Genomic DNA, 144,179 nt, shown 5'->3' on the forward strand with positions numbered 1-144,179 from the left:
TTATTAAATCTTGCACACAAGTAATACACAACAATTTATAAAAACGAAAACTCATACTAAAACTACTAGTACTTTTTACTAAACTAAATCTAATGAAGACTAACAGAGCCGCCCTGAAAACTAACTACATTGAAAAAGAAAAGAAAAAAACTCAAAATGAAATAAAAACTAACTATAATGAAATTTCCCAAACTATAATAACTGCTATGGGGAATTCAGCGTAAGCCCTGTCGGGTGCCTTGCAGGTGTCAAACACCATCTGCAGTCGGTAGGAGATGAGAATAAGAGATCGATATATTCATTGCCAATAAAGTTGTCACAACGTTAATATTCTCACATTAGCAACTTGACAAGTAGCTGTCATCTTCTTCTTCTTTTCTTTTTTTTTTAATTAACAAAACAAAACATTAAATGAGCACTTCAAACACCTCTAAAATCTACGGCCTGAAATTTTGTCACAAAAAATTGAATTTTAATCATTTATTTTGGGAATAGAACCGCTAAACGTGAATAATTGCGTTGAAAAACGGACTTTGAATTACATACGTTGAATTTGTATTGTTTAATTTGAATCAATGCATTGAAAAACGGAGTCTGAATTGTACAATTTGAATTAATTAACTAGGCTGCTGTATTGATCAAATGTATTTTGCCACATGAAGGAAAACAAAAGTTTACTACAAGATTTAAAAACAGGTGATTGGTTAGGTTAGGCAATTCAAATGATCAACTCATCAGCAAGCTCAGGAGACGCGAATGCAAATGCATGTTCATCACGTTTGTACATGAACACCAAAGAAATAATAAGTCATAAGTGCAAAAGAGCTCGCACCTAAAAATGATACAAAATGATATTTCCCTGACTCTTAACAATGACCAGTAGGTGGCGGTATAAACCTACGATTTGCTGTTGTTGCGCCATATGCTGCCTGCCTTGTCGACACTCGATTGTCATTTAGAGCAGCAATACACTCATCAATCCATCAGTTCATATCGCCTAATGTTTTTTTTTTGTTTTTTTTAAAATAATGTCAGCACTAAAGGATAACCATAAAGCAGAAAACTGCAAACTGATGTACGGTACAATAAGATCAATGCAATTACGGAATAAACGTCACAATGCATTAATTATTCCAGCCAAGCCCGTAAATGTCACATTTTGTCTGTCCTCTTGCTTGACTACTGGGCCTACTTTTTCATCATCTAATAAAGTTTTATGATGGTGACAGATTATTTTCAATTACTTTTTGTGGGATTCTCTTTTTTTTATTTTTATTAGAACAACCAATATTGTTTTGAACATACAATATCCTTTGAGCGGGGTATAAATAAAATATATTATCAAAGGATATTAAATATCAGCCACAGTGATATTTATGTCGAACATACAGGGAGATGAAACTGCAAAGCCGGTTTTTTTCCCCACCCCTCATCCGATAAAAATATTCTATCTCTCCCAGGATACCTCAGTTGCGTTTACAGTGGCGAGGTTGCACTGAATCAGAACGGCACTGGCTCAGTTAGCGGAAATCACGTGACCAAACTCGCAAAACAGGTAAGCTATAATTGGTCGTTCAGCAACAGTGATGTCATTTTTTAGGCGACAGCAAGTGGCAAAATGGCTGCCATGCCATTACATACCATGCTAATATTGGCATCAATAGATAAAGAAATATATATATATATATATATATATATATATATATATATATATATATATATATATATAAACACAAATTAAGTGGAATTTAATAATTTCCTGTAGCACCCCTCTTATGTTATGAGGCTTATGATTAAGTTATGATGACTGGGGGGGGGGGGGGGGGGGCATCAAATGTCTAAATATGCTGTTTATCGAAACGATTTGCATCCCAAAATAGCAACGTGAGGTCAAACCGAAGCGCGAGAGCTGTGAATTTGCAGGCACTGCAGGCGTGGTGCGATTAGCACTGTGTTAAAAATAGATTTGTTCAAGGAAAAAAAAAACTTAAAAGATTTGATGACTTACCATCCTTTTAAGCATGGCTGCTTTTCACACACTCATCACTGCCTTTTTGCTCTAATTGGACGCATTTGGCGATGGCAGCGATGCACGAGACACACCTGTAGAGGCTTGTGCGTAAGTAACCATGGCAACTGCATAACTAACAACGTCACTATGAAAGGTCTTTTTTAAGTCCCTTGAACTCGCTCTGGCTTAACTAGAGTAGATAACTGCTCTCTCTCTCTCTCTCTCTATATATATATATATATATATTTGTTATTATTATTATTATTTTTTTAACTCTTCATTGCCATTGACGGCTAAAGACGTCAAAAAATCGCCTAAACAATTTATATTAGTTGATTTTTGTTTAAACTTTTGTTAACAAGAGTATGAAAACCTAGAAAAATAAATATTGTACATTTAGAACAGATATAAAATTTGTGATTAAACGTGAGTTAACTAATGAAGTCATGCGATTAATTACGATTACTAACATTAATTGCCTGACGCCCCTAAATTTTTATTTTTTCTTTAAAAAAAATAAATAAATTTAAGAATAAAAGATTATTACAAATTAGCGGCGTCAGGTCTTTACAATTTTTTATTGTAATCGACTTCACTAGTTAACTCACGTTTAATTAAAAATTGTATATCTGTTCTAAATGTACAATAAAAAAACAACTAGTTCTCTTACTCTTGTTAACAAAAGTAGAAAAAAACGTTAATCTAATAGAAATTGTTCAAATGAATTTATGGCAGTGAATGAGTTAAATATACTTGAAGGTCTAATAATCACTAATTATATTACATAGGTGGCGTCAGGCCTTACGGGAGGCCACCATCTTTCTCCTACGGATACCAGAAGGAGACAAACTTGGCTAACGTAGTTAGCCTCCGGTGCTACTTGCCGCTAGTGTTGGACCTTGTGGACCTTGTGGGTCAACCGCAGCTCACCTGCTGGTGGTCCTGTGATTTGGGCCCTTAGCTCTTGCTAGCTTTTGCTAGCTTCTCCTGCTAGCCGCTCGAGCCAATCCTTGCTCAGGCTTGACTCCTGTCAATGAATGGGTACTCGAGGCAGACATTTTATTTCCTTAACGTACTGAGTGTAAGATAGCAACTCATGTTGACGGACATCCCTCCAAAGATACCAAGAGAAGTCGAGCTGAGCAGCACACCTGACATTTATTTACCTTTTTTCACAGAAGCCAATCTAATACTCTCGGCCACCCGTCTTTGCAGGCAGGCCGACAAGGCAGCTCGTTCCCTGACGAGCGCTGAACATGACAAGCGCTGACTGTAATGTGAGCGGCGGGCCAAAGACCAAAAGTGACTTTGAGGCCTCGTCATGCCCTCGTGCCAGCGCACAGTGTGTGTCACTCAAGTCGGCCATTTTCCCAAAGGTCTTTTAGGCATGTATATGTTACGTACTACATCTCATCACAACCACTCTCTTTTTATGGTGTACGGTAGAGACCTGATATTTGTCATGAAAAGTAATCTTAGCATAGTTCGTCCCTCAAACATAACGGTAAAATCAATTGTTTCGATAATGAATCCCCATAATTGCATTTTCATTAAATACGATCACTATGTGGATGCTATCTGCTTCGAAGTCAGCAACCTCCAAAATGAGAGGCTTCTTTGGCTCATTTGCTCGTCTTGTCTGGGAGCCAACGCGATGATTCACGTGGTAGAAATCAGACAATTGCTAGCGTTTAAGGCCACACTTAAGCCCAGGAATTGACTTATGACGCACGCATCAACGGCATCTATCTATTTGGTCAAATTAGTGAGGATGATAAATAAACACAGGGCTTTTATTATGCTAACTATTATTATTATTATTAAGAAATCGATCATCGCTCGAAGCACATCAACAAACGACCGTGTGTATTGTTGATATTTTTATTTAATGCCAGTAGTTATTTTATTTTCAGACCACATCCCGCATAAAAAAGAAAATGTATTTCTCTGCAGTTGGACAGAATATGTCACATTAAAAGAGGGAAATTCTTGGTCTCATTTGACAAAAACGAGGCATTTGCACATGGGTGTGCAGACTTTTTATACCCACTTTAGCTCCCATTGCACAGTGCAGGTGTACCTAATGTTATGGTCTGCCGTTGGCAGCGTACACAGAATGCAAGGCTGCTCCCTCTTTAGGGAAAGTAAAGCAATGCTGACCACTGCTGGTCATACAGCCGCATTGTGGACATACGGCGCCCATGAACGCACCATAATAAGACATACTGTAGCCGTGCATGGAAGAAAACGCGGTCCACATCATCGTGTTGCAGACTAAGTTGACATGCTGGATGGGGGGGGGGGGGGGGGGGCTCTGTAATGTACACATGCATATGTCACTGCCATTGAACTATTTGTGTCTGTTGGAGTATTTATTGTCTTTATAGGCTTGCATTGATCTTCAGTTCCTATGAAATGAGACAAACCGCCATGCAAGTGAATACAAAAAGTCAACCTTTGTTAGTATGAAGCAGTAAAAATAAATAGCATAATATTCTAGATCAGGGGGGCCAGCAATCTTTGCAGTTAAAAGAGCCATTCTAGGCCAAAAAACAAAACACAAACAGTAGTGTTTAGTATAATATAAAGCTAACATAACAGAAAAAATATGCAGCAACCAATACTTTGAGATTCATTTTCTTTTACCTTTCATCTTCCTATTTCTACCTTTCTGTCAAATTTCTGATATTTTTGGTAATTTTATGTATTATAGTAATTTTCTGCTTCTCTTCTTCCCTTTTTTTTTTTTTTTACATTTTATGGCAGTTTTTTTTGTAACATTTTTTTCCTACATTTTTTGCTATTAATTTTCTGACATTTTGGGCAATTCGGTGGACATTTTATGGTAATTTTCAAGATTTCTTCTTTTGTTTTTGGACATGTTACATTTTGAAATTTTTCTTTTCTGACTTTTTATCCAATCCTCTGACATTTTTGGCAATTTCAGGGATATTTTGTGGTAATTTTCTGCTTTTCCTCTTATTTTTTGGGGCGTTTTTAGGTCATTTAAAAAAATCATCTACCTACCTCTTTTCTGACAACTTAACTTTGCCTTTGCTTGTGTAAAGCACATTGAGTTGAAATAAAGCTGCCTTGCCTTAAAAATGTGAACTCTGACAATTTTGGAATATTTCATTATTCATTTTTTACCTAAATAAATATCCATCCATCCATTTTCTTAACCGCTTATTCCTCACAAGGGTCGCCGGGGAGCTGGAGCCTATCCCAGCTTGTTGCCAGCCAATCCGGACCTAAATATATAATTAATTTAAATATTTTTTATTTATTTAATATTATCACAAAAAAATACAAATCTAACAAACATATTAATTTCTATTATTTAAAAAAAATTATAGATCCACAGGAGCGGGACTAAAGAGCCACATGTGGTTGCAGACCCCTGTTCGACATATTCATTTGTGGATAAAAAAGCATTCTGCCCAACTTCCTATAATTTTTATGATATGTTACATAACTCATAATCCCAAACTTATTTCTCGGGACTCCCTCGGTTGCCTTTCAAAAATCAGAAAGATTTCATGTTCTATTACGGTTTCATCCACAACCAATAGTTTGGTTGCATAAGAGATTATGTTATCTTTTCTCTGGGGCGGGGAAATCCAACTCGCATCATGGGAAATACAAATTGCCCCGTGAGGCAGATGCCTGTTACGTCACACGTGTTTCGCCATGGAAACGCATCTCGTATGCGGGCTACATGCATGTTGTCAAGAGTTGTGGTGTCAGCAATTTGGTAACTTGGGGTGCGAGGGGTGTAACGGGAAGTGTGTGTTGGTAATTCCAATGTGTCTTACTATGCAGAAGAGCACTCCACCTGTGAAGATGCCCACAATCGATTCCTGAAGCTTAAAACGTGGAGCAATATGACTGTCATACTTCAACTCTTGAATCGCCTAATTTTTTCTTTTCTTTTGAGTTGCGAGCGCTAAATGGTGGCAGAGAATTTCACAACAAGCAGCATATAGTGAATAATTCTACAACAACAACAAAAAAAGGCCATGTGCTTGTTTCAAGCTGTTTATTGCCATTCCCAGTTTAAGTTTAAATAGGAAATAAAGAGTATTGATTTGAGTATTTAACCATATAACTTTTGAAAGTCTGCTAGCTAAATGCTAAGCAAAACACAAAACACCATAGCTAAACCGTTTTTTTTTTTGTCAACAAGAAAAAAAACATTAAAGCTGTTGGCGAACTTGAACAAACCTTGCATACCAAGCATATATTCTATATCTTCTGCGAAGAACAACTATTACTGCAGCCTACTGAGTCACTTCGAAAGTCTTCTGTGTGTTGTATGTACGTCTGTATTATACTGCCCCCTGGTGGCTAAGGTCTGCACGACAGGAAAAAGCACAATGTAAATGTGCATTGAAGTGTGAAATCATGATTCACAAACTGTTTAATTCTTTACTTTGTATTAAATGATGTTATTACTCCCTAGGATTTTTTTTTTTGAAATGCAATAAGTTCATTTCACAATAAGCAGCAATTTGGCAAATAGTGATTATTTCATTTAAAAAAGGGGCATCAAGCTGTTTAATGGCGCTCCCACTTAAAGTTTACTGTCAAACTAAAGATAAAACAAAAAATAATGAGATGTTTATTTATTTTTATTAAACAACCCAACTATATTGCTCTAAAAATGGCTCCCGCTAGGGTAATGCTAGCTATAAGCTATACAATCACAAATGCCATTTACATGCTAACAAAAAGCATTGATAGTTTCATTTTTCCCCAACATTTGAACACTAATGGCTGAACAACTCACTGAGTAGTAGTCACGGACTTATATGGCGGCAGCCATCTTTTGTTGCCACAACTTCTATTATTTCTTGGCTGAAAACACTGTTACCTGTGCGTGTTTTACGCTAGGATAGTCATGAGAGCCACCCAAAGAGCAAACTTCACTGTTTGCATCAACCGTTCAGAGTATACTATCATGAATTTAAGTTTATATTTCGCAGCAATTTTGTTTTCTGATGGACTTGACTTCCACTTGATTGCTGATAGTTCTAACAACTGATGCAGGTGAATCTTTGAGTAGCACCTGGAGATGTACCTTTTTAACTCATTCACTGCCATTGACGCCCATAGACGTCAAAAATTCATTTGAACTATTTCTATTAGTTAAAAAAAAAAATTATCTTCACTTTTGTTAACAAGAGTATGAAAACCTAGAATTTTGTGTGTGTGTGTGTGTGGGGGGGGGGGGGGTATTTAGAACAGATATAAAATCGTGGGTTAACTAGTGAAGTCATGCGATTAATTACAATGACAAATTTTAATCGCCTGACACCCGTCATTTTTAATAATCTTTTTTTTAATCGTGAGTTAACTAGTAAAGTCATGCAAATAATTACACTAAAAAAATATAATCACTTGACGCCCCTCATTTTTAATAATCTTTTTTTAAATCGTGAGTTTACTAGTGAAGTCATGCGATTAATTACGTTGACGAATTTTAATCGCCTGACACCCCTGATTTTTAATAATCTTTTCTTTTTTAAATATTTTTTTAAGAAGAAAAGATAATTAAATATTAGGGGCGTTAGGTGATTAATTTTTTTTAATTGTAATTAATTGCATGACTTTACTAGTTAACTCACGATTATTAACACATTTGATATTTTATATGTTCTGAATGTGCAATAATTTTTTTCCTAGGTTTTCATACTTTAACCATTAACAAAAGTGGATTTTTTTTATTATTAATTAGTCCAAATGAATTTTTTTTACGTCTATAGGCGTCAATGGCAGTGAATGAGTTAAGACAAATTTAAGTTGTTTTTTTTCTTAACAATGAAATGCTTCTCCCAGACTTCTTCAACTAAATGGTACCATTTTTGCCATACAGGTCGAAACTAACGTGAAAACGCCATGGAGAAATCAGGTTCGGCGGCCTTGGTGAGTGGCAACATAAGATGGCGGCCGGTGGCGTCACCTCTCCCAACAGCATTTACTGTCCAGTCATATATAATGTTTGTGATGGTAGTAGAAGAATAAGTTTATTTGTTATATATTTTTCAAACGTCAAAGGAGAATGCACACAGAAGTGCTCACCACTAGTCATATCTAGTAATATGACATGTATGAAATATGCAGAATCCAGCCTTTGATGGTTTGGCTGGTGCAAAGCGGCGTATTGTGGAGGTGCAATAATCGCAGGCCTGTGTGTGCACATGCATGCAGAAACAGAGGCATCCATTGAAGGCGAGGCGAGGCGAGGGGAAGGGAGGGGTGAGGAGATGTGTGTAGCGTAGTAGTGGAGTGGCTGGCTTATCAGGGCTAACCATGTGTAGTGGATCGAGGGAAGGTGCTGCATCCTCACGCTTTATTTCTGTCGCCACACCCATGCGTCACACACACACACACACACACATACACACACACACGTCACACGATAAACACTGAAAGGCGTGGATGCTCCACATGGAGATGATTTATTTATTTTTATTATTTTTTTTTAGGTGCAAATATGTCCAAGACGTGTCTCTCTGTCAATGCGCATGATTCTGCGGCTCCCCTACAAGTCTACTACGGGCACGCTCCAACTCACCTTGAATGAGGCGCACGGCCGACCCGGCCAATCACAGGCGCGAGAGGCCCGACCGACAGCCAATTAGGCGAGAGGTAGGGGGCGGGATTTGCCAGGAGCGAACGAAGGGAGGGAGCGAGCGTGTGTGTGTGTGTGTGGGGGGGGGGGGGGGGGGGCGCTGGGCTTTGCGCTTCCTCCCACTCCTGGCTCAGGCGCTCGTAAACGGAGAGAGAGAGAGAGAGAGGAGGGGAGAGGAGGGGGGGGAAAAAAAAAGAAAAAAACGGCTCCGTGTGTGGCGAGACGAGCGCGGCGGCGGCGGCGGTGCAGGTGCTGTGTCTCATCGGGGATGCGGATGGAAGGACGGGGGAGGGAAGAAGGGACGAAGGGAGGCGAGCGCGCCGGGGAGACGACACCGGATGCGAGAAGTCGCTAAAAAAAAAAAGAAAAAAAAAAGGAGGAGAGCTACAAATAAGGAGGCGCAAGGTCGAATATGAGCCATCGTGGTCGAACGAACGGGGCACTTGGCGTGGCGATAGCTGGCTGGCAATAGTACTATGATTTGGTATGTGGCCACTCTGATAGCAAGTGTATTCAGCACCAGAGGAACGGCCGCTCAAGGTGAGTCGAAGTGCAATTTAATAGCCCCCGTTGCATTTTTGCACACCATCTGTGCGTGCGTGAGAGCGCGTGTGCTGCTGCGGCTCGAGACATGCGTGGCTTTTCTTTTCCCTTGCACGAGATTTTGCTCCTAAAAAGGCTGACACGCACACACTCACACACACACACACGCTCACACAATAGATGACTGTGAGCACGGTTGATCATGCTTCATTCAGCGTGTGGAAAGCGTGCATGTGATCATAGCACGGCAGGTCCCCATACTCCTGTGAGAGGGGTGTGACCGTCTGAGCCCCTCCAAGGATGGACCAAGTAGCTAAATAATGCATCACATGTCAGATGAATGCACTCTTAGCTTTGACAGGAGCCTGCAATGTGCACTATCGTGATGTCGCGATAGCGCGTCCAGCATCAATTTTTGCATCATCAAATGACCAAATCACCCTCGTTTTTTTTTGTTTTTTTTAATAGTCGTACTCCATGTGCATTGACAGATGCACTCACTTAACCTTGCTTTCCCATTCATGTCCAGACGAGGGAGACACGGGCCAAGCTGTTGCCTGGTAACTGATCCCAGTGACTCCCTCCCACCCGCACGTCCACGCATACACATCCCAGTCCAAAGTGCTCTGCTTGCACACGTCTGGCGTGAAGTCTGAGAGAGAGCGGAGTCTTAAAGCGTTGCCGTGTTGGCTTTGCTGCAGTGAAGGTGACAGACTGGCGGATTGCTGCAACCGCAGAGAGTAATCGGCGTTTGTTTGTTTGAGGGAGGTGTTCATTAGGGCCATGCTGGAACTTCAATCTTTTAACTTGTTCTTAAAAAGAGAAATTGTTATTATTATTATTTTATTTCAAAAGTACACTTTAATTTCTTGGGGAAAAATCATCAAAACAAATTTCACAAGGAAATACAAACTTTTTGTTGGAAAAAGAGGCCTTTTCTTGAAAAATTATAGCTTGCTCAAATAAATAAGGCATTTTTTGGTGAAAGCTAGAACATTTTTTATTGGATTTTTTTTCTTGAATTTTTTTTAAAATAAATTCCTAAGATGAATTAAAACAAAGTAATAAATACAGTTTTATGTTTAAATAATATATATTTTTTAAAAATCGTTCTTTTCTTGAAAAAGATACCTTTAAAAAAGTTGATTATTGAAAGAAGCAAAAAAAATAATTCTCTGGAGAAATATTTTTTCCTTGAAAAAAAAGTTATTCTGAAAAAAAAAAGACTGCGAAAAATATTAATATTCTTGAGAAATTACAGCTTTTTCGGAAAGTTTTGTTTGGGACAAAAATATGACTTTAAAATGATTTTTTTGCTTTTACTTTGAAAAAAATACAGCTTTGTTTTTTAAACAGATGACAACTTTTATTTCTAGGTCAACATTGTTTTTACAGTGGAACTTAAAACATAGAACATGATCTAAATTATTTTTTCAAAAGGAAATAATAATGATAATAATGATAATAATCATATTATTGAAGTGCTATTTAAATAGTCACCATCTTAGAATGTTTAGCATGTTTTGCATAATAAAACTAAAAAATCGTAAAATGACTTTAACTTTGGTAATTTGTGACGCTATTTATACATATGCTGTTTATGTTTGTATCTAAGTGCGTGTAGTTGTTCTATGAAACCTTTTGATGCTCTCCTTTGTGAGGCGATAACTTTTCCCTCTTGAAATGTGATCTTCTTGACGTGAACGTTTAGGTCCAGAAAGTGGAGATTATGTGACAAGTCGAGTCGTAGTTTCATGTTATCTGTAAATCAAAGCTGCCAAGTCGGTAAATGGGTCAAGTTTAGATGGGATTATTATTTTTCTGTTACACGGCCGACTGATGAGATGGTGCCGAAATGTGGACGGTGAAGTCGCTTATGATGTGAATGGGAAAAGGCAAAATCAGGCCAGTGACTATTTGGGCAGTGTATCAAACAGTCCATATTTAGTGTGAAGCAGGAGAGTCCTACCAACTGTGTTGCATGTTCACATGAACGTCCTGACATGGTGTGTTGTGCAAACTGGCAAACGATACCCGGGTTTAAGCCCCAGGACAAGTCGACTGCTGAGCATCTGCGCCCCTTTTTTTTCTTCTCACCGCCTCCCTCTGTTTCGCACGCTTCTGTGCATTCATTCACTTGAGTATGCAACACATGCAGATCTCGATTTATCGGAGAAGAACTGTCTGGCAATGCAGTTGATTCTTATGGTAGAGTTACAGCAAATATTCAGACTTTTCAAGGATTAGAACTAGGGCCCGACCAATCACGTTTTTTTTTATTTTTTAGGCTGATGCTAATTTCAGTATTTGATTGTAGTTGGCAGTGGTGGAGAACTGTGCCAATGCTAGAGCTGATTCGAATCGTTTGGATGGTGACCCATGTGCGTATATTAAAGTTAATTTGTGCCTTGAGATAAGAATGTCCCAACTTATGAGTTTTTCAAGATACGAGCCTCCTTTTGACCCATGTGCGTATATAAAAGTTAATTTGTGCCTTGAGATAAGAGTGCCCCAACTTATGGGTTTTTCAAGATACGAGCTGCCCTTTGACCCATGTGCGTATATAAAAGTTCATTTGTGCCTTGCAATAAGAGTGCCCCAACTTATGAGTTTTTCAAGATACGAGCCACCCTTAGCCGATTGTTTTGCTTTTGACTTGCGAGCAAAAATGTGCGATATGAGGGCTTCGTGATGGCAGTGAGTGAACTCAACTCACTTCACAAAAAGCAGCAGTTTGGCAAATAGTGAGCAGTTGTTAAAAAAAAGAGGCTTCAAGCTGTTTAATACCACTCCCAGTTGTAGTTTACTCTCAAACTAACCATAAAACAAAGAGAATTACACGTTGTGTATTTAAAACAACCACAAAGCTTTGCCTGAGGAAAGTCAGTTTAGCTAATGCTAATAAACAATGCAAAACCCCACAAAAGGGCAAATGAATAGCATTGGTGTTGCGGTTAGGGCTGGTGAAAAATAAAGTCGATTTAATTATGTATGTGTGAACTAAATGGTAGTAGCTGTCTGTTTACTGTAAATGGTAATCGCTAGCATGCTAATGCTCATCGTGATTGCTAATGGTTTAGCATAGGGCAGTTTTGCTTGTGTTTAATAATGCTCATGCACAGAAGAAAAATAATTAATAAAAACAATATAAAATTTTGTGACGGGGGGGGATTATCCAGCGGGAAAATCGATAAGATAATCGATTTGTATCTAGTGAAGAATGATCCAATATTACTGCGACTTAGTGACACCAGAAGCAGGACGATGCCCATAGCAACATACGGTACCCTCACAAGTTGAGCCGTACCATATCGAATTGAATCGTAATCTCACTGAATCAAATCGTTCCACTTTCAAAATGAGCCGACGAGATACATATCAAATTGTCTTTTATTAGAGAGATGCACACCCCGAGTAAATGCGTTTGTATCTCATCTAAATGTTAAATCAACTGACTCGTTTTCTACTGCAAAGTCTGCTCCACAAAAATAGCTCGGGCTGAAAATATCAGCAGCGGTCACGGGAAGTTTCTTATGCAATTAATTTCTTATTATTATTTGCTGCCAGGTGGGGGGAGGGGGGGGGGGTTTATAGCATATGGTCCGGCCGACTGGAGGTCACTTCAACAAAGTCAACGCTGATTTGGCAACCAATCAAGGTGAAGCAGGAGCCACTCTGGTGGCACCATAAGCGGTAATTAAGTGACAGTGGCGGAGCGTTGCTGTTTGAAGGGGACTATTTTCAGCTTTGCGTTGCTGTTTGACAGCATGCGCAGATCCCATGTGAACAGCGACTTGGCAATTGGGATCTTAAAATAAATAAATAAAAATCCAGCGCTACTTATCAGTACATACTGAGTGCAGTTTACTGCAATAATACTTCTAATCTGTCTTCTAAATCCCTAATGATCCATTTCTTCAAGCAAGATATCACGGCTTACTGTATCGAACGATTCTTCGACATCAATAAATACCCTCACTGTAAACAATCGTTTTTCAATGTTAATCGTCATGCCGTCAAAACGGCTGTTGAAAATAAAAAATGAGTGTTTTGTTTGTTTGTGAAACCTATATTGATTGGTGCCTATAATATTGTATCTGGTCAGAAATTAATCTAAACTTGCTGCGAAAAGTTGGGGTAATAGTGAGATCCGGGTCATGGCACCAATTGAAAGGTTCCCGGACAATCTCCGCCGGACCTTGTATCTTTAATGGCAGCTATAGGCCTACTAATAGGAACTACCAGAAGATTGTAGATTTGCACTCATAAACTATTTCTTTACAGCCTATGTTTGACTCCACGGCCTTAACTGGTTTCAACTGTTAAGTGCACAAGGGTGCAGATAATAAATCAAATCAAATCTTAACTCATTCACCCCCAGCCATTTTCAGTGAAGCAATCCCCTTCGCTCCCGGCTGTTTTACTGGATTTTGATGATTTTGCACGGTTCACAGAATATTGTGTTCTATTGCTATACAAACATGGAACCTACCAAAAGAAAGATTAGAGTCTCTTCTTTCATCAGGAAGAAAAATGTTTTGTATTTGTTTCCGTTTCGCAGCAATTAGCATTAAGCTAAGTTAGCTAAGTTTCATCGATGTTCACAAATCACTTCAAACCCTGGGGAAAAAATATTTTTGCAACATGGCCCCGGCTGATCTCTTGTACTCTGCTGCCACCTGCTGGTTGATTTTTGTAATAACTAACATTGCTTTAAGTGACCTCTTCAGGTCAGGCCTTCTGTATGCTCTAGCATAAAAAAACAACGTATAAATATGTTTTTAGGAGTGACGGATAAAGTATTAAAAAACATATTTATACGTTTTTAGGGTTTGAATGAGATAAAGTCTAAAGTTCATAAGAAAACAGTCCGTGTCCAAATATATGGTGACCCAACGTTGTGGCTTGCAGCGGATGCAAGGTCACATCCATTAACTCCACTCCTAACATTACCTTCACTCTACAACGAGAAGCCTTGCTTTGGTGGTGTCACATTTCCTTTATCCGAGAGCAGGATGCCAATTTTCACTCACATTACTCAACTTTTGAAAGGCGAACGCGTTCACTGTACACACTACCGCTTGACTATACTCAAAAACTCAACACATTCAACAATCTGAAATCTCCTCCAAAAGTTTTAAAAACTGACTTTTACTCGGCAACCTGACATTTGGTAGTCATCTTTATCATGTCATATATGGCATATGACAAAATCTTATTTTAAAAGCTTCTTTCATGGCCGCCTTGTAATGTGCATTTCGGAGCCGCACTGTGTTGCTTCGCCCTTGGTCCCATCTTTCTCTCCTTCCTCGTTCTGCACGGGAGTTTTTTGCGCAGGTGTCAGCACATCCACGGCATCCCTGACTGAGCATGGCGCATCAGAGCGCGCGGCTCGGCAATTAAAAAAAAAGGCTTGAATTATGAAAAGAGCTATCTGGACTGGTCCCGACGTAGCAAGACTCAGATTAGACGATTTTTGGACAGCCGTGGCAATCCTTACAGCCACTTTTCTCTGCTCACCATGCATACCACCACCCACATTATCTCACGACTAATGACACATTTTATATCTGTTCCAAATGTACAATAATTTATTTCCTAGGTTTTCATACTCTTATTAACAAAAGTGGGAAAAAATATTAAACTAATAGAAATAGTTTTAAATGAATTTTTGACGTCTATAGCCGTCAATGGCAGTGAATGAGTTAATAACGATTATTTTGGTAATAATTGAAATCATGATTATTATTTTGGTACAAAACAAGAAAAAAATATTAAGGCAAAAACAATTTTTTGAAACACTAATCTGCAAGTTACTTTTGGGTGAAACCACATTTATTAAATTAGTTATTGAATTAATCATGACTTAACTATTGAAGTCATGCGATTAATTACAATAAAAAAAATTGTTATCACCTGATGCGATAAAAAGAAAAGATTATTAAAAATTAGGGACGTCAGGCGATTAAATCTTTTAATTGTAATTAATTGCATGACTTCAATAGTTAACTCACGATTAATCAAAAAATGTTATATCTGTTCTAAATGTCCAATAATTCATTCATTCATACTCTTATTAACAAAAGTGGGAAAAAATGTTAAACTAATAGAAATAGTTCAAATTAATTTTTCGACGTCTATAGCCGTCAATGGCAGTGAATGAGTTAATAATCTTTTTTTTCTTCTTTTTTTTTTACAATTATGCAGATTTTGTAATTGTGGAGTGTAATAATGGAAATTGTAATTGATCTTGGATTAATTGCACAGCCCTAACCCCATAATATGTATCGAAACGTCTTTTATTAGAACGAAGCAGGCTCCCAGCAAACATATAAAAACTTAAAAAACACTTCCTAATCAAAACAAACATGAAGAGGCACCGTTCTGGTTACATATTGTCAATATAATAATATTTGCGTTATTTTAAACACTGTTCAGTTGAATTGTACACAAACACGGGGCTTTTCGCCTTACGTGCATACATACTGTATCCAGACGCACACACCCACACACACACACACACACACGCACACACGCTCCCTGACGTGACCTTCCGCCATGCAGCCTGGCATTCAATTACCTCCCTGTCAGTGGCCCATCCAGCCCAGTGGCTGCACGCCCTTGAGAGGCTCTCTGCAGCCATTTCGTCCAGTGAGCCTACTCTGTGTGCCGCTTGTATACAAACATCCCTCTTTTTTTAAATTTATTATATATATATTTTTTTTACTTTTGCAATGCAGATGTTTGTTGGCGCTTAACTTACAGTATTGTAGCCCAGAATGTGCTTTTTTTGAGCGTATTTAGTGAAGTCGTGAGTGGGATGCTTTTTATGTTGTTTACATGCACTTGAAAACAAGTTGAAATCTGCAGCGGTTTTAGCCCCTGCCTCAATGATCGTGTGTTGCTACGGACAGCTGCCCGGTGATGGGCCCTGAACAGATGTTTTTCATTGGTTTATGGGGTTTATCATAACAACATGGAATAAAAGGTTTTTATTTTTCATGTCATTTTCGGTGTGCAGTACTGTTCGTGGTCAGCCTATTTGGCCATTTCCAAGCTAGTCATTAGCGATGATACTTTTAGCCATATGCTAATCGTGTTAGCATATGTAAAACAAACAAATTATATATATATGTATATATATGAGCTGTCAAACGATTACATTTTATGATCAGATTAATCACACTGTAGAATTTTGATTAATCACGATTAATGACATAATTAAAAATAATAAATTTTATTATTTTTTATTTTTTTACATTTAATGCTATAAGGACGTCTTCAACATTTTTTGACCCACTGCGCACTCTAATCAGTTAATTACTTGCAGAGAGAGAGAGAGAGGGGGTGGAGAGACAGAGAGAGGGAGAAAGAGAGGGAGAGAGGTGGAGGGAGGGAGGCTGAAAATGCGATTGGTATTTAATTCAGTCAAAGAGCTTGACTTTTTCTTATTTGGCAGAATGTTTCATTTCCTGATGTCGGGTTATTGTCACACTTTATGTCGGTGATCTTAATTCTATTTATATAACTCCTAGCCCAAAAAAGAAGAAATCTATTCTCAGCCGTTATGTTCTCAACAAATTAGAGTGATGTCACACGGCCAGTCAATGGTGCTGTTATGATAATTGACGTCTATTTTTGACAGTCACCGAAATGCCAGCCAATGGCGGTACAGTCAGAATATATGGGAAAGCCACAGACAAAGGAGTAAAACATGCAGACTGAATGAATGAATGAATGAATGAATGAATGAATGGGAGATAGCTTTAAGTTTACATTATGGGAAATGAATATGTTGTTGATAGCATGAATATTCCCCATCAATAAGTGCTCATAAACCCGTGCGGGCGTCATCGTGAATCTATAGGAAATGAAATTGCTAAATGCTATGATCAAGCCACAGCTGATTGCGCCCCCTTGAGGATCCTCTTAATGAAATTGGACAATTATTAGCCCTGTAACGAACAATCCAGCCAGGAAGCAGAACCCTCCTGAACGTCAGCACAGAATACAGAAAACAAACATGGATTGTTTTTCTTCCCCCTCGCTGGTGGGCTTGAGTTTGCGCTCGAGCTTGCGCTTGACGTCAAGTGACTCGACTTAGTCAAAGCAAACAATGTGGCCAGTGTGAAGTTACAGGGGAAATCTGAAGCAGTCGGGAGGGCCGTGAATTCAAAAGACCTTTGATATCTATCGGCCATTCAGTCACAACAATGGTAAAAAAAAAAGAAAGAAAAAAAAAAGAAAGAAAAAAAAAAGACCTTTTAATGTCAGTGCTTTGCATTTCAAAGCAACCAACCCCGGGCCAAATATGTCCTGCCTTCAAAAAAAAAGACCACCACTTTTTTGTGTTAGCCTTTTTGTTGTAATCTTCCATATATTTCAAAAGTGAATGCGTAAAATGTTTTACTTTTCATATTGTGGTAAACAGAGGGAACTGTGCTGTTGTTTGAATAATGGTACAATATATCGACCTTTAAGTCACTGGCATGTGGATTTGAAAGATTTTAGGCTAAATAATTTTATTGACAGATAATTACACTGATAGTTTTAGCTCATCTAAGTTTTGAAGAAACAAAAAAGGTTTTAGTGCAATTTTAAATGTCAAAATCCTATTCATTCTCTTCATCCTTCAAAACAGAGAGATTTAGAAGACAACTCGCTAGCTAGCGTACCATATTCTAACCAAAGATAACAATAAAACACAAAGCTAACGTAAAGCTAACTTGCTAGCTATCCTCATTCGAATCAGGGATGCCACAGTCCAACTCGGTGCCTCCAAACATATCTTTATTTATTTATTCTGTTCATTTTCCCTACATATGACAATTATTAAATCATGTATTGTGTAAATAATAATGTATAAAGGAATTACTGAGCACTTCAAGCTAACATTGTTGTTAGCTTGCTACCATTTAATTGTATTTGCATGTCAGTCAAGATTCCAGCCTGAGCCTCTAAAGCCATATTTAGTTTGGATTCAAATAGAAACATATAAACAAGAAGTCAACTTTTTAAATGGATTTTATGGATTAGGTCATCTTTCAAACTTTTAAAAATGCTAGGCTATCTGTCTCCTTTGGGCTAAGATAAGCGTCCATACAAAATAATTGTTTATTTGCAGATTTAACAATGAAATGAAGTATTGTTGACTCACGAGATGGATATTTGGACACGGAAATACAATGCAGCTTTACTTATTTCCCTCTTTTGGTCAAGAGGCACAATAGCAAAGCAGATTCCAGCAGATGAGTCTGGGAAAAAAATATATATAATTTGATTTAATCTGCTTCTGTTTCAGAGTAGAATCTGCGCTGGCTGAAACGAGCAAAGTGGATTAACTCTATGACAGGATAATACCGATTAAAATGATAAACACACTCACTAAGTGATCCATATGGCCGTTTCGAGATGGAGTCCAGGCTTTGGTTTGTCGACAGAAGCAGGTGGTGAAAATATCTCGGGTTCGATTCCAATTTGTCAAAAACAAGCTTACAGGTCATTGTAGTCTGATTTTATTCCCTCCTCGGGTATCAAGTAGGGTATGAAGCCAAGGTGGAATTTTGAATTTACACACTTAAGAAATGAGTTGTTTTCCTAAGCCACTCATTGGGTAGCGGTGGATTTTGAGTCGATTGAGTTACTCTTACCCAAGTTTTAAGGGGTTAATTATTTTTGACTCAGCAGATTGGGCTGAAGATCCGAAGATAGTCAAGAGTTTTAGACACAGTTGTGTACTGAAGTTGAAGTAGATTTATTGTAACATTCGAAGAAAATGTTGGTGGCGGCTGCATGTCTCAGTGGGTATAGGGGGTTCAAACCCGGGGCCAATATTGGCGATATTTTTAACCACAGCTATCCTGATAACCTAGTAACCCATTTCTTCTAACTCATCATTACAGGTTTTTTTTTTATTTTTATCTCATCAGATTAAAATTTAGACCCAACGTGCTGGGCCCTCAACACAACGCGCTTCGTATAAACAACCCACCGTCGTCTCCATACTTTCGTCCACTTAAACCTTTGCGTCGCAATTGAATAGATTGATGGACTGGATGGATCCCAATGATTATCTCATTAAGCATTATCCCGCTAATGAACGCTTCCGCTTCCATTTTCTCTTGGTCTGGAGTTGAAATGTCAGCATGTCCCCTTGATGTCCCGCCTCAACGAAAAAAGCTCGGTCTGGGGGAAGTGCAAAGTGGAGAAAATCCATTCCCAGAGTGAGCGTTCTGCTGAGGCAGGTGGGCCAGGCGAAGATCAATGGAAGCTTTTGGCAGCTTCCGTTCCCGTACAGTACGGCGGCGTCCACTAAACGCTGCGCCGCTTTATTGTCCGTGCGCAATAAAGAGAACGCGGTTTTAATGCCTTGCGGTTCGATTTGTTGATCCGAGCGCCTAATTACGTCCTCAGGTGCCCACGGAGTGAGAGAGGAGCCTCGGTTTGTGACGACGCGCGCCGGAGAGAGCGTGATCCTGGGGTGCGACGTGTCCCCTCCCCTGGATGGCCAGCAGCCCCCCTACGTGGTGGAGTGGTTCAAGTTCGGAGTGCCTATTCCCTTCTTCATCAACTTCCGATTCTACCCTCCCCATGTGGACCCAGAGTACACTGGTGAGTACCGATGCGACGAGCAGTCGTTCATTGTCACCAAATGGCGGGTTTCATATGCGAGGCAATCAACGGTGCTTCACACAACTGAAAGCGCAACATCAAAAAAACCTCACCATGTTTGCTTTGAAACCTGGGATCCAGTGCAGATGAACTCATTCACTGCCATTGGCGGCTATAGACGTCAAAAAATTCAACTTTTTTTTCTCTCCACTTTTGTTAACAAGAATATGAAAACCTAGAAAAAAAATGTATCGCACCTTTAGAGCAGATATAAAATGTGTGATTAATCAAGAGTTAACTATTGAAGTCATGCTTAAAGATTATGAAAAAATTCGGGGCGTCAGGCGATTAAATGTTTTAATCGTAATTAATTGCATGACTTCACTAGTTAACTTACAATTAATCACAAATTTTATACCTGTTCTAAATGTGCAATCCATTTTTTTTTTAGGTTTTCATACTCTTGTTAACAAAAGTAAAACATTTTTTTAAACTAATAGAAATAGTTCAAATGAATTTTAGCCGTCAATGGCAGTGAATGAGTTAAAAGGCCAAGGTTAGGGTTTTAAATTAGGGTTGGAATCAGGGTAAGGTTTCAAATTATTTAGTTTGGAGGGTCCTTGTTTCAAACAGGCTTCTATAATTTGCATTTGAAGGCAAAGTTTTAAACTAGAATTTTGATACAGGATTCAAATGAGGGTTTCCAGCCTGCATTGGGGTTTCAAATAAAGGGTTTAAACTAGGGTTTTAAGTCTGGGTTAGGGTTTTGAGTTCAATTTTCAATCTAGGTTTGGGCATTCAAGTCAATGTTAGGGTTCCAAATTTTGGTTTCAGGCTTAGGATATCAAACAAGGGTTTGGATTCCCTAATAGACCTGAAGGTTTTAGAACTGGTTTACGGTTTGAAACAATGCTTTATAGACAAGTAAAGGGTTTTAGATCGGGGTTAAAGTTTCTGATTAAGGTTTGTGCTGCAGTTTAGGATTTATTTTTATTTTGCAAATAAAATAGCTTTAAATTAAGGTTTCAAGTCTGTATTATAGTTTCAAACAATGGTTGGACTTTCTTGAGATTTTCAAACCAGATTTTTATTGTTTTTGTTGTTTGCTTGTTTTTGTTTTTTCAAGGGCTGGATCAGGTTAAACTTGGGTTCAGGTTTCAAATTAAAGTTAAAAAGGTTCTAAGTAAGCCTGTTTTAAGGTCTGAAATGCGAGTTTGACGCCAAGTGGCGGGTTTCAAATAAGGGTTTTTATGACATGGTCCAGGTTTTAGAGAAGGGTTTCAGGTATGTGTAAAGGTTTCAGACAAAGGGTTAGGGTTTCAATTTGGGGTTTAAAAGCCGGTCTTATGCGCTAAAGAATGAATCAACCCTTGTTTGACTGTTTAATTATGAGGTGTGTCCATACAATTCTCATCGCATTCCAGAGCGCCCCCCCAACACACACACACACACATACCAGATTCCTCGTATCAGAAATAGCAGTGACGCAGATGAATGAGTGTTTTGCCATGTGATTGATCTGTGACTCACACGCTTGAGTGAAAGTGAAAGCCGCGCGCCTATTAGAGATGCATTACACGCCGCATGAATCGCATCATAACCTTAAAAAAATAAATCCTCCCGTGCTGATTTCGTCAATACGTCTGCGCGCTGCCTTCAACGCAGCAGGAAATTACTTCCTCTGATGTTGTGCATGTGCGTGCATGTGCGTGCGTGCGTGTGTTGTGTGTGTCTGAGACGAAGACGGCGAGCTGTCAGAATGGGGTCACATTTATCCCCCTCTTGTTGGTTCTTCTTTACCGCGTCGCAATCGGCACCCTCGGCTGTTCATATGCTGTCAAATGGAGGCAAGGCATGGCTGTATTTCAAACCTGGGATTTCAAAATGACAATTAAAAAAAAAAAAAACAATGAAGGGGATGCCAGTGTGTCATTGTTGACTTGAACCTGTTTGGCCAACAGCGGGTTTCCCCTTCAAAGCGCATCAGTGTCCACTAGGCCTCACCTGGGCTGTGGACACTACCGTCTCATTTATGAACATTTAGAGTTTCAAATGAGGGTTTCAAACAAAGATTTTGTTTCAAATTGGGGTTTGGAGCTATCGTTAGCATTTTAAACAAGAGTTTCAAGCCAGAATTGGGGTTTCAAACCATTTATACGGTTTCAAATGAAGATTTTGAACCAGGATTAGTGTTTGAAATAAGGATTAGGGTTTCAAACAAGGGTCATTCCAAAAGGGGGATTGAAGAGCAAGCCAGGTTTAGGGTTTTATGTTTGGTTCTCTAATTTGCGTTTTAAACTAAGTTTATGATTTTGAAAAAAAAATGCGACGTTTATTATAGAATTATCGTTCAAAATAAGTTTTGAAGCCAATATTTCTAATTTGGGTTTTAAACTAAGTTTATGATTTTTGAAAAAAAGTTTAATATAGGGTTATTGTTTCAAATGAAGCTTTAACGGCAGGATTATAAGGGTTAAGGTTTCAAATTAAACACATCCTACAAGAACAGAAGTAGTACGTTAAGTGTCGATATCGCCGTTCCTAGAACATTTGGACTCAATTGCTAACCAAAACAGCAGCACCTATTGGGGCACTTAAACATTCGCTTAAAATACAGTCCTACCACTCCACATCGTTGTGTGTTTATCAGCTGCGTAATTGCTTAACATCCGTGAATCTGCTGAACTTTGGATGCAAATCATCCCTAAAGAAAAGATATTTTCCCGCTAAACGATACACTTTGCGCCACCCCTCGCAGACTACATTATCTCCCCTTCATTACCGCGCGTGGTTCTCCCGCGGCTATATGGAAATTACCAGCATTTAAAAACATCTATTTTTGTGCCGACTCAAAGCAAAGACTCCATCAATAATTCAGCCGCGCAGCTTGTGAGATTTTTTAGCGTCTGATTCTCAGGCTCTGGGACAAGCTGCCGGCGTAAGAAGATCATATATCTTTCAACAACACCTCCTCGGCGTTCCGAGTGACGTGTGCGGGATAATCCACGGCCTGTGGATGTGAAATGATATTTGGAAGCAGGACCAAAGATTATTTGCGTAAATAAACATCGAAGTGGACGTGTTTGTTGACGGACCGCGAACAAAGTAGAGTAGCATTCTTACAATAAGGGGAATTTTTAAAAAAAAAATTTTTTTTTAATTAAATTTTTTTTTAAAAGAGCTCAGTATTGTTCATTCGGTAATGTCATCATCATTGCTCTTTTTTTTTTTTTTTTATGTGGGTGAGGATGTGTATGTGCGTGCGTGCGAGTGTGTGTGTATTCGTTAGTTCACCAAAAACCTATTTAAAAAATCCCATACCGTTCACCTAAACCGAACACCGCCGTCAGGAGACCCGAGGAAGGACCAAAGAAAACAAAGGATTAGTGAAATCCAGCACCGACCAGACACCACCCACCGGGCCACCAACCAGAGTTCTTCACCAACCCCAGAAACATCTAAATTCCAACAAATCAGGGCCCACTTTTTTAAGGGCTTGTCCCGTTTTTCCTCTGGCAATTGTCACACGGTGGCCCGCACGACAAGCAAGGGAACTACCATCATTCTAATGTGGCCTATAATGTTGGTCTCGGGGTATAATTCTCCCTAAGGGTGCGAGAGAACCTTGATGAGCCGTCTTTTAAAGTTTTTTTTTCTCTGGCAATTGTCACACGGTGGACATTAAAGGTCTGCGGGTGGCATGTTGGTCAAGGGCGGGGATGGCGAGATGCGGTCCGGTCCTCAAGGACCGCAGTCCTGCAGGTTTTGGATATTTCCCTTCTTTAACACAGCTGATTCATGATCAGCTCATCAGCAAGCTTTCCATAAACCTGATAACGATCCTGTTAATTGGAATTAGCTGCAGTTTGACATCCCTGGTCAAGGGCAGCGGTGTCAAAGTACGGTACTCGAGGGCCTGAATCCTGCATGTTTTAGAGGTTTTTCACGTTCAACACAGCTGATTTATATTTAAGATCATCAGCAAGCTCTGCAGGAGCTGATCGTTGAGTCAGGTGTGTTGGAGTAGAGAAACCTCGAAAACATGCAGGACTCTGGCCTTTGAGGACCGGACTCTTACACCTGTGGTCTAGGGTTATGATCCCTGCTTTGGGTGTGAGCAATCCTGGGTTCAAATCTCAGATGAGCCCTCTTTTAAAGGGTCTGTAGGTAAAAGGCGAGCTACTTCTTGGACAGATTGTTAGTCAGTTGCAGTCTGTCCGAGCCGACTGTGGGAGAAAGACAGATGACATTCTGAATTGGTTGCCAGTCAATTACAGGCCACAGGACAAGTTTGTCCCCGAGAGAACACCTTGAAAGGGACAAGTAGCCCTAAAGCAGGGGTAGGCAAGTTCGGTCCTAGAGAGTTTTTGATGTCGCCCTCCTCGAACACAGCTGACGTAATTATGAGCTGATGATTTGAAACACCTGGGTTGGAGGCAGGAGACACCGAAAACATGCAGGACTGCGGCTCTCGAGGACCAAACTTGTCCATTCCAAATCCAAATGTCAGACTTTTTTTTGCGGGTCTACTCATGATAGACCTGCCAACCAAATTTCAAGTTGATAAATGAAAATGGCTTTGTGGGCTGAATTTTGCAACAGTTGCCAAGTTAGTACCAAGCCAACATTCACTTTTTCTTATCAGCGTTTCCTTCGCAATTTAGCACCGCCCATCTGTGTGACACGTGGTTCAAAATGGCTAGTCATTAGACGAGCTCAGTTTGTCTCCAGAGATTGACAAAAATCTACTTGAAACCAAAGAGACCGTTGATCGTCAATCAACCGTAGGTCACAGGACAAATCTCTATCTCAAGAACACCTGGGCTAAAATGGCTGCTTCAAACCAAAATGTCAGACATTTTGTGCCTTTTCTGGCATGTGTTATTCAGACTTTTTTTCTGGGTCTGCTCACCTCAAGTTCCCCGTTCCTTAACGAAACTGACTTTTGAGGAATGAATTCTGGGAGACGTGCTACCAGGGGAATTTTTGGAGGTCCACTTTGTTGCACGTGAAAGCCCTCAAAATGATGATTTATTCGGCCTAAAATGGAGATTAGGATGCATTGCGGTTCACTTGAGCAGTCTGCGACTCCCTTGATCTCGAGAAGACACCGCCCGCCCCGACTCAGCACTTCAATGGCCGGCCCAAAAATAGCCCAGATTTTTTTTCAAGACAAACTGCATTTTTTTTCTTCTTCTTCTTCTTCTTTTCTCTGCAAGACTGCTGTCGCTGCGCTCCTTTCCTCCCCGTGACTCCAATCGATTTTCTGCTAACAAAAAAAAAAAGGTCCGTTTTCCATCCAAGCGACGGCGGCGGCGATCCCGCGGTCAACCCGTCACATGCACGCACAGTTCCGCAAAAGCGACTCCAAGGAACAGGAAGCGGGCCGTATATTGCGTTTACACATCAAAGTTTGCAAAGATGCTCTCTCTGAGAACACTTGTCAGGTCCAGGCAGAAGCGAACGTTTTCGTCTGTTGGGCTGTCAAAGGCGGCCGCGCGAAGCCCCGAAGCTGCGAGACAGACAGCCGAGAGGCGGCGGATTTCGGCAGACTCGCTTTCTTCAACTTCTCCCTTCCCTTGTGATTTGCTCCTGTTTGAATTCCAATTTATCCTCAACTGTGAAGACGGAGAAGGAAAAAAAAGTGTCAGGCTGGACAAGTTGCGTGTGAAACGTATGCCTTCTTTGAGATGGAAGGCTGTTTTTCCACCCGCACAGATATACTTTTGAATCCGCTTAAATTCTGGCCTCCAGGAATGACTGCTAAGCAGCTGCTCTGTTTTCAGGCTAGTTGGCCAATTTCACATATTCATTTGAGCTGGGAAATAAACATGTTTGCACTCTTCAGAGGGGTGTCACGAGCCTGCGTGGACTCTGCTGACTGTGCGCTAAAACCGGACTACACCTTGGATTGGTCGCTAGCTATTTGAAAACAGAGGTGGGAAAACCAGGTCAAGAAAGTAAAAACCCTGCCAGAGTTTGGATTTAGCGCACAGGTGCTACTCGTAATGACCTCGTTTACCTGCCGGTTGAGTACTAGCACCTGTAGCTAAAACCAAACCGTGCCACGGAGTTTTTACTTTCTGGACCTGGATTTCCCATCTTTGTTCGCCAATCAACCGCAGTCCCAAAGCAGGAATCGATCTCGTACTCAGAGGTGGCAAATCCAGGTCCAGAAAGTAAAAACCCTGCCACAGTTTGGCTTTAGCCCCTAGCTAGCTCCCTAGCAGGTAAACAAGCTAGCTAGCTAGCACCTGGGGCTAAAGCCAAACTGTGGCAGGGTTTTTACTTTCTGGACCTGGATTTACCACATCTGCCCGCACTGACCGCCCGAGAGTCATCCCTGTGAACCACGACATGACCAATGACCTGGCCCATGAACATGAAGGATTTTTTTGACAACTCTTCTTTTGCGTTTCCTGCGCGGCTGCAGGTCGCGCCTCTCTGCACGGGAAGGCCTCCCTGCAGATCGAGCCGGTTCGCTCGGAGGACCAGGGCTGGTACGAATGCCGGGTCCTGATGCTGGAGCAACAGTACGACACCTTCCACAACGGCAGCTGGGTGCACCTCACGGTCAACGGTGAGTCTTCCCACCTCGGTCGGCCATTTTGCGCCACTGGGCCACTAGTGTTAGCCGCTAATGTCTTCCCTTGCCATCCACATGACATATTGTGCTGCTTTTCACACTCAATGTTAAAAAAGTGAGGTCATCAGCAACTTTTATCACACTCTCCTCAGCCATCATTTAAATTAAGAGTGTATATTTAATTGTTTTTATGTATTAATATGTGTTTGATTTGTTTTCTGGACTTGAATGTGAACATATTGCTTAAAATATTGCTGTATTTCCCTGTTAGTATGATAAATACTACTACTATGACTACTATTGTAGCTACTTATATAATTAATATATACATATAATAATAATAGTAATAATAATTATTATAATAATCATAATTATTATTATATGTAATGACATTAATATATATTAGATAATATATAATAATAATATTATTATTATATGTAATAACATTAATATATATTATATAATATATAATAATAATATTATTATATGTAATAACATTAATATATATTATATAATATATAATAATAATAATATTACTATTATTATTATTATATGTAATAACATTAATATATATTCTATAATATATAATAATAATAATAATAATATTATTATTATTATTATTATTATTATACTACAACAACAACAACTACTACTAATACTACACATGGGGCAGGTCAAAAGCCATAATCCTCACTTATTAAAAGATGAACTGAACCCCAAATGAACCCCACTGGATAAACCTCGAGCAGACTCAAGACTCAATGGAGGACAGCTGTCTGCCTCGATCGGTTGGGTTCAAGAGTATAGGGGGGAAAAAATGACATTAACAATAATAATTCTATTGGAGAAAACATGAAGTAACAACCCGGCACTTTCTATTATAAATTGACCTAAAAACCTTCTTTAAAATTCTACTATGGTTTTGTTTTGCACGTTTGATTGCCTTTTGCAGTCTTTAAAAAATGCGGTAAAGGTTCCAGCGATGTGTGTTTTCATGAGGCCAGTTAGAGCGAGCCTCCGCTATTGATTGTGGTTTGTTTTAGGCGGTTGTGAGACGTCGTCTGCGAGCTATCAAAGTGATGACTGGGTGGGAAAATAACATATCTGCACCTTTGCATTTCCCCGCCAAGCCCCCAAGTGCATTAGTAAATCCTATGCAGTGTTTTGCGTTTTATGTGAGGAATGCATTTTAGCTAGCTTTTTTTTTTTTTTTTTGCAGATGTGTGCGATGCAACAAAAAAACGTCTTCGCCGCACTATGCAGCACTTTTACTCCCTTTATAAACGGAAAGTTGTTGATTTCTACCCAATCTTTCGCAGGTTTCTTAACCTCCTGTGTCATTCACACGTGTATTTCTGGTGTGTGAAATGTGATTATGCATATGTTTTACAGAGGCTCGCAGAGCCTCCCTATTTGAATAATGATGACAAGGTGCTTGCATGTGGAATAGTGCACTGTAGAGGACCATTTATAAAGCCCGCAAGCCCTGCATAATCACGCTGGAGTAAAACATGCTGATGTGTGTGAAGGCTGATTATGTTTTTTTTTTCTTTTTCTTTCTTTCTACGCCGTCGACATGAGAGCGTCCCCGTTTCTGTTGCCGCCACGTTAAGAGCCTCTTTCCCGCGTGGGGAGTGAATAGGTCAGACTGTTGCGCCCGGCGTCACCTGCGCGCTTTTATGAATGTCTTGTTGTTGTGTGGGCATACTGCACCTCTGTCGCTTTGCCTCATCAGTATTCATGCTCAACTTCCTGCTGCAGAGCTCTTCGAATCCTGTCAGGCCTTTCAACGGCAACTAATAATATCCCAAATAATCGTATCTACATTCGGACTTTTCGTTGTGCGGATGCTGAGAATCAAGCATTCACAAGACCTGGCTGTTTGTATGTGCCAAAATTGGCCATATTAAAGCATTATTCTCATATTCGTATACCATTTAACTCATTTGCTCCCAAAAACGTATTCAAACCTTCTATTTTAAATATTCCAATGGTCCCAAAAATGTATTCATACGTCTTTTTATGTTTTTTTTTTTTAATGCTAGAGCCCACTTAAGGATTTGATGTAGCCTCTGACCTGAAGAAAACGCTTAAAGCAATGGTAGTTATTAAAACGGCCAGCAGATGGCAGAAAAGTATCAGAGATCAACCAGGCCCATGTTGCAAAAAAGCTATTTTCCCCAATGTTTTAAACTGATTTGTGAATAATGATGAAACTCAGCTATATTCTAATGCTAATTGCTCCAAAACGGAAATAGATACAAATATACTTTTTTGTCCTGATGAAAAAAGAGACTCTAATCTTTCTTTTGGTAGGGTTCCATGTTTGTATAGCAATAGAACACAATATTCTGTGGGCCTTGCAAAATCTGTCAAAATCCAGTAAAACAGCCGGGAGCGAAGGGGGTTGCTTCAGTGAAAAGGGCTGGGAGTGAATGAGTTAATAACCGAATCCTGAATCAGTTATAATAGGTTACTAATTGTACTTTTGCCTAAAAACACATCAATCCCCCCCCACCCCCTCAAATTTTTTTTTTTTAAATATATTTGACCATAATTGTAAATGGAGTGCATTATATAGCCTCATATTTACTTTTTGAAACCATAACAGAAATTCAGAATATAACAAGACAGTATGCGGCCAATGCGCTAAAGTTTTTCTTTTTAGTTTAAAATAGCTTACTGTAACTTCCAGGGTCCCAAACCTTACAATGGCCAATGGTAGAACCTTGGGTGTCTTTTCACTCTTGGTAAAGTTTTAAATCTCTCCGTGCCATACATCCATGTCGTCGTGTGTTTCGTCTTAGCTAACTAGCGCTAAGCTAACTAGCGCTAAACTAACCTAGGATGTTTTGCCTCTCCGGTCCTGCTTCCATGTTTGCAAATGAAAATAAATTTCTAGTAAATGTAAAATGCCGAGTAAAATGAGATTTCAAAATCGTGAAAAATGAAGCCCTGACAGCTGAAACTGTCAATCAAATGCCACTTTGTCTAACATCTTTCTTATGCCAAAATATCCCCACATGTTGTGACTGTGAAATATATCACTTACAGCCTCTGATGGCTGGAATATATCCCGCCGAGTCGTTGCGGGGTTATCTACGCACCTACGCACCTACGACTTGAGGTGCTAACAATTAGCTCACTTGCGAGCTAACGGCTTTGGCAGGCTCCTCTGAGTAGATGCCGCCGTGGACGGGTTTTTGTAAATTGTGGCATCCAGGGAAGATGCATTTTCATGGTCTGGGCATAGCTAGCTAGCTAGCTAAATGCGCTGTAGTGGTAGAAATGGACCATGTTATTTGTAACTAAATAACTTGCATCAAATATCTTAAACAGCGCTATAAACAGTATTGTAAAGAATTTGACAATTGTGTGATTATTGTGTTGGTTTGCTAATACAAATAAAATTAAAAAAATTAACGTAAATACTGCAATGTGGTGTAATTTTCTTCCCTTATCATCTACTCATAGACACACACAAAAGATCAATCAAATGCACTTAATTCCATTTGAGTTACTAGTTTGAACTAAAAAAAAACCCAATATGTTTAATAACATACTGGACTTAATATTTTCTGCCATACACTGTAAATATAATATAACAAAATTATGAACTGATTTTTAATTTTCCCAGTCCAAACTCCTGGCCTGCCACTGCAATCTGAACGGAGATCAAAAAGGCAAAAGGGCAGCAGCGATGTCATGGCATAGCCTCAAAGTGCTACGAGTCCGCTTGGTTTGCTCTGAAGACGCCTTCAAGAAAATATTACAACGTTGGCGTTGGTTCAGAGTGCGCACATCAAACACGACAAGTGGCGAGTGCAAGTGTGAGGGAAGCAGGTGCCGTCCTCGTTCCGCATAGCCTTTTGCTTTTTCTATCTGTTTGCATATGCGTGCGCGCACACACACACACACATAGACACACTCCTCCTCTGGAGTTCCTGTTCGGTGGCCTTCGCTTCCTGCCAAGCGGACGGCGCATTAGTGCCCACTCAGTGGCAGGTGTCAGATGGCGAGGCCTTGTGCCCGAAAAAGGACAGTGAGGCCAGTCTCTCTCCGGTCTGCCTCCCTCCTCCTCTTCCTCGTCTTCTTCCTCCTGTCTCGTCTGACTGGTGCTTCCCTTCACTGTGCTTTTCACGCATCACTCACAGACATCAAGACAACGCTCAACGTAAGGAAAAAAAAAAAACTGACCTTGCGTCATGGGCATTGACTGTCCTTGTGACCCTAAAGGCAATATACAAGCTTATTAGCATATTCTTATTAAGTGTAGCCCTGGAATTAGTTTATTTTAGAGGCAGAGACAATATATTACTGGGTTATTTATACCCAGCGCATTGGGTTGAGGATTTGACCCAACCCATTGGGTCAAGATTTTGATCCAACAAGGGGTAAAAAAAAATACCCATACTGATGAGTGAAAGCTACCAAGAAAAAAAAAAGGGTTACCAGGTTCAGTGTCTAACTGGGGTTAAAAATGGATGTGTGTGTGTGTGTGTGTATATATATATATATATATATATATATATATATATATTTTTTTTTTTTTTTTTTTTTTACAAAAACGTAAGAAGTAGCTCTCCTCATCCACACTGACCAGGATTCGAACCCTGATCCATGTGTCCAAAGTCAGCACTGAGCCATTTCGGCCACCACCTACATTGCATTACACTTACTTCAACAAGTACAAAAATGGCGACCAGCCTCAGCTTTTTAGCTGTCAATGAATCCGTGGATGTCAGCAACATGAACCACAACATGAACCATTACACCACCCTCGGAAATGACATTCAGGACGTTCCCCGTGTTTCTCTGTGGTCCAATTCAACCTGAAATATTTGAGGTTCGTGAAGCGGGACGTCACCACTCGGGATGCGTTGCGGTTCACTTGAGCGGTCCTTCAAAGAACACATTGTGCGGGCAAGGACGCGTGCCCCCAAAAGAGCACAACAATGGGATGCGGACCTTTTTAATGTGTATAATTGATGCCGGGCGGTCTGCCGTTAAGTAGGACGGCGTCGTGACGCTCGGCTTACTTTTTTTTAGCGGAACAACTCCAGTGTTTCGCTGTACCTGGCAATGTAGTCCCAAGTTGAGCGATGTACCCGCTGTCGCCGCCACGCTGCGTGTGCAGCTTGTTTGCTGTCACAATATGTTCGTTCCCACAAGAGGCAACGAAATTGGGGCTAGAATTAAAAGCAGCGAGAGAACAACATTCGGCGCGGTTGCATAATAAATATGTTGGTCTATGTATTTCAGCTTCTGTGTCTGTGCATCCTTAAAAGCGTCGAGTCAAAAATAACCCAATTTTGGTTAAAAATTGTCAAAGTTAAAGCGTTAACTAATGAAGTAATCACAAAAAATAATGCATTAATCATGATCAGTCACTCTATTAATTTTGACTGCAGATGATCCTTAAGATTTAATAAATGTTTGCGTATGACATTCTGAACATTTGTTCATGTCAAAGTATTGGGGGAATTTTTTTTCCATTTTAAATTATGCAAGTAATGAACTGATTAGAAAAAGAGGAGTATGAGCATGTGCAGTGGATAACATTTTTTGAAGACGTCCTCATAACATTAAATGTTGAAAAAAATACAGGTGCGCTTTAAATTTGGCCGGCGAAAATTGTTGATAAAAAAGCCATTTTAATTAAGCAATTTATCGGGATTAGTCAAAATTCTAAAATGTGAATAATCTAATAAAAAAATGACAGCACTAGTTAAAAAAAAAAGACAAACCACCTAGTTGTGTAAATTGGCGGGGGGGGGGGGGGGGGGGGCAGTACAAAAATGTTTACGCAGAAAGTAGGGTCAGTCTAATTTTTGACCTTATTATTATTACATTATGATATTTTGACATGGGCTAACGGCTATTCAATCATATAGTCAGATCAGATCAGATCAACATAGCTCCGCCCCAGCACAGTCTTACAAAGTCGTCCTACCTAACTCTAACCCTTTCAACTGTTGGGTCAAAAAGAACCCAATCTTGGCCAAAAAATGGACCGGCTCGCTACTTGGGTCAATTTGACCCGAACTTTGGGTTGTTTTGTATCACACAAAAAGTCTATGAAACAACCCAGAAGGTTGGGTCAAATTGACCCAAGTAGTAGGTCAGTCCAATTGTTGACCAAAATTGGGTTCTTTTTGACTTGACAGCGTTGTAAGTGGACCGTCAGTTGGTGAGACGGCGCATCGCAACTTTGCCAGCAAGTGGCCCACTTGTCGTCTGTCTTTAAAATGAGCACACTGCCACTATTTATCACGCCTATACTGAAATACTCAAAGGGGAAGAAAAAAACCCAAGGAAGGTTGATTGGCCTCCGGGGTCACTGGTGACAAGCTTCTTCTTGGGGGCTGCCGGTGAAGCTTAGGAGCATCAGGAGGTAATACGAGGACATCGCCAAGAGGCTCCTTTTGGATTTTAAACAAGTGTGGTGTTTAAGAAATCCCGTTTTTTGTTCATCAGCCATCAAAGTGGTTGGAGCACTGCAAACGTTTAGCTTCGAGCGAGAAGCTACTTCCCTGTAGCCAGCACGATGGTTAGTCATTTCAATAAATAAACACCTCTTCCGTATAATGCATCCTTCGAGTACAATTCCAGTACTCTCTACAAATAACACCTCCTTCAAATAAATGTCGCTTTCTGCAGCTGATTAAATAAATGCCTCTCCCCTAATAACGTCTCCTTCAGCCAAACGCCTGGCATTCTCAGCAGTTGACTAATTAACAAAAAAATAAATAAATAAACGTGTGGATCACTCTTTAAACAAACGATTCTCCTCAAATTGATGCCTCTTTCAAATAAACGACTGTTACTACCAAGTGTTTACTAAATAAATACCTTACTGGCTTAAGTGGCCGCTATGTTGTCATTCGATTTTGAGTAACTTTTATTCCGCTTTTTATCTCCCAACAGCGCCGCCAACATTTACATCGACGCCGCCGCAGTATGTGGAGGCGAAGGAAGGGGGCAGCATCCTGCTCAGCTGCTCTGCCCAGGGAAACCCCAAACCCGTAATCAGCTGGCTGAGGGAGGGGGAGGAGCTTGCCACCAACGCTAAATATTCGGTGAGACAAAAAAATGGATGGCGTCTGCCATTTTTGAGGCCGCTCTACTACGGAAGCGTGCGTCCCTCCACAGATGGCGCCCATCTGTCCCTAAAGTATTATTTTATCACTCACTTTGGCTTATATCGGTTAATCGTGTTGTTTTGTCATCATTTGGAGGGACTCTCGGGAATGAGGGGCACTCAAGCAAAATCTTTCAAACATTCAGCACTGAGTCATGTTAAATTTATGAAGATGGTGATAATAAGCAGACTTTATTAGCGGCTTACAATATTGATTAGTAGGCTAGACCACGACTTGAACCAGCATGACTCATTCAAGTGCTGCTGACTTTCCTGTAAAGATGAAAATGCTTCTTGAGTCAATGCTTTTTATTTTATTGGGTTGTGTGAGTTTTATTTTTTATGAACAAACGCTCCAGTAGTGCAGTCCGCTGACACGAGGGTGCCATTTATCTGGCACAGCAAGCCTTGGGAACATTTTATATAAACAACGTTTGAGGCCTTGCTGTATTTTATTTTAAATTTGTGTGATTTCTGTGCACTCTATTATTTTATTTTCAGTATAAATAAACAGCAGTTGCGCAGTATTTTTGTTTTTTTATTGTGTTTTTTCCATGTAATTTTTTTTCCATTTATTTTGTTTTTCGTGTAATTGTTATCATTTTAATTTATATTATTCCTATTTAGTTCTTTTTTTTTATTGTTGGGGTTTACTATTTTTAATTTTCTAGTTTTGTACTTTTATTTTTATTGCATGCTCATGGATATATATATATATATATATATATATATATATATATATATATATATATATATATATTTTTTTTTTTTTAAATCTTAACATGCATTTTTTAAATTTATTTTTTAATTTACATAGCGCTTTTTACATTTTGGATTTTATTGTCCTTTTCTTTTCCATTTCTTGAGTTATTCAAAGAAGTCTAATCCAGATCGGAATCCATGTGAATGCCAATAGCCGCAAGCTGTCTCTCCACCAGTCGCATTCACTAAACACAGACCTTCACTAAATGATTGGACAACATTCTGATTCATTATTAATTGCAGACACCCATATTACATTAGTCCTCATTTGAATGCTTTGCTTAAAATCAAGCAAGAAAAAATCGGCTGTCCTCTGATATTTTTCTTCTTGGGAAACGCGTGCTAAGAAGCTTGTCCAAGTGTGTGTGTGTCTGTATTTGTGTGCGTGTATGTGCTGGCGTGTTTGCTCACCAGCATGCTCTCGCTTCCACAGAGACTCGCCAGAGAAACGCAGGAATGTGTCAGACAGGGGCTGGAGAGGACTGGCTGGGGGGAGGTGGCGTGGGGGCATCGTCATGGCGCTGGCTTTACTTCATTTGATTGCTTGATGTGCACAGGGAAAAGGTTACATACAATGAAGATGTTAAACAAAATGGCGTTCGTATGTAGGTGAGCTTGTAACGGTCTGTAAGTGATTTGTAGCTTGACGTGAGGACTGATGTGTTGCCTTCACAGGGACTCTGACAGCATTATGAGTCTTTCCAATTCAAAACCATTAGAAAGTGCCACTAGGCTTATGCAGGGGTGCACATAAGTGGCGCGCAGGTGCGCATGTGTACTGTATATAGTCATGTGCTCGCCAGATTTGATTGCCTCAGTTTGCATTTGCATTCGCAGCCATCGAAGTCGGTTATTGCAGCTCAGACTGCGAGCAGGGCACCTCGCAGTCAAGTTAATAGCCACGATTGCTTCCTCGGGTTCAATTCAGAATAAAAAAAACACTATACCATCAAAGTCTTATGTACAGTATTACTTGCGTTCATGTCCGTCTCGTTGTGCTGCACCTTCGACGGTCCGTCAAAATAAAAGTTATAGGGGGGGGGGGGGGCAATGAATTTTTTGTTGCCTTGTGGAAAAGCTCAATGATTGCCAAAGGCCACGTCAACATGCTAACTTAATTGTGGTAGATATGAATTAGTTCTTTTTTTTTTATAAAGCAGGAATTTGTATTGTTACTTGCATACATAGCTCTGGTATAGCATGTTATAAAAAACAAAAACGGATGGAAAAAAATTATCAGTTACATTAAAATGGCGTATGGTCTCCACATGTTAACATTAAATCATTATTGAATTAACATTCACACAAAAACATTTCTACACTGTCCATATTTTTTTTTTGCATATTTTACAAATTCCTCTCTTTTGTCGCTAACATAAATAAACATCCGTAGTTGCGAAAATCAATGCCTCCCCCCAAATAACGTTTCCTTCAAATGCAATCCTGGTACTCTCTGCAGCCGAGTAGACTCTGCGGCTACGTGAATAAACACATAAAAGAAGCACCCCATACTCTCTACAGCCGAGTAGATAAATGCCTTTCCCCCAAAAAGACACCTCCTTCAATAAATTCCTGCTAATCTCTGCAGTAGAGTAAAAAAAAACACCTCTCCCCAAATAAGGCCTCCTTCACATCAAGGTGTGGTAGTTTCTGCAGCTAAATAAATGCCTTGCCCCAAATAGTTGCCACCTTCAATAAATTCCTAGTATTCTGTGCGGCTACGTGAATAAACACCTCTCCCCATATAAAACCTCTACTGTACGTAAAATAAGCACCCCATACTCTCTGCAGCTGAGTAAATAAATACCTCTCCTCAAATAGCGCCGCCTTCACATATATGTAAATGCTTAATACACACTGCGGTTGAGTAAAATAAATGCCTTCGCCAAATAAAAATTCATTCAAACAAGTGCTGGTACTCTCTGCAGCTGAGTCTATAAATGCCATAAATGCCTTCCCCTAAATAAATGCCTCCTTCAATAAATGTCTGATCCCCTTATGAGGATGACAAATATAGAAAATAATTTGGAGAAAATACAGTTTATGGCTTTGACGTGAATGCAAAAACAAACTGTCAAGGTCTCCCAAGTTTGATCTCTTTTTGAAAGTCCTCATTAATTGTTTCCTCAGCCTCAAAATAGATCCATTTCACAGCTTTCCACTGTTTGCTTCACACTTTGACTCTCATCCTGTCGCGCGGCAAACGCAACGTGTTAGTTAATCTTGCGAGCGAGCAGTCGCTCACAGCACGCCTGACGGAGAATGCGCGCTGGCGTCTCTTGGCCAAGTTCTGCGAGCGTCGCTTTTTTCCTCCCTGGGCTGCTCCGACTGCAGCTGTGTGTGACTTGAATGGATGCCGCTTCACAACCTGTTGCATAATTTAGAGAGGAAGGTTGCGGGGGGTCTTACGTGTTTCTTTATTGGTTCTCTTTGAGCAAGCTCAGCAACAAGCAGTGTATGTTCATACCATTTTCAAAACGTAGTTTTTATTTTTAGGTGCACGACGGAAGCCTGACCATCCTCGGCATTACCCGCGACGACAGGGGGGCGTATACGTGCAGAGCCTACAGCGACCAGGGGGAGGTGCTGCACACCACCCGTCTGCTGGTGCAAGGTACGAGTCGGTTGAGACCTCCGACTAAACTCGAATCATAAGTCAACAATTGATGTTGACTTGAAATTCAAATACAACCTTGCATTGTGAGCCACATTCTGCTTCACCTCATCGAAAGAGCTCACTGTTAGACGTTTGTGCGCGATAGGCCGACACGTGTCTCCCGTGCTGCTCAGCTCCTTGGATGATTTTGAATGATGTCGAAAACAAAGGCTACTGGTCCAAGTGCGCTACTATGATTTGATTGTCTATATTCCAAAATTTGGACTGCCTATTTCATGTACATTTCAAGAGACACAAATATAATATTTTAAAAGATGTATATGAAAATGTAAATGCTATCAATTAAAATTTTGAAAATAGGCACACACAAAAATCAACCATTTTTGGTGTATTTTTCTATTTGTTGTGAAGTTAAACAAATACTAAATGACCAAGTATTTATTCTAAAACAGTCAAATGTTCTACCTGTAATTCTTATCTTTATTTTTTTCTGTACGCATTAAGGTCCCGATAATAAATGATTTTATTCATTATATATTTTTTCATTAATCAGCGGAATTTTAGTATATATATATATTGGCATATGGTTGATACAACAAATATGGCCCAAAAACACTTTAAAATATAATTTCAATTTACAGCATTACCCTAAAAATAAATGATTTGCACAGGCAAAAGCATACGTGCGGTGACGATTCCTCTCTTAGTCTCACATTTGAGATGTGTCACAGCAAAGCAACAACCTATTGATTCTGTGTGATATTCATCACAAAATGGCCTCGTTAGCAGAATCAATGCGTGTTCCTTTTCAGTGTTCTACCAGGGCCACATTTCAAACCGATCTGGGCCAACCTTTCAGCGATTACATCTATGGATTAGCGCTAGATACCATGTTGAAATATAATGCAAGCTAGTTGGGTTTAAAAAAATTTTTTTTTAAATAAAGCTTAGTCAGTTTCCCTTAAGTGCTCCACCAATCACCTATAAATCTTCAAAAATTGTGTGGGATACCTTTATCAGATTTCTATCAATGTTGAATGATATTCAAGATGTGGCTAATGTAGCTGAGGTCAAACATCACAGTGCTGCTCAATTTTCATTCGATTATGACTCGCTGTGCCTGTCAGTCGTTCACTTTTTTTGTGCAACGCTGGAAACGAGCAGCAGGCCTTTTGTATCTGGGCCCGCTCACGAAAAGACATTTTACCTTTCATGGCTCCTGCTTTTTTTCCCTCTTTTTTTTTATTTTTTTTTTATGGAGAGTTCCCGGGAGGATGAAAAGGTTACGATGTGAAGCACGCGTTAGCTCAACAGCCACAATCGTGCCTGCCGTACTGCGTTGTGTCATCGCTCTGGTGATTTGGAGTGGAAATGATGCATGTTCTCTCTGTAGAAGAAGAACAGGTGGAGCGTTCTTAACTGTCATACAAGTGTAAAGTAACTACTGTTAAATAGAAGCAAAAAAAAAAAAAAAAAAGCCAAAGAAAAGATTTTAAGGCCTGACTGATTGATCGGTCATATGTAGCAAGGCTGGATCAAATCTTCTGCCTGGCTGTAAAATCTTCCACGGACTGTAGGTTAGATGCTCATTAATTAAAGTCTCTTGAGATGTCTTCGACGAACAACACTTTTGTGTTTCAGGGCCTCCGTTCATCGTCTCCCCGCCAGAAAACGTCACCGTCAACATATCCCAGAATGCATTGTTCACCTGCCAAGCCGAAGCGTATCCTGGCAATCTGACCTACACCTGGTTCTGGGAGGATGTTAACGTCTACTTCAAAAAGTAAAGCTACAGCCCATAATATGACGTCATTTTCATCACTGTAAAGATCAGCCTTGCAGTGTAATTAGGATCAGAAGCTTTTTTTCTGTTGATTGGCTGCGAGAACTCAAATGTCTTATATCGAGGCATCCATTTTAATTTAAGTTACCGATATAGGTTCTTAGAAATTGCACCTAATTGTATGTATTTACTAATTTGTTAAAGAGGACAACTTTAATTGTTTTGTCTGAAAAATGAATCAATTGTTTTCATTTCAATTTTAGATTTGTACTTACTTTTGTGGGAAAACAACCAAAAATATTTGGAGGTGCAGGCTTTTCATTGGACAGGGAGGATTAAAAATTTTGGAATTTTCTAATTTTATTACATTTTGAATTCATAAAAAAATATTAAATAAGTTGCATTGCAAATATTTAAGGAAGTTAATTTAAATTAATTTTGAATATAATACTGTATATAAAAAAAATACTATTTTACTTTTTATATTTGAAATTATTCTATATACTGTATCTATACACTTTGAATAGCTTAATTTTTAAAAATCATTCATACAATAGAGACATAGGATATATGTTTATTACATTTTGTTTAATATTTCTTAATTTAAAATAAAACTAAACTTTTTACACAAAATTTTGAGTCATATTTTTTATTTAAATTAAGTTAAACAATATGTAATCCCTGATTGAAAAGAATTCCATTTAATTCTGAATTTATACAAATTATTTAAAATATACCAACTTTAAATATATTTTTTAATTTAGACAAAATTATTTAAAAAAAATTACAAACTCCTATGGGTTATTTTCTTACATTAAAAAAAGAAATAATATTACATTTAAAGTAATTAATAATCTTTATTGAGTGCAGTCATGTCAATTCCAAAGGTTGTCGTGTTCAACTGTTTGACTCTCTGCTGCTCTCTTATGGCCTCTTCATGTAACATAGGGCACTACGCACACACGTGTCTGTGTGTGCGGCAAAATAAAAGCATGCGTGTCCCCATGCAGTGACCTGAAGCTGCGAGTGCGCATCCTCATCGACGGCACCCTCATCATCTTCCGGGTCAAGCCCGAGGACGCGGGAAAATACACGTGCAGCCCGAGCAACAGCCTCGGCATCTCGCCCTCGGCGTCGGCCTTCCTGACCGTTCAGTGTGAGTGTTGCCGTGGCAACCGTCTGCGCTGGTTGGGGGAGGTGGGGGCTGGAGGAAACCGCATGGAGGCTCCTCTAATATTTCTCACAACGACACAGTCACCTTGCCCAATTGCAAGGTTATATGATGTGTTTTCATGATGTAGCCATCTTCATTTCATTAAGGTATAGTCTTTTTTTTTTCTTTCACATGATAGCCATTTTCATTTCACGAGGCAGCCGTTTTCATGTCATTATGTGGCCATCTTGATTTCATGTGGTGGCCATCCCCATTTCATAATAGCCATCTTCACTTTCATTATGTGGTCACCTTTTATTTTATTTATTGATGGCGGCATCTTTGTTTCATGAGGTAGCCATTTTATTTCGAGAGCTAGCCATCGTCATTTCATGAGGTAGCCATTTTTATTTTGAGAATTAGCTATTGTTGTTTCATGATGTAGCCCACCTTCATTTCATGGAGTAGCCATCTTCATTTCATGAGGTAGCCATTTTCACATGATGGCGGCATCTTTGTTTCATGAGGTAGCCATTTTATTTCGAGAGCTAGCCATTTTTATTTTGAGAGTTAGCTATTGGCGTTTCTTGATGTAGCCACCTTCATTTCATGAGATAGCCATTTCTATTTCATGACAAAGCCATTTCCTTTTCATGAAGTATCCATCTTCATTTCCTGATGTTTCCATCTTCATTTTATGAGATAGCCTTTGTAGTTTCACAATGTCGCCATCATCAAGTAATTATCTATCTTCAGTTCATGATGTATCTTAATTTAATCTGGTAGCCATTTTTATTTCACCAGGTAGCCATATTTATTTTACGATGTATCCATTTTCCTTTCAGGTCGCATCTTCATTTCTTGAGCTAGCCATTGTTTTCATCATGTAGCCATCTTTGTTTTTTGAGTCAGCCATAATCATTTCATAATATGCTATCTTTATTTTGAAGCGGTATCTGTCTTTATTTTGTGAGGTAATGTCTTTGTTTGTAGTGATCTTTATTTCATGACATAGTTACCTTCATTTCCTGAGGTAGCCATCTTTATTTCTCGAGGTAGCCATCTTCATGGTGTCGATCTGCATTCCCATGGCCAAATATAAGATTTATTCCCAGACAGATGAGAGAGAAAGCCACTCCCAGGCAGGCGGCGCATGCCGAGCTAATTTGCTCCCCGGTCGCCTCCCGGCAGTCATTGATTATCGTGCTAAGCTATGTGGGAACGAACGGCCGAGGGGGAATTGACGGCTCTGCAGTCACGGGCGCTCAAAATGCGGACGGCCACATGGGATGCTAACGACAGCCCTCTGTGACGCTGGTCCATCTACGATTTGCTCAAATTCCCCATTGAGAGCAATTATTTTTTAAATCATTTGTCGCAGACAATCTCTTTTAAGTGTGCAGCATATGTTTCAATGTGAAAATTTAACACATGAATTTCATGCAAATGTAAGTAGAAGTCATCCATCCATCTTTGTATAGCCCTTGTCCTAACTGGCAAAAATTAATTAGTTTGGTAAATTTGACGATTTGCTCCTTTAAAAAAAAAAATTACTTTCCTCTTTTATTATAATTTTTAAAGAAAGATTTTCATGTTGTTATAGTAAAATTAAAAGTTTTTCTTGTAAAATTCTAAAAGTCTATTTTTTTTCTTGAAAAATTGTGAATCTATTCAGTTAAAATTACATCCTTTCACCCCCTCCTAACACAGCAACATTTTTATTTTTTCCCCTTTAAAATAAAAAAAGTTTTTTTTGTCAAATCCAATTTAACTCTTCTAATATGTTGACTTATTTGCTTGTAAAATTCTCCATTAATTATTTTCTAAAATTATTTATTGAGAATCTAAATTTGATATTTTTTGTATATTACTTTGTTTTATCCCCAATTTTTTAAAAACTTTTTTCTTGTAAAATGTAAAAAATATTCTCGAAAAAATAAGTATTTTTTCCTTCAACAGCACTGTGACTTCGTTCTTGTAAAATTACTCCTTTATTTTCATATTATGTTTTCCCCTCTTGTAAAATATAATTTTTCTGATAAAAGCCCAATTTTATTTCTCTAAAATGATGTATTTACTATTTATTCTCTTGAAATGGTCTTTTTCCCCATAGCATTAGGATTCTTGTAAAAACAATTTAAAAAATGTATTCTCTTAAAATTATGTCGTCGACTCTCTCCTTCATGTTCTCCTAAAATGTCCACTTCATTATTTTATTTAAACTGCGCCTTCCTTTTCTCTCCAGACCCGGCCCGAGTGATCAACATGCCGCCGGTCATCTACGTCCCCCGCAAACTGCCAGGCACCATCCGCTGCCCGGCTGACGCTAACCCACCCGTGACGTCAGTGAAGTGGGAGAAGGACGGCTACCCCCTGCGAGTGGAGAAGTACCCCGGCTGGAGCCTGACGCCGGACGGGAGCATCCGGGTAGCCGAGGCCACAGAAGACTCCCTGGGCACCTACACCTGTGTGCCTTACAACGCCCTGGGTACCATGGGCATGTCCCCCCCTGCCACTTTGGTGCTAAAGGTACGACGCAGCCCTTGCCCGTGTGCGCTCCCGGTGTACCCTGTCCCGTACTGATGCCAGCGTTTGTGTGTCGACGTGAAGGATCCCCCTTACTTTAACGTGAGGCCTGGGGGGGAGTACCGACAGGAGGCTGGCAGAGAGTTAGTAATCCCCTGTGCTGCTTCTGGAGACCCCGATATTCCCAGCATCACTTGGAGAAAGGTGAGACTAAAATTGACCACTTAGTATTAAGATTTTGTTGGACTAGAGTGTATGCTTGATTTTTGTATAATTTGGATTGTATTCTCCTAAATGTAAACATTTGGAATTCCTAAAGTTATGACTATTTTCTTAAATTGAACATTTTACTGATACATTTTGGTGTTTCTATGTTCCTTTTAAAAATGGAAAATGTCGCCAATATTCTCGTAGAATTGACTACTACTATTTTAAAATGACGACCTTTATTTGACAATTTTACAATGCAAAAACTGAAATCTTAAGTAAGATATTTCTTAAATTTAACCTAAATTTGCTTATTTTGCTTTGACAAGTTATTTTTACTTAAAATGAAATTGTTAGACAAGGATGAAAGCAATCAGACAAAAGTGCAATATAACAATAAGTTGTTTGTTTCGTTATATTTACTAAGCTCATTTTCCTCGTTCCAGTACCAGCTCTGGCACTTGGAGGTTGTGGGTTCAATCCCTGGCTGGGTCATACCGAAGGCAATAAAATGGGACCTGTTACCTCCCTGCTTGACACTCCGGCTAAGTTATCCAAGCGTAAAAAAAAAATACATTTCATGAAAATAGATCTATTTATTAAAGCTTGAAAAAAGTCAGCATGACTTGTTTTTAGTCTAAAAATACTCTTTTCGAAATAATAGTTAGCGAGCAGCCCTAAAATTGACAAATTTGCACCTAATCCATGTGATTGGTATCGGAATCGGTATCAGCCGATCTCACTCATGCCGTAGATGATTAGTACCGGAACGGGGTAGATGCCACGGACTTCTGACATCCGGGTTCCACACATCAGTGTCGTTTCCTGAAATGCTTCGGACAACTGAGGCAGACACACTACACACTCGCACCCGTCGTCGGGAACGCGCAACCTAGGGGCACAAAGGCGGAAGCGCAAGAATTGGGACGTGGCCCACATGTCGCAAACCGGAAACGAAAACCAAGCTGATGTGTGAAAACCAGGAAGTCGGAAGTCCCGCCTCCTCCGTGGCAAATACCCCATAGGGAGCAAGAAACGCAAAAAATGACATCATCTTTCCCGAAAAATCTGAACGTTCGCGTATATAACTACAGCTTTTTCCTTGCATAAGATTAAATTGCCACAAATTATTTTTTATTTTTTGTAAGTGCTTGTCAAACATTTTTACAAAAATCTGCGTGCAGGTTGGGAAACCGAGCCGGAGCAAGCACAACATCCTCCCAAGCGGCAGCTTACAGTTCGTGTCGCTCAGCAAGGAGGATCACGGCGAGTGGGAGTGCGTCGCTACCAACGTGGTCACGAGCATCACTGCCAGCACCAGGATCCTGGTCATCGGTACCAGTAGACACACACGCACGCACACACATCATTATGCCTTGAGTTGATTGTCATGGCTCCCGGCCATGTGCTTTGTGTGATTCCCACGAAGCAGCGAGCAATAGACATCTCTTAATCTGCTCGCCTCTCTGCAATTTGGCCGTGGGCGTCATTAAAATTTAATTTCATCTTATCTGTAATAGCTTTATGTGGCTCATTTGAAAGCTCATTCTGCAATCACAGCGTGGTGCAGCTTTTGTGTGTCCAGCGAGTGGAGCAAGGACGTCTTTACTGCAAACTGTACATTCGCAGCCTCGCACATCACACTGAAGTCAGAACTGTTTGAGGACTAATCACAGTGACTTTGCCTTTAAATCAGCACAACTTCTGAGAGCCCGTTCTTACTGTAGTGTGTTTATTATACATACTATGTGAGCTACTTATGTGCAGCGTGAATGCAAAGCTAACTTTAGTGCCCTTCAATTTAAAATAAGGGCATTTCCTCCCCCAGATGATGTCCTCGAATATCAATACTTTTTTGATTAATACATTATGAGGTTTCAATATAATAATTGTATTTAAAAAATCTGATGTTAATGAAACTTAGTTACATGATTGGGTTCATGTTATTATTTTTAAAATATTAAAATGAGGAGATAAAAACGGAATAAGTTTTGAAACTACACTTGTAAAATCGATCTTGTAAAATGACTACTTTATTATTGTTTAAAAATCTCTTTTGAATTCAAAATATTATTTTATTTTTGTCAATTTTTGGACTTTATTCTTGATCATTTATATTTCACTCTTAAAAAACGTTTTTTTCCCTCACATTATGAATGTTGCTAAAAATTCTGACTCCTTCCGATCCTCGTAATTTTTTTTTAATTGTCAATTTTAATTTTACCCTAGTAATATTTCTGCATTATTCTCATAATATAAAACTTGGTCCTAAAAGCTGTGGCTGTTTTTTTTTTTTTCAAAATTAGAGGATTTTTTTTACATTAAATGCGGACTTGATTCTTATTTTATTTTTTTTAATCTTTATTTTCATCAAAATTATACCTTCTTTTATCATAATGTTGACCATTCTTGTAAAAATGATTAATATTCTCAAATTACATTCTTACATTGTAATACTGCAACTTTAGTCTGGAAAAAGTCCATCTTTTTTTTCATGGCTTTTGTATCGTCTCACTTTATGAATACTGTCAAAATGTGCTTTTATTGCAGATTTTTTTTCTTGTAAAATTATGTTTTCCCTTCTAAAATGACACTTTTTGTCATTATTTTACTAATTGTGCATTATTCTTGTAAAATTGATGGCGTCCTTCCTGGTAACATTGCGGCTTTATTCTCAAATTATGTGGACTTTATTCTGGTACAATCGTCAACATTAATCAGTGCACTACAAATACGCCATTATGACTCACTAGATTGATGAATACATCGCACATATTGTTTATTTTGCTCATGCTGTGTATTGTGTAATGTGTAACCTCTCAGGCACCAGCCCACACGCTCCCGGCAACATCCACGTTATGCCCTTGACCACCTCCGCTAATGTGTCCTGGGAAGCAGGCTACGACGGCGGCTTCGAGCAGACTTTTTCCGTGTGGTATGGTCCAGTGTGAGTGCTCCTTGTCTACTTCTGGAATATTGTGTGTGGAATACTGTATCGTCGCAAAGAGTGGCCCTGGTTGTTTATTTCATCAACTGCAGATTTACGTGCTGCTGTTTTGATCGGCAACATTCAGTGACAATAAACTGACATTTTTAACGTCCAGAGCACTTTATTTGAGCAAGGTGTTAATTTTTCCTCAGTAGATGACACACCCAGCAATTATTTGAGGGAGAGAATTTGCGATATGAAATGTTTTCCTGATGAGAAAAATCAGCAAATATATATATATTTTTAAGTAACTAACACACATAAATTAATTGTGGCAGGGAACTTGCTTAATACATTTGATAAGACCACCTGTTTATTTTACTTGATGGTTTTTATTTGAGGGAGGCATTTATTTTTTTCGTAGATGAGGCGGCCAACAATTAATTGGGGTAAGGAACATACAGTATTTACAACATGAAGTATGACTCAATAATTACTACCTATTTTTTTCCTAATGGGGAAAAAAAAAACTGTTTATTTCAGGAAGGTGTTGATTTTTTATTTTTTTATAACACCCACCAATCGGAACGTGTTGCCACCTATTTTATTACTTGATGGGAAAAGGTAGGCATTAGGAAGATTTTTATTTTCCTTAAATAGATGACGTACCCAGCAATTAAGTGGCACACGGTGTCTCTTAGATGGAAAAAGGGGAGGTATTTTTTTTTTAGTTTTTACGCAGATGATGCACCCAGTTTATTAGGGCAAGGAATGCGTTTACAACATAAGGCAAGTGACAGTCACTGCCTGTTTTTTCTTACTGTTGGAAAAAGGCAGGCATCTATTAGAGGAAGGTGTTTTTTTTTGAAGAAGAAGAAGAAGAATGACACGAAGATTTGCAGCATAATTTGAGGGAAAATGATGTCATAATTTGTATTGCCAAACATGATGCTATTGGTATGATCGCAGCAATAAAAGATAACGACACAAAAAGGACTTTACGCCCCGCTGGGGGTTGAGTTATTTTTTCATTACAGTGCTGGAAGAAAAAGACGTTACAATCAGGTGAATGTACTATTGTTTCCCCTTCGTTAGTGACCTTATTTCCCTGGTGGATCACTGTAAGTAGGTTACTTGTGTGCACAATCCAACTTTTAACCGTGATACTCGCCAGGAAAAAAAAATAAAAAATCAGCCAAACATTACTTGCAATAACAATCAACAGACACAAGTCGCTGTATTTGAATGAAAATCTTATGAGTCCCACTTACATACTGTAGAGCGTGTGAATGCCAATTCCTGTATGCTGTGCGCAGGTCAAAGAGAGTGGACTTCGGTCCACACGACTGGCATTCCATGCCGGTTTCTGGTGCTCAGACGTGGTTGCTGGTGCCGGGGCTGGAGCCTGGGACAGAGTACCAGTTCAGTGTGCTGGCACAGAACAAGCTGGGCACGGGCCCATTCAGCGAAGTTGTGACAGTCAACACTGCAGGTGGGCTTAGGCTTCAGTGGCCATCAACACTTTGAATGTTGGCATACACACGACCGTGCATTTATTATTGTGAGTGCTCAATGTGATATACTGCCCTCTAGTGTGGTTTTAATATGACATAATGGAAACAGGGTTACAGGATTCATTCTAATAGTGTTCAGGTTCTTCCTTTTTCTCCATACTGTACAATCTGGAGATGGGAACCTTGTGAAAGCAGTCAACTCCATACAACGTATTTATATTAGCTAACATCGGTGTAACAGTAATACAGTATCTTTCTGTCAGGTGTTTCTCGTATTTTACCAACTACTATTACTACTTCTACTACTCAATAATTAAAACTACTTAATAATGAAGTTACATATTGTTGTCAGATGTTTCTAGTATTTTGGCCTACTACTATTACTAAATTTATAAGTAAGTTGAAAATACTTTAAAAAATAATTTACACATCTTGTGGAGGTTATTCGTAAGTTACTCACTGAGCTAATGTTTCATGACACAACGGACAACAGATGAGGTAAAAACAAAAGAAGTAAAAATGTATGTCAAATATCTAAAATTGAATTCGATTATATTTTAATAATAACATTAGTTCTGCTTTTTAAAATAGTATTATTTTCCTAATGAGTTATAAAAAAAAATCCCAATATTTTATTGTATTTATAATAAATCAGTCAGGTAATAATTCATTAAAAATTTCAATACAACATTTTGATTAAACAATTAAAGGGGAGAATGATGAAATGAATGCATCAATTTACAAGCCTTTTAATAATGAATGTGGGCTGAGTTAAAAGGAGTGGCATAGTATAAACATTTTGTTTAGTCATAACAGTCATCCATGCAAAATAATGCAACTAAACAACATGGCACTCAACAGATTTATTTTTAAGTAGAGTTTTATCAAATTTATTCGATCATTATTTCATTTAAGAATAAAAATCATCTGTGCATGTGATGTAAGAACGTAACGTGTAACCTTCATATTTTTACATTCTTGGTTTAATTCCTGTAAATTCTTATGGGCAGTTTCCAATTTCCTAACCACCTCGCACGAACGCCTGACTGTGATCCCGATCCCTGATTTCCCAGGCTCTCCCTTGGGTACCCCAGAACCACTGGTGCTTCTTACCCCACCACGGTGCCTCACCGCCAACCGCACACAGCACGGTGTCCTCCTCACCTGGCTTCCCCCGGGCAACCACTCCTCGCCCATCAACCGCTACATCCTGGAGTTCCGCCTCGGGGAGCGATGGGAGACGCTGGATGACCTCATCCCATCCACCGAGACCGAGTTTGTCGCCAGAGACCTGGTTCAGGTGAAAAAAGTGTTTTTTTTCTACTCGGGCGAAAATAACGAGAAGATAAAGAACTTGTGTTTGTTGTGTCTACCTGACACCAGGAGTCTTGGTATGAGTTTCGAGTGATGGCAGTCATGGAAGATCTGATCAGCGAGAGCAGCAATGTAGTAGGAGTGTCCAGCACCGGTCAGTACCAAAAAAAATAAAAAATCCCGAATGCAATGTTTTTTTCATCATGCCATATTCTGTTTGTCCTTTAATGTACTGTACTCACAAATCACAATTGGTTATTCGTGTCTTTACTTTGACGCAGTCAGATAAATAATACGTACCCCCCTCAAAATTTGCCATGCAGTAACTTACTTTCTAACCTTTCCAATATGTCCGTCAGATCCCTTCCCCCCGGCGGAGGTGGCCGACGAGGGGCTGGCCCGTCCCGTGGTGGCGGGCGTGGTGGCAACTATCTGTTTCCTGGCAGCAGCCGTTCTGTTCAGCACTCTGGCGGCGTGCTTTGTCAACAGGCAGCACCGGCGCAAGCTCAAGCGCAAACCGGGTCTGCCCGCTAATAATCGCGCCCGCTCTCAGTGTCTCGCAACACAAAATGTTAACTGTAATTGTCTTTGTCCTTTTCAGATCCTCCCTTGTCCGTGACGCACTTCAGGAAGAGCATGGAATCACCGTAAGTAACGGCTAGCAGGCGTTAGATGTTCGCAGTCGTGCATCCTCTTTTGCAACAGATTTTCTCAACACAGCACAGCATAGCATAGCATAGCAATCCTAGATACCATGCAACATGCCCCCTAGTGGCTATAAGGCGAATATGTGAGGACATCAATGCAGTCTGATTGGACAATTCTGTCCCTTTTCCACTGCACTGTTCTTCCTCGGTTTCACTCAGTTCTACTCGCTGGAGGGGTTGAACCAAATAGTCGACAAGTCGACTTTACCACTCAGCAGTCATCTTCTCGCTAAATCTCATGTTTTTGGCATCTCGTCTTTCAATCGGCCAATTCACATTGGACTTTTGACTCCCCGTCTGCTACCGTTGCCTGACAATACAATCTTCATGCATCTGCACGGGATACAGGGAACAAAAATGAGACGGGTGTTAATGAGAAGAACTGCTAGCCTCGCTAGCTTCGGTTATTCCAATCACAGCTAGTCAAATTGTTTCTTTACGGTAATGTGTTCTATGCGGCTCCGCTAGTCTAAACACGACATTATTATGAACTCATTCACTCCCAGCCATTTTCACTGAAGCAACCCCCTTGGCTCCCGGCTGTCTTATTGGATTTTGACTGATTTTGCAAAGCCCACAGAATATTGTGTTCTATTGCTATTATAACATGGAATCTACCAAAAGAAAGATGAGTCTCTCAAAAAATTGTATCTGTTTCTGTTTTGCAGCAATTGGCATTAGAATATAGCTAAGTTTCATCATTATTCACAAACTTGTTGAAAACACTGAGGAAAAGAGATTGTTGCAACATGGCCCTGATCTCTTATACTCTGCTGCCACCTGCTGGTCGTTTTTTTATTAACTACCATTGCTTTAAGTGTCCTCTTCAGGTCAGAGGCTGCATCAAAGCCTTCTGTATGCTCTAGCATTAAAAAAACCCCCATAAAAAACAATCAATATGTTTTTGGGACCATGGCAATATTTAAAATAGAACATTTTTAATACGTTTTTGGGAGCAAATGAGTTAATATTGCATTTGTAGAATACAAATTAATCTGCAAAATCCACCCATTTTTTAAGTCAGTATAGGAAACACCTCCACTGTTGTTATTTGTTGCCCACAGTAGCCTACTACATTCCACAGTCTCCACTTTACTGCAGCGGTTTTCTCAATCTCTTCTCGAATGAAATGCTTCTCCTAGTCGACAGCCAAACATTGACAAGTAAACACAGGAGGCTCTTGTTCTCCTCTATTGTTGCTGTTTTTTGTTAGTGTGTCTTGCATTGACTGACGCGTTCAACACGGCGCAGTTTCCACAGTTCCGCATCTATTATGGTTACTATAAATGTACTCTATATCTAAAATAATCCATCAGGTGATGTATTTAGGAGATTCAAAAGAACATGCACAGAGGTGAGTGTGTGCAGATCTCGGGCAGAGTACGAGTTCAAAGCAGCAAGTCAGCATTTAAAGCACATTAGCCCTAGTGGCCAAGCAGCAGTGTGTATATGTGTATATATTGATTTTGTATATCCATGTGTGTTCTTTAACCTCAAACACTGTTCGCTCTCTGCATGAACCTCAGTGTTTAACACTTTTTTTGTTGTTTAGCTGCACATTTACTGTACAGTGCGTGCGTGTGTAATCATCTGTCTGTGTGCAAAAACAAAACAAAATTATAGACATATGAGTGCAATGCTCATTTGTGACATTAGGACGCAAGCAGGCCTTCTCAACATTCCTGATACAGTTAAAGATGAACTAGGCCCGTGTTGTTTGTCTCCCGCCGCAGGCCTCCTCTCACCCCCTTGCCAGGGGTAGAGCCCTGCTGGGACGAGCCTGCCAGAAGCACTTTCTTGCCCCCGCCCGCCAGCCCCTTGTGAGTGTGCTGCACTGCACTGGCCTGGCATGCATGCTTACATACAGACGTGACCTTGTGCCTTTTTTCGTTGTGGTGGTTTTGCATGCGGAGATAGTTTTAAGATGCATGTATATGTACTATATGCTGCTCCTGGTGTGGGCAGATTAATTTAAGGCCTGGTTCGATGACTTTGTTTTGTTAGTGTGTCATCCCTGCTGCTGTCCTGTCCAACCTTCTGTAGTTGCCATACACTTGTCTTCACAATCATTATTTGTTGCATCTTTTAAAAAACAACAACAAAACTATTAGTTACAACTGCTAGCAAAAGAGATTCAGTCATAGCCATATGCTGGAATTGATCCATAAAAGTCACATTGAAGGATGCGGTATCTTTCTATTTAGCCTTTGTATGTCTGTCTTAAGAGGGGTACATACGTACATACCAGCATTTGACATCTTTATTGATTTTTGGGGGAATGCAAGAGTTCTCAAACATGACGAGAAAACCTCAGCCTGTGTGCTTAATGCGTTTTGCTTCCCTCCAATGCAATTTCTCGTTTTGGACCCCACAAGACTGATACCAGTCGTGGTAGTTGGGTTTACACACCAACACTCAGGGTAGAGGCGTCAAACGAAAGAAGCCTGCTTGGAGGAGAGGCTAAACGTCCTCCAAAATGACCAAAAGAGTCCAGTTGCGATCGATTCAATGTCCTGAGAATGAAATGTCCATGACAAAAATAAATATTCACAGGCAAGATCACTGGCTGATAATATGTGGTGTACTGGAGATGACCAAAACCTCCTCCCCAAAACCAGCATCTGTCTGAGTCTGAGGCTCAGTCCAACTCTGTGATGACAACATGCATTTGTGATGGTTATTATTGATTTAACAGGTACGATTGTCAGCGCAGACACGTTTGTCAGCGCAGACACGTACCCACGCCACAGGATAATTGCTCAGGATAATCTTTTAGAAACATCAGAAAATCCACTTGGCCTTATTATTGGCATGCGTGTAACCCACGTCAGGCAACCTTGATTGGCTATCACTTAACATTGCAATCTTGGAGTCTGTGGCTTGGCCCACCTTGGTGTTGACCACGCACATAATAATTTTCCATTGTAAATATTGAAAAGGTTTAACATTTACTATTGTTGGCCGCAACCATTTTCCAAGCAGGTCAGGGAGGAAAAAACCTTAATGTACCCCGCACCACAAGACAATCGCTATGGGAATTTCTTCAGAGGCATCCAAGAATCAGACCTTAGCTGATTTTGATCGCAAGGGAGTAGAACAGATTCAAATTTAGCCCCACTTTTGGTATGTGTGTACCCTACTTTCTGCCATTTTACTCCCACATGTTTAATGAAGCCCTGTCTCTGCCCTGTTTTATGTCAGGTTATCATCAGGGAAGATTAGCCCAGAGAGCTCCCCACCATCTCGGCCTCGCTCCATTTCTTCCGAGGGTTCCCACGGACCCGGGCTGTACGTCAGAAAGCTGTACAGCCCCCAGCGGGACAAGGACAAGGAGCTCTCCTTCTACAAGAAAACCAAGCGTGCCATAGCCAGCAAGAAGTACAGCGTGTCCAAGTATGAGGCTGAAGTCACCACACCAATCGAGCTGATATGCCGCGGGCCCGACGGCCGCTTCGTCATGGAAACCAGCCCGCTGCACCATCGCATCCAGGGCTTCCCCTTCGCCGAGGAGTCCGACCTGTACCCCGAGTTCCGGCAATCGGACGAGGAGAACGATTTCGACCCTGGGCCTCTGCCGCCCATCATGCCCACGTTGCGGCCCCAGCTCTCCCCGACATCCTCCAGCCTGGATTCCACGCAGCCCCCAACCTACAGCCCCCACCTGCACAGGGCCATGGAAGGTATGAGTTTTGCAGAGGGCAGTGCACTTCACGCCTCGGGGCAGGCCCCGTCCGCCCGCTACAGGGGCTTTCCCCAGGGCCCCTTTTATGGGTATCTTGGCAGCCGCGCTGAATCAGGGATTCCACCACCATTCTACATGCCTGACATCAGCCCGCATAGCTCCGCTCTGTCCTCCCCACCGGGCACCGCTGAGGGGCCCTTTGGCTATCCCTCTATCCCCGAGGAGAGCGGAGAGATGGAGCACCATCAGTACACTGCCTCTGGCCATTCTCTGTCTCACACTCACAGCCCTCCCCCTCGCTCACCCGAAAGCTGGCAGCCTCATGCGTTACCCTTCCTGGGCCTGGAGGGTCCACGCTTCATGTTACCCCCTCACCATCCTTTACATCATCCTTCGGACATGCTCGACCCACCCTCGTATCCCTCTCACTCGCTCCGGCCTGGTCGCCTCCGCCTCCCTCCCCTGACGGATCCAACAAGCCCGAGACTCCTGCAGCTGGAGGTCCCTGTGGCTCCCCCAGGCAGAGACAGACCCCCGGGGCCTCCGGTTAGGCGCTTAGCTATGCAACAGGCCCAAAGTCTCGGCCAGCTCAGACACACGGCCCACGGAGTGGGTGTACCAGTGTTGCCTTACCCTGACCCGGCATCTCGCGCAGGGAGCCCAAGCACAGCCCCCAGTAGTAGCCCCCAGTCTTGGCTCAGCCCGAGGGCGGGGCGCCGAGCAGACCCTAGCCTTCCCCCCTTAGTACTCCAACCTTCCCGCCTGTCCCCGCTCTCCCAAAGCCCACTTAGCACCCAGCCGGGTTCTCCAGATATTCTAGTGCGCCCACCTCCACGCCCCGGCATCCTCCGCACATCTCGGTCTCTGGAGATGCCCGAGCTCACCCTGCAGCCCTCGGCCACCTTCTCCCGGAGGTCCTCCCTAACCGCCTCTCCCACTCTGAGTCAGGGCAGCAAGCAGGCCAGCCCTGGTTACCACGCCACCCACATGTCCTACGCCTCCACAGCAGCCAGTTACCCCTCGCAGTCCCCCTCTCCCCCGCCGGAGGGCAGGGATGTTTTCGGGCAAAGGCCATCTCAGAGAAGGACAGAGGAAGAGATGCTACCCTCAGAGCCCTCCCAGCTCCAGGCTTCAGCCTCGGGGTAGGTGATCATTCCACTAGAGAATAGTCTCTCCCTGTCTGCTCTATATATTCCAAGTAAATTTGACTTAAATGGCTTCATTAAGATGTAATTAGGACGCATATTGTTCCTTAATATGCAGAAGGCATGGAATAGCATTGAGCACGCATATGTGTATCTTAATTAGTCTCTTTGTCCTATGCAAGTCAATTTAAATCGGCAAAGTACTTTGGATAGCGCATTTGCTGGATAATATTGAACCATAAAATAGTTATTTACGTAATAAAAAAATAAAAGGCCATATCTTTACAAAAAATATTTTTGTAGTGAAATGTAGTAATTGTAGTCAGTACCTCAGATAAAGGTTGTTTTAAACAGAACCATTTTTGAAATACAGTCTAAAAGTCAAACTCAAATTTGTTCCCATAGGAAGCAGTGGAGATAGAAATCCAAGATCTGTCATACAATATAATGAAATGTAAAAACATTTAAATGCTTAAGTCTTTAGTTGAATGAAGAGGCATAATGCAACAAATTTTGGTTAAATTCTGAATTTATATTCCACTTTTGATATAAAACTTGTACCAAAATATCAGAATTGTTGATCAAATTTGGACAAATTTCATAAACAAAGGATAGTGTCTACATACTGTCTATTATTTTCAGAATTGGTCACGTCTGTAGTTGATAAAAGTAATATGAACAGATGTCCTTGATTTACAACGGCATTCCATTCCAATTTTCATAAGCCGAAGCGCATCATAGTCTGTTACTAATTTATGCTAACACAGTAGGAAAACAAAAATAATCTCAGTCAATAATTGGCAAGAAAACATGTAAAAGTCATAAAATAAAACAATGTAAAATATGAAATACAGTAGTAGCTGAGCGTGCTTTGTTTTGCTGTGTGACCATGTAAATGTTAATTGCGCTCATGAACTGAGGACGCCCTGCAGTTGTTGTTTAAAGCATTTTTGCTTTACTTAATTTTAGCATTCATAATGAATTTATTAGCCAATTAGTACAAGTGATCTGTGCCTTCAAGTGCACCTACATATATATTTATATATATATATATTTATTTTTTTATTTTTTATTAATATATCAACAATCACATATGCAGCAATTAAATAAAAAAATGTACATTATGTATGCCCCATATATTTCATGGCCCCTCTCGCCAACCATCAAGCTAGGCCTGGCTGGTGCACGTCAATGGTCCCCAGAGGGAAAGTGGTAGCAGTGTATAAGACCGCTGTTTGCTCGCGGGCGAGGGTCTTACCTAATTTGTCTTTGATTGATCTCAGCTATCTGGGCAGCGTTGTGACCCGGCCCCCCACGCCGCAATAGGTAAGGGTTGGACCCATGTTTGAGAGGGGAGGGGGTCAGCAGGTGGAGGGCTCGAATCACTCGCTCCTTTAAAGGGGAATCGCTTTGGGTGGTGCCTCTGTGCTGGATTCAAGTGAGCGACATGAATGGTAATACTGTAATCATCACGGCCGCAGGGCGCATTTGTCAATAGTAGCGCTAAAGGCAACGTAAGCCTGCTGCGGCACAAGCTGCGGCCATTGTGGCTTGCGAGTGGCTTTGCTTGAAATGTTTACCTGGGCGTAAATACTACAAAAAAAAATAAAAGAAGCAGCCTTGAATCAATAGAGGACGCACTTGAATGATAGAAAGGAGTATTCCCCTTTAAAGATTTGTTCCATGTGCAAAATGCCATGCATGCATTTTCTAAACTTCTCTCTATATGAGCAAACAAGTAACAAGAAAAAGTTGACTTCTCTGTCACATTTGTGCTTTCCTTCCGTCATGTGACCGTTTTTTAATAGCCATCCTCCTCCTTTCCCTCCATGTGACTCGTCCTTCTTAACGGCCATTTTCCTCTTCCTGCCATCTCCTCTCGTCGGCATGGTGAAGCCTTTTGTGCCGCAGTGTTCATGTTAATCAACGTGTGCTGTACCGTGTTCATGTCTATATGGAAAGCGTGCTGCTTTTGAAGCCAGCACCCCCCACCCCACCCCACCCCCCAGATTTGTCTTCCCCTCTCTCTGCTAATGCTTCTCGCTCTCTCTCTCCACAGCAGCAAGCGATGGATGCCATCACTAAAAAGATCAGTTAATCCATGTGGGGCTCCTAAACATGACCTCGCTGAACACTCAATAAGGCCCTTTGGCGCCGCTTTGAGCCTCAATTTAAATTCAAGATTGTTGCATCTGTCTATGAGGAAAGCAACAACATTTTGCAACTCTAAATAAGTGAAAATACACAAACTGGATCCTTTTTTGTCAAGATTGGAAATGTACTTATTAAAGGGGTATTCGTTGTGTTTCAAGGATTAGCGTTTTAAAGACATGGGGGCAGCCATTTTGCTGTTTTATCATTTGTTCTTGTCCCATAAAGTGTAAAAATGGACAATCGGAGCAGAACATGATATTTTTATTATTACGCTAAAGATGCTGACCACAGCTGACTTTGGGCTGTCGGTGTAAATTGAGGCCCGGACTGGTTGCCAGGCGGAAAGAAAAAGTTACCTAGACTTCTGCAAAAAAAAAAATCATAAAATCTGATCTGATCTTCAATAAAGTCACAAAAAGAGACAGTTCTCTTAAATTAATACCACACAGTTATTATGTTTTTATTCAGGGACGGACCGGGAACTAAATTCAACCTAGGGAAATATCAATTCAGCAATATTCTTGAGATGTTTAGTGTTATTGAGTCGCTCTCTCTCCCCAGAAGGCCTTTTTTTTCCTTCCATGTTGGTATGTGCTAAAGTCATTAGTTGACATGTTGAAATGTTTCATTACGTCTTTTGAGCATTCTGCACTCGTGCGCATCCAGTTATCTTTACTGGTATTCCACAGCTATGGAGAGTAGCATATTTGCTGAACTTTCTTCATGTATACACAATCCGTCTTGCAATCAAGTCTTTGAAGCTTGAAGATTTTAGCAAGTAGGTCATCTGAGAGCTCTTTTGCACCAGGCAGGATTCAGATCGGGCAGTGTTTCTTGAGAATATAAAATTCAAAAGTAGTCCTTTATGTTTTGTTGTTCAAGTTGATTGATCTCTCGATTGGCTGACTGCGGACACCAATTAACTCTTGAAGAAGTCATTAGCCTGGCTCTTGGGATTCACATATTTTTTCCACTTTATGCTTAGATGATGTGTCCAATCCAATGAAAACGAAATTACATGACTGTTTGTGTGGTATTAATTTAGGCATACTGTGCTGGCTGACCAGCGTGGTCATTAGGGAGAATTCTGACTGGAGACGATAAAGCAATGACCCCGTTTTAACGGCAACGAGCAAAGCAATTCAGCCATTTGTCACCCCACAATGCACTGTACGCCAACAAGATGCCGGCCCCCATGTTATGATTTCACTAGAGTAGACATTTCTTTTTTCCATTTCAAATCTTTTAATAAATACAATTCCAATGATTCTGTCAGTGCTCTTAAGGATCTAATACAGTAGAGGTGTGTCACTCATGAAATCAAAATATTTGGGGTAATTTGCCTCAAGTCCCCTCCCCCCCCCATCCTTCTTAGACATAGGCCTATTCATTATTTTTATCCATCAATAGGAAAAGTGGCCAATTTTACCTTTTTGAAGCAGTCATTATGTTAAGACTGAAACCTTCAACTGACTTTATGAACAGGAACTAAACTGTAATTTAATGTTTGTATCAGCAACAAATTTATACTAAAAGTCGATTTTATAAAGCAAGTGACTGTGGGAATCGGGTTTTTCATGTAATGACTGCTTCAAGTGTGTCAATTGTTTCTCTCTGTCCTACCTCATTGTGTCTAACGCTTATCATCCATCAGTGCTAATATAGTATGTGGAGTTTTCAGACCACTCAGTAGCAGTGCAACCAGTGTGCCGCCATTATTCAGTATTTTCACTTGATTTATGGGATGGAGTGTTGGATTAATCTGGGGACGCCATGTGCTGTACCTCTCTCTCTTTTTTTTTGTATGCTCTCCTCAGGGACCCTCTAGGTGGGGCTAGTGATGCTGCTGCTGGGTCTGAGAGTTTACCAGCACTGCTACACCACTGTATCACTAAAGCCAAGGGAGTGGCTACCAACAACAACAACAATGCGATCTCCGTGAGGAGAACCGGTACGTTTGAATTGACATTTCTGCATTGTCTCGACTAATTGTCGTATTTAAAGTTACGGGGGAAATTAGGAGTTTATCCCAACTAACTTGTGGAGACAGTGTATCCTGAACTAACTGACTTGGAGACCAGATCAGTGTTAAAATCAACAATAATAATAATAAATAAATAAAAAACAGCTATTGGTATGTGACCATTCCAGTATGGAGGACCAAAACTGCCAAAATTTAAAATTAATTAATTAAATAAATAAACAAAAGGATATAACAAATATAATTGAAAAATTAAATACAAAAAATTGAAATAAAAACAACTATATATATAAATATATTAATAAATATAAATATCTACTATTATAAAATTATTATACATTTATTATATAAAGAGGATTAAATATCAATCATTAAATACAAACGCTCAGCTTTCACATTTATTTATTTCATGCTGCAGATGCCCTGTCAGCCCGAAATGTTATTCAAATGAGGGGGCGGTCCTAAACGTGTCTTGGGTTGGACTCGGCTGTTGCAAACTGCTTTTCAATGGTCGAGTGAGCGGGTCGGCGATAGAACGTTTTTATACGTTGAGAGCAAATGAGTAAATTGCATAACTTGAACGTAAGATCTTCGTTCGAGTGGTGTATAGAAGACGTGTCACGATCAGATGTCTAGACGACTACAGTAGGTGCTAATTGCTAACATGCTAAAACAAACCAAATATGTGGCTGTTGAGTCAACCGTAAAGAACATTGTCGTAACAGAAGTGGTGGTGCCATGTGCTCCCCCACCCCACCGAAACCCCCTCAGGTGCGGCTCCCTCTCAGACCCAGCAGCCATGTCAGACGCCCCACCGGGACGAGGTGCTCGGCAGGACGAGGAAAAGGCAAACCAAGAAGAACCCCTATCTCTATTTGACCTCCTTGCTGCATCGCAGGCGCTCCGAGGACGACCAGACGGGCATCCTGACCGGCGCTGACTCGGAGGGCCTCAATTACGGGACCCTCCGCTAAACCCAGGGGCCTGCCAAGCCATTGAACTCGATTTAAGGCCACCTCAGCCTGCTGCGCCCCACCCCCACCACATCCCGATCTTAGTATCAAGCTGATAGCTTTCTTATCATCTCTCGAGCTGATGGGCGTCGACGTGAGTACGTGAACAATTGGTTTGGCTTCCCTCATCTCACTTGAAAAGATATATAATGTATATAAATAGTCAAAACAAGGGAGTGAAGTTCCGTTCTACAGTAATAAAGAAGGTTTTTTTCACTCACACGGGAGAGGGCGGGCGGAGGTCCATATGTTTTTCCAGTGATACAGTGTACTGTTATGCCCGGTGCGTCCAATCACCGACTTTCCTACAATACAAATAGTGTCAGTATTTAAACACAGGGTTCTTACCACCAAATATACCTCAGAGTAAACGCAGAGTTGCTGTAATTCTTGTGGTATACTGTACGTACTTGACCTTTTTACATATGGAGAAAAAAAGAAGCTAATAATAAGGTTTGGATCACGCAATGTGCTTTTTTTTTTCCTGACACGTTAGCTAGCGTTCGGTTCTCGCTATTAGCTTGTGTTTATTTAGCGGTACTATCCACTGAGACTGCGTCTTAATGTGTCGATGTTATGAGATCGGACTCACCGACGGTCGGGGGGTTTTAGATGAACAGGGTGACCAATCGTAAAATGTTAAGTAGGATGACTTTTCCTCGTGATGCGTGGCACATCTGGAGGTGCCTTTTTTTGCCTTTGCGCTTGTCTTTTTTCTAGCTTAAACTTGCCTTTTCCGTCGCCTTCTCACATTAGTATCGCCGGGAGGACCCCAATACTACTGTTCTTCTGTTTTGCCAGAGAGGAAGCATGACTCCTGTTTGTTTTGTTTGTTGGCTTTTTATAGTTTGGGCTGCACATTTCCAAGTAGACGCGAAATGCACAGGGCTACCAAAAGGGGAAAAAGGCAAATAAATGAACTAATAACTAAAAGTTCATGCAGACGGAATAAAGGTGCTGCATGTTAAATAGGAACTTAGCAAGCATGCAATGCCTCATAAAGCTGGGAAGTGCTAAAAGCAATGAATACAATACAGCGGACCCTCAGGAGTCAAACGCAGTCAAAATATATTAAAGTTATTACAGCAGTTATTAAAGTTATTTTCCCCATAAGAAATGGTGGAAATGACTGGGAAAATCAAATGTTCAACAAAGTCTGTCCACCATCTCAATTCCAGGTAATTATCAGTTCATAGACATTATTATAAAAACACATCAAGACTTAACTAGAGAGCCTGTTACTAACCAAAATGGCAGCACCTACCAAGGCACATAAGACGGCATCATTAATAATGATTTACATTCCAGTTGACTAGTTTGGACTGATATATGGTCACGCTACGATCTTATGTACATCCATGTAGTTGTAGCTCCCAGGAAAATGTAGAAACAGAGTAGTAAACAAAGAAGCTAGCTGGATTGCGGCTCGCTAGCGCTAGCGATTAAGGCTAGCATTAGACTCCATGTTGCGTGCGTCCATGTTTATGCCTCTGGAAATGTGGAAAATAGCAGGATGGCTGTTTGCTAGCAAAGAGCGTTACGGCTAATTTTAGCAACGACTTCACTTTATCTTGTGCTTCACAATATTCATTAAGGTCAAATGTTGATATATGATAAATAATTATGATGTAAATACATACATTTTTATGTTACTTTCAAGACATGTTTTTCCAAGAATTTGAGGTTGAAGTCCGAATTGAACAACTGTTGCATCATTCAGGTTTTGAATCATCACTTGAATCCTTTCTAGAAGATGAATCATAAAACACACATACTATTTTAAATCACATTCAAACAAAATTAATCATAGTTACAGGTGTAATCATGCCCCCAAAATAGCAGGTTGGTACGTACCTGTTTTTAGGTCATGGTTCGTCACATCAAATAAACAAATAAATAAATAAAATGCAAAATGCACCCCAAAAAAATCTCCTATGTTGTTTTTAACAGGATATTAAACAGCAAATTGCTAAATGAAAATTCTTCAATAAATGAAATGCTCAAAAAATGTGCACAATAAAATAAAAATGACTATTGAATAATGTATAACAGATTAAATCTTTTTTTTATTTTTATAAAAGTGCAATAATTTTGATCTTTATTTTTTGCTTAATTGAGATTGCTGTGATGTCGTTTCAACCGTGTTAACAAGTAGACTATTATGTACTGCATAACGCTAGCCACGGCATCTGCTATCCAGAGGCTGAGCTGCACTGTATTTGTTTACAGAGTAGAGCACAAGAAAAAGTTAGAATACAAACACATGCATCGTTACCCTTACCTTTGATGAGTAGCGCCTTTGTCGATATGTTCCGTTTTTTACTTCTATTGTTACCATTGCCATTTGCCTCTTTGGCTTATCATTATGGATACGCACAAAAAAGGCCAAAGATAAAACACACACACACCCAAAAAAAAACAATCACGACATTTGACATCCGTCCGAGTCCCGAGGGTCCACTGTACTCAACCCCAACCAACGCCACGACTGTTTAGCAAATGTTTATTACTTTCTAGCTACTACTCTGTATGTTTGTTGATTTTCTGACACTAGCCGATAATGAATGTATGTTTTTCGCTGTACAGGAAATGAATGTTCCGATGTCGCAGTGCATTGAATGACCGCTGACGTTGTTTTCTTTTTTTAAATGTGTAGCCTGCATCCAGGCCAAATTGTTCGGTACTGTTCGGCCCCTTTACAAGCTCTGTTTTGTTTGAAATGCTTTTTCAATCATGCAAATATGACAAGAAATTTGCCACAGATGATAAGTCAAAACTGATGGTTGCCTGAAAGTGAGCACCCACGCAAATTGGTATAAGAACAAAAAAAGATCTATATTTGTTATGTACTGTACATGTATCGTATTTGTAAAGAGAAACCGTGTTTTACGGAAAAACCTTGTAATGAGGATGTACAAAAATGACAGGAGAAACGTAGAGAGAAATTAGATTATATAATTATATATATATATATATATATACAGTATATATATATTAAACAAAATTTGCTTACAGTGCGGCTTTAAGTGGAAACATTTTAAGGTGCCTCGTTTGTCATGCTTTTAGCGCACATGGTTTAACCCCCAGAGGAGTGAACGTAATAATATTAGCGTGTGTTGCTTCTGCTTGTATATTTTATCCTGTAAAAATGTTAAGCTTTAGACGCAGACTTCTATAGCCACTTTCACGCAGACCCTGCAAAAGTCCTGCAACAGAGCTGTGACAGTAGGGCTGGGAGATATGGCCTCAAAATTTGAACAAATGTTTCCCCTTTTGCAAACCATGACATCAATTCAAAGTTTAGCTGTATGTTTTTTCCCCCTTGCTTTAGTTGCTGTTTTTTTCATTGCATTTCCCAGCATCAACTTCCACAGAAAAAAAAAGAATACTAGTAGTTTTTTTTCTTTAGACATAACAAGGACTTAAAGAAATAAATATATATATAAATGAAAAAACGTCTTTTGCGCAAGTGACTCCATGGTTCCCTTCTATGGCAGTTCATAGCAGTATTTTTTTTTTTACTAAAAGATTTGAAAACGTTATTGGCAACACTGATTGCTTTTATAAACTAGCTTCTGCCAGTGTTCCTCAACCTTTATTGACGCATATTTTACATTAGAAAAGTCTTACAGGACACCTGTCACTATATGTTGTGGGCAAATATAAACAAAAACTTTCATTCGAAAAAAATATATCATTTTGATGAATCCAAATTCACCCAGCCCTATGTCACAGTAAATCGGGATTTTGCTACTATCTATTAATAAATAAATAACGTGTCGGATAGCGCCATTGCTTTCAACACAACAGGGCGAGAGAAGCAAGTGCTCCTGGAAAACCATTAAACGTTACGGCTCCGATACTACCTCTGAAGCCGAGAAATCGCCGGATCGACTCCATATACAGAAATACAGAAACAGACACAGCATAAAAAAGGAGCTTCGAAGACCAAAGCTAACAAATGTTAGCGGTGTACAATACGTAGTGTTTACGAGTGTGTTAGCGGCTTCTCAGCATTACGACTTGGTGCTACGTTCAAAACATTGTGGTGCTGTAGAATAGAAAACTACAACCTCTTTTTTGTTTGGTTTTTCAGGTTGAGGGGGGGGGGGGGGCAGAGCCCTGCTAAAACTAGAGCCGTCGCTCTTATAGCCGTGTTGATTACGATGGTGTTGATAGACCATACTGGAAAAAATAGTTGTGTACTCGGGAAAAAAACCCCAATTAGATTTGTGACCTTCAAATGACCTCAACATGTTTCTATAGCGTGTATGTGTGCGTCTGTGCTTCGAAGGTACCCTCTCGAAAAAGTAATGCTGATATTGAGAGTGTGAACCCAGCCTAAATGAGGGGATTCACCAGTAGGTCCACCATCTCAAGTTAACAGCATTTTTTCCCCTTAAGCACACCACTGCAGGGGCGTCTCTCGCCACATACCCACCGGCAAACGGAACCTTTTCACAGTGACGTCACGCCACTTCCGCAAATGAATCTTTTGCCAAGCTTTTTCATCCACGCACATTCCCCCATTCCTCATGGAAATAAACAGTTTGGGAACCAGGCTTTGTAATAAATAAATAATCATAAATGAAGCCTCCTTCAACACTCCCAAAAGATGTGTAACACCCCCTTCTCTTCAGAAGAAATGCAGTGGATAGTAAAACTCTACACACCCCTGTTTAAATGGCAGGCCCACCCATTCCATAAAACTCAATTGAACATTTGAAACTAGGGCTGCTCAATTATTAAGAAAACATTAATCACGATTACATTGGTAATAATTGAAATCAGGATTAGGACGATCATTTATTTTTTGGTACAAAACGAGAACATTTTTAAACGTAAAAAAATATTAAGACAAATGTTTTTATTTGAAACACTATAAGTATGCAAGTTCCTTTTGGATGAAACAACATGTATTGAATTTGTTATTTAAAAATAAAATAAAAGGGTGCAAATGTATAAATTTAAGCAACTCGAAATTAGTATTAATATTATTTTTTTCGATTATGCTAATTTTGTAAGTGTCGAGTGTAATAATTACAATTTTAATTGTATTTCGATTAATAGCACAGCCCTAAAACTATATATTTTTGAGAGGGAAAATAAAAACAAACAACTGAGATATTTTTTCATTCCATTGAGTTCTACAGGATATATAAATTTTCTTGGTCTAATTTTATACAATACAAATCTGGCGTTAAAAGTGCGTGAACAGATGCGTGTAGACTTTTCATATCCACTATAACAAATGCCTTCTAATTATTTAATCATGCAGACATAATGGCGATTATTAACAATTATTATTGTAGTAGGCTAACCCACCATTACGCACTACTATTTGAGGGCACAACGCATGGTAAACTGTGGTAAAGCATTAGCAGAAGAGAGCCTTTCAGACTTTTTAGCCCCATCCAACATCCCAACAAAGATGCCACACCCCTTCTCATGTTTTAACACTTCGTCATTAGCATAAGTGAAGGTAACTGCAGGACGCAGTGGTGTGATGTCACAGTGCAAAGGGTCTTCTTGTATTCCTTGTAGTACTGTACCAGTTAGCCACATTTGTGCACGCAAAGCTCACACATCCTCTACTTCTAGGAATGGATTTCGTCTTCCGAGATCTTTTTTCTTCTTCTTGCATTCTCAAAAAGAAACATGTACAGTGTTAAAGAGGGCTGCTTTGGACGTACTGTTAGCTCCGTTGTTGTTGTTGTTTTTTTTTTTTGGTCACAACTTCTCTGCTTCACTAGCTCCTGTCGGGGTGATACTTTAACAATTCTTTTTATTGTATTAATCTTGCATGTAGAGACAATACAAACATTTAGCAATCATTCACAGACATCTGAGCTGGTTGTTGATGGACAGAAACCTAGAATAATATGTAGTATTTTATATAGTCTCCATTTTTTTTATGTGTACCAGCACTGAGGAACTAGAATGTATTATTATTATTATTATTACTATTATTATTATTGTAGGCTACAATAAAAAAAAAAGCACTACATTGTTAACTGTTTTAGCGTAACATGCTCATAATCAAGCAAGCAAGCCACGTAGTGCTTCAAAGGAAAACATGTGCATTTTCCATCCTCCATTCAACCACCCAACTCTGTGCTGTACATCACATGTTTACATTCTGTGTTTGGGTGCAAAATCCACATTTGTAAATATCTCAGCGCAATGAACCAGTTTATTTACTCTTTTGTTGTTCCGTCCTGTCATCAGGTTTAACATGGACACATTGTGAGCAATTAACTCATACTGTATGGTGCTGTACCAAAGCCTTATGTATGATATTTGTATTACTTTTCACACCGCTGTCAAGTGGCATCTGTAAAGTCATTTTCTTTTGTGTGTCAGTGTGTGAGTGAGTGTGAAAGAAACAGAAACAAGCTACAATGTAAAAAAAAAAAAAAAAAAACTCACTCACTCTGGCCTGCTTCCAACCCCCGGCCTTTTTAAGGGGAGAAAAAGCGCCACAGGCGGCGGTTACGGCGGCTTGAGCGCACCATCCCAGCTCATCCTCGCCACATGTTGCGTGCCTGCGAGAATATGAACACATTCATGTCACCATATCATGTCCAACGCTTAGTCCCATAAGGAATTTTTCTCTCAAATTTTTGTATTTTGATATAATAAAAAAAGACAAAAGAGGTCTTCCCTGTTGCATTTTCATTATATATAGCTGTACATTGTTTTGTTTTTCTGCTGGTGTAAATTGGAGCATATGATGTTAAAATGAGAATACAGTTAATACCGTTTTTTTCTATTGACTGAAAACAAATTGTGCTTGAGGTCAACAAAATGTATCTGAAACCACTTTTATTTCACTGAGAGATTATTGAATTATCAGAGTAACAAAACAAACGTTTTTAGGTGATCTTAAGTATTGGATGTAGACTTTAAACCACACAGAACCAAAGAGAGCCAACAAAGTTGGTGGTATGCTTTTGTATAATCGTCTTGATAAAGGAGCAACTGAGGTGTGTAGTCCAACCTTTGATTGTTTGATTAATTGATGAAGACGTATATCACAATACTCCATAAAGAGTGTAGTACACATGCTAGACACAGGGTGTAAGTGTTGTGCATTTTTGCCCACATGTCCTCCAGTCAAACAGAACACATTTAATCACATTAAAAGCTAATTAATAATTCAAATAGCTTAAACTCAGAGCCCATACGCAAACAAGTATAGCATTTGTAGTTAATGTTTAATTTTTTAACAAAAGGAAATATTTATTGCAGGGAGGCTTAGGTAGAACAAGACAAACAAATAAGTTGAACGAGAATGACCTTTGTGCTTTTACTCCAATTCTTGAGCCCAGAGGCATGCTGGGAAACAAACACATGAAAAAGCATATGCATACACCTGGGGTAACCACCTGTTAATCCACTGGATAAACATTGAAAATAACTTAGTGTGATTAAGGAAAGAAACTCCTCCCACCATACCATTAAAAAAAAATGAAACATTTAGATGAATTCCTCCATGTATTGTATTTGTATTACTGTATAAAATGTGTTGCTATCCAGTGACAGCCATTTTAACCATTTAATTTGGTCTAAGGAATAATTTCCTGACGTTTGTCCCAGATAAAAACAAAACACAATGCCTGGACATTATAAGTATTATAGCCTAAACATAAATAAATAAAGACAGGATATTAAGATGGGGGGGGGGTATAATTATGTTCCTTAACAAAAAAAAACTAATTATTTTACTTTTTAAATTCTTGTGTCAACAATAAAGTAGCAAAGGAAACAAACCTTTGGAGCGTTTTTATGCTTGTCTCTGACTTCCGGGTTATGAAAGAGTGGGCGTGACTACACGTGCCGATTTTTCCCATTAGTCAATGGGGCACTTATGGCCGATCCCTTCCTAACTGCTCAGCAACAGGTGTCCTCGGGGGAAACGTGTCACGTGACCCAGGAAGTAGAATCCGACACCTGCCATTAGGTAATGGCGTTTGTTTTGATAGCGATGTATTACTTTACTGTGGCCAAATTAATAAGCTTTGAGGAAAATATATGTTTTTTATATATATATATAATATTATTCAAGCATGACATCTAAAACTGCAATTAATTTGATTACGGTTGGTATTAGCATGAAGCACTACCTCCCACCTACACACACTCGCTTATATAAGCGAGCGCGCTCGTGCTGGATGAAGGAGGGCTTCCTTCTGTTCTGTGTGGACCCTTACGAAAAAAAAGGCCCCCCACGCACTCTCCCACGCCTTCTTCGACTTCCCTTCATAGCCTGGTTCCTTGGCAGTGACTCGGCGTGGGAAAGTACACCACCCGCGTTATAACGCCATCCATCCGAGGCGCGGGCACGGAGGCGGTGTCGTGCGCGCTCCCGTGCCAGAGTGCAGTGAGACGCACAGAGAAGAGAAGAACCTCCGTAGTCAGGCAGGAGCTCCTCTGCGTTTTTTTTTTATTTATTTCGTTTTTTATTCATTCACATTTTGGACGTCTACCTCATCCGTCAGGATAGTCGTGTGCAAGCCAGGCGTCGATGCAGTACCATGCGGACAACATGCTGGCGAATGCCGAGGAGCTTCTCCCTTCGGCGGCTTAGACCAGCGGAGGACGCCCGGCCGCAGCAGGTAGGAGGACGCCCTCATCCTTACATCATGACATCACGTAACGCAAACATTATACTGCACAGTCGATACACACATACTGCTGTAATGCAGTAACAGCAGCAGTAAGTGTGACAAGGTGAGCGGTGCCGAGCGGGTGGGGAGGACACAGCTGTTGCGTTGTTGCTGCTCCAGGTCAGAGTCCACCTGGGGAGAAGTTACCCCAGTTAGCTGCTAACGACCCAGTTGACACCTAACGCAATATAATATTCCTGTAAATGTTTGATTTTGTAAATGTTCTAGTATTATTAACAGGTAGTGCACAGGTAACAAACGTGATATCAAACTGTGGTCACACTCAGATTACAATTTGCAAAGTATGGTGAACAAATATTTTGCTCGCTGCCTAACACAGCAAGATTGTTTGCCCAAATTTTCGTATCCCTTGTCTAGCCCTTTCAGGCCCGTAAATGGTCCTAATGGACGTTACATATTTGCATGTCTAAACCAATAAAATGCATAAATTGGATTATGTCAAGTTGTCAACACTTGTGGTTCATGATTGGATCTTAACTAACCAATCACAATCGCAAGTTGATTTGTAGATGTTCATGTTAAAAATGTTGCCTATAAGCTTGGTAAGTTTACAACACGTTACAGCCATATTATCCTGGTGTCCACTATAACAACTAAAAACATTAGATAACCCCCCAATTTTTTTCCCATGTTGTTCTTATGTGGGAAAAGAGTAAAAATCAGCCCAAAAAAATAAGAAATTTTGCCCAGCACAAAAAAATGCGGGTCAGAAGGGGCTACAGATGTAACAATAAATCAATTAGTTGACAACAAATCGACTATCAAATTAATCGACAACTATTTTGATAATGGATGAATCTTTAACTTAAAATTTCAGCCTTTCATCTGTAAATTTGTCTGTATTCGTTCATGAAAGTAGACTGATTATTTTTGTATTTAATTTGCAACATATGCGTTTTTTTGGGGCGGGGACAATGATCAACATGTTTGCCTATTCAATCCATTCCATTTCACATGTTATGGACCAAACCAGTAACTGATTCATAATCACTTTATGTTTGTGCATTTTTCTGAACTGTTGATTTGAAATAATGTCTTGTTTTAGAATAAATTAATGGAATTTAAAAAAAAGTTCATTCGATTAATTGATTAATTAAATATAGTTGACAGATCAATTTATTCTTAAAATAATCAGGTACGTTAAAAATTAGAATACGTAGCTGAAGCTGAGCCGATATTAATCGCTATTCTCATCCACCACCATCTTATTTTTGTCAACTAGGACAAACGCAGAAGTATGAAGACTGTGGCGCTTTGGTAGGTGGACATTTCACGGCTCCACAGATGGTCATAGTCCGGCGAAGGCAGCAGATGAGCGATTCATAAGTGCTCTCAAAATTAGCTGGAGCGTCTGTTGCTGAAATGCACAGGTGCAATCAGTGAATGGGTTGATAGATCATTGTCAATAGGCTTTCAAAAAGGCCACCCATTCTCTACATTGTTGCCCGTTTCTTCTCTTTGTGGCAATTCACTTCTTCCTTGACAATCGTGACATGTTTTTGTGGTTCAATAAAAATATAGCGCAGTACAATATATGCTACGTGGAACCCCAAAATGCAATACTGGGTTACACTTCTTCCTGTGCTCCCATCCCAACCGATCAATTATGAAAATTTTCCCTATCATCAATCAAGGAAATGCAATCAAATGTGGGTTTATAAAGTGCTAAATGTGCTAACTATTGAGCACACTGCCTGTAGGTGATGTACGGCGAATTAGAAGCTCACAGTAATTCAGTGAGAGTGCATTGTTGCACCGTGGAATGCAGTCAACACGGGCCAGCGGTGGAGAGGAGGCCGATGGTTGCCATGGCAACCCCTTCCGTCCACACCGACGACTTCAGACTGAGGATGAGGTGGCAAGAGGAGGCAAATAAGCCTCCCAGGAACCTTTTGACTCTCTCAATCTGCCCGAGGCGGCGTCTTGCCCGCCCCTCTTCCTTTCCAGCCATTTTTAAAATTCATTTGTTGGGGAGAGTTGGGGGGGGGGGGGTTATTCGTACGATCGCGTAATCTTCTCCAAATCTGCCAGATTAACTTGATGTCGTCTCACACAGCGGCTCAATCTCCTCGCCGTCACACCGGGGCAAGAGAGCACGGCGATTAAGCACGCTCTGATTAAATTGTGGACAATAAAGCCACAAATATTTAATCAACACGCCCGTCTCTCACCCAGGATAACAATTTAATCCTCCGATGCTAAAAATAGACCAGGCAACTTTTACTAAGACTCTTGTAGACGCCTACACCGATTGCATCACTATGCAGTATTGATGACCATTTGGCTACATTTTGTGGTGGGATATAGGCAAAAGTATCCGTGACTAATCAGGCTCATCTCTTCATGTTTACCCCGAGAAAATATGTAGGCAGCCATTTGTCCTGTCAAGACTGGAGCAGCTGAAGCACGTTTCAAAAACAGCCCGCATGGAGTAGGCTTGTCCTATTTTTTTTTGCCATGTAGGCCATCAGATAGACATCTCTCTTTATGCGGCTTAAAAAACAACAACAACACACACCTTTTAAGTGTTGGTATCTCAAAGCGTTCCTTATTTACTGCGGCGTCTGAACCAGCAGAACACCACGGTGGCGCTAGGTAACGTGACACCCTTGTCACAGAGCGTGTGCCTTGTTTTCATGTCTGACTTAATCAACGTGAACTGTTTTCGCTGCCTCAAGCTCGGCATCGCGTCTCACCCATTTCTTCGGGTGCTTAGGTATTTAATTTTATGTTCCTACTAGTATCGTTTAAAAAAGAAAAGAAAAAGTCTTCACACCCCTGTTCAAATGCCAGTTTTTTTACGATCAGGGCCAACAAGTTCAAACTTTGCTTGAACGCAGCATAACACTTTTTGCCACATGTTTTTGGGAGAATTTGTTCTGATCTGATGAAACCAAGCTTCAACGCTTTGAGTATAATTCGAGTTTGACGCAATACACCAGTTTGTTCATCACCAAAAAACACAGTAGCTACAGTATTTCATGGCGGCAGCTGTTTTTCTGAACTGTGTCCTTTGTCAAGGTGGAGAGAATTAAGAACAGTTCGACGTAACGGTCAATGTTAGCACAATCGTTCTACTAACAAACAAATGTTAGGAAAATCCTACTAGAACATCTAAAATTTATTTGGGCAAAGGCACTTTGCATGTCAGTTGTGTGCTGACTTCCATTAACATTTGTCGAATGTGATTGGTTTATTATTATAATTATATTAAAAAAATATTAAATGATCTATTTTAGCCTAATTTTGTTAAGATCACAAAAACCTGGAATTTGATCAGGGGTGTATAGACTTTTTATACCCACGATAGTTCCTTGAGAGCAACACCGTGCTAAACATATTGACAGCAGAGTGTTTATATTTTGATCAAGTCTGATCTTATTTGGCCTGACAGGTGTACGGAACGTTTTGCCCAGTGAAGTAGTTAACCTGATTAATTTAGCCTGCAGGACAAATCTTAGCATTCTTAGCACATACAGTTAGCCTTCACATTGCAGAATACAGCATGTCCTCCATGCGTGTGATGCTGCAGTCTACAAGGCCAAGTATTAGACCTGTATGCCGCATTTTTCCAACATGGAATCCCAATGAGGAATGTGTTGTAATTCCACTCGCGCAGATATTGTAAATAAAGATAAGATCAAGGGTGAGGCATGTGCCTTTAATTCAAACTACGTGTCTAAGGTATTTCCAGCAAATGAGTTGCATTCTGGTCCTGTCCGCCTGCTTGCATTCTGCTGAGTCATCAGGCTTTCTGGAAGTCCGTCAACAGCCAGCCAGCGAGGCTCGAGGCCAGCCAGCGGCGTTCCTGGTGGGAAAGTGCACTCGCGTTGAGTCCACTCCCGACATTTCAATGTTGATTAGTGACGACCTCAAACTGCTTCAGCATTTAAATGTAATTGACCCTTTAGTGCTTTTTGTGCCCCCATGCTCTCATTCATTGTTTGTCGCCAAGCATTCAGTGCAAAGCTAGTTATGGGAAGATTGCATAGAGGGCCATTAGGGAGTCTGGTTTCACTGTGTCAATGCATTCCTTCTGTTTGTTTACAGTACATAAAGAGAGGAGTAGTAATCATGGAGGGGAGTATATCAGTCGCTAATAGCTGCAGAAAGACGTTTGGTATCACATTCGAGGAGCTACAGAAGTTCATATTAGGGCTGAACAATGAATCTAATTCAAATCAACATATCACACAGTACAGGCCAAAAGTTTGGACACACCTTTTCATTCAATAATATGCTTTATTTTCATGACTATGTACATTTGGAGTTATGTACTTAACAAAAAAGGTGCAAATAATAAAATAAATACATAAATAAATAGCCACCCTTTTCTCTGATTACATTTTTTGCACATTCTTGGCATTCTCTCGATGAGCTTCAGAAGGTAGTCACCTGAAAACGTTTTCCAACAGTCTTTAAGGAGTTCCCTGATGTAAGAATGCCAAAAGTAGGCAAAAGAGTAACCACAGCAAGGGATGGCTATTTTGAAAATATCGATAATATTTTTTTTTCCTTCAGTTATTTCACTTTTTTTTGTTCCGTACATAACTCCACATCAGTTCATACATAGTTTTGATGCCTTCGGTGAGAATCTACAAAGTAACCAGCCATGAAAATAAAGCAAATTCATTGAATAAGAAAGTGTGTCCACACTTTTGACCTGTACTGTACATGTCATTGTTTCATGAAACACAAAAAGTTGTAGTGGTATAGCCACAGATGTATTTGCATTATTGTTGTCATCCGGCCCATGACTTTTACAGACTTAGCTTTATGTTTCATTTGTTTAGTAGAATTTCTGAAGTTGTTGAAATTAATGCTGAAAATAATGCAAGTGTCAAAGTGTTTAGTAAGTGAACAACTTTACTTAAAGGAGATACAAAAAACAGACTTTCTAATTCATGGTTCATTTGCCTTTGTTTTCGTTCAAGCTTACACTAAAATAAAGACTGAACCTAGTCTTGAGCCTAGCCTATGAACCCAAAATATATATATATTATATTATATACAGTATAGGTATACGTATTATTTATTGCAATATAGATTGAAAATTATTGCTTGTGATTGAGTAGTTCGGAGGATGGATGGAACGCAATTAGATTATTTTTCAAAAACGTTCAGCCCTACTTCCTGTTTACCAATGTATTGCCTTAGGACCAATGTACTGCCTTAGGATTCAAGGATGGTCGGAAGTCAGTCAAGTCAAGTTGGTTTTTCCCAGTTCCGACCTGAAAGCGTTTGTGGCGAAAGTAAACAAACAAAATTACGGATAGTGATCAATAGTTTTTTATTTTGGTCCTCAAAACTCATTTTGACCTCCAACAATTTTGCTTCATTTATTGTTTTTATCTTATTTCATAAGCATTTCACACGGTTCAGTAGTTCACCGTATAATTTCATGCATTGAGATGCATACTGTCACGTACGTTGTGTTACGTGAAGTAATTCGGAATATTTATGAATGAAGAAAGCTATCTAGTTTTATACTATAAATTGTGTTTTACAATTCACGGTCTGTGTTTCCAATGGGGTCGCCAATATAGCGTGACGTCACTTGTAGTTCGTCGGTGAAGTCGGGGTCCTTTTTTCCCCCGACTTTGCAAGTGGAATTTCCGAGTTCAAGGGTGCGTTCCCATACACACTTCCTGGTTTGAAATCGGAAAAGTCCGACTTCCGACCATCCTCGAATGCAGCATAATTATTGAACCCCAATTAATAGTATTTCCTCATGCCAAAAGGGTACAGATGTATGGTTAGGTTACAAAAGCCCACCGAGTGAAATTCACTCAAACATAGAAAAAAAATACCTGAAGTGTACCAAAACCGGCTAGCTTCGTGCTTGTGTTGATGCTAAGCTAATGTCCATGCTTTCCATTACATTTGATGGGAACATCGCCACTACCAACATGGCCACCACATTGACACATTTTAGCCTGCTCTAGTCTACTATAATGTAAGACAAGAGTAACAGAAACATGTGACCACACTCTGTTGATGAACTAACATTTTTTAAATGTACGAAGGGGCGTTTGATTGGACAAGACACTATTTTGTTTCCTGGTCCATTAAATGAAAGTCCCGCTGTATAATGTGATCTGTGATTAACTTATTAAATAGCTTGTGGTGGACTGTTGCGCAGATACTGCACTCCAAAAACAGATGGGTCAAAAATTGACTGAGCCACAATGTTCTTGGGTAGTTTTGCACATAACAATCCCCCCAAAATTGGACCGTTTTACAAAACAACCCAGAAAATAGCGTCAAATTGACCCAAGTAGCAGTCCCCTTTTGACCCAATTTGGGTTATTTTTCTACCCAAATCTTTTTAGAATGTGTAGTTAATTAATCAGCATTTTTTTTCTCGCATTTGCCTCTATTACCACAACTGTTTTTCTAGCCAACATATACCATTCCCTTCAGCGAGCAGACCCCTCCCCCTGACTGTGCAGCCCAACGTGCATCATCACCGTGTCAGCTGGCGGCATCGTAGCATGACATCATCACATATTACACTCGAGGCGAGCGCGCGTCACAGCCTCGAGTGGGTTCGCGTCTCGCAAACTCTAAAAAAGCTCCCTTCTTCCCACACCCACTTGCCTTAACGCACTCTCTTTCTCTCCCTCCATCCCCTCACGTTTCAGGCAGCGTGCGCTTGCAGAACGACGGCATCATGGAGGCTGGCTGCGTGGTTGCCGCGGTGATCGAGAATGCTGCCTCACGGCCCCGGGGGCACCCGGGAAGTAGTCGCGTCCTTGAGGGGTGAGACCATCTCTTATTCTCTGCACTCACAACAAGTCATATAGAATCAGCATCAAGGTAAATACATGTTTGTCGTCTTATTGCTACGGCCACAAGCAGCGTGACTTCACGTTGCAATGAGTAATGAGTGTTCTCATGTCACTGAGCTCATCACCCTGAATAAGTGTGACAACGCAGTGGCCCGTCCTTCTCGTCTTTTTGTTGCTCATAAAAGTTGACCTCACCCTCTCCCCCTCACCCTAAGTCACTGAGTCACATTTGGAGTCGGGCTTTTGTGAGCCGCTCGACTTGTGGTTGGCCGCCTTTATAGTCGCCTGAATAGGTGAGCTTCACTTTCCTCGGCAAACACAAAAGCCACAGAGAGGCTGCACTTCCTGTCTGCTTTGTCATGTCTTACTGGCGATATTGTTATCTTATCAGTCACATGTCGAATGACTGGGCCAGGGTAGTGCAGTGTCATGATTTGAGGGTGACATATATTGTCGACTCACCTGCTCCCTCTACTGTATGTGAGAGAATTGCAGTTTGATCAGATGGAAGCAGCTCAGACTACTGTCAGTATAAAAACTATGAGGAAAAATCAGGTTGTGGGACTTTGGGGGAGAAGTGGGGCACGCCGTGAACTGGTCACCAGTCATGGCAGGAATCATAGACAAAAAAAAACAGTTCACACTCACATTCATACCTTTGCACAATTTGAGGCTTCAGTGATCCCAGGTGTCTTAAATAGGTCAAGCAAAAATCTCAATTGCCTTGTATATTGGCCTAGAACATTTGTGTACTCCACTGCAGAGAGTACCGAGGGTTTATTACAGTTATTAGGAGGCAGGCCTTTCATTTTGTACACATGCATACAAAGTAGTTAGCTAATTGTGCTTGCTGACTATAAAAACACGATGAAGACACAGTACAAATTGAAATGTTGCTTCAGTTGGACTGATAAAGAGACAGCTTTCTCTCTAAAGCCTTCATCTCCATTTTGTACTCCTGCAGAGACGTGGCACCATTCAGTCAGCCGAACAAAGACGATGTCTTACCTCAAGCTACCAGCAGCAGCCCTACAGATGAGAGACAACCACAGCAGATACAGGTACACGCTTACGCACACAAATGCACTCGTTGGCCTGGTCATTCACAACACGATGATTACGTCGATGAACAGAAGGGCGCATAGATAGGTGTACGTCTGCACGTGGCCCACTCATGAAAGTGTGCTCTTTTATGAAAAACGCCACATTGTAGTTTATCTTGAAAGGTGATGTCATTGCCCTATATAGTCTGTTAACTAAGTGCTTGTTATGTCAAGAGTCCTGGGTGGAAATGTAACGCTGGAAGGAAAAACACTAAGTGCACTCAGATCATGGTCGCGTATGCATCTCTTTGCAGACATGATCATCCAGTTGGTTGAGGGAGATTAAGAGATGAGCTCATTGCATTTTACATCTGACTTTAATATTCAAATGTTGACATACTGCAGGTCTGTTAAATGTCAAATACGGAAACCTCGAACAAGATTAACCTGTTCACAGAAGAGGGTGTTTGTGTTTGTATGTCTGACCACGTTGCGGGTATTGCAGCTGTTTCAGCAGAATGAGGAAGAACGAGGCAGTAGTTAGCAACAACTGACTTCTATTGTAAATATAAATGCATGTCTTGCCTGTTCGCAACCTTTTAATACTGCAATGGTGTGGTAAGCAGTGGATGGTGTAAAATGATGGCAGTGGACAGTTAAAAAAAAAAAACTTATTCTGAGGGAAGAACGCTACTATCTGGACCCAAAATTTTATGGATTTTTACTATTTTTGTGTGTAATTGTTCTGTAATCTTTCTTCTTGCTTAGCAGAGGTAACCAAAATGGTGCATTCATATCCCATATTGACACAAAATAGCATATTTGCTACATTCTTTTTTTCAACAGTCAACTCTGCGTGTTAAGCGTATACGTTTGCTCTGTTTGTTTGTCAGGCGCGGAGTGATGACATCACGGCCGAGCCCCTCTTGCGCTCCTGCGTCAGCACGGCGAGCATGAAGGTCAAGAACATGAAGAAGTAGGTGCTCCCTGCTATTACGGGCTGCAAATTAGGCCTCTTATCCAGGCCAGCTCGGGCCCCCCCGTTGTGTTTCTTCGCTTTCTCGTCCCTGTCGCTTTTCCGTTCATTTAAGCATGAGAATAGCAAAGTGATGCTGTTGTGCTTTGTGTTTGTAGGCTGACGTTTCCGAGAGGTCACTTTCCCCGTCTGGCAGAGTGCGCCCACTTTCACTATGAGACTGCTGACTTTGGGAATGTTGAGGTAAGCCCCATAAGAAAGAAAAAAAAAGTCTGAATGTAAATGACCTATATTCTTGTTTGCGTTTTCCGTATAGTACATACAAATATTTTAGGGACCCCTTAGGCCCAGTAATAACATGTATAACATCTATAGCAGCATGTCACACTTTTTTTTGTCCCACTCCCACCAGTTTGTTAGCCTTCTCAATTGTAATCTCTTAATCCAGCTCCCGCAACCGCTTTAAACCCGTGATCTCACCTATTAGTTTGACAATAAACCACATGGAATCAGCTTATGAGCATTTTAAGTCGACATCTTTAATGTGGCTGCTGTGACATTCAAAGAAAGTTTAGTTGGTAGCTATGCTAAAAGCGCAGCTCAGCTACATAATGGTCAGCTAATATTGCTAAATTAAAACACTTTCTTAACCTAAATCATCTGTCTTCCATCTGGTTTCTAATCAAATTAAAAATTATTGAATTATTCATATTGCAGTGTGGTAAATTGCCTTATCGGCTTTGTGCTCAAATTTGGCCTTGTTGTTGGTCTTTGTGTACCCTGCTTTAGTGGTAATGCGATGTACTTATACACACAATATATTGCTGCCGTCTGGCCGAAACCTTGCACCTCCAAAATAGTGGCTTTTTGTACGCATGTTTGTTGTTTGTACAACCATTAACATTACATCATTAAACGGAACAAGCCATTTTCAACATTTTAGATTGGTCTTTAATTTGCAAAAATGACACCCACATGTGTGGACTGACCAACAGAATAGATTTTCGAAAAAATATCAAATTGATCAAATTGTGACTTATGAGGTTTCGGTCCAACGCCGGCAATATTTGTGATCATATTTTTAGTACCTTTAATGCTTGTCATGATTTGAGTTTAACGCCCCTCTTTCATGATTGGCAAGTCACTCAGTTAGCATCAGCTAAATTAGCTACCACTTCCTTTTTTTTTTTCTGGAGAGTTCATTCAGTAATTTTACCGATTTGACAATTCATCATCATTGCTCTCTTTTTATTTTTTATTATTTTTTATTTTGTATATGCATGTGTGCGTGCGTGTGAGGGTGTATTCATTAGTTCACCTAAAACCTATTAAAAATCCCATACCGTTCACCTAAACCGAATACTACAGAATCCAGCTAGAGTCGTGAGGTTGTCAGGAGACCCGAGGAAGGATCAAAGAAAAGAAAGGAAAGTGAAATCCAGCACCGACCAGACATTACCTACTACCCACCGGGTTACCAACCAGAGTCTTTCATCAACCCCAGAAACATCTAAATTCCAACAAATTAGGGAGACCTCAAGAGACCAAAGGAGAGACTGAGGAAAGGAAGGAAGGACAGATGAAGCAGAGTGAGATCCACAGACACCAGCCTCCACCGATTCAACGACCAGAGGAAGAAGCAGATTGTGTTTGAGTTTTGATAGATGCTGGTGTGGTGGATCTGGCATGCATGAAAATCTCCACCAAAGAGGGGAGCAACACCTCAGGGCCCCCCAACACTTCCTGACCTAATAGCATTCCAAAACATACATGACATGTATTAAAATTCCACCATGGTATATCACTCCATTTGCATGCTAATGTTGCATTCCATTTACTCTGAAATTAGCATTCACCTCAAAGCATTGCTCTTGTCTCATAGTAGGAGGGTTAGCTCTTTAGGCAGTGTCCCAATTTAGGGAGCTGCAATATAAAGGACAATTACACAAACACTGTGTCCGTCTGACCACCCGACTGTGTATGTGCAATTTGTCCCTCCTTAGCGATGCGCCAAAGCTAATCGGAGCGTTAGGGAGCTGTCAGTCAAGGCGAATTTGCACGCTCTCTTGCAGTCCTGGAATAATTGCAGTCACCTGCAGTTCATGTTAGTGGCCTGCAGAGAGCAGCAGTTGTGTGGTGTCACGAAGCAGCTATAGGTTGAATCCCACTATAATGGACCACAGGAAAAAAAATACTGTTAAGGGTGGAAGAAAGGCAGGCGAGAATTTTACATGTAATTAATGCAGTGTTTAGTACAAACAACACTGCAAACTGTGATGTCATACTACAGCATGGGGGGAGGGGGTGGAAGGATCAGGTCTCACAGAGCACAAGGGCAGCGAGGACGCACGCTTCCCAAGTCCACCCCCCACATAATATCCAATCTCCCACACAGCCCCGAACGCGCTGCCAATGAGGCTTTCACGGCAGCAACGTCCAGGTCTTTTGCAGCTTTGCTCGAAATGAAGACCCGTGTTCACTGCCAAGCCGTTCTTTGTGGCCAGAGAAAGAAGCGCTGTTTAGATGGGGGAGGCAGGGATGAGCGGGATGGAGGAGGTGGGGTGTGATGTTGGAGGCAGCACACAGGACAGGGAGGAGGGGAGTCTGAAAGGGGGTGAGACACAGTGCGAAGCATCCTCGTCTCATATTGATGTGTTGAATGGGAGTGTACGTATGTGCTGCAATCCAGCTAGGGAGGAGCATCATTTTATGAATCAAACTCTTTAGCATTTTGCTTCTTTTTGCGGAGCTTTTGGAAGGTCCAGGACTATAAGAAAGAGCTGCTTCTGCAATCATTAAAAGGCAGGTAACATGCACGTGTGCTGTGCTAGCCTTTGTGCCAATGCTCATCTATTGCTTTAAAGAGATTTTTGATTGTAACCTTTGCCGGGAACTTTGTTTTTGCATGACTGGTTGTTGTTTTATGGAGGGTTACACAAAAAAAGCAATAGAACTGATTTAAATTTTGCAACACTGTTCTGATTTTGTCTGTGAATAATGCATGGATCTGATTGCGGGCCAACAAAGAATGGCACACTGGTGCTGATCCAGCTAAATGTGCACATCAGGTTTGTTATTCTTCCGTGTATAAGGTGATCCATTTTAGTTTTTTTCAGTCTTGGCACAGCTCTCCTCATGGCTGTTCGCATTAACTCCGCTGATAAGATTAATTTATTTTGTTGCTGTTTGCAGGATTACTGTACTATACTATTATAGTATTGCCGATTTATGTGAGGTTTTTCATTTGTTTTCTTTTTGCAATGTAAATTTTAAAATAATGCAATAATTTCAAAGACAGCTTGAAGCCATACAATTTGGTGTTAATCCAATTTGCCTTTTTACAGTGTGCTCTAAAAAACAAACTTTGGCTGATGGTGACCTGCATCAAGATAATTTGCTACATATTGAATTTTTTTTTCATAGATTAGGGGGTGCGGGGTAGCAATGGATGCCCCACCCCTAGGTGGATGCCCTGGGAAGCTGGCACAACCAAGTTACCATGTTGTGTTTTGTTGGCAAGGTTAAGCAATAACTTTTTAACTTTAAACAAATGCTTAAACCTTAAAATGTTGTTATGGATTTTGTATTTTTTGTAGGGATGTTGGAGATCACTTTTTTTGCAGACCAATACCAGTGTGAATTCTCGAGTAGTCACCGATACCAAGTACCAATTTCACTAGTACCTTTTGATACATAAAAATTTCCCCCAAAAAACTTACATATTCAAGCTACATTTTTCCTTAAAATTGCATGAAATCATTGGCAATTTTATATACTCATTTCTATTTCCTGATTGTAAAACAGCCACAAGAGGCACGAGTACCAATACCTTGAAATAAGACCAGATATCCGCACTTGCCCATGCCGAAATATTTGGACAACATTGATTGCAGGAGACTGCTATTTGCACACATATCAAAAGTATTTGTCCAAAGGATCTGTTTTGGCCTGTCCAGGACGTTTTTGGGCGAAGACGCAACGTTTTCATTACAGCTAAGCCACGGAGGCAAGCTACTATCAGTGACATATGCAAATGTGACTGTGTGAACGCCCGCTCCTGATTGGTGGGCTTGTTTCACGCTCGTTCGTGGTTGGCTGCATCCTCGAGCCACGGAGGCAAGCTACTATCAGTGGCACATGCAAATTTGGCTGCGCGAACGCCCGCTCCTGATTGGTTGTTGGCTGCTTCCTCGCGTGTCGGCTTTGGACCATACCTTTAATTAATTTGGTGACAAAATAAAATTGACGATAGCTGAGGCTGATGCTGTTCTCAATGCAAGTACCGCTATTATTTAATGTAAAATCTAGTGTGAATTATTTCCCGTTGATGAGCTGTTTAATCTTATCCCACCTCATCCGCCTTCAGAATTCCTTCTGTATGTGTTTAATAAAACACACTAAATGGTTGTTCTTTGCTTCTTTAGCAGACACGCCGTTTCTCATTGAGTCTGGTCCTTTCCACCACTTCGTAGGAGTTAACTGGGTCGCCGTGTGTTGTATAACAGCCCGTCTCAATGTGCTTTAAACCGTTATAAATAACCAAAAGCTCCCTCGACTCGTTGCTTCCACATCTGCCAATGTATTCCCAAACTGTTTTTGAGCATTGCTAAAGAGGACGGTTGGTTTGAACAGGGCGGGGGGAAAAAAAGGCTCAAAGCGCTTATATCTTTGCAGCTTATGGAATTATTTATGTATTTCTGACTGCACTATTGATGAATACAGAATGAACCTTTTTCAAATAATGGCATGTAAAAACTGAGTGACTGAATAGACTATCTGATTATTTCTCTTAGCTGAGTTTGCAAAGTGTGAAAATGTGGAAAAAACAAAATCAATTGTGAAATGAGGTAGTATGTTTCTCTTATTTCCAGGTCACACCCACAGAGGACATCAATTATTTAGAATCTGAGTTCTCCTTGTCTTGAACCCCTATTTTTCATCTACTTCCTTCTTAGTTGGCCTTTACAGAAGGGCAAAGTGCAGGCCCAAAGGGGGCCCAGGACTCCAAAGAACTTCTCTTCCTAGTCCAGATAACCTGCCAGGTACTCCTGCCTTGTAATTTTAACCACTCACATCAAGATTTCAATATCTTTAAACACTTTCGCCCTCTTCCAGACTCGAAACTGGCTGGTGAAGAGATCCTACGAGGACTTCCGCGTGCTGGACAAACATCTGCACTTGTGCATCTATGACCGCCGCTACTCACAACTCACTGAGCTGCCCAAATACGACCCAGTGAAGGACACGGCTGAGGTGCTGGCAATCTACTGTTCTTCTCACCTGTCACATCAGTCACCTGCAATGTTACACCTGAACAGTCCAATGAGACATCATACAAGACATAATTTTTAGCATTCTTGTAGTGAGAGACTCTGAACCAATTAAGTCCATGAACACAGGTTCCAATGTACTTACTACACTTTTAAAAAGAGAATTGTTGAACCAATTTAAGATTACAAATTGAATTGTTGACCAATTAAAAAAAAAAAAATCACTTTAAATGGTAACAAACGATTGAATTAAGTTAATCCAAAGTTAATATAATTAGTCTAATTAATTATTCGTTTTTTAACTTAACTTAATATATTCACATGAATTCAATTAATCCAAAGTGAATATATTGAGTTTAATGAACTAATTAAACTTAATATATTCACTTTGGATTAACTAACTGAATTCAATTCTGGGTGACCAATTGAAGCACACAATTTTTTTTTAAGTTGGTCAACAATTCAATTTGTAATCTTAAATTGGTTCAACAATTCTCTTTTAGAGTGAGAATGCCCTCACATGTGGGAAAGGAGAACCTCAGTCGCTGAAAAACACAAAGATATCAAATGTAACGCTGTGTCTTTATATTGTGGCGATTCATGTGGGTCTGGTACATGTCCCTCTCAATACCTGGGTCTTCATTCTATTTATTGAGTCTTAACACGAACATTGTTTCTCTTCAGTCAGTGAACAAAATGTTGGCCACCTACTTGTCCCACTTCTCCGTCATCGCTGACAACAAGATCAATTGTGGTCCGGTCCTAACATGGATGGAGGTAGACAACTTTTTTTTTTTTTTTGAATGAATGAAGTACGTTTATAATACACCAAAACGTGCCAACACAAAATCACTGCATGGATCCTCATCTAATTTTGTGAAATAAAGACTGTGGTCAAATGTTGTATTGTAGATTGACAACAAGGGTAACCATCTGCTGGTGTCTGAGGAGGCGTCCATCAATGTCCCTGCTATCGCTGCCGCCCACGTCACCAAACGCTACGCAGCTCAGGCCACCGACGAATTGACTTTTGAGGTAACAACACCATATCAAAAGATCTGTGACCTATAAAAAAAAAAAGAACACATCTGTAGAGTAAATTCTTGTTTTTTGTTAGGTTGCTATAATACACTATAGTTTAACAGGCTAATGCAGGTGTAATTATGTCATGTCAGGTAGGGGACATTGTTTCAGTCATCGACATGCCTCCCAAAGAGGACACAGGCTGGTGGAGAGGGAAACACGGCTTTCAGGTAAAATGGATTATTTTGTATTATTTGTATTACCCTTACAATACACTTTTTTTTTTCCTCCGGTGAGGCAAATTCTTGTTTTGATGATTCGTAGTGATAATGAATACAGGCAATGGATATTTGGAAATATAAAAAAACAACATACAGTATAATACCTCTACAATCATATCCACCCCCAATGGATATGATGGAAAGACATTCTTTTTAAGTGAAATCTTTTCAAGATCCTTGCCGACTGGGCCAAAAAGACGTTGGCCACAGTGGCGTTTAGACATTTCCTGCCCTGAAGCACCTCCTTACCCTTATGCTCACTGACCTATTTCACTTCATACACCCCCCTTGCCCACAATAATGTCCTGACAGCTACGCTCTCCTTGAAACTTACAAGTATATGAGTCTGTCTGTATCTTTTCCCAGGTTGGTTTCTTCCCGAGCGACTGTGTCGAGTTGATAAACGACAAGCTCCCTCCCAGTGTTCAAAGTTCGGTTCCCAAACCTGGTACACCGCCCCCTTTCTCTTTACTACATAGTTTATAGGGATGTAACGATATCCGAACATCACAATACGATATTATTACAATATGAAGGTCATAATATGATAATTATCACGATATTGTGGGGAGGTGGGCGATATAAAAAAAGGTTACAATATTTCAAAAACAAAAGAGCTCATACTAAAAAAGAATATTGTGCTTTTGTACACAACAGCAATGCATATAAACAACCTACAATCTAAGGTTGTAATATTGTGGCACTTGCTAATGCATGGACACATTGAGTTCCTCCACATATTGACTCATTCACAAGCATATTACGTTCCCTTTCATCTGACCATTAGCATGGATTTTAAACATATAAGGGCCAAAACATGCCTTGGGAAAATTAAACTGCACTAAAAAACTAGCCACCAGTGGGTGGTAATGAAAATGGAAATCAACCTGACTTTTTTAACAGATGTGTTGCGTTTAATATCGTGACATGACGACGACGATATTGTGGCAGTTTTAATATCACAATATTGCCATTATCTTTACATCCCTAATAATTGATGTACAACTTTCCTCTGGGATTGCATTCAAGTGGGTTTTTTGTATCTTGTGATCATCAGTATGTAAGAAGCACGGCAAGCTGGTTACCTTCCTGAGATCTTTCATGAAATCGCGGCCGCCGCCGCAGAAGCTCCGCCAGCGCGGCATCCTCAGGGAGCGAGTGTTTGGCTGCGACCTGGGCGAACACCTCCACGGCTCGGAACACGAAGGTGAAAGATATCAGGCAAAATCTGAAATTGTTTGTTTCTAATAGTGTGTGCAAGGAATGTACCTTGGTAGAATAGAAACAAAAAAAATCTCAAAATTGGAAATACTTGCTTGCCACTATAAATACCAACAATGAAATGTAGATCAATAAACGAGTAGCAGCATTAGCCTGCATGTGTTAGTCAGATCAATTCGATGTCTGTTTTTAATCCTCTCAAGGGATTTATTCATAGTGAGGGGGAGAAAAAAAAAAGCTTAATATCACCAGCCCCGCTCATCCATTTACCAGAATTGCAGTGCAATAAAACATTATAGCTCATGATGACTCACTCCGTCTTGTTGCCTAAAACCGCAGGTGGTGAGCAGCTCGCCAGTAACAAAACAAATCGTAACGATTTTGTGTGAAAACTGGCTGTAAATAGCTGGTTTTGTTCTCTGCCGTCAGTCCCTCAGGTCGTGAAGAGCTGCGCCGATTTCATCGAGAAGCACGGCGTGGTGGACGGAATCTACAGGCTGTCTGGAATCTCCTCCAACATCCAGAAACTCAGGTTAATTGAAATTTAACTGATGCTTGACTTTCTTTAAAATGCTTGAATTTGATTGTGGTTTGAAAGTGCTTTCATTTTTTGAAGTTATTATTTTGAAAGAATAATCATTAGGGATAAGTAAATATACTGCCGCAGGTGAATTGTCATTTGCGTCACAAAGGTTTTGTTCACAGTATTTTTTTGTGTGTTTTTTTTTATACTTCAGACATGTTATGTAAATCACTCATGTTGGTGCAAAGCTCGTCCACGTAGCTCCTCTTACCAGCACAATTAACTCATTCACTCCCAGCCATTTTCACTGAAGCAACCCCCTTTGCTCCCGGCTGTTTTACTGGATTTTGACTGATTTTGCAAGGCCCGCACAATATTGTGTTCTATTGCTATGAAAAACATGGAGCCTATCAAAAGAAAGATTAGCCTTTTCTTGTTTCTGTTTTGCAGCAATTAGCATTAGAATATAGCTAAGTTTAAACATTATTCACAAATCTGTTGAAAACAGAGGCCCTGATTGATCTCTTATACTCTGCTGCCACCTGCTGGCCGTTTTTGTAATAACTACCATTGCTTTAAGCATTCTCTTCAGTTCAGAGGCTGCATCAAAGCCTTCTGTTTGCTCTAGCATAAAAACGTATGAATATGTTTTTAGGACCATGGTAATCTTTAAAATAGAACATATTCATACATTTTGGGGAGCAAATGACTTAATATGTAAAAAGTGTATCATAATATTGTAAAATGGTAACTTTTTGACGTAACATTATCCTTAGTACAACCTCTGTTATGATTTTCCTATCTACAGTCACAGTATATATGCTGTGTAAATGAATATCATACAGAAATATGAATTTCCCAGTGTTCAAATGCACAGATGATCAGTAGGATGGCTCCCACTCTGCTCTGCGTCTTATCTAATGCTTTTTTCATGTGTCCACGTTCAGGCACGAGTTCGACTCGGAGCAGATTCCCGACCTTGGCCGAGACCTCTTTCAACAGGACATCCATTCGGTGGGCTCCCTCTGCAAGCTGTACTTCCGGGAGCTTCCCAACCCTCTGCTCACCTACCAGCTGTATGACAGATTCTCAGTGAGTGTGAGCCTGTTAGTGGTTGCTAAAGAGTGAATGGGAAACGAATCCTCTCCTTCTCGCTTGCTTTATCCTCACAGGAGGCTGTGTCTGCAGCCACAGATGAGGAGAGGCTGGTTAAAATCCATAACGTCATCCAGCAGTTGCCTCCTCCACATTACAGGTTTGCTTCGCAGTTCGATGGCGCACCCTGGTGGCTACAACTGTAACTTTATGTTACAAAATCGGAAGTTGGCCTTTGAGCCATAATTCAGAAATAATAAAGACTGACGTAACTCTAATTTGTGCTGTGTATCAAATGAAATCTAGTAAAACCATGTTTTCAAACAATTAAGCTCATTGTATTTGGCAAAGAGCTGTTCTTGAGCAATACATTTGTGGCTGTACAACTGTACAGCATCCTATTGAGAGCTGTTGCTAAAATCGTGCCCCTCTTGAGGCTACATAAGGTAACCAAAATAGTAGTAATAAATAACTATGAAGTAATTGTGCAGCACTGAACATATGTCAGACCTCAATGAAATGAACATTTTGCATCACTACTTTTTTTATTTATTTTTTAATCTGGACAACAATAATATTTAACGGCAATCCATGACAATACATTTTTGGAATATACCAAATCACAAGGTTTGGTAGCATCACATGTAAATACATTTTGCACAATTTCATCATATTGTGTAGACTAGATATGTTGTTCTATTTTACAAACAGAAACTTACAATGTTTTTTCGTGTGCAGGACGCTGGAGTACCTCATGAGGCACTTGTCCCATCTGGCCACCTTTAGCTCCAGCACCAACATGCACACTAAAAACTTGGCCATCGTGTGGGCGCCAAACCTGCTCAGGTGAGTCAGACATTAAAGTGTAAATTGACAGCCCTCACAGTGCAAATACAGTATCTTGAAGTAGGTTGTGACCGTATGGATGTGCGTTTCAGGTCCAGACAGATTGAGTCGGCCTGCTTCAGCGGCACGGCGGCCTTCATGGAGGTGCGCATCCAGTCGGTGGTGGTGGAGTTCATCCTCAACAACACAGATGCGCTTTTTAGCACCAAGCTCAGCGCTGTCATTCGGGAAAGCACCGGTGAGTCCGCAAACCACACACATCAGTGGGTTTTGTCCACAAGGTGGCGCTGACTCCACACATTTGTCTCCTAGGTAACAATACCTTATCCAGACCAAAGTCGCTGCTCGTGTGCTCCCCGTCCACCAAGTTGCTGTCTCTGGAGGAGGCTCAAGCACGCACTCAGGCTCAGCTGAGCTCCCCAGCCACCACCCCCTGCCTCAGCAACAGTGATTACATCGAGGTCGGGGAGGGGCCTGGGGCTCTGATGGGCAAGTTCCATACGGTCATTGAGCTGCCGCTGGAGAGGTGCGTTCAAGGACCGTTTCTGCGGTTGAATGCTTTATTTTGATGATGAATATGACTGCATATAAATAATGTTAGCATTGGGATGACATCAGAGATGTAACCTAATTCTAATGAGGATAAGCCCCCAATTTTCAATTCTCTGTTTTATAGTGTCAAGCGCGCTCCAATCAAAGCCAAGAAGTCTCCTGTGGGCAACTGGCTGTCCTTCTTCCACCTGGGTAAGTCCCATTCTGTGTCCAAGCGTAAACTGAAGCGACATCCCAGCGAGCCCAATGAGATAAAGAGCATCGCACTGCCAGGTGGGTTCAGTTGACTCGGCCTGTTTTTCATTTTCGGTTTTATTGATGCATGCTGTTCACTTTTCTTGCTGAAATAGGTGGCAGAGGTGACAGCGGTACATTGCGCTCGGCAAAAAGTGAAGAATCGCTCAACTCGCTGCACAATTTGGAAGGTAATCAGCAATTAAGTCATGCCTAATGCCACTTGTATATTTTTTTAAAGCTTCCACACGTTACAGTTAAATAGATATACACGTATTGTCCACCCACCCATAATTTGTCACAAAATTAATAGTGTACTACTGTATATGTATGTAACATATAGCCGCACCAAAATTAAATTAATTTTGCACATTATGCAAATACATATAATTGAATAAGGAGGTTGAACATTTTCAATGGCGCTGTATGCTGAATTACCACTAATGTACCGTAAATCAGTACTCATAATATTGTGAAACTGTGCACTTAAAGGTGTAAGTCATTGACGCAAATCGGAGTGTTAAAATAACCATATTTTTCACACACATATCTTTTAAGAATTGTATAATGTAAAATAATGATGGGTGGTTCGTGACCGAAGGTACGTGCGCGCTCTCTCTCGCTTCGCGGAAGCGCTGGGAAGGCGGAAGTGTTTGGGAGTGTTTCTACCAGTCCGTGGTAAAAGACAAGCGTGTGCCAAGGCAGATATAAAAGTGTGTCAAAATAATAATAAACCAAGAATGCAGTGCGACCCTCTGTCTCCCGGTAGCTCATGTTGTTCGACCATCGGGCCGAAAAGTTTGGCGACATGCAACGGGAGTTAATCTCCTCTGCGTTCCCCGAGCACGGTCAGAATACAGAGCAGAAGCACAAAATACACAAATAACTGCAAAAAGGTCAATTTTTGTGTAGTGTTGGTTCCACATAAAAAAAAATTAATAGGTGAAATAGCAAACCACAAATAGGTGCTGGTTAATTGTTTGTTAAAACAGTTTTTCATAGCCAGTATTTCGTGTCACTCTGGTACTATACCAAAAACACTAGCAAATGTGCACTGGTGCAGTAATGCTGAAAGACGTGCCAAAAAAGTATGACAAAGTCTCAGTGCTTCATTGGTGAACAAGGATGTGTAATTTTTATTTAAAAAAATAAAAAAAATGTATTAAATTTTTTTTTAAACTGTTTTCTTTACTTGTCAACAAAAGACCACAATACATGAATTTTTCAAAATGAATATTTTTTTTCTGTGGACTGTGGTTTTAGTCTTTACAATCTTAATTTCCCCATACAGGAGAACCTCCAAAATACCAGCATCTCCGCCCCCGCTCCACCAGCGAGGCCGTGCCCGCATCCGGCAGAGACGACTCATCCACAACCAAAAGCAAACCTCCGTTCAGTCAGAGCAGCGCTGAAGAACTTTCACCACCCCTGCCGGAAGACGACATTGACCTCTACCCGCCCGTTGCCGGAATGTCTTCCTTGGACTTTGACCCCATGTCCTTCCAGTGCAGCCTGGCCTCTGCGACTCCTCGGGTGGCACGAAACAGGGAGGGGCTCAAATTAAGGAGGGGCGAGTCAGACGCCGCCACCACTACGAACAACATCAACAGCCCCGTGCAGTTTAGAAAAGGTAAGAAGGTCACCTCCAAAAAGAAAACACCAACAGATGTTCATCTGCCTCACCTGCACCTCTCACGTCTTCTCCTCTCACAGCGGAGACACGTGAAGCTCTGACGGCAGATGGGAAGGAGCCCCGAGCGCCGTACCGACATTGCAGCCCACGCAGCTCAGCGAGTCAAGCGTCGGTGCTAACGGACTCCACACAGAACCTGCCGGATCCTGGTCAGTATAACTCTCCTTTAAAGCCATCACTTCCTGTACAGTGCATCCAGAAAGTATTTACAGGGCTTCACTTTTTCTACATTTTGTTGGTAAAGAAATCATATATATGTTAGTATTCAAAGCCTTTGCTCACTACACTAGGTTTGCACAATACACTTTTATAGACATATAGGGCACATAACACACTTTGGGGGGTGGGGTAGGGTGGAAACACCGTCTTCACCCTACAACTCCCCTCCAATTTTAATACACCACACAACTTGTGGGTGGGGGGGGGGGGCTTGTGGGGGTGCCATCGGTTGGGGGCCGCAGTATAGAGCAGTGCTGCGGTCCCCTGTCCGTGTCGCCACCCGCCCCCCCCCCCCGCCCTATCTATTTTTTTTTAATGCACCACATACACTCAGCAACATGCTTGGGTGGCGGGTGGATCGGAGCGTGGGAATATCATTTCCATCGGCTCCGGTTCACCTGCTCCTAATTTTAATGCACCACACACACACACTTGTATATACACTGGGTGGGGTCACATTCACGGTTTAGGGGTAGAGTTCGCCAGTCCGCGAGCTGGCGGACTCAGTAACAGGGGTTAATTTTCACAAAGAACGCTGGGGTGACGACCGGGGCCTTCCCCCGCTGGGCCTGGGGTTCGGGGGTGTCGGCCGCCCTCCGGTGCCCCCATCTCCCCCTTCTGCCCCCGGTGTTCCGTCCTTCCACACGGCGGGGGGTGGGGTGGGCGTGGCTGCCCTCTCCGCTCCGCTGCCCGGCCCCTCTTCGGCGCCGGTGCCTGGGTGCGGGTGGTCCCCGGGGGCTGGGGGTCGGGGGTTGGGGGGCTGCCGGTTGGTCGGGGTGGGGTCGGGGGGGGGGGGCGGCTTTGTTGGGGGGGGGGGGGCGGTGGTGGGGGTTGCGGGGTGGGGGGGTGCTGGGGGTGGGGGGTGTCTGGGGGATTGGGGGCATGGGGGCGGCTGGGGCTGGGTTGGGGTGGGTGGCGGGGGTGGATGGGGGTTGTGGGGGGGGGCGGGGGTTGGGGGCCGGTGGGGTGCCTGGTGGGCCTGCAGTGCCCCGTCCTGCTGCGTTGGGCCGGGGGCGCGGGCCGGGTTGGGGCGGGGGGCGCTCCTGCTCCTGGGTTTGCTCTCCGGCCGGTGGCCCTGGTGGGGCCCGGGGGTCGTCCTTTGGCGCTGCCGCGGCCTGGGGGGCCCTGAGGTGTTGCGCTTGCTCTGTTCCGGCGGGGGTCGACGGCTCCCCTCTTTGGTGGAGATTTTCATGCATGCCAGATCCACCACACCAGCATCTACCGAAACTCAGACACAATCTGTTTCCTCCTCAGGTTATTGAATCGGTGGAGGCTGGTGTCTCGGATCTCACGCGGCTTCGTCTGTCCTTCCTTCCTTTTCTCGGTCTCTCCGTTGGTCTCTTGAGGCCTCCCTGATTTTATGTTTTTTGGATTTGTTGGGGTCTGGATGTTTCTTGGGCTGGGGAGGAGTTCTGGTGGGGGGTGTCTGGTCGGTGCTGGATTTCACCTTCCTTGGTTTTCTTCGGTCCCCTCGGGTCTCCTGGTGTTCGATTTAGGTGAACGGTATGAGATTTTTTTTTTTTTTTTTTTTTTTTTTTTTTTCTAATAGGTTTTCTGGTGAGCTAACAAACACACGCACGCACGCACGCACGCACGCACGCACACACACATACTCACCCACACACACAAAAAAAAAAATGTATGTATGTATGTATGTATATATGTATATATGTATGTATATATGTGTATATATATATATATATATATTTAAAAAAAAAAAAAAAAAGAGCAATGATGATGACATTTCCGAATGAACAATACTGAGCTCTAAAAAGAAAAAAAGAAAAAAAAAAAAAAAAAAAAAAAAAGACAAAGCCTTTGCTCAATGCCATAAGCGTGTCGAGCCTCTAAAGTAAAGCCAAGCGCCACCAAAATTTGAGAGATTTCATGATTTTATTTTACTGTATACCCTTTTTTAACAAGTTAGAGTGTTAAAACCATACAGTACTAGAAGAGTAGATCAACAAAAATAGGGACGTTCTTGACTACTTGTCACCGATACCAATACCAAGTCCCAGTACCACTAGTACTTTTTTTAATGGTAGGAAAATGAAGCTTCATAAATCACTTGCAATATTTTTTACTCCTCTAGATTGTGCTTTTGGTTTAAAGATAAAGGCTAGTGCAATGGAAATGGATTAAATTTCCACTGCATTTTTAAACCATCTAGAAGAGTAAAAAAATATCACAAGTGCTTCATGAAGCTTCATTTATTTGTAATGGCAATATTCTGTTGTTGTAATTTCTAGTTCCTGATAGTAAAACAAGAGGGAGACCGATATCCTCGGCTGCTGTCGTGAGAACCGATACCTTGAAACAAGGCCGGGTATCGGCCCGATATATACCTGATATCTGTACTCGCCCATCCCTAAATGAAAATACAGTTAACCCCATTTTGCCTGCAAACTGTTTGATCCAGCCGATTCCACCCACCCACCTCTTCTCGACTGTGGCAACTTTTTTTTCTTTTTTTTTTTTACTTGTACCACTCCACCTAATTCCTGATGCACTTATAAGAATATCTCATCTGTAATTTGATGCCTTTTGGAAAATGTTCCATCTTTCCTTGCTTGTTTATGCACAATAATTCTTACATCGAGTAAGTCTTCCTGGGCTGAAGCAAGCGCTATACTGCAGCAGTTTGCCGAATCGGCAAATCATCATCTGCGTCAGAATGAAAGGTTTGTTCACTATTTTTGTCATTGAAATGAAATGTTTACATCAAAAGTACTAGAGGTACTGGTATAAATAAAAGTGTTATGGAACAGCCCTACATTTCACTCTTTATGTTGATGGGTAGGATTTAGCTGACGGTTACAGGTTACAGGTGGTCAGACAGTACCACTGTCCTTTTTCAATTGCAATGAGAGGAGCATGCTTTTGCCATGTGCACGTGTCCTACTGACTAGCTGGATGCCAATTAAAGACACTCCTTGTGTGTACAAAGATGTGTAAAAAGTTCTGTGAATACATTCCGCATGCACTGTACATAGTTAGCATTTTCATGTAGATTCTTATGAAAGCTTTTGTGTCCTGTCCCATCACGTCTTACCATAGCTTTGTTTGTCCTGTCATACTGTAGCGTTGTTTGTCTTCTGCCCCCCCAGGAGCAGATAGACTTATGAGTTCAGTGTCTATTCTCCCTCCTCACCCTTCCCCGACGAGCGCCGCACGCAAACTGGCGCTGGCGCTGGCCGAGTCAGCGCACAAGGCCAGCGGCGACTCTCAGAGAAGAAGAAACCACCCGCCTCGCCACCTTCAAAGACAGGAAGCTCAGGACAGGCCCGCTCGGCCGTCGGCTCTCGATCTCCAGGCGTGCCCGCAGGCGTACGCCGGCGCCCCCCAGTGGCAAACGCCACTGCACCTCTTGCCCACACACTTATACTCGCAGGCGGCGGACCGACGGGAGAGTAACTTCACGCCCAACGTCAGCCCGCTCGGCTCGGGCAGCCTGGACTCCAGGCATGGCGACGTCACGCCGTTGAAACCCACCTATCAAAGCGTGGGAGTCTCGACTCCCACCGAGCACGTCTGCTCCCCGCACAGCCCCTTAACTTCCCCGGTGTACGCCAACACCGACTCCATCAACATCTTCAACTTCCGCGCTGTTCTTGCCGAGACCTCCGTGCCCGCCTCCATTGACGAGGTCCTCCCGCGCCCTTTGCGGTCTCCGTCATTCCGCCACTACGCCTACAGGGCGCTTGAACCGCTCGACGACGTCTACCACAACCTGCGCCATCAGATTCACGGCGGGAGACTCGCTCACTACCCTCGACCCGACGCTCTGCCCCGTCACCTCTCGGGGGCGAGACGCATGTATAGGCAGTCGTCGGAGAGCCGCTGCACTTCCTCGGGGTTGGGACCGCCCCTGTCACCTCAATACCGACGCTACTACCGAGGCGAGCACCCTATGGGCGCTAACCAGCGACAGCAGAGTTCCGAAGACTGCTTCGCCCTGCACCCCGCCATCAGGAGGGCACACTCCTTCCACGCGCCGCAAATTAGTCGCTACGAGCTGGCCGGCACCGACGGCCCGCCCGCTGACTTTTATCCTGAGCAGGAGGCGGCTTATCAGAGGCTGCTTCAGCCCCACTTTGAGGAAGTGCTGTATAACCCGTACCCGGATTTCAACCCTAGCGACTGCTCCCGATATCCTTTTGATCCTTTCCAACGCAACAGTTTTCGCCAGCGTCAGCCTTACAGGATACGGTCCACCAAGGAAAGAGTGCCACCCGAGTTCTACTACTCGCCATGTCACGGCCGCCCTCTGGATCAGGAGCTGTTCATAGACAGTGAGGACTCGGTGGTTTACCAAACGCGGGAGAATAAAAAAATGTCTCCCTACAAAAGTCCAGTTTTGCCGGCTGGCTCGACGGGAAGAGAGATAATGCACATAAGGAGTAAGTCTGATCCAGGAAACGGGATGTTGTCCGCCGGCGGAAGGGACAGCCAAAGCGCCGTCAAAGCCACGTCGCCCACGTCTCAGGAGCCGCGCCGCGTCCTCGTGAACGAGAGCCAGCAGGCGCCGCTTCGTAAGATCCCCTCGCTGCCCGAGAGGGGTTTCGTCGAACTGAGCGATCCTTTCAAGAAAGCTCGAGCCGGCATCCTCAGGAGGCCCGAGCGGTCACAGAGCACCCGAGAGAATCGCCACCAACATCATCACCGCCTCGCCAGATCGCCGGACGGCGAACACGCCGGGTCTTTTTCCTCTCAGCCCAACAGAAGGACTCAGAGCACTAAAGTGAGGCCGGCGCAGTACGACCACATGGCGGGGGTTTTTTACGCAGCTCCCAGGCCTAAACCCACAAGATCCACTAGAGCCGGGCTAGGGTACTTGCCGGCCCCAGACACCACCACCTCCTCGGCCGCCGCTCCCCACGGGCACAGGCTGATATCCAAGGCTCTGGCTCAGGAAGCTTTTTATCAGTCGGCAGTCAGGACTCGCGCCGGCGTCCGTGAGTGATGCCCGTCGCCCACTGCTTTTTATGTCAATGCACAGCGGGGCCAAAGGAGAAGAGCACTTTATCCTCTGCCAGACCATCTGACTGTTTTTCTTCTTCTTCTTTTTTTTTTAAAGCCTTTCATTGAACCTGCTGGAGCCTACCCAAAGCTGCCACTAGGGGGAGGGGGGCGGATGCATGCTGCTAGTGTCACCTTCAACTTTAATTATTCTTTCATTTCGAGCAGGGCTGTGGAATCTATGGCCCATATATGACCTAACATGCAATCCTAAATACAAAAACAAAGATAAAAAAACAACAACAACATTGTTGCCTTTAAATAGACATTTTATTTGACAATAATGACAAAAGTTAAGTGACAAAAAAAAATCTGAAACATAGCCGGTAAAAAAAAATCTATCCATCTATCCCCAACATTGAATTTATATATCATGTCATTATAAACTACTTCAGCCTTAATTAAACTTATAAAACATGATTCAAATTTTGGTAATGTGATGTGTGCATTGACACAACTTGGGATACAGCAATTTAATTAATTAATAATCGTCATAATTTTTCACACGGACTAATGTGACTACAGATGTTGGCGGTTGTGGCGAGCCGGAAGGAAAGAGTCAAGACTATCCAAAGTTTTGGATCATTTCACACTCAAGGAAAATAAAGTACAACATGTACAACAGAACGTCTAAAATCACGAATAAAACATAACGTATGAATGTTAGCTAATTTAACTCTTTCAATGCCAGGGTTTGTTTTTCATGTCTTTTAAGAAAAAGAAAGCCATACACACTCAAAGTCATGGATGACGTTGGAATGGTGGCACCAAGTGTACAAAATAATACCTGCACCTACGATTAGTCACTTTTCAGGAGACTCCAAAATGACATGTTTGTTCAACCATTAACATTGCAGCATCAAAGAAAATAAGCCATTTTCATTACTATTGATCGATCAATAATTGTTAAAAAATAAATAAATAAATAAATAACAACCACATGTGTAGACTGACAAATAGTATAGATTTTTGTAAAAAAATATGAAACTTACCAAATTGTGACTTGACTATTCATGCAAAATCAATGTATATCAGGTTAATCAATAAGATGTTTAGCTGAATACTCAATTTTTAAATTATTTTATTTTTTACATAAACATTGTCCAAAATTTAAAGTCACATCCATCAGCTTACATGCGTATGGTCTGTGATGGGACAAAGGTTCCTCATCTCTGCTTTAGACTCTTTCATTTCAGAAGACAAAATGGCTGTCATGTTTTCGTTGCGTACAACCCAAGGGAAAACAAGGTAAACTTTGATTATTTCGATCTCAAAAGTACGCTTAAAAATGTGTATAGATTAGGTTTTGTTTTTTAATTGTCGTGCTGTATGTTTTGTATAACGACACGCAGCTAAGCTAAACTAAAACCATGGCCAATGTACTGTACATGTCTCATTGCAGTCCGCTCAGACTGGAAGCACTTTGTAAGAAAACACATTGTCTTAATGCATTCGCGTGACTCTCCTTCAAACCTCTTGACAGAAACATTTGATATATTTTTCTGTGTGGAATCAAAAATGCTTGCTCGCTTGCCCGGAATTGTCGCTAGATGCAAAAATTAGCACTTTTTTCAAAACTGGAATCAACCTCATTGCGATCTTCAATGTTTTCCGATATCATGAAGCTACCGTATATCCGCTCTCTACCTTTGACGCAGTGAGAAAAGTCTATTTTTGTCTATTGCTGTTTTGTCACACAAATGGTGGAACCGTGACATAAATTATTATTCAAACGGTGTTTTACTCTTTTTAAGTTATGTAGAGGAATTTATAAGACATGTTCAATACATTTCATTTCTAGTGCTTGTCTTAAAAAATGAATAAATATATTATCATGCATTCCAAAAAAAGTGACTATTATTGTATTAGCTTAGGAATGATACTGAGTGGCGTTTCTAATATTGTGTCTACGTCAAGTAGTGCTCGCGGTCACTAGGTGGCGCTCAGACACCTCACACTGGCCTTCACGCCCACAGCGGTTTGATTTGATCTCCTTTCTGTGCAGATTCATGGGCGACTCAGGAGACGGCCAGTTTTGTATGTGCGCATGTTAACGACATGAGCCGATGTTGGCATGTGGCAAAGGTAACATTTCTGCTCCAGTTTGGCATGACGTCGACGGTCACAAGCATTATTGTTTAATTCATGCGCACATTGGCATTCAAAGGTGTACGCTCGCTCTTCTCCTTCTTGTCTCATAAGCAACACGTTTCCATTTTCATGCCAGTGAAGGTTGAAGGCAAATTATTTATGGCACGTTGGAACAAACACACACACACACACACACACACACACACACACACACACACACACACACACACACACACACACACACACACACACACACACACACACACACACACACACACACACACACACACACACACACACACACACACACACACACACACACAGACGGCCTCTAGCAATATGTTCAAAAGAAATCTTTTCATATAGGCTGGATGGTGATACAGAACAGCCAGATACACAGCACATGATTTATTCAGCAAGGAGTAGTCCACCTGGTTGACAGCAATCTATAGATTTTTGTGCTTTATTAAGTCTTCTTTTCTTGAAAGGGAGAATTGGCTTCAAAAGGGGTAAAGCATTCTTAGTTTTCACATTCTTGGAAACTTTGCACAAACTTTCCAGTGGGAAGGGATGTCAAGAGTTGAAAGTTGGAAAAGTTGCACATTAAAAAAAAGAGGAAGCGTGGGACCTGTTTCTTTACTTAAATTTGTACTTCAGACAATCAAATTATGTCAGTGAAGATTTTGACTAAAAATTAACCCATTTAATTAGAGAATTTTTCCGTAAATTGTATTTGTTTATGTGTTAACACAAACAGTACAGTAATCCAAACGACATATTCACATTTTACTGAATAGTAGGCTACTGTATACAGTGTATATATACACAAAATATAATTTAATCTGGTTACCATGGTATTAATCAAATTATTCATGTTTTTAGTTACATGAAATTACAACAAAAACGTGAATGTTTGGGGAGGGGGAGGGTGCTGTTTAAGAAAAAATATATATAGCGGTTCTCAAACTTGTTGCACTACAATATATTTTAGCGTAAAGAAAAAATTAAATAATAAAGGAAAAAAACAGCTTAACAACAAAATGACCAACATTTAAATTCACTAGAGTAGTAGGCCCAAGTGTTTATTTAAAAAAAAAAAAAAAAATTATTCCTTGAAAGTATTTTTCATATCATAAGCTAGTTTGAACATTAACTGTTTAAATATAGCAAAATTAAAAACAAAACCTACATAATTAACGATTCGATCGAAATGTATTGCACATCAATGTTAAACACATTTTTTTTACCCAAGTAGAAGTTCCAAAACATCTCAAAGATGAAATGTAAATATTGTACTCAAAAGTTCAACACAACTGAACTGTTTTCGGCAGTAACTATTTTAGGTTCCACCAGAGGGAGCCAGCGTACCACTAATAGAGAATCATTGCATCGTTAAGTATTTAATCAAAGTACATTATATATCTATATATATATATATATATATATATATATATATATATATATATATATATATATATATATATATATATATATACTTTTACCCTGTCTTCTATTTAATGCTTAAAAAAACTACTGTAGGCTCTAAGTTGTTTGTCAATTTGTGCCCTGCAATTGCCTCCCCCAAAATCAACTCAACCGCCAGTAATGAGGATGGAGGATTACAGAGATTATTTGCACATGGTGCAATTTTACCTACATTTTCTTAAAATGTGCTTGCAAACCATAAAAGGCAAACGTTCTAAAACTCATCTTATTCTGCAGTATGGGCTTCCATCTTATTCCCATAAAAAGCGTCCCAACATGCTCATGCTGGAAAACTCTTTGAAGCAACATGAAGGAGAGTGCAAGTGCAGGCGTAGGTAACCTTGACCCATGTGAGAAATGATTGGGGAACATCTGCTGGCGTCCAGATGTTGAGATGCGGCAGGTGCGAGTTGGAAGGTGACGTCGCCTCACCGGGGACGTCACCATCACTCCCGCGCCAAATGTTTCAAGAAACGTGAAGTGACTTGTTCACGACGTTCATTTGAAGATACAGTGGTAACGGGACATGTGAGTACTATGCGTGACTTGGCCACCGGGGGCAGTACAATATTGTTACATAGAGGCAAATGAACAAGAGTTTCACAACAACCAAGTGCGATTTTTTGCAGAGGATAGAGAATATATGACTGGAAGTATGTGTAGCTAGTACTACTTTCGGCCATGCTTTATGAGGCAAAGCCTCGAAAAAATAAACGGACTGAGCACCGACTGCAGCAGGTTTTCGTCCGTCGATCCGGGTCAGTGCAGACGGTCCTCCTTCTCATTCCGTGTATTTTTCCGAGACTTCGGATCATAAAGCACTCGCTGAAAATATCAGGCTGACGGAGAGACAGAAGTTCCCACATTTGGTTATAACAACACCACACGTGAATTTTTCTGCCGTTTATCTCATTTGGGAACGCAAGGATTGTCTCCCACAGCTGATCTGGGAAAATAATTAACCGGTTTGAGATTCATATCAATGATCTAAAAAAAAATATAACATATGCAAAAAGTGTTTAATTAACAAAATTATTTGGAACTAGTGCAAGGTGTTCGTTCTATGAAAATGTGTGGGAAATCCAGCTTATTTTATCTAAAGTTATCTAAATGTGTTTATTTCCTCACCTTCGGATGAAGCACGTTTTATCAGTAGCTGTCATGTCGTGTAACAGACTGCAATCACACCTTTAAAAATAGATGCTTAGCGACGCTTTGCACTTACTGCAAAGTGGCCAACATGAATATGCTTTGGTTTGATGCCTGATGATTTGTTCCAGCTGGTGGGAGTTTGCTCATGGAACCAATCATATTTATTTCCATTATTATTATTTTTTTTATAGTTTGATGTTTTCATTTCTTGCCTCTACTCGGAAGTTATCATATAATGAAATGAAAATATCAAAAAATAACGTACGTACATATAAAAAAAAGATGTATACACAAAATAAATATAATAATTATATGTACATATACACATATATGAGGTTATGTTTACATACATTGTTTACATTTCATGCAGGGAGGCTGCTGTTTCCTATAAAAAAAAAAAATATATATATATATATATATATATATATATATATATATATATATATATATATATTTTAATATACTGCAAAATGAGGGGGAAAAACAATTATGAAAAAAGAAGAACATTATGGTGGCTGATTTTGGACTCGCTTGTGTGATCATCTGCGTTTTGCCTAGTTATCGCCACAAAGCATTTTGATTTCACATGATGAGCGTAGCCTCCTCGAAGAGGGTGGGAAAAAAAACAACTAAGAATAGTATTTTATTCATGAACACACTCCATGTTATTTTAATTATCCTATTCCAATGTTACGTTTCTGAAATCAGCTGCTTTTTAAAGAGATAACACGGTTAGTGGCATGAAGACAAAAAAACCCCCACAATGCTTAGTGATTGAACAACAAGCTACTCACATTGCATTTGAATGTGGATTCTTACCTGACGATTCCATATTAACTCATTCACTGCCATTGACGACTATAGACGTCAAAAATTCATTTGAACTATTTCTACTAGTTTACTTTTTTTTTCCACTTTTGTTAACGAGAGTATAAAAACCTAGATTTTTTTATTGTACATTTAGAACAGATATAACATTTGTGATTAATCTTGAGTTAACTACTGAAGTTATGTGATACAAATTTTTTATAATTTTTTCTTTTTTTTCCTTCTTATTTTAATGAATCGCTTGATTGCAATAGTTAACTCACAATTAATCATAAATGTTATATCTGTTGTAAATGTAAAAAAAAAAATCCTAAGTTTTCATACTCTTGTTAACAAAAGTGGATTATTATTTTTTAAACTAATAGAAATAGTTCAAATGAATTTTTGACGTCTATACCTGTCAATGGCAGTCGATGAGTTAAAGTAGTTGTGATCATCTGGACTGAAATTTGACGGTCAACGATGAATCTTGACCTTCCGCCCTCCTCGTATGAGGAAAACTCACATAATTGGCAGTTTAACATCACCCATCTGTTTAGTGTACGCAGTTCAAATTTGGTAGCAACCGGATCAAATCTCTTGGGAAAACTCCGGACACCTGGACCAGGCTGAAATGACCCTAAAATGGCCGCTCTGAGCCCAAAATGGCAGACGTCCTGTGCTTTTTCCCATGGGGGTTCTTTAGATCTTTTTATTTATTTATTTTTTTTACTCCTGATAGACGTGTCTCGCAGATTTCATGGAGCCCAGCCTGCTTTGGGGGGCAGAATTTTTTTAAGTGAAAGTTAGCGTTTGATGCTGATGCAAACAGGCTGACACGGTGTTGCGGCTGTGCTATGATGACTCACGCATCCGGCATCATAACTGTGATGATGTGCTGCCCTATTTTATTTTTTTCAATTGAAGGCTATTTTTAGAAGATATTTAAATCTCCTGTGGATGCGGTCTAATGGTGTCTTCGGGATGTGCTGACTCGACAAAAAAACAGAAAAGATGAAAGCACTTACATTGCAAAAAAACTCATCGGTGAATACAACTTTGGACCTTTGAAGTTGATACTTTGTCAGCTTGCTCGGCTATATTGTGTCTGCGTTATCGCTAAAAACCAGTAGGGATGCAATGTCTTCTTTTGTTAACTACATTCTCTTTAGCTTTATTCTCAATTTTGAAGTGATTAACATTAGATAGCACAATATTAGCCATAACACGGTAAAACATTACGGAAGACAACACAGTATAGCATAATAATGTAAGAAAATGTAACATGCTAACAGCTAACACGCTAACAGCGTGAATGACACAAAGCCTCAAAGTCATCATGAAAAGTAAGGAAGGCAGAAGGGCGGAGAATATTAATGACATCATTCAGTCCTTTAATGGAGCAGAACTGGGGGGAGGGAGGGTCCACTTTCAAATATTTAATGTATTCATTAAAGATTTAATACGTTTTACAGCTCGACAAAACAAAGCCTGGGTGTAATTTATCTTGCTGACATACTATTTAAAAAAACGCTACTTTAAATATGTTTAATGGTGGAGAAGGGAAACAATTTTTGTTTGTTTGTATGTATGATTTATTTTTAGGGTAAATTAGCACATTACAGCGAACTAAAGACTGAATATTTATGTATTTAGCGTCTTCGCCTTTGATTCAATGGATCCTTGGTCACAGAACGCCATCCTCGGAGAAACTTTAGCAAAGTGAAGATAAAGTTTGAAACAAACACTGCCACCAAGTGTAACACACATACGCGCGTCTTTTTATTTAATTACAGTTAAACAATGAACCCTGCGCGCACAAAGTCATCAAATAACCGCCAGTGATTTTTCACTCGTTGCAAACAAACGGAGTGGGTAGCGCCGACTGCTCTTAAATAGATGTAGATGAGATGTAATGATGTGTCGGAAAAGTCATTACCAACGTAATTGGCCAACTTTGTACTGCTCACTATTCTTACCATCCACTAATTAAGTGTCTAAGCAACCCTTTGTCTCTCTTGACACACATTTTGCTGGCAATTTTAGTTTGTGTAGAAATATGAGAACAAGCACAAAAAATGTAAAAGCATCTCAAAAATAAGTCATTGCTTCTTTCTATCTTTGTCATTTTCAGTACACAAGGTCATAAAATTGTCTACGGTTACTTGGAACGAAACTAAGATTGGAAAATAAGCCTGATGAAGCGTCACCGTGTTTAAATAATATATGAATTATAATAGAGCTCGGGCTTACATCCGAAACCTGCATCCGCTGTCCATTTGCTGTTAAGTAGCGAATTGACTTGAATGGGTCACATAGTTTTGCCCAAAAACATAGCGAAGACGACATCACGCAAATAGATGAATTTGATTGGCCGGCCTGTTTTCGACCGGTGCCGAATCGCTGTGTATGGACACCTGTCCAGGCCCACTTTTTTTTTTTCAAGAAAGTGGGCGTGGCTTGCCAGGCTATAAAATACACTGAAGGCAAAATGAAAAAAATTCTGCATAAGCATAACAAAAACAAAGAGGCGCCACCGTGTGGCGCGGTGCCATACTACGGATTGTTACAACTGGCCAATGTCCAAACCCAAGCTGTTTTTTTTTCCACTTATAATAACGTTTTAAATCCATCCAAGTGCTGTTGTCTTAGCTAGCTAGCGCCTAGGTTCGCCAAGTTTGCAAAATCCCCTTTGTGCTAGGGTGTCGTCAGAGGTGAACAGTGAAATAAAGACAAAAGTGTTGATGCACTGCCTAGATGGGCTTAATTGGCATTTTAATTTAATGCTCACACATAGCCACAGAATAAGCAAAACACCATTTGCAAAATGACTAAAAAGCGTCAAAAGAATTTTTAAATATATATATATATATTTCTTTTAATTTAAATTATATATAGCATCAAGTTTGTTGAAAGCGTTCGACTTCAATTCCCCCCGCGGCGCCTTTTTCACTTTCCAGGTGACGGTGTGTATCTGGCGGCAATTTAATTAAAACATGTAACTTTTAATTACCTAACTAATTAATTTGATAAGTAAAAACGGAGTGGGACTGATAAATGATGGCGGCGCTTCAGGGCTGCCCCGCCGAAAGCCAACACTTTTCATATTCAGAAAAATGACTAAATAAAGCCACCGTGGGTTTTTTTCTCTCTCTCTCGACGTGGCAGATAATGACAGCATTTGAAATGAAAGGAAATGAATTATGCATCCACAATAGTAAATACGATGGGAAGATTAGGCAATAAGACGATAAGAAATGTGCTTATTGTGTCAGGGTGCTGCTGCCTGTGAAGCGGAACAGTGAGGCCAAATTGGCAAAGTTCTCGTGCATTTGAATCACCTTGTGTTGGTTGGTGGTAGGTGGGTCGGTGCTCCCTCCTCGTGGGCGCCGCTGGGGGAACCTCTCAGGGTGGCGCTTCAAGCTCTCTCTGCCCCTTGTCGTAATTGCGTGTTTTCTCCCGGAGACGCTTAACCTTTCAGTGAGGGCCGCTTTTTAATTGTTTTGCTAATTCAGAGCCCCGAAAACGTCTACTTGAATGTTTCCTTCCCCTTCTCTCAAAACACAATCAATGCTTTGAATACTCAACAGAGGCAATCACCATTGTCTTCTTCTTCTTCAAAAAATAAAAAATTAAAATTAAAATCATAATAATACAATAATAATTCATACCACAATATTAAATAAACAATATTTTTTCCAATCTCTAAAATGAAACAAAAAATTGTTCATTTGTCAACAAATATGTATACAATTCATTATTATAGTAAATTGTATAAATTAAAATAAAAAATATATACAAATAATTCAAACGAGCTGTCACCGGTTCGCACTTTGTGTACTTTTGAGATTTAGGTTGAAATCTTTCATGGAAAAACTTATGGTTGTGTTTATTTCAACAAGAAGACATTGTTATATTATATTATATTATATTATATTATATTATGGCCTGAATCTGCTTACACTTGTTTTCTGGTCAAAAAGTAGTGTTGGAGTCTTTCTTGAGCGATGTCTGCCATCTAGTGGTGAACACTGTTAATTGGAGTGGAAGTTGAAGAAGATTCATGGCTGAGTTTAAGAAAATCACATCGCATTGTGAGATAATTGGGACACTGTGGCTATTAATTATAGCACATGTCAGAGCTTCATGAAGTAACTTATTATTATTATAGTTCTTATTTTTAGCCACAGTTAAATATAGGAGCTGCTTTGAAGGAGGCAAGCGCAGCCACCGTGATGTTGTCTTCAGTTCTCCATCCTTGCTATCGTGGATTCTAGCCAAATGTGAAATACAACAAAAATGCTCAAAATAAATCATAAATAATAGCAAAGAATATGTTTTGCGATGAATGTATGTAATGTAATAATGTGTGTTGTTCATTATGAGTTAGCATTAGCATTAAGGTAGCGGACTAACAGCTAATGTGGTTGTGGTCTATTTTTCAAGAATAAAGTATTTTAAGAGAACATACATGTAATATTTTTTTTAAATATTTAAATTAATATATTTTTAGAAAACAGTTATAATGTGATGAGACAGAAGTGCCATCTCCAAGCTAAGGGGCACTGCAAGCTAACAGATTTTATTTTTGTTTTCAATAACACCTTTGTGTCAAGCGCAATTGTTATGAGTGATGCGGCGATGATTAAGTTGCGCAAATGTTTTGATTCAATTGATTCACAGCAAGCCAAGCACGCTATAAAAATCTCTTTCAGTTTGAGCATTTCCCAATAAAAGATTTGAGATGAAAATAATGCAATAAACACCAAGAAAGCCATTTCCTGTTGCCGCTGAGCGCGAGCTGTTAAATTGTTCACGCGGCTAGTGTTGACCTTGTTTGTTCCCACGCGGCGTCATTACGGCACGGCGCGGCCACCATCAATCTCAATCAAGCAATTAAGTTACGCACACACGTTTGTTCGCACGAAATTTCCCTATTGTGCTAATTACACCTAAACGTGTCCTTCCAAATTAAAATTAAACACCCAGGATGGAAATAGCCGCATCTTAAGTCCAAAACATCACACGTGACGCAATGAACCTGAAGTCAAGCCGCACATCGAAATGCAACGTAAGCTCACCGGTTTCAAACTTTTTCCCAGTCAATAAAAAAAAAAAAAATAATCTATATATATATATAGATATATATTTGTGTGTGTTTTTTCTGTTTTGTTCTTTACACCAAGGAGTTGCAATCTTACATTAATTTAAAAAAACAACACCCATATAAAAATAAAATCTTTTTTTTGTAATCTTTTAACTCATTTGCTCCCAAAAACGTTTATAAACGTTCTATTTAAATATTGCCCTTGGTATTTATATGTTTTGTATGTTTTTTTTTTTATTATGCTAGAGCATACAGAAAGCTTTGATGCAGCCTCTGACCTGAAGAGGTCGCTTAAAGCAATGGTATTTATTACAAAAAACAGCCACTAGGTGGCAGCAGAGTATAAGAGATCAGCCAGGGCCGTGTTGCAAAAAGCTCTTTTTGTCAGTGTTTTCAACAGGAATGTGTATAATGGTGAAACTTAGCTATATGCTAATGCTAATTGCTGCAAAACGGTAACTAATGATAAATAATAATAATAAGTGTTCATTTTTATTAGCCTTTTTTTTAAGTTGCACATGCTCCCTCGAGTGGTACACAAGCAAATCATGGCTTATTTTCCCATCGTTTTCAACTTTGAAGTGCAATATATTTGCATTTAACCCTTAAGAGCCAAATTCTTAATAAGTACAATAAGGCGCATGCGTGTGGTTTGTCCGGTTCAAGCATTGCCAATAAAAGAGAAATATGTTATTGACCTTTACCTGGCCGGGCTTGACGCCTGCCAGCGTGATGAGATGCCGGCCGGCACGCAGGCCTCATTTCATGGGCTGGGAAAAAAAGAGAGAGAGAAAAAAAAAAGCCCATCAATTTGTCAAAACACTAACTTTCCACCCCAAATGCCTAACAGGAGCTCGGTGAGCTTGTCCTTGTCAATCACGATGTCTCGGGAAACTCGTATTTCATGATGAGGCCTCACATCCTCGCACGCGCGACCACGTCTGCATATTTTCAACGCTTGCAGTTTGACAAGCAAGCGTGAGGAGAACGAGAACACGTCCATCTTCGATCACATCGAAAGGAAGCGCTCTTGGTGAATTCAACTCCAGTGGGAATATTACCAAGTGGGATCATGTAAAGATAGCTCCAAGCCAATTAGTAAGGAATGATTAGCATGGAAAAGTTTTCTGTAAACTATTCAATTTTCTGTAAACTATTCAATATAATGGAAGTACTAATGTCATTGGATATCATTATACATAAATGAAAGGGTCATGTAAAAACACAAATAAAAAAAAGTGAACTTTAACAAATGATTATTTATTTATGGGGGGAAATGTGAAAAACTGTGAATCCCCCCAATATTTTTCCAAGAATAAAATCGTATTTTTGGGGAAAATTTTTACCATAGTCATAATTTTAAGCGAAATAGTTTTAAAATCTTGAGATGAAATATAGAAGTATAGCGTTAACTTTTCACTGGTGATGTGTATATATATATATATATATATATATATATAAATAAAAAAAATTAAAGTAACATTTCTTGGAGGGACAAAACAGCTAAAATAGTAATATTTACATATATATAGTTTTTTTTATGTAATACTAGATTAAAGTTGTAATTATTAAGTAAAAAAAGAAGAAGTGTAATTTAAAAAAAAAGGAATCTTTAAGAACAAGGTTATAATTTTACAAGACCAAAATAGTAAGCGTTATAATTATTTATTTTAAATAAAAATAAAAAGCCACAATCCTATGAAAAATGTTAACAGTAAAAAAAAATTAAAACTACAACAATGACTAATCTCACAACCAAACATTCCTTAGTGCACTTTAAAGAGGCAACGACAAGAACGTACAACATATTTTTTATTAAGACAAGTACTCATCAGGTTTTTTTTTTTTTCCTTTTGTAAAAATGTTGGTGAACCAATACAAAAGATGCATGGCCAAGTGTTCACTACACCAACGAAAACAAAAAAAGACAATGTTGAAGCATTGGGGGGTGAAGATAGCAAAAAAAACAAGCAGCTCCTCTTCACATCATATCATGTATGCAAAACATTTACAATTTAATAAACCCGAGGAGGAAATTTGAGAAACAGCGACTTTACACGCTTCATAGACAAATCTACTCTGGCGTCTTTGTGGTCTATGCAAACTCATATGTAGTGTGACAGTGTACATCTGTTTGAATAGCTGCTGCGCTAATAATAGGGAAAGTATATATTTAGTAAGGGGTGGGGTTTTTTAATTTAATGAATTTTTTTTTTTACATTTGCATTCTACCTGAGATGCAAAAAACAAACAAAACAACTATCAACACTCATGAACCTGAGAGAGTGAACACAAACGTACTCATAATCATAAGAAGGAATAACATCTTGTCAAAAAAAAACGGATCGTCATCTTTAAAAAATAAAATAAAATAAAGGCAAAATGACATCATGCAGATGACACCAAAAACTCTCCTATACAGAAATATGTACTTGTTATAGTTAATTTCTCTTTCTAGCTTTGCCATTGGTTATGAAGTTCAACTGTTGATATAACAGGTTTATATGCAAAAATTTAAAAAAATAGGGATCACGATAAATCATTTGAAAACAACTTAAAAATGTTGCTTTAAGCCACTGAGCTGCTTAAATCAATGAAAAGAAAAAAGTATTTCAGAATACTTTCATGCTGCTCAAAATCAAAGTTACTTCCAATTTTCACATCTAGGGGGCAGTCCATTTTTGCACTAAGCACTTTTTCGATTCATCAGCGCGCCACTGGACCGACACCCCTGAAAGTCAGCTACAGATATGGATATGTGGTAGTGCTTAAATTGTCATGTTCAAATATTGAGAGATTTGTACGGAACGACACGATACGGATTTGTACCAACTTGTACGGAAGCGTGGAACTGCCAATGTGGAGTCAACGCTTTAACGCTTTTGACTGGGCTATGTCGTTCGAACGTACTGCAAAGTTGTTCAAACATTTTGGTAAAGTCATTCAAACGTAATATTGTTCAAGAAAAAAGGAATATTTTGAAATGGCATAAAGTAATTTTTTATAGGAAAACATTTATTTATTACAATGTTATGAGAAAAGTATGGAAGCGTATTGCATTCACTTGGGAAAAAAAGTCCTGTTTTTCTGACTAATTTTTGTGGGGAGCTTTGTTTTTTTGAGTTTTATTGAGAAAAAAAAAAGTTTAAAAAAAAAATCCCCCCCCCCTGTTTTTCTGAATAACCCCCCACCCCCCTATTTTTCAGAGTATTTTTTCCTACTGTATTTCAGGAAAAAAAAATTCAGCCTGTTTTAATGAATATTTTTCTGACAGAAAAAAAAAATCAGCAAAACCAAAAAAATTATTCAGAAAAACAGAAAAAAAAATACTCAAAAAAACAAAGCTCCCCCTAAAAATTATTCAGAAAAAAAGGAGTGTTTTTTTCCCCAAGTGAATACAATACACTTCCGTAAAAAAATACTCAAAAAAACAGACAAAATTATTCAGAAAAACAGAAAAAAAAATACTCAAAAAAACAAAGCTCCCCCTAAAAATTATTGAGAAAAACAGTTGTTTTTTTTCTCAAGTGAATGAAATACACTTCCGTAAAAAAATTACTCAGAAAAAATTATTGAGAAAAACAGGAAAATATATATTTTTTAAACAGAAAAAAAAGAACTAAAAAAAACAAAGCTCCCCCTAAAAATTAGTCAGAAAAACAGGAGTTGTTTTTTTTATCTCAAGTGAATGCAATACACTTCCGTAAAAAAATACTCAGAAAAACAGAAAAAAATATTGAGAAAAAACAGAGGAAAATATTTTTTTTTAAACAGGAAAAAAAATATTTAAAAAAACAAAGCTCCCCCTAAAAATTAGTCCGAAAAAAATGACTTTATTTTTTCAAGTGAATGCAATACGCTTCCGTAGAAAAGGACATTTAAATGCAATCTTGTGAATAAAGTTGTGATATAACAAATGGTAAATGTACGCTATACCTACATTAAGTTGAGTTTGTTCTCAATTTGACTCAGATTTTCAATTTCAGTTTTGAAATGATTTATCATGGTCTCATTTTTGTGTGGCTCTTACAAAACAGCCATTTTAAACACGGGTGCGTACGCTTTCTACATCTGCTGTCGTTGCGTCTGATTGGCTGATCGCTGCTTCTTTTAACCTTGTCTACAATGGACATCCCCATAAATAAGAAATGCTGCTCCAATCCACATTTGCAATCATCAAATTTAATAATACATAATAAATACAACATCTGGGAGCATCCAAGCTTTTGTACAACACGAACGCCAGGGTTCAAAACGGCGCGTCGGTAAGTGACAACGTGGACCGATATCGTGTCGAGCCACTTAGAACAAATATACAACATAACACTTTAATGCAGGGGTGGGGAACCTTGATATGAAATCACATTCAATTTATGAAAAATAAATCATTCATGAGGACTAAATCGGAATTTCTTGGGAATACTCTGACATTGCATTTTTATTTTTATTTTTTTGAAGAAGAAGAACAAAAGTCTCAATACTATGAGAATAAAGTGGAATTGTTACGGGATAAAAGTTGTGTTTTTTCGAGAAAATAAGTCATAATAAGAGTGTAAATTAAAAAAGAACAAATCATAAAATAACAAGCGTTAAATTGTAATGTTGGGAAACAGGTTGTATTTTTTCAAAAAGTTATTTTGAGAATTTTTTTGACATTTTATAAGAAACTTGCAGGCTTGTAGACTTGTACAAGACAAAAATTGTATTAGCTCAAGAAAAATAAAAAATCTGAATCATAGAGAAGAATACAATGTTTAAAAAACAAACAAACAAAATATGTTGTAGAACGTTAGAATTAAGTGTTCATGAAGTGAGAGAAAAGATGCAATTTCCTGAAAATAAACTTGGAATGAATGTGATAGTGGATGTCTTACAAGAAAAAAGTCAAAATCTTGTTGTAAATTGAAATAGTAATTTTAAAGATTTACTCGCAACTTATAATGAAAACATTGTAATTTTACAGGAAATACAGTTATTTTCTTATTTTAAGAGATTCAAATTGTAATTTTGCTAGAGTTATAATTAACAAGAATAGAAATACCAAAATTTTACCAGAAAAACGTCACTGAGATATAATCTAACAACAAAAAACAACGAGAACAAAATTGTGATGTCATAAAAATGAAATCACTTTTTTATGGGACCAAAACTATTATTCATGAAAATACTTTACAAGAATCATACTGTAATTTTTCAAGATGTCCTTTTAGGGGAAACTTTTACAATTAAACGAAACTCTAACAAGATTAAAGTCGGAATTTTGTAAAACTAACGTCATTAAAGTCATAATTTGAAGATATTAAAGTTAAAATTTTAGGACAATCAAGTCAATTTTATGAGAACAGTCATGATTTTATGAGAATACTGTAGTCGTATTTATAATTTTTATGAGTTAAGCCTTTTAACTTTTCTTTTTTTTTACAGCAGGTTTGCTATTTTTTTTGTACAACTTTGTCTCTTACATGCCTCAAACATGAGCCTCAAACATGAGAAGAAAAGACTGAGGCCATTAACTCATTCACTGCCATTGACGGCTATAGACGTCAAAAATAAAAAAAATTGTTGAACATTTTTCCCACTTTTATTAACACGAGTATGAAATCCTAGAAAAAAATATTGTACATTTAGAACAGATATAAAATTTGTGACTAATAATGAGTTAACTATTGAAGTCAAGCGATTAACTCATTCACTGTTATTGACGTCAAATATTCATTTTAATTACTTTAATTTTTTTTTCCATTTTTGTTAACAAGAGTATGAAAACCTAGATTTTTTTATTGTACATTTAGAATAGATATACAATTTGCGATTAATCGTGATTTAACTCGTGAAGTCATGCAAACGCTCCTAATATTTTAATAATCTTTTCTTTTCTTTAATCACGTCAGGCGATTACATTTTTTTAATTGTAATTAATCACATTACTTTAATAGTTAACTCATGATTAATCATAAATGTTATATCTGTTCTAAATGTACAATAAAAATGTTTTAGGTTTTCATACTCTTGTTAACAAAAGTGGAAAAAACTATTTAATTAATAGAAATAGTTCAAATGAATTGTTGACGTCAATAACCGTCGATGGCAGTGAATGAGTTAATTAAAAATGTTAATCGCCTGACGCGATTTAAAAGAAGAGAAAAGAAAAGATTATTAAAAATGATGGCCATCAGGCGATTACATTTTTTAATCGTAATTAATCGCATGACTTTACTAGTTAACTCACGATTAATCACAAATGTTATATCTGTTCTAAATATACAATAACAAATTCTAGGTTTTCATACTCTTGTTAACAAAAGTGGGAAAAAATTAACTAATAGAAATAGCTCAAATGCATTTTTGACGGCTATAACCGTCAATGGCAATGAATGAGTTAATCGTCAATTAAACGTTTTTTTTTTTTTTTGCATCACTTGTGAATTTGAAATCAAACTGGAGCTGTATTATAAATACAGCGGGGCTAGGTTGCCCACCCGCACTTTAAAGCATCCAACCACCTGTATGTCTCCACATCACACAAGAAAGTCCTTCTCGTGATCGGGATGTCGCTTTAAGGCAGTGGTTACCGTACATACTATTATGTTTTATAATAGCATAACTAGCTTTGACTGTTTGGGTTTCTGTTGCTCGGTAACAAAACAAAGGATTTTGATTGAAGTTTTGAGGCTTTTCGGCGACAAGAAAGAAAGTTAAAAAAAAAAAGAAAAAAAAGTTTACGGCGCAGTAGTCCGTTCAAGACCAATCAAAGGTGGCCTGAGGGTTACAACACTTCAATAAATGTCTTTTTACTGCTCATGGTTGCCAGCCGAGAAATAGACATAACAATCTTTTCCCCTTATTTTTACATTGGAAGGTATCTAACGTACTGGTATCGACATCTGGGAATCTAAATAAATCATATGGCTTTGCTCATATGTAAAAAAACAACAACAACAAAAACACAATTGGGGGTGTTGTTTTAAGCCTTTTTTTTTTTTTTTTTTTTGCTAGCTGGCAAATTTAGTGCAATAAAAAATGGGTTTATAATACTCACTTGTAAATATGTCAAAGCACAGCTAACTGTAAACATGTTAATTGTTCTAACTATTGAGCTTTAGCATCATGCTAGCTTACCCTCATGCTGGCTTTTCCATTTCCCCTGTTTTGATGCTAAATAATGCTAAGTAAGAAAGTCTCCAATAATATGTTCATCTTTTTGTCTATCTGTCGCTTGGGCAAAATAAAAAAAATTGTCAAAATTATTAAAGATTTTATGGAAAACTGGGTGTATCATAGAAGAAAATCATACCACTGGCACCCCATCGGAACCTGGCTAGCAACCTAAGTTTAGCACGAAACAGAAAACTGTCTTAAAATTGTCACTTTTTACTTTAATAAATGTACAAATAAAGAATATAGCAAACTATAATCTCTGAGAGTGTGTCAAATTGTTAACCCTCTGATCAGGAAAGTGTTGTTTTTACGCTAGTTGTTCAAACTTTTGAGCTAAACATGCTAAAAATGCTAGGTATTCTTTCTACCAAACAACATTAAACAGGGAAGTCTTCAATAACAATATTTCCTTCTGTTCGTCCATCAATTTTTTGGGTAAATCAAATCATATAAAATATTATTTAATGGTGTGAAGGAGCTTTAAAAAAAAACAACAACAACATGCTGCTCTTATAGAGATGATGATGGAGCAAGCGCGGTAACTCGTCAAGTTTAGCTTAAGGAGGTTGAAAAATTGTTACTTTTACCCACAATAAACCGCACAACACAGTAAGAGGGTCAAGTTGTTTCTCAGGAATGATTCTTTTTTTTTTTACAGTAATTATTCACATTTGAGGTTGCCATTTGCGCTAAACATTAATGTTCTTCCAGTCTTTGCTAAACAAAGATAATCGATTGAACCAAGACAAATTGAATACACTAGTTAAGGGTCGTATGTTTTTACCAGGCTGATCAATGTTATACAAATGTTTAGATGTTGTGGCCAATGCCTAAAACTAATTGAGAAAATAATAGAAAAATAACAGCTCTGTAACATTAAAATGTTCCTTTTTTGACAGCATGAATGCTAACTCCCAAAACATCCAACTTAACTGACATCTACTCAATAACGAACATTTGATCGATCAGCTATCATTAGACTGAACTTTACACCAAGGCTAACCTCTAAAGATAACTGCTGTCTTGAAATCTCTACTGATACACAGACAGGCGACTTTGAATGGAAAAAAAAAAAGTCACTTTATCAAGCACACGTACCTTCAGAAAATCGTAAAATTACAAGAAATAGAGTCGTAATTTAGCCAGTGATTTTCTAAATTCCCACACTGACAAACGCACCACGCCTGAACAAGACACTCTGGAAAGTTGCTAATAAAATTGGCTAACACTATTTACACACAAACACGCCTGGTTGGATCTCAAGAATGCACAACATAGACCCTTCTTAAAATACTTCAATATTACAACTTAAATTCATAATTCTGACTTTTTCTCGTAAAAATTACCACTTTATTCACATACGTGACTTTCTTCTCATACAATTGCAAAGTTTTACATATTTAATTTAAATTTTCATACAAATTACAACTTTTCCTTGTAAAATTCCATTCCGTTGCCATGATAATTTGACTTAATTCTCATAACTAATTTGTCTAATTTTGTCAATGTATTACCATTATATATATATTTTTTTAATAAAATGCTACGTTGGGAAATTTGCATTTCTGTGGTAATTTCACTTTTATCATCCCAAAAGTTGTGATTTCTTTTTTTCAAGATTTTGACTTTATTGCCTCAATAATTTGACTTATTCTCATAAAATCAAGACTTACACAAAAAGTACCATTTTGTCATGGGAATTTCATCATCATAAAATTGTCAACAACCAGTTGATCTGGTTCTCGACTCGTGCACAGACTTCAGCTTACTCACATCTCACGACGCCCCCCCCCTCCCCCTCCCCGCCCCCTACCAACCCCCAAATATTGTATTTGGGATAGAAAAACTTCAATCTTAACAGCTCACAGACAAGTTTAAAAAAATAATACGGAGTTAGGGTTAGGGAAAGCTTCGGTTTTAGGGGTTTGGGGGTTTAACCTGACAACCTTTGTCCAACTTTGACCAGGTGTCCCTAATAAAGTGGCTATTTAGTTCAACTTTTTTTTTGTTTTTGTTTCGTCTGACATCCACGTGTACACCAACGGCATCAAATGTACACGTTAGTGGTTGGGAGAATAAAAAGGGCGATAAGCATCCTTTTTGTGCTCAGCGGCACAAGCTAACAAACACACACACACACACACACACACGCGACAGGCCACTTTCATCTTGGCGTCCACAGCCAAACATCTAAACCAACAAGCACGTGAGTGAGAGGGACGGGAGAAGAAAACAAACGGAAATAGAACAAGGCACAAAATAGTCTGTAAAAGAAAGAAAGTGTACAGAAGTTTAGGCCCCAGCAGTCCAAGAAGGTTTTGAGACAGCAGACTCGGCCTCTTCTCAACACGAGGCCACGCCAGTCCTAATTTTGCTTCCTCCCTAAATCACCCCCCCACCCCCCCACACCCCCACAAAAAAACCAAACGTAATCAGAGTTGGACAAAATGCTGCCACAGCACCACCAGCCTCCCTTCCACACTTTAGATGTAATACTCCTTCTTCTCGTCCGTGTTGTTGTGTCCGCCCTCGGCGTTGATGATGGCCGTGTCGGCGTCGGCCGCGTCGTCCGCCCCTTTGGCTTCGTGCGTGAAGTAAGTGCCTGCGCGCAAACAAACGGAAAAGCACACTCGACAATCCTATCAGGCGGCAACAAAAGACACCGGGGGGATGAGTTCATGGTCAAGTGGGATTGGCCGCGCTTTACCTTTGTGCCTGGCGAAGTATCGACCGAGGACAATGAGCGCGCAGAGGATGGCGAACATCACCACGGCAACCACCCCGCCGATGACCGCGTGGTCAAGTTTGGGTGGCGCGCCCTCGCCTGCTCGAGAGTCTGAAAACAGGAACACAATATTTTAACTTCATGCTTTGATGGCAAATCGAGAGCCTGCTGTGCACCAACTAATCCGACTAAAGCAATTCGAATAGGATTGACCCTTTTGGAAATTTGACCGTTTGTCAAACGTGATAGAAGAAATCCAAAGCATACCACAACAAGCATCAAACATGGTGGAAGGGAGTTAAAACCAAGATTTGTAAATTAAAAGTACATTAATTTCAAACCCAAAACGTCTTTTAATACTTTGTCCTTCACTCCCCAAAACATATTTAAATGCAAGAACATACAGAAGGCTTTGACCTGAAGAGGTCACTTAAAGCAATGGTAGTTATTGTGAAAAACGGCCAGCAGGTGGCAGCAGATCATCAGAGATCAGCCAGGGCCATGTTGCAACAAGCTCTTTTTGCCAGTGTTTTCACCAGGAATCTGAATATCGATGAAACTTAGCTATATTCTAATTTGAATTGCTGCAAAACGGAAACAGAAAGAAATGTACTTTTTTTTCCTAAATAAAGAAGAGAGTCTAATCTTTTTTTGGGCTAGGTTTCATGTTTTTATAGCAATAGAACACAATATTTTGTAGGCCTTGCAAAATCTGTCAAAATCGAGTTAACCAGCTGGGAGCGAAGGGGGTTGCTTCAGTGAAAATGGCTGGGAGTGAATGAAAATTTAGAGTTGAACGCAAACATGGCGAAGCAGCAATTAGCTGTTATGCTGCACGCAAATGGAACAGCTATCTTTTTATTTCTTTACCTTTCATTATCCGTGCCTTGCTTAAACAATTGATTGTCAAAAGTAAGCATTGAATTAGATAATCAATTAGTTTTTGATTAATGGATTAATCATCGCTTCTCTAATCACAGCATAACTTCAAGCTTATGATCCAAAGCATACCACATCATGTATCCAACAGGGTGGAGGCGGATGATGCTTGCTTGCATAAGACGCACAAATGTAGCAATTTACTTTTATTCCGTAATATTAATCGCTGCGTGTGCATAGCAAATGCCCAAAGGTAAGTGAATGACTTAATTGTGTGCTAGTTGCGCATGTGTGATGCAACATCAATTTTTTTTATATATTAAGTCTTAAATACCGACTGCAATTATGCAACATAGGTTCATGATTGTGATGGCGTCGATGGTTTGTGACATTATAAATTTGCATATTTTGGGCTATCCGCGGCTTTCCATCATCCCCATGGAAAGCGAGTTTACTGTACAAAAGTAATTGGCACTACATTGTCGAAATACTTTTTGAGTCCACGATGCTGCATCAAATGGCGCTCATCCCGCGCTCACTCTTTTATTATTGTGTCAATTAAAGCTTAACGTCTACAAGCTTTCAATAACATCTTAGAGTGTTTGATTTCATCGTGGGCGAAATAAAAACCTGCGCCATCCAAATATTGCTTTTTTTTTGTGTGTGTGTGTGTGTGTGCTAACAGCCATTAAATGATTATCCTGGCAAAATAAACAAAACGGGCTTATTTTCTCTCCGAGCGTCGTCGCTTGACCTAACCGCCAAGGAAGCGCTCGGCTGTGAAAAGTGACAGTTTATGTTGTTTACTGAAAAAAAACAAAAAAAAGACACGCTACAATGGCCCCAGTTGCTCCCGAGGGGGTTGGAGAGAGTGTATGCTAAACGCTTTAACTAAAGAGCCCACAAATAGACTATTAAAGCCTTTTGTTCTTACTTAACGACACGCACAGCAACTGCGCCATCGCACGCTACCGCTCACTTGCGCGTCTTTTCAGAGCTTCAAGTGCACTCGTATTGCGTGCGAGGCCATTCAAACTCCAAAAGACGAGAATGGCACTATATGCGCCTTGTTAAAATGAGCAAGATGGGAATAATTTGACCCTAAAGTAACAGCTTCAAAATAGCTAGCTCGGAATATGGCTCATTTCCATTAATATTGTCGTTGGTATGGCAACGGAGAAGAAGCCATTTATAGGTGGACCAAAATTGCAATGTACCAAACTCGTTTTATTTATTCATTCACAGTAGATCAAAAGTGAATTTATTAAACAACTGTATGAGGTAGTAGGAAGCAAGATGGGGGGGGGGGGGGGCTGGATGTAAGGACCAGCCAAGACACCTCTCGTGTCTTATCTGTTCATGTGTTCATTTATTTTTGCATTTATTCATCACAGTGGCTTAAAAATAAGTTACAATGCACACGTCAGGAGTGCAAGGGACCAATAAAGCAATCAATAAAAATATAACGGGCACCTGTCGCATTAGCACTAGCAATGGAGCTAACATCGAAGCTAACATATATCTTAAGTCATTATTACACTTTACGCCTGTAGAGGGTGCCTTTTGTATTCCTTAAAACATTGGTGGACCAGCCAGGACAGCGCTCATGTTGTGTTAGCGTAGCATCAGTAATTATTGACTTTCTTATTGATGTTTTGAAGTACAATACAGGGTTGCCTGAGACAAAAAAAATAATCCAGTATAATGTTGGTGGGCTAGCCAGGGCACCTGTTGCATTAGCGCTAGCATTAGAGCTAACACATTTATTTATTTATTAGTATATTACACTTTACACCTTTAGAGAGTGCCAGGACACACCGCTCATGTTGTGTTAGCGTAGCATCAGGGATTATTAACTCATTCATTGCCATTGATGCCTATAAACGTCAAAAATCCATTTGAACTATTTCTATTAGTTTAACATTTTTTTCCACTTTTGTTAACAAGAGTATGAAAACCTAATTAAATTTTTTTGGGGGGACGGGTTGTTAAAAATTAGGGCCGTCAGGCGATAAATTTTTTAAATTGTAATTAATCGCGTGACTTTAATAGTTATATTCACATTTTTTTTCTAGGTTTTCATACTCTTAACAGAAGTGGAATTTGTTTTTCAACTAATGAATTTTTGACGTCTATAGCCGTCAATGGCAGTGAATGAGTTAACTTACTTTTTGATGTATTTATTTATCACGATAAAAGTAAATTACACAGTACGAAGGTGCCTGAGAAAAATCCTGTATATTATATATAATATTGCTGGTATACCTGTTATGCTAGTGTTAGCACTAGCATCAGTGCTAACACATTTGTTATGTTTATTTATCAAAGCATCTTATAAGCATATGTCACTTTACACAGGTGAGCGTAGTGGGACTAAACACATTTTAATTATTTTTAATTATTTTTTTATTATATTTTTGGACCAGCCACGACACCTCTCATGTTGTGTTTGTTAGCGCTAGCTAGCATCAATGCTTACCTTTTTATTGATGTATTTTATCTTTCGCGATAAAAGTAAAATAAAGTAAAGTAAATAAATGTAAAAAAATATATATATTTTATGATATTAGTGAAACAGTTAGGACACCTGTTGTGTTAGCGCTAGCATCTGTGCTAACATTCATGTTATTTATTCATCACAGTGGCTTAAAATCAAATAACACCAACTGTAGTTTTTCTTTCTGCTGCCTGTCACTGACGTGTCATTATATAGACCATACATGTGAGTGCTTTTATACCGTCGGGGGGGTTGGGAGGGGGGCAATGTTTTAAGAACTTCGACGCCGCCTGCAATTTGGACGAGAGTTCACACGCAATAAAATTTATTGGGCTTTATAAGAGGCCATTTGTGGAAGTCATATCGAGCTCCATCATGACAGACCGAGACGCCAGCCTGCAGATAAATTGCACCCGGGCGGGGAAATGTGAGGCGGCCTCAGGTGTCACGGGGCATCGCCCTCTCACGTTAAGGCGCATCTATTCGCGCACTCCCGCACCCCGGAAAGAACAAGGCAACATTTGAAGCCTTTATATTTCCCAGCCCAGAATAGTTCCGAGGCACTTATCAATCGTCTACGATGGGCGCGCACTGGGAGTGATGGAGGTGTGGCGGCCAACGGGCGTGGGAAATGGCGCCGCTGTTCTTTGCTGCATGAGAGAGCATCTCAATTTGCCACCAATCTCACTAGTCATGCTCTCAACCTGAACGATTCCGTTCTGAGACACCAGCGGAGTGACGATGGAAGAACAATATCTCAGAGTTCCTTTTTTATTTTTCATAAATTAAAAGAAAAATGATAGCACACCAATCACTTAAGTGGACTACTTGTGCATAGCAACAAAACTGCAGAACAGGTAACAGGCCGGTCCACCTCCAAGGAAATAGGAAATAATAAAAACAGTTGATCATTCTTAACTTATTTATGTTAAAGAATAAATGACACCTTATAAATGATATTGTTCTCCATTCATGCAAATGGTCCATGTTTAATCTGTAAACATTCATTGGCAAGAACCCAGAGTAGTTTTTGCTCCCTGCTCACCATGCATACCACCACCCACATAATCTGACAGGAACGCTGCAAAAAATAAAAAAAATTAATTAAATATCCTTGTTTGAAAAATTAGTGAGGGATACTGTACATGACCACTGCACCTGTTTTTAATCTGTTATGAACTTTTGATTTGCCCTATGCTATTATGTCATGCAATATTATATAAATATGTGACATGGCACCGTTTATGTAATGATTTATATTGGCTTCCTCTTTTTCTGTTTTACTCTGTTGTCTGCAGCAAGGCCAGTATTGCAAATTATGATCTGTTCTTATAAAAAAAAAAAAAAAAAAAAGATTCATCGAAGATGGGACCAGCTTCTTGAAGAGAACCAGGTGCATAATGGTGCAATGACGAGCTGCATATTTAATCATTTGTATTCTGCAGGTCAAGCCTGTGTGTCCCTTGGCAAAAAAAAGTTTGAGGATCTGGTATCTTTAGTCATAATCCCCAATACTGGGATTAAATTACTTTTATGGATGTATTTAACTAATTCACTGCCATTGACGATTATAAACGTCCAATTTTTTTTATTGTACATTTAGAACAGATATAAAATTTGTGATTAATCATGAGTTAACTATTGAAGTCAAGCAATTAATTACGATTACATTTTTTAATCTGCTTATTTTTAATAATCATCTCGTCAGGCGATTAATGTTTTTAATTGTAATTAATCGCATGACTTCACTAGTTAACTCCCGATTAATCACAAATTTTATATCTGTTTTAAATGTACAATAATTTTTTTTCTAGGTTTTCATACTCTTGTTAACAAAAGTGGAAGAAAATGTTAAACTAATAGAAATAGTTCAAATTAATTTTTGATGTTTATGGTTTATGTGAATGAGTTGATAGAAAACTAGACATTGAAATTTTCTGAGAAATTGCATGTGAATGGCGAAATGCTGAATGAAAAACAAAATTGCCACGTGGAATGATTTTGAATTGATAATACTGAAAGATATGGAATGATACTGAATAATATGTGATGAAGTGGAATTATGTGGAATGATGTTCGTAAAAAAAAAGAAAGAAAGTGGAATGATACTCATATTGTCAAATAAGGAATGATGTGGAATGATGATCAATTGAATTCATATTGAATGTATTGGAATGATGTGGAATGTGAAAAATACGCAATATGTTGTTGGAAAATTTCTGGAATGTTGAAAATTGTTCCCGAGGTGAAGAGAATAAGCTGAACGTTTATAACTGTGAATGGAGATCATGTGGAATGCTGAATGTGCCATTGGGAATAACTAGTAAATTTTTGTGTTAAGAATGTAAAATTGTGGAAAGACTATGCCCTCCTTCAAAGTGTAAGTGTAGTCGGAGTAGTCCTTAAGTCTCGACCGGCCAGCTACACGCTGCATCCGCTACGTACAGCATTTTTCAATTTAAAGCGTGCTTCATCCTTTTCACGGATTTCAATGACATTCACAAGTCTCTTAGAAAAAAAATAAAAAATCCCATTTCATGATTTGAATCCAGCCTTATCTGTAAGTGAATCACACTTCTTTGGTGTTTCCGCGATTATTACCACCTTACACCTGGTGGATGTGGCAAAAGTCTGGACGGGAGAATATATGCATAAATGGAAAGTTTTTTTTTTTTTTTTTAAGTCCCACCTGCTAGATGTAATAAAGTGCGTCCTTGTTACTAGGCAGATTAGCAACTTCAAAGAAAAAATTTCTATAATCCAATCATGGTCATTTTGCTGTTTTCTTGACAGATGGCACATGAAAGAAAAGAGAGAGTTGGTCGCCGCCTAAAAAGTGTAATAAATAAATAAATAGTTCACCACAGCGCCAACCACAGGGTCTTAGGTAGCACTGCACCATGTAATTGCTGTAAAAAGTCCGCACGGCCATCCTTAAAAAGCATAATTTGTCTTAAATGCGAGCGAGATGAAACCAATTAATGAGCTTTTTTTGTGGAGTTCGGTTCCGCATGAGCACCCCCTCCTCTTGGAATGAACTACGTGCCGAGATTTGGGCGGTGTGTTTACTGTGGCGGGGATGCCAGGAAGCACGGCCAAGTCCCAGAGGAGAAGGAAAAGCTGCACTTTAATGAACACCCATGCACTAAAAAAGGCGTACGCGCAGTCCTGTCTGCAGCCTTCGAAAAACTCCACCAATTCTCCTCCAATACTTTCTTTCTCCTCTGCCTCCCTCCCTCCCTCCCTGCCCTCACCTTGCCCCCTGCCGTCTTTCATTTGACACATCCGCCTGGAAACATGCCTCTGCACACCTAGGGAGAGTTATTTTAACAGGGTGGGGAAAAAAACGGAAAAAAAAAACCAGCCAGGTGGTATGCTCCCGGATTGAAGCAGAAAGAGAAAAAGCTCCACGAAAACATATTACACTCAACATTGTGTGCCGCAGATTTGTGTGTTGTTATGGTTCAGTGCTTAAATTCATACACTGTCCAAGGTCATATTCAAGCGGTCACGCTTTTTGCTGCAACCCACGACTCAATGAAATTTCCACAAATCCTTTAAAAGTCACGGTATCGTGCCATGTGCACATATAAAATAATCATGAATCAAATAATCAAGAATGACTGATTAATCAGAAAATCTAAACCAATCCAATAAAACAAAAACTGTACATACTGTATGTTTGTTGGAAGATTTTTTTTGCAAAGAAATCCACTAAAGAAAATGTCAACAAAGAGAAAATACGACACTAAATCACACAAAGCGAGACTGAGCTGTGACATTTGGCCTTTTAATTGATTTTTATCAAGTGCTTACTTTTTTTTTTTTTTTACTCATTCACTGCTATTGACGGCTATAGACGTCAAAAATTCAGTTGAACTATTTCTATTAGTTTAACATTTTTTCCCACTTTTGTTAACAAGAGCATGAAAACCTAGATTTTTTTTAATTGTACATTTAGAACATATATAAAATTTGTGATTAATTGTGAGTTAACTAGTGAAGTCATGCAATTAATTACGATAAGAAAATGTAATCGCCTGACGCCCCTAATTTTTCATAATCTTTTTTTTTTTAATCGTGTCAGGCGATTAAATGCTTTTAATCGTAATTAATCGCATGACTTCAATAGTTAACTCACAATTAATTGCACATTTTACATCTGTTCTAAATGTACAATAAAAAAAAAACTCTAGGTTTTCATACTTTTGTTAACAAAAGTGGGAAATGAATTTATTGACGTCTCTAGCCGTCAATGGCAGCAAATGAGTTAATGAAAGAAAACATTTAAGCAACGCATTTACACATTTACTTCTTGAATTCTTGAAGCTCTACTATTCGAGTACATCAAGTACACTCCTCACCGACTCCATCACACTACTACAGACGTGCATTACGTGCATATATATATATATATATATATTTATATATACATATATATAAAAACATATATATATATATATATGTTTTCTCTCTCTCTCTCTCTCTCTATATATATATATATATATATATATATAATAAATACAAATTATTAATATTAAATTATTATTAAAATTATTAAATATTAATAAAATTATTTCCATCCAGTATATATATATATATATATATATATATATAGAGAGAGAGAGAGAGAGAGAAAACATATATATATATATATATATATATAGAAAACATATCTACCACCAGGATTTTGTCAGGATCAAGAGCCGGATCCCCAGGAGAGATTCAATAAATAGACGTGCGCGTGTTACATGTTCCACTATGTGTCACATTCAAATGTCGTATATTATTACAACAGACGGCAGCGTGTCCTGCCTCCCTCTTGTAATAAGCACAATTTGATGATGTCTGTAATGCGGCTGCTTGTCCATGTTGTCAACGAGGCACCCCTCGCCGTTCCGTGCGGGAGCGCTGACATGCCGGCGACGGCATCTTGACAGGATGTAAGCAGGCCGGGATTTATGGTGGTGGTGTGGCGGGGATCAAGGGGATTTGCAAGTAATGCCCACGTCTGGGTGATGGAGAAAGCAGCTCTGCACCACATACTTTACCGTGTCACCTCCCGCTTGTCCTTACATGTATGTTTTTTCTCTCTTGTCAAGCAATTAACACTAAATCTAGCATGTGTGTGATTTGTTCTTCCTGGAAGGTGGCTGTAATTCCCAGAGCATGGAGTTTTCCTGAGAAATGGGAATGCCGTAGAAATCTCGTTGGAAAATAGGTCACACTTGATATGTGAAATTAAACAAGTCACAATGTAATGAACAGCTAAATATATATATACATATTTCTGAATTATAAGAAGAATGAATATTAAACTTAAATTCAATTTTTTTTTTTTTTTTTTTACATTTCGGTCTTCATTTTCATATTTGCGGAGTTAATTATTTTACGGTATTTGCCTTTGGCTATTTTACTTTATAACGTGGCACTTATATTTTTGATTTAATTTATGCCCCTAATACTTTTTTTTGTATATATATTGTACTGCCAACACAGCACTGTGGGGGGAAAAAAAGCAAAATTAACAATTGATCTGATTTTACTATCAATATGTTAGAATTAGTTTTAGCCTATAGACGACATCCCAAATTCCACACACTTATAATGTCATTAAGAGTATTTATTTGCAGGAAAAATTCTCTTTGGATTTATTTTTAGGTTTGTTCTCTCTCAATATATATCGAGCATATAGACCTCAATATGCTTAATATGTCGATTGCGATTGACCAGTTGATCGCAAAGGTAGTATTGGTAGATCGCATGACATAAAATAAATAAATGAATTAATTAATTAATAAAGCCTAGCATCCAAAAAAGCATTCCCAAAAAATTCCAAGCTGCATGGGTGGCCCAGAATTGGTAAGCCGTCTGTGCTCCTAAAACCAGAAACATGGTCACCGCGCGGGTTCCATCCTCGGGCAGCTTGGCTGCTTGAAACACATTTGGGCACTCCTGATATAAACATTATATATGACACAAATGACATTGATGTAGAGCGAATGACTGACTTTGCCGTTGACAAGGTAAATCCTTCACCGAATGGACTCAGTACAATGGAGCATCAGTTGAGAATTAACACACCGGCCTGTCAATAGCCATTTGGCAGAGCAGAATTGAAAAACATCCGCGTCTTTTGTGTTTGTTTGGAAAAGGAAAGAAGCCAAACGAGATGAGGGGCGAGCGTACACGGCTAACCTTTAACCAAATCATTTGCGGATGCGCTGCACTCAAGCGCCGCAAAATTGGACTTTCATTGCCGCCGGCTCTCCTGCTAAATAGATTCCTAGCGGCCTTTGTAACGACCAAGGGTAATTTGACGATGTACAAACACTGCGATTTAAGAGTTGGGGGGTAAGACAAGACGTTGAAGGTCTGACTGCAATAAATAAAAATATGAATGGAAACTGCGTCCGTGAAACATCCTCATGTTGTTTATGCCAAAAGATCACAGGCAATCTGTATTTTTCCCTTCTTCAAATATTACCTGGAATTGAAAAATGTGCACCAGGGAGGCTTCATACAACATCTAATGTGCAGTTTTTGTAATTACTGACAACTGCTCCATGAGAAAGCAACATTAGCGTAATGAAGCTCTAGTTGAGGCTGGGCTGGCATTCCCAACCTGCTCCTCCTCGGGGACCAATTAAAAAAAAAGAAAAACTCACTCACTTTCCTTATTAAACAAAAAATAAACTGCAGAAAATCAACTGGGAATCACACTAAGCAAAGGTACAGTATGAAAGGGGGGGGGAAATAATTTTCATTTCTAAATGATTCCTTAATTTTTCCAATGTAAAGGCAACGACACGCCCGAGACTTCCAAGTGGACGGCGCTCTCGTAAAAATTCCAAAAGAACTCAGAGAGTGAAACATGTCGGAGGCTCATATAATAAGCGCAAAAACCTGCTCGGAATGGACTCCTCACACTCCATCTGGTGCGTGATTCCCACATTTGTAAGGAAGGGGAAAAAACACTCCCATGTGCTAGTGTGAGTAAACAGAGGAAAACAAAGCATTTTTTTATAATAGTTTTCCGCTAACATGCTAGTCAAAAGAAGAGAGAGAAAAAAAAAACAGAGGCTTAGCCGGCCGGGCGAGCTAAAAAAAAAAGTACATACTTTTTATATTTAAACGTAAGAAATCATTTTGTATATCACCAGCCTCATGCTAGCACTCAATAAAAAATACTATTGACCGGCTATCAACAATTAGCATTAAACATCACGAGGCGGATTTACCTGCTTACACAAAAAACAAAAACTATATGCCACGGAGGAGGCGGGACTTCCGACTTCCAAGTTTTCACCCATCAACTTTGTTTCCGTTTCCGGTTTGCGCCTTTGTGCCCCTCGGTTGCGCGTCCCCGTCGACGGGTGCGAGGCTGCGAGTGTGTAGTGTCTGTCTCAGTGTCCGAAGCATTTCCGGGACGCCCTCTTGGCGATGAGCGGGAGCGCAGGGGTGAGGGTGCGAGTGTTGGAACGCGGCCAGCAGTGGCCGGAAACGGCGCTGACGTGTAAAACCCGGAAGTCGAAGTCCGTGGCATCTACCCCATAATAATAATAATAATAATAATAATAAAAATAATTATTCCTAATCTGTGAAAAATAAGTTTTAGCAATTAAGTTGACCACTTTCTTCTTCTACTCTTTATCTTGAATGTCCATGCATGCACCACACTGCCCCTAAAAGGCCAAAGCGTGAACAGCAGCTATTTTATTTGACTTGCTACTATTTTTTTCTAGTTGTTCTTTCACGTTATATTTAAAGTGGTGTATTGCTAGAAATGCAAAATGTTGAAATCACTGAATCGTGATGTCAATATCAATCCATCAGTCCCGTCAGCACGACCTCGGAAAACCTGCACATTTCACTGGAGGCTCCTTCAGACGAGGCTGGAACAAGGGAGGCGAGCTCCCGAGCTGCCAATCGAAGGGAACGTCGTCTGTTCAATCAACCCGACAACCTAATTCCATGTTCCGTATGGAGGCAGCCTGGCCGAGAGCGTTGCGGGTGTCTAGTGAGGGCTTAGCCGGGATATGATGTCCCTGCCTCGGATCATCTCCGAGCATCTGATGGCTTGCGAGAATTATTTCACCCTGCACGCGAGCCGAGGATTCTGGGTAATTTCTGCCCTTGTTAAACACTGGATTTCAGAATCATCTCCCAACCTAATCGTTATACAGTGCGACGTTGACTTACGAGTGCCCCTGCTAATAAGATTTTTTGAGTTACAAACTGTCGTTCTGTCTTCTTTTTTTTTTGCTCTGTGTCATGAGCCAAAAATTTGAAATGATGTCATTGGATATTTACAGCATCAGGAACTATGTAAGCGAGTGGCCCTTCTGTAATAAATATTGAACGAATAAAAAATACAGTTAAAAAAAAACTAACAAACACAAACAAAAAGTTACAGCAATTTTGTTTATTATTTTTGAGCATTTACTTTAAAAAATGAAAATAAAAAAACAACAACTTTTTTTTTGGGGGGGGGGTCGGAGCCAATTATTATTATTTTTTTTATGTTTTGCTTTAGGCGTGTGAATTTTTAGTTAATTTTAAATTTCCTTTAACGTCACTAATATTTTTAACGGGCGATTAATGACCACCCCTTACTTACTGTACTGGGGGAATTCCAGTTGCAACACAGTAGACACGTCTACGTCAAAATTTAGCATATATTTGTGGAGACTAGGGTCAAATTGTATTTTACAATTTAAAAAATGTGCACATTTTCACAACTTCATGTTAAAGATGAATGAAAAGAAAAATGCACTGAGCTGTCCCAAAGTCTTACAAATGCAATTATGCCATCTAGTGGCAGAAAAATGACCTCAACACAAATCAATATCACACTTGTTTTTTACAGTACTGTACATCTTTTTAGTCTTAACTTAATTTTCTGAATTACTATGAAATGACTGCATCAATGACTAAATGATGCAGACATATTTCTTGCCGCAACACAGCCAGTTGCCAACATGTTTGGATAAGTCTGATAAATGTTTTTATGTTTAATATGAAACTTATTGCAAGTAACTTTCAAACACATGAAACAAGAAGCACTCTTTTGAAAGGCTGACTTATCTCCCTCCCGAGAGGTTTGCACGCGCGCACAAAAACACCCTTTGAGACCCGACAATTTGAACTCTTTTGAAACTTTTCACAAACATGAAACAACACGGCAGACGCTTATTGTGGCGTTTGCTCCCGCGCTGCAGCGACAAGAAAGAAAGGGGCCTTGTCAACCCAATTCAAAGTCGAGCGCAGACGACACAACAACTGACACTTGACACCGACTAAAAGGCCTTTTTGTGTGCGACATGCTGCTTCATGTGTTTGTGAATGTACGTGTGACAATTGCAAATACGTCTGCACCGTACATACTGGGCGGCCTGTGATTACAAACCCAGCTAGATCTCAGCCGGTGGTGCCCGTGGCGCCACAATGGCCGTTTAATGAAAATTGTGCTTTATGTTACAGCGGGTTTAACTATTTTTGCAGCGTTATGCTGATTAAGGTGCTGCAAAGCAATCTAGCGCCAGCCGGCTTAGCGTGGCCCTTGTGACAGGACGTTTAGAGGAGTCGCGAAATGCGACAAGGCTCAATTACATCCTCCCAGCATGCACTGAATAAATTGCGCTAAATCCCCTTTCGCCTTTCATGATGGTACAACCGGGAAAAAAATAGTTGATGGCTGCGTTTGGAAGAGGAGGGCTCACTGGGAAAAGTGCAGCGTAATACACCGCGGAGTATTAACAGTTTGCATCATCAGCTTGTTAGGGAAAGAGCGAAAAGAAACTGAGAATAAGATGCAAAGAGAATGGAGAGAGAAACCACTGCGTCCAAGAAAAAAAAAAGAACTGAGACAGAAAGCATGACTGCGGGTACCATCCCCGTAGTCTCGTGCTGATTGTTGCTGAAATGATGACAAAAGTTACGCTCCCAAAAAACCCTTTTAATTGTGTGTACTTTTAAGAAAATAACATTTGAAACGAGCAAATTTTGTGTTACAGTAACGCTCTATCACAAATATTTCATGCTATCAACGTAGCAGCCGTTGGCTTGTTTACAGTGCTAATGCTAGCTTACTATTGCAAACCAAGGTGTTTTGTTGCCGGAGAGCGTTCTTTATGACTCGTTTTCACAATTGTTAAGAGCCATATTTGAGAATTAGAAGAATGAAGTTGATTTATTTCCAGTTCTGATTCTCTTTTGCGAGGAGGCTGTGACAATTTTATTTCCAATTGCCTGCTATTTTGTCGTTCAAAGTTGGATATGTTCTCCACTTTAACGCAGGTCCAACCACAATCATACGTTAGCTTAGCAATTAGCATCACTTATCGTCCTTTTCTCGTCATCCATTTGTGAGAATCATCCTCGTCAGAACAGAAGTCGATCTTATTCGTTGCCACGGAGGCGATGATGACCGACTTAGCTCATTGCTAACTAGCTGGTGCAGCAAAAGGAGCATCGAGTTTGCCTCAACGTCCGACTGCTCACTGTAGGTGTCATCCATTTCAGCGAAGCTTTTTGGGACTGTCTTGGTGGTTGATTCTCAGTTTTGCTGAGAAAATGAAAATTCCAATTTTGCGTTTTAAACTGCAATGCAAAATCACAGATTTTTTTTTTAGGAACTATTTTCATATGAATTGTAAATTATTGTCACAAATTTTCAGAAAAAAAAATAAAATTGGGGGGGGGGGCAGGTAAAAGACAGGCAAACATTACATTGGACGATGTTATTTTTTGTTCAGTGAAGATTAAATGTTTTTTTGTGTTTTACATTTTAAAGATGAATTTAGGATTTTCTAAATATCACCGAGTAACATACCGCACTAAAGGCTGGGATATAAAAAGTACTAATCCTTTGAACTTCCATCAGTTGGGTCTCCCGCTACTATTGACCTGTTCTTTAAGCATATTTTCCCCTTTTTTTTCTTCTCAAATGTCACATCGTGGCATATCCAAATACCACCTCCCTGGGCGTCCTCGCCGCATGTGTAGCCTTGACGTTACGTTTAAAACGCGGCTGCTATTAAAAAACATTCAAAGGCAAATCAAACGTACAACATTGCGTGTCGGGCAGGATGGCCAACGATCCGCCTTTCATTTACGTAAATGATTATTGATGTGTTTTTTTTTTCCTGGCCTCAAAAAGACAAAATGTGAGCTATATGTGAGATGTAAAGGGTTTTCTCATATGACGGACGGCTGCGGGTACGCGAGATACAGCTGCAGATGCTGATAAGATAGAAAAGTGCGGGGCTCAAACACACGACTGGGGTGCACTGACGGCACCCTGCTTCCTGTCCTCAATGTCACCCATCAGCGCCTATCTGATGAGAACTGCCTGTCCACAAATAATCATACACGCTCACACACATACAGAGAGGGGCACAGCGGTGGTGGTAGTGGTGGTTGGCGGGGAGGTGTACCGTACCTTGCGTGTTGACTGGGTTGGTGGTGGGTGTGGGGATAGTAGTGGGAGCATCTAGATGAAAAGAGTAAAGAAAAACAAAAAATAAAGAACACGTATAAGAAATACGAAAGCCAAGAGTAAAGAAGACAAAGCCATTGATGACGAGAAGCTGTTCAAACTGACATGATTTTTTTTGAGGGAGCTACGGGTGCGGCGGGTTCATCAGAGGGCAAAAGCTCGGTGGTGGCTAGCTACAGCTAATACAAAAATGCTACGCTTATAGAGGAAGGAAATACTGACGACAAACCTTTTTTTGTTTTTAATTTTACACGTGTATGCTGAACTGTTACCATTACATAGACAGTAAATAATTTTTGAGAATTCATAAATACACATCACATTTTCCCCAATGTTAGCCAACTGGGTTCCTCTGTAATTGCATTAGCAGCTACAAATTCCAAATACACACCAGTACCATACAAAACATAATACGTAAAATAAATCCACTCAATAAATCCCCTACAACCCCAACGCAACAAAAACAAGACAAGAAACAATGAAAACTCCCGGGACATAGCTTATGTTCCAGCTAATAACAATGGTGTCAACTTTAAATCAATGCTAATTATCCGAACGTTACCAGATTAGCGCTGACAACCACATGGGAGGGCGGGAAAACAAGTTTAGTGACAACAATGGAGGATGTCGTGCGTTTCTCTGATAGGCTCTGCAACTTTTGCAGTTGTCAGCTAGCTTCGCGCAAGACAATAGCGGCACGTAATGAGCCGTCTTACAGTCTAATAGATTTCAGTGTCATGCCATTTGTGCTGAGAAAATGTACATTTCCTCAAGCGGTTGATGTCCAAGTTTGTACTGTTTGGATGGTAGCAGAAATAAACGCTGATGGGAATGCCAGAAACCATGGCAGGAAATCATTACAAGTGGCATCGTGTGGGAACGTGTACGGCATCACATTGCGAGCTGCAGTATTTCCTCCCATGTAACAAAAAAAGGTAGCCCAAAAACTGCAAAGTTGTTAAAGCATTTATTTGATATCCTTGATAACCAGCTCCAGGTTTTAGTATGTATTTTTCAGCAGACTAGCAGAACAAATATGGTGTCTTAGTAACGGTTTTTTTTTTTTCCACTGGTAGGCCAAGCTCGTCATGCACTGGTTACTTGGTAACCTGGACCTTATTAGCACAAAAATGCCACTAGTTCTAATAGAGAGCGGACATGTCATACAGAAAAAAAAGTCCATTCTACATAAAACCCCATTACTGTATTCAAATTATTCATGACCATTTCACAGTGCATTATTTTAGCTAACTTTTTTTTATATACCAACAGAGGATCTATTGGTATATAAAAAAAGTTACTATTGAGGTTATACAATCTGACTAGTTAACATTTAGTGCTTCCTAGTAGCACTAGTAGTAGCGCAAGAATACTTTGGACCGGGCAGTGGCAGACCGTACAGTTGAAAGAACTAACAAATAAAAACTAATAACTAATAAAAAAAAACGTATGGCAATTCCGGTGTTTTTATTAGCCAAGGCTGAAAAATATTTTATTTTGAAAAGTGATGTGATTCTCTCTGTTACCTCTGTTTATGATGGACTCTTGACGCATGTCGAGATGCTAATCATCTCGGTCTTGCAACGCTAATATTAAATCCCCAAGCTAGCAAAATGAGTAAAAAACAGATGAAGGAAAGTTTCTTTACAATGGGGAAAAGGCCCAGTGATAAGACAACACAAGAAGAAAAAGAAAGCTGCATTTTACACAGACAATATAAGTATTACAATATATATAATATGATTTGAAAATATTAATTTACGGCGACAGGTGATTCCCACTCACGATAAGCGGCGCTTGATTTAGCGTCATGGTGAGTTATAATCATGGAATGAATATTTGTTCGCGGCGCCTTGTTATGTTGGCGTATCTCAGCAGGATGCTGCTAATGTAGCTACATAAAAAAAAAAAGTGGCCACATTTGCTGTTATATCTACAAAATACACAAGTCTGAGTTTTGCTCATATAATTCATGGTAAGTAATTAATAGTGACCATGTTAAAGCATAACATACACAGTGCATGCGTATTTGTTGTTGTAGCAGTTAATTAATCAGCCAACCCTTACAGACCCCCCCCCCCCCCCCCCTACCGGTTGCCGGTTTGCGAAAGTTACAGACTTGTATGAACCGGTCCGAGGCGGAAAATAGATTGGGGGACCACTGAACTAGTTGCACAGTTTTGCCTGACCAGTAACATGTTGTTCTACTAGTATACCAAAGTTGTTCCGCTAGTGAGGACAAAGTGTTGTTTTACTTAGCAGTCGTGGAAACAAACATTAGTAGCAAGACTACTAGTGTACTAAAGTTCCCTAGTCGTACATTTATATTTCTTAAGGCAATTCAGAGCCCTACTAATGCACACAAATATCATACAGAAGGTGATGGAATACATGACTAGTAAAGCACAGTTGCCCTGCGACTGCGCCCGACTCCTGAATGACTGACTTTACTGCAGCTTACTGACTTATGACTCTTGTTTCCATGTACCGTATATCCTTACGACTGACCATATGGCCAAAGCGCAAGGTGAATTGTCTTACTAGTGACTAGTCAAGGATATATCAAGGATATTGAATTCATCTGCACGACTTACCATATGGTCCATCTCTCGAGTCAAAATGCACATTTCTGTAACGCACGTCATGCTGTTAACATGACGTGTCGTACTTCCCGCTCTTTCAAATTAACCACGCGTAACAAAGCCTAGTTCAATATCACCGTTTCCCACCGTCTCGCCGGGTAATTAAGTCGAAGCACCGATGAAACCGCCGAGGCGTCGATTAAGACTCGGTCGCTAACTGGCAAACATCACGGGAAAAAGACGGACGTCAGAGGGCGATTGAGGTAAGCGGTGGCGCCGACGGGGGGCCGCGAGGTACCTCATCAGGAGGATATATGGTGAGGCTGGGGGAGGCAAAGATAAGCGCGACCCCTTGCTGCGGGAGAGTCACAGCGGGGGGAAATTGGCTGGCCGTCTCCCCGCGCTCTTGCTCTCTGCATTCCATCAAAAGACAGCAGCAGGGGAGCGCACACTTCCAAACTAATGATAAAACATCAAGGATGGTGTAATGCTGCCGCCGGCGATGGAGCGTACGGTGGCGGTGGCGGTGGTGGTGGCGGTGGCGGGGAAGGTATCATGGGATCGTGGCGAGATTCTCCTCTGACAGCATTTGAAGAGGAGGGTGAGCTCCATTCCGCCCCCGGTGACCGAAGGTGGTCTGATAGCAGAAATGTCAGCATGTGGAAAAAGGGGAAATTGGCCATTCAGGAGTTGAGGGTCTTCACAAAGGCCGTGATAGGATGTGGCGCATATAATATCAAGGCAAACAGGAATTCTCCATGGGCAATTTTCCAGGCTGGATGACTTGGAGCCTGTGCATTATGAAGGCACACGTGTATGAGTGTATTTGTGGATGAGGCCGGATTTCCAAACACTCAAGAAAAGATAGAATTTGACCACCAAGTCAAACAAAGCTGTGAAATTTGTTTACATGCAACACAACTCCTACTTGTATTTGTTTTCGTTTGGTTTGGACATTATAGATATGATGCGGTTGGCTGGGCTTTTCAAATGCAGCGCACTGCATTCAAGGCTTGTTTCAAAAGCGACATAGGACGAATTCAAGGGAACAAAATCAAATACAGCAACATCTTACGCCATGTTCAAAGTAGGGATGTAATGATATCCAAACGTCATGATATGATAATGAGCACGATATTGTGGGGAGGACGGCGATTTAAAATATTGTAAAAAAAAAAAAAAAAAGAGCTCATACCAAAAAAAAAAGCTTTTGTTCATAAAAACAATGCACATAAACAACATAAATCTCTAATAACAATTCATATTCAGGCACTTACTTGCTATATTGACTCGATTCACAAGCATATTACATTCCCCTTCATCTAACAATTTACGTGGATTTTAAACATAGAAGGGCCAAAACATGCCGTATGAAAATTAAACGGCACTAAAAAATTAGCCACCACAGGGTGCTAGAACTGCACAAATGCAAATCAATTTGGCATTTTTAACAGATGTGCTGCTTTTCATATCGCGACATGACGGCGACGACATTGTGGCAGTTTTAATATCGCAATATCACAATATTGCCGTTATCGTTACATCACTAGTTGAAAGGTAATCTGACGAGAACTGTGGCTATGTTAAATGGGATTTTGTAGATTTCAAATAATAATAATAATAATAATAATAATAATTCAGTTTACATTTAAATCTGATCTGGATGAAACTTGGCTTTACAAGATATTCTTTCGAACACACAAAGCTAATTGGGTTTAAATTGGACAATATTAGAAAGAGATCAACCAAATTGGAAATTTATAATTATAAATTGGTCATTTATCAAATATTTGTATTTATTTAATTATTTAATATGATTTATTGTTATTGTGTTCATTAGATCTTCTAATGATGTGATAAAAAAAAAAGATGAACACAAGTAAACCAATATAAAATAAAACTAAAAAAGCATTTTGTTTTCCCAAAAATATTTTAATTGTGATTTGGATTTTAAAAAAAAAAAAGAGAGAGAGAGAGATTCAATGATCAATTGACATTCATACAACACATTACTAATTTACCTACCTACTTCCTACCAACTTATCTACATACCTACCTTGAACGGTGTCCCACAGGGATCACTCCTCGGACCTCAAACATTAGCACAACAATGTTATTTTAACAACGTTTCATCACTTACAAAATGTCACACTTATCTACGTAGAGAAGCCTGAGGTCCGGTTATATTGCTGCATTGCAGATTCTACTCAACCATTTATCCATCCGTACATCAGTTGTGCTGACAGTTTTTCCACATGATGAAAATCGTAACACCCTTGAGCGCTGTCTGCACATCCAACGTAAATATACAGCCAATCTTTGACTTTTGCTCCGTGGAGGATTAACAGGTCAAAGAAGTCAGCGTCGGGATAAACAGTGAGCAGGCGATGGCAGCATGGATGTGAATTATAGGAGCAGAAAGAGAGAGAGGGAGGGAAGATGCCTCTCTGTCTGTCTCTTCTTTCCTATGGTGCAGAATAGCATGACAAACGTCCGCACACAATACAACAGGACTTGATTTGATGTGCGCGCGCACACACACATCTGAATGGGCAGGCGCACAATGAAAGGTCATCACTTCTAACAAAATAGTGTGAGGAATCAAAAAGCGGGGAAAAAAAACGCTATTGAATATCCTATAGTTTTGATATACACTCAACAACGTTACAACTGTTGGGAACTCATCAAGAATTCATCAAGTGGAAGTCAAATAAGAATCCAGAACTCAAACAAAAACAGTGTGCACCTGGCAAAAACGAAATGGTCGTATGACAAACCTAAAAAGTGGTATCACTATATCCTCTCTTTGTCTGGCTGTCTGCCTGTCAGAGTAAATTTAACTCTATTTCGAGTGGGTACCAAATAGACCCGGTTTTAGAGTAACATTTACACAAAATAAAATAAAATAAAAGTCACTCACGACCTTCAGCCTGGGAGAAAGCCGATCTACTCGCTGAGCCATGCAGCTCCTGCTGTTTGTTAGTATATCGCTCGTGTCAGCTGGAATCTTCCCAACTCTAGAGGGACCAAATATTTATAAAGACCAAAACATTGTTTTTGGTCTCTTGGAGATAAGCAAACACTAGGAGGGGCAGAGCTAAGGTGGTAGTGTGGCACTGTCCTAAAGTGAAGGTCATGAGTTCGTTCGTCAACCCTTGAGTGGCTTTTATTAAATTTTAAATTTTCTATTTTTCTAAGTGCAAATATTAGCCTACTCTAAAACTGAGTCTGTTTGGTCCCATTTTAAATAGAGTCAAATTGACTATAGAATTTATTGTGTACCTACCTATCTCTCCCTGAGTTCAGATGAGAGCATCCACATTTCATCCAAAAATAAATAATAATAATAAAAAAGGAATACCAGATTCTCATTTTTTCTTGAGGAGGAAATCTAAACAAATCGATGGTTTACTCACTCAGAATGCTGGCCACATGGGGATAACTCCTAAGAAAAGGGCCAAATGACCACCAGAAAGACAATAGGTGTCCAAATAGAAGCTTGGCAGCCCAAAGCATAATGGGGGTATTGGCAAAGTGGCTAAAGAGAGTCTGACCGACCTCGGCGGTAACCCCAAAGTGGCGCATGCTGTGAAAAATAATTGGATAAGTGGCTGCAAGAAGACACTTGCAAACAAAAGACAACAAAAAGACATCAACTTAAAAATGTCAATTTGAGCGGACATGATAATGAAATTAATGGCGGACACGCCAAGTGGCGTTTGCAAAAAGGGAGACAACGCGGGACAAGGTTATCACACGAGGGCCAATCTGCAGTGCACAAACACACTAATTAAGCCGCTGTAGCGGGCGTGATTACTCTGGGACAACAAAGCCTCGCACGGACCACAACATGATTTGGGATGGCATTAAATCCTGCGCAAAAAGAGGAGTGGGAGTCGCAGACATAATTATAAGCGGCTATGAGTACCTTTTTACCAATCTCCCGTGACTCATTAGAAAGCGGCTGAAGCTGCGAGGGAGACGCTGTTTAATGGAAATTGTTAAAATATGTGCAGAGCGAGTCGCTAATTGAAGAGACAACAGGGCAAGGAGGGCGCAGATGCAGATCCTAGATGCAAAAAAAAAATGTCTGGACTAAGAACACCTGCTTCTAATGGCCTTTTCCTCACTGCAACATTGTTATTTTCATTCTGATTTTTAAAAAAAAGAGCGATTCCATGATCGAGTGGCATTCATGCAACCCGTTACTAATTTACCTACATACTTCCTACCAACCTATCTACATATCTACCTTGAACGGTGTCCCACAGGGATCACTTCTCTGACCCCAAACATTGGCACAACAAATATAATTTTAGTAACATTTCATCCCTTATAAAATGCTCATAATCAATCACAATAAATACATAAATAATAAATATAATATAAATTAAATTTAAAAAAAAAAATCTGAATTCACGTTACCCTGTAATGTGAATTCAGATATTTTCTCTTAAATACATAATACAAGTTTGAAGATAATCGCTGGAAATGTGCAAAGATTGAAAACTATACAGTAGTAAATAGTGGGTATGAAGCATTGAACTGTATTTGACCATACGCGGAGCGCTTTGTTGTCGGCCGTGAGCTCGCGAGCTTAGGGAGAGAAGTTGCAAGAGCCAGGAAGAGCAAGTCAAATGTGGACAGGGAAAAGACCCCGATGACCCGGTGGGATATATTCCAGACACCGGAGGCTTTAAGTGGATGTAAGAAGGCATAAGAAGGATGCTTGTTGTTTTCCAGGTCAAAGAAGTGTTATTTGATTGGCTTGGGTTTGGGTTCAGCCTCTTGTTACATACTTTTTTAATAACCATTCAAATTTGGCTGGGGTTTTTCTCTGTAAAATTTACAGAACATAAAAAAATGAAGCCAAGATATGACTAGATAGCTACATCAAATGACGTCTGGCGAAATCAAAATAGTTCAACAGTTTTTAAATTCTACGTACTGTACATTATTTTGCAGACTAAAAATGCAATAGTAATAACTTGAGGACAAAATACACCACAGCAGAGCAAAACAACCATCTATGATCTAAATGTGCTCCGCAGTTCTTACAGGCAAACATAATAATAATAATAATGATAATAATATTAACAATAATAATAATAATTACGAAAAAACATCCAGGGAAATCTCTGTCTTGAAGCAGCAATTAAAAAAATATATTGTACAAACTGTGTAACAGTGTACGATCCCTCTATGTGGAAACAAATCTCGCTTTGTCCAAAGATGTACTTTTTGAAAACAAACCTACAGTCACTGCTTTTCATAAGCAAAAAAAGAAGAAGCAAGATTACCGCATTAACAAAAACTAGGCAGTGCTGAAATACTTCCTGTTTTGCTCTTCTTATTTCATATACTATATACAGTGTCAAACTAAATTGTGCCACCATCTAGTGATCAAAGGTGGAATTACACCTAAAACAAACAAGACTTAGACAGAAATAGTTATTATCTGTACAAAAAAAAATAAAAAATCGCTTAATAGCAGGACCCCAAACCTGGGCAGCATGATGAAGGGGGGCTTACTGAATTAACAATTTGATATACACCAGTAAGTCCTCTGCATAGGCATCTTTACACAAACTGTAATGTTCAATGCGGAGACCCAAAAGACAGCTTTGCTAACTTCACTGCAGGATTAACTTCTCAAAAAGCACCAACTATCTGCGAGAGTAATTACCGGAATACTGAATGCTTTTCACCTGGGAGATTTGGATTAGCGAGGTACTATTGAATGTGTGTGCGCGCGTGTGCGTGCGGAGGCCAAGGTATGAGATGTGCCTCGTACCCACCAAGGCTGTTCTCTTCCAACACGTTCAGACAAAAAAGAAGTAAACTGACAACAGCATTCACGCTCAACCATTCACACCTCCGGAAGGTCATTTCAGAAAAACATCTGTAAAGTTTGGGCTTCTTTGGCTTCCTCTGCGTCCATGTCCTTCACACACACCACTCAGATATATTTCTCAGTTTTATAAACACGCTCTGCTTTCTTGGTGTGAACATTTGAACCAGAAAAAAAAAGAAAAAAAATCCAAGGACTTTTTTCTTCTTTTTTTTCTTGGCCAGTGTACTTTAAGTGAAAACGAAAATTGCAAATACTCTTCAGCCCTGCTTGTCATGCGACATCTACCATAACAGGCCCTTGCACATCGTTTAAGTTGTCTTTAGACATAGTGAAGCAGCATGACGCTCAATGTCCAAAGTCAATTTTGATGTCAAAAGAAACAATTGCATATATCATATATGATAAGTAATTGTATGAGGGATCAAAGTTCCTGGGATAGTAATAAGGCCTTATGTCAAGAAACTCAAGACAACTTTACAAGAAGACCTCAATTTTCGCATGCCGTACGATTTGGTTTTGAAACTCTTTGACGAAGATAAGAAACAACAGAGAACACAAACAAAATAGGCCAAGTCCCTCTTTATGACGTTGTTCATATTCTATCAGCAGCCTTCAATCAAGATAAAAGTCATGTTCAACGTTTGTCTATTTTTATTCATTTTAATTTATTTCACATTGGTTATTAAATGTTAAACCATAGTTATACTCTATGAGATTAGTTAATATTTGTGGGTGTCTGGAACAGATTAATTGCGTTTACATTATATCCTGTGGGAAATATTGCTTCAGTTTTCATACGCTCCAGTTTTGCTTAGACTTTTTTTTTTTTAAATCAAAAATCAAAGTTTTTACTTTAACTTTAACTTCCTTAAATGGACTAATCCATGAAAGATGGATTTCCATTCTTTGTCGCACTGCTATGTGTACGTTCTTGTGGTTTGGCTCCAACTCCTGGTATGTCCAGTGGTGTAGTCCAGGGTATACGCGGGTTCACGGAGTATACCCACTTCTTTTTCAGTCAATATTGCGTATACCCACTTTTAAATCCCCCCCGATGCACATCGTTCAGCCACGGCCTTCCCTCCTCTGCCTCTAATTGGCCTACAATGATTAGATTGGCTAACCTTTTGGCATGAAGACTGATGAGCCAATCAAAGGCAGAGCAGGGCGGGTCATGCCGAGGAAAACTATCCTTCAAATGCTCCCCTGAGCCACAACGGTGACCCAGAAATTTAGCTCAGGTAAACCGATTTGCCCTCGTACATGGGATACTTGATCGCGAGGTGGGTTTGATTCCCGGGGTACGTGCTCTAGTTAAGTTTTACAGTTAAGTATCGGCAAATTAAAACACAAGAATGGGGACAAATAGTTTAAGATTCGGCCCAAAACGATATTGAAGTCTAACCAGACTGTTTTTCACTATTTTTTGTCCATTATTCACTAAATATTGTAATTTGTATTATAACATATAGTTTAATTACATTTGACATTATTTCAGGCTGCTTGTGTTACCAAACTATTCTTAACAGGTCAGGATATCGGTCATTTTATTATTGTGAGCAAGTACAAGTACAAGTGACATTTCACCCTTTCTAAAAAGAGGACGTTTTTCTGGACTACTTTAAAAACAAAGAAAACAAAACGGGTGAAAATCGAGAGTGTACCGACTTCTCCAGGGGCCGCTACACCACCGGCTATGACCATGAACGGGATGAGCGCTATAGAAAATGGGAGACAAATGAAGTGAGTAAAAGTAAAAAAATATTTGAATGCTACCAACTATGAATGCCTTCTCAAGGACAGATAGTGAATGACTCTCCCTTCTTTTAATTTACAGACACCGACGACTTCTTCACAAGCTCCTTTGCTAAAAACCTGCCAGCTACACAATTGGCGAGACAGCCGAGACACGGGGGTGAAAAAAAAAACCTTTTCATTTATGTGCACAAATGCACATTTTCAACAGCTGTCATCATAATTTGCTGGCGGGCCAGATAAACAAACCGTAACATTGTTGCTTTTTGACAATGGCTGTCAAGTCGACTTAAATGAGGCGGCCGAGCACAAATCATAACAATATCATTGTCGTGAAAGCTGCAATCAGATCTCATAAAAGCTAACAGACGGCCTGTGCTCGACAACAGGTTTTTGCTTTTAAGACCACGCGGCGCCTTCGCCTCACACCTCGCTGTTTGAATAAGAGCGCCGTGCTCGGCGCCCAAATCTCACAATCTCCCTCAAAATGCAATACATATATATATATATATATATATATATATATATATATATATATATATATATATATATATATATATATATATATATATATATATATATATATATGTTTGTCAGTGAGGTCAAGTTCATTCAGATAACAACTGCTTTTTAAAAGTGAAAATGACTTAAAAGTGAAAATGTTAGCAAGGTTTAAAAAAAAAAAAAAAAAGAGCAAACAGCTGGATGATCATATTATAGGAAAATACCGATTTCCCTCAAATAGTCGAGCTCCCTCTAACAGTCCGTCATCTATTGAGGAGAAATTAACACCTCAAATACATGGAAACGCCTCCTCAGTCTTCACATAGATATTAAATATACCCTCCTCTATGTTAGTTTGTCAGACGCAGCAATTGTATGTCCACGAACTTCGTTTTCGAACCGCAATGTTCTCAAAATTGAGCCACCACAACGTGGACATTCCCCACAACGCCACTAAAATGTGATCGTCATGTTCAATCTTAAACAAACCCAAACTTTGTGAATCACCTTGTCGGAGCACTTATTACTGATACCAAACAAGTAACGCCATCTCGTCACAATTGTAAACACGTTGACATCAAAACATTATGTAACAACCGTGAAATATGTGAGCGCGCAAAGAGAATCTTCAAAGCCGAAAGCTCAAAACTGTCTTCTTTTCCCCACACACGGGGGAATATAATGTGCAGTGCCATCAACATATGTCATAAAAATGACAATAAAATGCTGTGTTTTTCTACAACACACATATTGCGTTTGTCAATATACTTGTCAGCTGCTGGTACAAAGCCATTTGACAAGTAATCCTTCAGTGCTTTACTTACTGCATTGTAGTTTTCCACAGACATCTTGAAACATAAACCCCACAAATGTCATCCCAACATCGAACTCCCAAACTCTCGCACCTACACCCAACCCACAAACTAGAGTTCCTGACACTTAACTCTTACCTGCAAAATCCCGACTCTAACTCCGAACTCTAACTCTAACCTTAACCCCCAGTCCATAACTTGATCCCCCAAAGCCAAGGTCTAACGCATAATCCCGAACCTGTGCCCATGCCAGCTCCACATTTGTCATCCCCTTTGCCCTAACCTGAACAAGAATTAAAATGACAGTAAAATCACTTGGTTTCTATCTGAGTAGAAATACGGTAAGTGGAAACCAGAAACGGAGTATTAGTGACCTTCAATTTTGATACAGCTTTTATGAATCAGCTGATGAGTATGCAAGGTATGTCAGAAATTGGTTCCACGAAAGCTATATTACAAACCCCAAACCACAAGTTTCGCCATGCTCTGAGCATCTGACAGTTCCTGGACCGAGAAGAAGCTCCCCTATCTTGGCCCTGTAAGATTTTTGGATGACATCGAGACAGACATGACGACAGAGCTATGGAATTGAAAAAGTGCATGATGATGTTCCCGGAGAAGTGCGTCAAACCCAAGGGAATGACATTAAAGAGATGACTCTGGGTCCCAATCCTTGAACTTTTATGACACAACTCATACTCTGCTTGTTACACAATTGAATCGTGATTCAACAATGCGGCGCGGCGCCTACTCACCGTACACGTAGAGGATGTAGTCGTCGTAGGCCTCGCCCACCGCGTTGGAGGCCAAGCAGCGATACGTGCCATTGAAGGACTTATTGAGGTTCTCGATGTACAGGTCCGAGCCGGTGACCACGGCGTGAGGCGGCACGTCCTCCTCCACCCTCAACCAGTTGACCTGATGAGGACTGTGAACACATGTGCACGGGGAACTTAAAAACAGCTTGATATTGAGAGTCATATTGAAAAAAGCCAATGGAAAAAGTGGGCCGATTATCGGTTTGACGGTTCACTGTGGTTTTCGAAACGTTTCAATAACTGCTAATACTTGCTGTCACGGGTCACTAGAGCTGCTCTAGCTGTTATTAAAGCCGTTGTAAGCAGGGCACACAATGATTGGCTGCTTACAAAGTTGAGTAAACTGCGCTACGTCTTTTTGAAGTGAATTGTCTCCAATGATCTTTTTTCTTTCCTCCTTCTCAGCGAGCAGAAGCCTGAGGGGTGGGCAGTTACACACAGGGAAAGAGGAAGAGGGAGGGAGCAGACAATGATGCCATTGATGTTTTGTTTTTTTCTCTGTTGATTAATGTGCATTGTCCTAAAATCTAAAAACAAAAAAATTGTGCCAATGGTTACTAGTTTGCCCAAAGGACAACATTAGTAGCCCACGGGTCGGTTCTAAAAAAATGATTACCAGTGATGGGACGCTGTGACTTACTAAGAAGAATTAAAACAAAAGAAGAATGTTAACATTTATTTATTTATTTATACATACTTAACATGGCCCATGTTTCTTCTGTACCTGATATTCTATATTTTGGAGTTTCTATGTACCCAAATATTTTAAAAATGACATTTTAAAGCTCTAATTTGACACTCTAAGAACAGTTGGGTCGAAAGTAACCCAATTATGTGGTTCAAAATTGGACCGTTCCACTTTATGGGTTAATTTGACCCAACTTTCTGGGTTGTTTTATACAAAATGGACCGATGTTTTTTGACCCGAGTATGTAAGTAAAGAATCTGACCATTATTTATGAATCGTTTTACGCTGAAAGACCCATTTCTTGCCTCAAAGTTGGGTCAAATCGACCCAAGTAGAGGATCGGTCCATTTTTGTTCTTAAGAGTGTAATAGCACAATGTAACATCGGCTCATGCCTAATAGCAATGACATTATTGTGAATATAGTCGAAGAAACCGTCATCAGCAATACACCATGAAAAACGTTGTACAGAAACAGCTGTCATAAAAGTATACAGATTTGGGTATTTGACGTTTGTGTAACAATATCGTGCCGTAAGTGAAAACAATACGGTACGTGGTGACTTGGATTTTTGTCCCAGCCCTCACGTGCACCGCGCATGTGCACTCACTGTGGTTTTCCTCCCGCAATGCACGTCAGATCAAGATTGTCGCCCTCTCGAGTTAATCCTTCGGGATACGTCACCACAATCTTCACTTCAGGTTTATCTGAGAAATAAAAAAAAAAGACAGTTATTGACTTGTATCGTATACTCTTAACAAGGCTGGCCCTTTTTACTGCCTCTCCTACCTGCAGCCAAAACTGAAATAAAATTATTATTGCACTCGAGACGTGGAGGGGAAGCAACTGGAGCAAAATCCAAAATAGCCAGGAGTGAAACGTGGTGCAGGATGAAAAGGATTATCCTATGTGCACATTTGACATCTACTCAGCCTATAGTAGCTTACAGCAAAAATGATTTCTCTCCCCTTATCAACGCATGCCAAAGATTACCCAAATGTCAAGCACTTCCCGTCAAGCTTTCTGTTTTTCCTTGAAAGGTCAGATGAAGAAAGTGGACGAAAATGAATATTCGACACCGCCTACAATAGGGTGACTTAACCTTTCAGGTGCGCTGCGGCAGTCCGATTCATCAGCCGCACTTAATCAGACAACCGCCATAAGCTATCAACGGCACCATCTCGTAGCTGCTGAGGAGCATTTCTATAAATAGACATTAACTTAGCTCATTAGTTTAAGATAAGTCACTTTTGGTAATCATGATTGGGGAAAGGATG

At 39.9% G+C, this 144,179-nt stretch overlaps 3 protein-coding genes and 2 long non-coding RNA genes across 11 annotated transcripts in view; 2 read left to right on the plus strand and 3 right to left on the minus strand.

The window, feature by feature from the left end:
* The first annotated feature begins 8,855 nt into the window (after window positions 1-8,855).
* igsf9ba (immunoglobulin superfamily, member 9Ba) lies at window positions 8,856-65,673 on the plus strand. Of its 3 annotated transcripts, none has more exons than XM_086079726.1 (20): window positions 8,856-9,185; window positions 19,602-19,799; window positions 26,233-26,379; window positions 33,313-33,464; window positions 36,785-36,902; window positions 38,547-38,688; window positions 39,699-39,844; window positions 42,087-42,370; window positions 42,452-42,571; window positions 43,759-43,909; window positions 45,398-45,521; window positions 46,820-46,995; window positions 48,091-48,317; window positions 48,401-48,485; window positions 48,691-48,852; window positions 48,933-48,978; window positions 50,772-50,858; window positions 52,240-53,862; window positions 57,837-57,970; window positions 58,772-65,673. In XM_086079726.1, exons 1-20 carry the CDS (start codon window positions 9,122-9,124, stop codon window positions 58,972-58,974), a joined length of 4,389 nt encoding a protein of 1,462 aa, XP_085935852.1. In that variant the 5' UTR covers window positions 8,856-9,121; the 3' UTR covers window positions 58,975-65,673. The 3 variants fall into 3 exon arrangements, with proteins under 3 accessions (XP_085935852.1, XP_085935854.1, XP_085935853.1); XM_086079728.1 differs by lacking the exon at window positions 58,772-65,673 and adding an exon at window positions 55,149-55,191 and having other exon boundaries at window positions 57,837-57,975; XM_086079727.1 differs by lacking the exon at window positions 50,772-50,858.
* On the minus strand, window positions 38,220-49,465 carry LOC147171418 (uncharacterized). The gene is made up of 4 exons (XR_015095486.1): window positions 48,391-49,465; window positions 48,182-48,308; window positions 46,775-46,908; window positions 38,220-38,292 (listed from the first exon to the last, which is right to left on the minus strand). It is a non-coding gene; the product is annotated as an uncharacterized LOC147171418 (long non-coding RNA).
* On the minus strand, window positions 59,124-67,332 carry LOC147171419 (uncharacterized). Its single transcript, XR_015095487.1, has 3 exons — window positions 66,787-67,332; window positions 65,447-65,558; window positions 59,124-59,318 (listed from the first exon to the last, which is right to left on the minus strand). It is a non-coding gene; the product is annotated as an uncharacterized LOC147171419 (long non-coding RNA).
* LOC147171420 (uncharacterized) lies at window positions 67,174-96,328 on the plus strand. 3 transcript variants are annotated; one of them, XM_086079723.1, is made up of 23 exons: window positions 67,174-67,631; window positions 74,348-74,465; window positions 75,459-75,555; window positions 76,431-76,513; window positions 76,672-76,756; window positions 81,469-81,555; window positions 81,629-81,766; window positions 82,468-82,560; window positions 82,696-82,818; window positions 82,959-83,036; window positions 83,454-83,535; window positions 84,145-84,294; window positions 84,738-84,840; window positions 85,779-85,923; window positions 86,004-86,086; window positions 86,665-86,772; window positions 86,865-87,010; window positions 87,085-87,298; window positions 87,449-87,597; window positions 87,675-87,749; window positions 88,850-89,188; window positions 89,272-89,400; window positions 92,578-96,328. In XM_086079723.1, exons 2-23 carry the CDS (start codon window positions 74,377-74,379, stop codon window positions 94,431-94,433), a joined length of 4,452 nt encoding a protein of 1,483 aa, XP_085935849.1. In that variant the 5' UTR covers window positions 67,174-67,631; window positions 74,348-74,376; the 3' UTR covers window positions 94,434-96,328. The 3 variants fall into 3 exon arrangements, with proteins under 3 accessions (XP_085935849.1, XP_085935850.1, XP_085935851.1); XM_086079724.1 differs by having other exon boundaries at window positions 87,449-87,516; XM_086079725.1 differs by lacking the exons at window positions 67,174-67,631; window positions 74,348-74,465; window positions 75,459-75,555; window positions 76,431-76,513; window positions 76,672-76,756 and adding an exon at window positions 79,155-79,315.
* Window positions 96,329-109,291: 12,963 nt separating this feature from the next.
* cadm1b (cell adhesion molecule 1b) overlaps window positions 109,292-144,179 on the minus strand; it is a 186,266-nt gene continuing 151,378 nt past the window's right edge. For 2 of the 3 annotated variants that reach the window (XM_086080308.1, XM_086080309.1), the window contains 5 exons: window positions 143,513-143,609; window positions 142,153-142,325; window positions 129,834-129,884; window positions 114,997-115,125; window positions 109,292-114,891 (listed from right to left, as the gene is read on the minus strand). In XM_086080308.1, the coding sequence (XP_085936434.1) occupies window positions 114,773-114,891; window positions 114,997-115,125; window positions 129,834-129,884; window positions 142,153-142,325; window positions 143,513-143,609 (569 nt within the window). In that variant the 3' untranslated portion in view covers window positions 109,292-114,772. The remainder of the gene's footprint in view (window positions 114,892-114,996; window positions 115,126-129,833; window positions 129,885-142,152; window positions 142,326-143,512; window positions 143,610-144,179) is intronic. The other variant, XM_086080310.1, reaches the window with a different exon arrangement.

The sequence above is a fragment of the Leptonotus elevatus genome, chromosome 7 (assembly GCF_054856555.1).
Source record: "Leptonotus elevatus isolate MCC_2025b chromosome 7, RoL_Lele_1.0, whole genome shotgun sequence".
Taxonomy (NCBI): domain Eukaryota; kingdom Metazoa; phylum Chordata; class Actinopteri; order Syngnathiformes; family Syngnathidae; genus Leptonotus; species Leptonotus elevatus.

What these genes read in the sequence shown, in the direction of transcription:
- LOC147171420 (XM_086079723.1), top strand. Translation starts at nt 74,377, where the DNA reads ATGGAGGCTGGCTGCGTGGTTGCCGCGGTGATCGAGAATGCTGCCTCA. An exon ending in GACAACCACAGCAGATACAG is followed by an intron (nt 75,556 to 76,430) that starts GTACACGCTTAC and finishes TTTGTTTGTCAG; the next exon opens with GCGCGGAGTGATGACATCAC. An exon ending in CAGTGAAGGACACGGCTGAG is followed by an intron (nt 81,767 to 82,467) that starts GTGCTGGCAATC and finishes GTTTCTCTTCAG; the next exon opens with TCAGTGAACAAAATGTTGGC.
- igsf9ba (XM_086079726.1), top strand. Translation starts at nt 9,122, where the DNA reads ATGATTTGGTATGTGGCCACTCTGATAGCAAGTGTATTCAGCACCAGA. An exon ending in CACCCGTCTGCTGGTGCAAG is followed by an intron (nt 36,903 to 38,546) that starts GTACGAGTCGGT and finishes TTTGTGTTTCAG; the next exon opens with GGCCTCCGTTCATCGTCTCC. An exon ending in TGTGACAGTCAACACTGCAG is followed by an intron (nt 46,996 to 48,090) that starts GTGGGCTTAGGC and finishes CTGATTTCCCAG; the next exon opens with GCTCTCCCTTGGGTACCCCA.